Raw genomic sequence first — 144,179 nt, 5'->3', positions numbered from 1 at the left:
GTGTTCACCATGCCTTTTGTTGAAGTATTGGTACTAGGTGAAATGATGGCTTTGTAGGACGGAGTACTTCTTTCCTCAAATGGAGTATTATTATAAGTGTTTGTTGTTGTAGCTTCATTTATTTTAACAACTGGATGAATTTCAGAATATTTAGGTAAACTCACAGACATTGTATAATTAGGAGAAAGAATTGATTTCCATAGTGGCACATCGGATCCAGTAGGAACATTCTGAAGCAAACCTGCTATGTCTGCATCTTCTTCAGGAGGAGAGGAGTTTTTATACTTAGGCTTTAAAGTCTTTTCCAGAGACATGGTGGAATCAACTGAAAGGATTCTTTTTGTATTGGGAGGAGCTTGAGGTGTAGCAAAAATATTAAATTTACCAAAGAAAGGATTATCTTTCAATGTCCTTGAATCTCCTGAAACAAAATTTCCTGCTTCAGAAATATTGTGTTTGTCCTCTTTGTTATTGGTCTTAGAGAGAGCATTGGGCTCAAAGACTGAAGGAAGTGTTTTTTCCAAAGTTGGAATGAAATTTGTAATGTGATTTAAATCAAATTTAGCAGCTGTGTCTTCCTTGCTAGGGAGCCCAACCATTTTTTTAATTTCAGAAGAGATGGGGCTTATTTCTCTAGGCAAAACCACTCTCATCATTGTACTCCGAGGTTGAACATCTGTTTTAACTTCAGAAATGTTAACAGTTTCTCTTTCCACAGGAAGTGCTGAATCAGCCTCATCATCTGTGGAATTCCTTGTAAAAATTCCTGAATCATTAGAAGGAATATTTGAATCCAAGAGATAGGGCTGAAAATCTGTTTGAATTTTAATGTCCTGATTTTCTGAAATATCAGTTCCATGAATGAAGTCAAGGTGTTCAATCCCTGTCTCTGATGCTACTACTACTGACTTTGAGGGGTCAGTCAAGGAGTTACCACTCATTAGAACAGAATCATTGGCTAAGACTTTAGGCTTAAGAATGATGCTTTCAGATGTTAGTAGAGATGGAAGTTCTTTAGACCTATCATTATTTTCATCAGGTTGCATAGAATCACCCCCTTCATAACTGTTCTCAAGTGAAAGAGCAGTGGTATCGCCAACGGTGTGAGTTGTCCTCATTGGTGAAGAGGATATTGAAGCTCTATTTTTTTTATTCCCAGAATTTTTATCAATAAAGGGAAGTTCATTATTATTAAGGCTGACATTGAATGTAGTTGAAGGAACAGTGGCATTCTGTGAATTATAGTTCTCTGTCTTCAAATGTTTATTTTGATTATATTCTGATTTGGGTGACATCTCAGGTTCCCTTTGGTAGGAAAGAGTAGTGAATGTGACATATCCCCTGGAGAGCTGGCCTTTGGTTGTTATTGGAGTTGTGCTCAAGGTGAGATCAATGATTTCATCTGGGAATGTCTTACTTTCTCCCATAGTTTCTGTTGATTCTGGGTCTGTAGCATTGATATGCTCAATCCATTTGCCTTCTGGAAGAGTGATGATAATGTCATTTCCATTTAGAGTGTCCTTTTCCAGAGATAAATCATCAGGAAACTTGGGGGAGATTTTACTATTTCCTTCTGTGGGTAAGTAATTCATGGTTGTAGGTGACTTGCTTTTGAATTTGGCAATATAATCTTTGAGAAAGGTTCTATCTTTGTCAGAATCAGGGTTTCCTTTTCTGGAGATCAACATTTGGTATTTTTGTTTAGTTTTGGGTTCTACAGGATTTTCATTCAGGAGACTCTCAGGGACATGTACAGTGGGGAAAGGATCATGAGATCCATATCCATGGAGTCCTTGAACAGAGAGAGATGTTTTTGTTGTGAGGCTCTTTCCTTTTTCTCCAACATAAAAGCTATTTTTCTCGGATATATATTTAAAAGTATTGCTATCAAGCCCAGTGGTCATTAGATTTATATCATTTGGATTGTTTTCGTCCTCCAGAAAAACCACATCTGACTCTACTGAAAAGTCCTTTGTAAAAGGGATTACTTCATATTGAGCAGCATTATCACTTTCTATAGAGTTTACATGCCTTTTTCCATTTATAATGTTCTTTATGTCATCAATTAAGATAATATTGTCAGGTGAAATTATTTCTTTGTCAGGTAGAACAAAGATATCTCTAGCTATAATAGACTCATCAGTCATTTTTATGTTGCTCTCTCCTGCAACAAGCGCTGGATCAAATTCAGAATTATCATCAACAGAACCAGTAGGAGGAAGAGTTGGTTTCACAGGTGGATATGATTTATTATTAGAGTTTGTGACAGACCTCTTTAAGTTATCATTACCAAGAGGAAATGAGCCCTCAGCCTTGGCCTTTCTTAGCTTTGCTGTGCTCATTGTGAAATCAGGGTAAAATGTTTCTTTTAAAGTTCTGGGTACTTTATGTTCAGCAGAAGCAACATAAGGCTTAAGAATGAAAGGACTAATGTTCACTGAATTTACCTCTCTTAAGATTACTGGAATTTGGGCATCAGAATTATAGGATTCATCCTCTACAATAGCCTTATCTTTACCGAAGAATGCATTCGTCCCAGTTCCTGAAGCAGTGATTTCTTTAGCAGATGGATTGATAACTGCTTTATTTATATGGTGGTTTACAGCTTGGTCAGAACTTTTATTTATCTGCTCTTTTGCGTGAATTGTGGGTTGAAAAACCGTTTTAGGTGCAATGGCCATGGTGCCAGTTTTATCAGAAATGCCTTCATTTTCAGTGGTAGGTATGCCAGTGGCTACATTTATAGGGTTCTCTGAGGAAGTAGTAGAATCTTCCAGAGGAACAGAGGAGACCATGGAGAAAAGCTGAGGGTTACTTTGCACCTTGGTGACTTCCCTGTTTTGGTCAGTGATAATAGAATGTTCACCTAGTGGCTCTAAGTCCACTGATTTATTAGATAAAGAATCATCATTTTGACTAAGAGCATCTGTAATTCTAGGTTTTTTCTGATTAGGAATAAGTAGATATTTTAATTTTATGGACAGGACATCATCTATTTCAGACAGGGTAGAGTTACCATTTTTATTGCTCTCCTTAGAGTCAAAGGTGGGGGCGTTAGGTGAAATGGTAACGTTTGTTGGTATTTTGGTGGTACTAACAGGATTAAGAGAAACTATTGAATCTTTTTTGATGATACCTTTAGTAACTTCACCGACATAGGAGATATTCTTAGCTTGAGAGGCAATATCCTGAGCCAAGAGGTGCATGTGATCCTGTGAAGGCATCATGTCAGCTAAGTCCAGTTTATTTTCATTGACTTTTGATTTTTCTGATTTGATGGTGTCTGCCAACTCTGGAGCAATTGGGTTACCAACAATGGATGAAATGCCTTTCCTATAGAAATGACCTTGACTTTTTATGGGGGTAATGATCTCAGCATGATCAGTGGGCACAGTGCCAAATATGCTGCTCTCTCCCATGGTAACAGTTGTTTCTGTGTATGGTACAAAGAAATCAGAAATTTCAGGGAGAATGATGACAGCATCATCTTCACTTATAGTTTCCTCTTGCATAGATGATCTTTCTAGAAACTCAGAGGAAGAAGTCTCAGCATCCATTAGGGAGGGTGCCATGTTTTCCAGATGTTGAGTGTTGAAGTTTTTGGTATAATCTTTGAAAAAAGTGGCAACGATATCAGAGTCAGAATTTTCTTCTTTGAGAATAATAGTTTGATATTTTTCTTTAGTTTCAAACTCAGGGTGAGTTATTCTATACAGAAGACTCTTTGAGGCCACAGCTTTAGGGTAGGTTGTATGAAATTCGAGTCCATTTGGTCTGTGTATAAATGAAATAGGTTTTTGAATAAAACTCTTTTCTTCCTTCTCTAGTTCAAGGGAATGCTTATTTGAAATATACTCTGAATCACTTTTATCAGGTTCAATGATGATCAGGTCCATAGCATCTAGATTATTTTCCTTTGCCAGAGTAGTTTCAGGCCTAAGAATAGAAGAATCATCTCTTAATGTATTTGCATATCCTAGGGATACAGGAGTACCTGTTCCAGATATATGGTAATAATTTTTCACATTTGTGTCTTCAGAGGGAATAGGAATGGAGAAGGTCACAGGTATAATGCCTGTGTGAGAATTTTTTGTGCTATCTGTACCAGTTTGGTCTTTTTCTGTTCCAGGATCACTTTGTTCATCAGTATAGGATGCATAATTTGTGTGAGAAATTCCTTTACCTAATAATACAGTGCCTTCCAGAACAGGGTTTGTATTATCTTTCATTGGAATTCTAAAATCTGATGTTATAAAAGTAGATCTTTCAGGGGAAAATATATAGCCTTTTGGGACTTTTTCTTTCATCATCGGATAAAGAATATCACCACCAAAGGATGTGTCATGTTCAGCATCACTATTACTGTTTCTCACAATCACTTTTCTTTGGAACTCTGGAGCAAATTTTCTAAGTAGAGGTTTTGAGACTTCAGTCTTATAAAATGATGCAGGATTCTCAAATTCAAGTTGGTCTGCTGTGGTTTTAGTTGTTCCTTTGGATCTGGTGGAATGATATACACCAGAGTGAAGAGAATGTTTAGCTGTCAAGTTGTTGTCTTTAGGAACATTATCACCTGCAATAGGTGTACCATAAACATTATTCCTCACATTTTCTTCAAGTCCACCTTCTTCCTTTGCCATAATACCTATGTCTTTTTGAGGATATGCTTCAGAGTTCACTGTTATATTTGCCTTAAAAGGGTGCTTAGATTCATATTGTGCACTGTAAAGCATGGTGTCAGCATCTCCTTGAGAAGTGGCAGTGACAGCCACTGTCAAAGCTGCTGGGGTAGACTTATTTTGAAAATTTTTTGGTATTATAATATCTGCCAAAGAGATCTTTTTTATAGGATTTGTTGCTTGAGGATGACTGTAAGGGTCAACAGATGGCATAAAAGCAGAGGAATAAGCTGCTAATAGAGTGCCATCATCTGTAGACACCTTGGGATCTCCTCTGGACATGGTAAAGTCAGTTCCTAGTTTCTTAGGTTTATTGTTACGAGTATTAGCTTCATTCATGGTCAGAATGCCTTTCCTTAATGGCGAGATGAAAGCTATTGAAGCCAAGTCTGTTACAGCATCAGTATTTTTATCCTCATTGGAAATATCATCAACTAGAGTAGGATGGCCAAGAGGGATAGTTGTTATTTCTGTCCCAGCCCTTTTGCCTTTATTGATCAGTCTTTTAGCATTGCTTGATGGGGTGGCAGCAGGGGTTTGAGAGTCATCTCTATAATCAGTAAGGTCTGCATTATCCATTGTGAAGAGTAATGGTTTATGTTGCATTGTGTTCCGAGCAACATTTGGGTTCTCTTTGATGATAGTAAGTGGATTATCAGTGATTACACTGTAGTATAAATTAGAGAGTATGTGGTGATCCTTTCCACTTTGGGGGATAGAATTGCTATGTGGAAGGAATTCAGCACCTTCTGCTGCTTCCACATTCTGTTTCACAGATGCACTTTTGCTCAAACCATTAACTGTTGCTTTGGTGACTATAGTCTTAAAATGTGTTTTGCCATTTGCAGGTTTAGTGACATATAGAACATCAACATTTTCTTCCTCAGGAGTGGTAAGGTCTCTGTCACTTACTGTTACTTCAGTGGTAAGTATATTACTACTTAATTTGGAAAGAGGTTTTGTGCTATGCACAGCCACAAATCCATTCCTTTCAAAGTCACTGCTTCCTGATTCAGAGTACTTGGAATTATGTTCAGGTAAAAGATCTTCTATCTGAAAAATATCATCTTCTCCCACTGCAGATTTTACTTCCATATAGGGAGTTAATTCTTCATTAAGCCTTTCTTTGTCTATCAAACTTCTAAATCTTTGTTTTTGTGTATGAATACCAGCTGTTTTTGCAGGCAAGGAGTTAAGGGCTACAGTGGACCTTCCTTCTGGTGTGGTGGCCTTATTAATCATCAGTTCAGACTTGTCAGTCATATCTGTGGGCCCCTTACCTGTACTGTATTCGTCAGTGGGAAAGGTGAAATCAGCTGTAAGGAAAGTAGACTCCAATGGAATGTTCAATGGATCTACTGATACTTTATTAATTTTCCATTTTCGTGGCATAATGGCATCACTAATGAGATGAGAATTTTTAGCCACAGAATCTGATATCCAAGCATCAGTCAAGGAATCATGTTTAGTTAGCAGGGAGTTTTGAACTTGATTATTTTGGGCTTTGGGCATTAGGGTGGATGATTCAGCTACTGACAGAAAAGTGTCTCCTTTGTTAATAGGAAAGTCTGTTTCAGGGTTGGGACCTGTACCACCACTGGCATTGTTATTACTAGTAGAGAGGCTAATGGTTTCATCCACAGAGTCAGTAGATTTATCTGAAGGAGTGAAACTGAGCTTTGAAGCTGAGGTGGTCATGTCAGCTACACGGTCTTCACTAAAATAGACGGTTCCAACAGTTCCAGGGGGAGTGATGATAGGAGTGATATTGCTCTGGAAATTGGCTGTTTTAAGCACACTAGTTCTTTCAACATCCATTTTGGCTCTGGTGTTATTTGCAGAAATTGTGGTGGGGGTTCTATGGTCACCTCTATTTTTAATGAGGTTTTTGCTGTCTATTGTAAAGAGCCTTATTTTATTTTTGAATAGGGGGTTGAACATATCAGGGATATCAGAAAGGAGGATGATTTTGTTTCCGGCTATTTGGCCATAATCTGCACCAGGGTTAAGAGAGTAAACTTTTCTTCTAATTTCTCTTGTGGAAATGTCTGGATGAAGAAAGATGACTTCCTTTGTAACTAAATCATCTTGGTCCATATTTGTAGTCTGTTGGACCACAGGAATGACTTCCTCAATTTCATCATTGCTCACAGACTTAAAATAATTCCTATCAAGTTTAAGATGTACACTGGCAGGAATATTAGAATGGAACTCAGTTACTGGGTCATCAAGTTTAGATCCAGTTGCTTTAGCAATATTGTTATTGTTAGGTGTCATGCTGTTTTCCATCTGTACAGTATGTCTGCCATCTATTATTGTATTTTCCTTTGAAGGCCGAGCTGTTTTAAAATTAATGTTAGTTGTTGGTGCTATGGAGTTAGGGTTAGCATAATGCTTTGTAGAAGTGATACCATTTGTTTTGGAAAAAGTTAAGTCCCCTGCATGCATCGTATTTTTAGCTACATCTAACATTGTCTTCGTATCATTGAAATTACTAATAGCATTATTGTTTTTCTTATACATTCTATAATTTAGAAAAGAATTTTTAGTATTAATGGGATTGATATTGGAAGTGGCTTCATTAGCATCAGTGGTGGCCATGCTAGATTTGATATCAGCCTTGTTATAAGTACGCAGAATAGGATAAGATTCAAAGTCATTGGTATTTTTTGCAGAGGAAACGCTACGCATTTGAGTATTAACTGTAGTTCTGTGGTGATTCTTTTTGTCTGTGGCATTAATTACAACAGAATCGTCTTTCTGTGGAGCATCTGGAGAGTTGCTCATAGTTTTGCCATATCTTTCCAGGTAAGTAGTTTCAATTATAATTACATTTTCATCCTCCATGTCAGGAACATCAAGCAGAGTAGTATAATCTTCTAGAATGTCTGTAGCATCAATTGTAGCTGTATTGCCTTCTTTCGTAAGAGTGGTAGTATCAGTGAAGAATATATTCTCTAGTCTTGCTTCTTCCTCACCAGTAGTGGTATAAGTTCCAAGGAGGTTGTTTGAATTTGATATGGCAGTGTTTCTCTCATCTGCAGAGGCACTAAACTCATTCTTAGTGTTTTGTATGTATGCAGCATGATTAGGAGCAAAGAATGGCTTAGATCTTCTAGTGGAGAGCAAGAAGGGTTCAAGACTCTGGGTTGCTTTGGTGTTTCCCTGATAGTGGGGAATAGCAATGGAATCAGACTTATACTGGTGGGTGGTTATGGATACAGGTGCTGAGATGCTATTTTCCTCAGAAACAGCCACCATCCTCCGTGTTATTGCAGAATTGGGTACAAATCTGGAAATTATGACACTGACAGCAGAAGTATCCTGCATAGCAGCAGATGAAGGTGAAACATTGCTCATTGGAGACTCTGCCTGAGTAGAGTTGTCTTCTGGACCCTCAACGTAAGCAAAGCTAGCTGAAGTCTGGTTAGCTGAAAGGTTACTTGGTACATCGTTTCCAAATGGGGGAAAGTTATACATACTAGCTTGAAGAGTCTCTGAGTGGTTTCTCTCTGAAAGAGATCCAGAGTGCCTTGTTACTGTATCAATAGACTCAGAGTAACTATTTGAATCATCTGTAGGTGCAGAATTGTTTTTTGCTCTGAGGATGGATGAGAGTTGATTTGCTCTGTGGCTCTCTGATGCAGACAAAGGTGGTTTGGCAGACAAATAATTTGTCTGACTGTGTGTTTCCTGATTCCCATTATACTAAAGGGAAAGAAGTACAACATTTTTATGAGGTTCCTCTTGCTGATTATATTTTACTAAAAACCTGAAATCAGTAGTCACAGTGCTAAATTGATCAAATAAAGCAACATTCTGTAGGTCTGTGCTTTTTTTTTTATCCATAAGTTGTTAGGTTAATCAAGTCAGAAATACATAGTATCAAGGTAAAAAGGAACAGCTCATATATTAAGATTAATTAGCCTCTGCAAGTATAAATCCAAGTGTCCTATAGCAGACTTTCAGTATGGAATTTCTTATAGTATAAGAAGTATACAGAATCCCTTTAAATTCTCTACTGTTACGTATTATAACTTCTGTTATCTTTACTTCATTATGTATATAATTAATTTTAAGGGAGGAAAATAGAACATTAAAAATACAATGGTATTTTGTTCAGCAAAGTATTCTTTCTGCATTAAACATAAGCTAATGATCGATGTTTTCCCTCCATCTAATTTTTAGTTTCATAAGGATACTGTTATCCAAAATACTGAAACTTACCGGGAAGCAAGTCACAAAATTCAAGATGGTCACACTTAACACTAGAATCTTCATCTTGTCTTGGTATTCTCTGCAACTAAGGGCAAGATTGTCTTATGTTACATTAACTCACTGACAATTTAAATCACAATTTAGAAAACATCATAGATAATTTTTATTATATTTTAATATTATTAGCTAATTAATTAAACATTAAAATGATGGCTTGCTAATAAGATACACAGTATCCAAAGTAAATCTAGTTCGTTATTAGAAATGACAATATGCCAAGGGTGCCTGAGTGGCTCAGGTGCTTAAGCACCTGCCTTGGGCTAAGGTCATTATCCCAGGAGTAACGTCTTTGGCTTAGGTAATGATTCCAGGGTCCTAGGATAGAGCCCCACATCAGGCTCTCTGCTCAGCAGGGAGTCTTCTTCCTCTCTCTCTGCCCTCCCGCCTGTTTGTGTGCATGTTCTCTCTCATAAATAAATAAATAAATAAATAAATAAATAAATAAATAAATAAATAAATAAAATCTTAAATAATAAAAAAGAAATGACCGTATGTGGGATAGAATACTGTTTGCTATGGTCAATATTAACCCATCAGTGAGAATAGAAAGAATTTTAGCTATTTTTTATAACTTACAGGGAATCCAGGAGTAAGTGTTTACAAAGTACATTTTGGACAATATTTTTCAGTAGGGACTTCATTGTAGAAATTCACCCTTATTCTCATGTTGATATCTATTTCTTGCTCTTTCTTTCAGGACTATTTAGACAAAAGTTAATTTGTTGAATCTTTATTCAGCTAGAATTTACAATTTTTCCAAGTAGGTCCCTTATACAAAAGGCTTATAAGAAAGTATATATATTTGAAGAAAGAATGGCTCCAAACCTGATTTATTCAAGTATTTACCTTTCCTTCCAGCCGTCTTCTAGCTTCAACTCTGGATCAAATCAGCCTGGTTCAGCAGTGCACAAAGTTAAAATCCATGCTGACAAAGTCTAAATCTCAGAAAGAAAGGCAAGCTCCTCATTCTTCTTCCTTTATTTTAATGGGAAGAGTAAAAGCTTCTCCTATAAAGGATTGCTTCTGAGCTAATCCCAAAACAAAAGAGAGGAAGTGTCTTTTGGCTTTTGGGCATGCATTTCTCAGGCAGGAAGTGAACCTATTATCTTATCTTTAAATTGAAAGGAGGCAAGGCTCATATTTTAATTATTTTGAAGCCTTTTAAAAATTAACTGTCTAGTTTCTAGTGCCATTTCCTTTTTTCCTGTTTTTTTTTTTTTTAAACATAAGTTCCTTCTTCTGCTTCCATAGCAAAAATTTAACATACATTTAACATGTATTTCCATTAATTAGTTTACATTGGGATTCACCCTATGAGGCTGTGGTTTTTGTAAGGACAGAACTGTGTTTCATTGAGTGTTCGAAAAATATGTTTATAATATAGGAGAAGAAATTTTTAAAAAATAACATACTCTGTTATATTTTGTCTTTTCTTTTCTACGTCATTTATATAGATACCAGGCTTCTAGTTCCTTTGTTCAACTCAGCATTGGCTGATACAACTGTTAACTCCAGTGACTGAGACTAATTGTCCATTTACATGGAATCTACCAAAATACATCATCCCTATTGTGCCACTTGCTGACGTGATTCATTGGTGTATATTTTAAATCCTTCCTAAAAATCTGAACTTAAGTTTTTATTGACTTTCAGTTTATGCTATGGAACGCATGGTACAATAGTACTTTTATCAGACAAAATAGAGACTCAGTTTGAACTTAATTGGCTTGCTGTTTCTTTTCATTTGAAGACAAATCTTCATTTGAAGATTTAATTACTGCCAATTATAATTTTTTTTTTACCCTGCATACTTCTTTCATATCATTTAACCCTAAAACTCAATAATGGTTGTGATATATGAGTGTTACTAAGTAGAAAGACAAATAAAGTCAAGCTTTTTGTACTTTTGTTTTTCCTTTAGGCTCCCTCAATTTTCCTTACCCTCTGGCTCATCTTAATACTTTTCTATGGCTGACATTCTTTTATTACACATTGAACAAATACTAAATCCCCAAATTATATCCCAGACTGTCCCTGCCTGGATTGTTCTTTTAATCAGGTAGAGTATTGATGTACAAAACTTCTATGTACATAATTACCTTCAGATCAAAAGCAGTGTGTCATGAGTTGAACAATTATAATGTTATCACTTTAGTAGCTTAGAAATACCATTCCCATGACATTAAATATTGTTCTTCATGGTACTTGACGTAATTGTTGGAAAGCTAGTGAAGTAATACATACTTAAGGATGAAATGTTCATCCAATTACAGATAATATTTACAGGTCTTTTCAAGTAAGCCACCAGACTCAGAATTCCTGGCTGGCACAAGTTCATCTTTATAATACCTGAGATAGCTTAGAATTCTGCTTTATCATTTCTAAAGTTGAACCTGGGACAAGAAAATCAAGTCTTTGTTAAGAAACTTCATCTTTGATTTTTTTTTTTTTTTTTTTTTTTGTAGTCCAGGAAGTTCTCATCCATTGTTCCCCTTCATCGAGGTGAACAATTCATTTATTTTTCCACATACCTTCCAGTTTATGATCTACTCACTATTTCTGGAAGTTGTCCTTTGTAATGCCTAAGTAGGCAAACACCAGTACTTTTTCATATACTAAAATAATTATATCAAAGGAGGAGCCACAGATTAGAAAACAGGTTATTGGTGTCTTTATGTAGTTATGATTCTTAAATGGCAAAAGTGAAGCTTACAGGCATGGCCCTAATTAATTTTCACAGAATATTTATTTCATTTTACTGACTCACAAAGCTTACCAGCATCATGTGTTTAATGGATGAGGATACATAGCAATTCAACAGGTATTATTGAGTATCTGTAAAAAGCACTGGTGTAATTCTCAAAGAATTTATGATCTATTCTAAGAGGAAAAATTAAATAACCATATTTATTGCTATTTATTTATTTATGCATTCAAGTATTAATTGAGCCCTTGTTAGCTTTAAGGTTCAGCTCCAGGCCCTGAGTGACATAATGGGGAAGCAAGATAAGCAAAATCTGGCCTGTGAGTTGTATAATCAAAGGGCTATAATTTTAGGGTTTCAAAAGAGAAGAAATGAAATTTTGAAAAGTTCTTGGCTTGGAAGTTTGGGTGTTCTGAGACTGGAGTTGGGTTGGGGGTACTTATTAGGTGTAGGAAAAAGTGTGAAAAATGGCACAGAAATGAGAATTCTCAGGGGTGTTTGGGGTTAAGAAGAGAGAATGTCTGACTTCCATACTTCTTTGTAGCATCCATGGCCTGGGACAAGAGTAAGATCAACAGAGATCTAGGGAAGTCCTAGGAACTCTGAGGTAAAGAAATCTTCCCTTATGTCACTATACTCATGAGTAACATCTCATAAGACTGGCCCTTTTTGGGTCTTAAAGTCTCAGTATATAGGAGTGACTTCAAGGCTCTAAGACTTCAACCCTTTTCTAGTCCCAAACTTAACACATCTGCCTTGAAATCATGAAAACTAATCTTACTGTGCCCTTTGTCCTTTACGAAATCCAAAACCTAGCTTCCCCAATCTGAAAACATGGATTTATTTACCTGTCACTATTTTTTGTCTTGCCTCTTTGCTTTTCCATAGTCCTTGTACATTTGAACTCAGAGGTGAATCAGGAATCTCCCTTGCTCCTTATTGATGCTTCACACCATTTTGTGTCTTTTTTCAAACTTTCACCAGCTTAGATTTCTTGCATCATTATATACCTCTCACTATATATCCAATTAGTCATTTAGTGACTGAACTCAGACTGAATTCAGTCTGCCTCTTCCTGTAAAGATTTTTTTTATTTTTTTAAAACATTTTTTTATTATTTATTTATTTATGATAGAGAGAGAGAGAGAGAGAGGCAGAGACATAGGCAGAGGGAGAAGCAGGCTCCACGCACCGGGAGTCCGACGTGGGATTCGATCCCGGGTCTCCAGGATCACGCCCTGGGCCAAAGGCAGGCGCCAAACCGCTGCGCCACCCAGGGATCCCCCTGTAAAGATTTTGTATTCATCATGGTTCTCCAGAGAAAGAGAACCAATGATTTTATATATATATATATAAATATATATATATATTTATTTATTTACAGGAAGAGATTTATATGATTGGTTTATATGATTATGGAGGCTGAGAAGTCTCATGATCTGCCATCTACATGCTAGTGATTCAGGAAAGCCTGAGGTGTATAATTCCAGTCCAAGTCTGAAGGCCTGAGAACCAGGGTAGTTAATGGTATATGTCTTAACTCTAGGCAGCAGTAGGAGGTATAAAGGGGCAAATTCCTTCCTTTTTCTGCACCTTTTTGCATTATTCAGGCCTTTAAAGGATTGGATGATGGATACCTACATTGGGAAAGGTCGTCTACCTTGCTGAGTTTAATTGATTCAAATACTATTCTCATTCAGAAACAACCTCACAGGCACAACTAGAAATAATATTTAATCTGGGCAACCCTTACCCCAGTCAAGTTAACACAAAAAAATAACTATCACAGATTTTTTAAAAAAGATTTTATTTATTTATTCATGAGAGACACGGGGGGTGGGGGGCAGAGACATAGGCAGAGGGAAAAGCAGACTCCATGCGGGGAGCCTGATGCAGGTCTTGATCCCGGGTCTCCAGGATCAGGCCCTGGGCTGAAGGCAGCGCTAAACCACTGAGCCACCCAGGCTGCCCAACGATCACAAATTTTATCCCTTGGCTTACTGTAACTTTTTTTTATAACCACTGCTTTCTCAATTCTTGGTGATTTCAGTGTCTACATAGTTTTTTTTTCAATGTTTTGTCCTCTCAGTTCTTTGACTGTTTTTTTCCAATATGCTTGTTTACTTTGTCTTAACCACTCATTCTCATGGCCACAACTAAAACATACCATTCATGACTAATGATCCCTGTTAGAAATGTCTTACTTTTTAACCTATCTCTGCTACTGTCATTCTAACAATTCTTTAATTTTATGAATTCCTACAGTCTATGAATCATACCAACTTTTAACTCTCCTTACTCCCTGAGTCTTCACTGTTCTCCTTATTCAGTTCATATTTTATGAAAAACTACTATAATCTCTCCCTTTCACATACCATTAACTCTTTTGTCCTTTTCTTGCTTCATTATACTTGTTTGGAAAACGTCAATTCAGAGTAAACATAACTCTCCATCCACTTTGCTCTTGTGCCCAGAGAAAAGCATACTTGATCACAATGTCTAGGTACTTGTTAATGCTGATTGGTAAACAGAATGACCAATCCAAATTCATTCACTTTCTCAATCTTATTATAGCTTTTCTTTCCTCTTCAGATTTCTAATACCTCCTGTTCATTTTCACTCTCAGTTGGTGACCTTGTTCTTTATTTCATGAAAAACAAAATAGATGAAATCAAAAGAGAACATTCACAAGTTCAACCACCATATTTCTGTGTTCTCTATAATCTGAATTCATGCATTCTGTCTTCTGTCCAATTAGTACAGATAAGTTCTCCAAAGTTAGGCCTAAGGTCAACTCCTCCATTTTAGACCAATTCTCACCCCTCCTGCCCATTCAAAGACTTCATTCCAGTGATCCCCTCCTTCCTGTATTATTTTCCCTTTTTTGTTAGCTCATCATCATCAACATATGGATATAATGTTTTTTCTTCCACCAAACAAAAAATAAGAACAGACCTTAAAAAAAAAAAAAAAAGAACAGACCTTTTTTTCCCCCTTGATTTAATTTTCTCCTTCAGATACCCCATTTCTCTGTTCTTTTTATAACAACATCACTAAATAAAGCTTGTCTTCAGTTCCTTTGTCCCACTCTTTCAATCTACATGCAAAGGCTTTTGCCTTCACTACTCTACCTGAGTAAGCTGCTCTGGTAATTCATTCTTTCAAGTTTTTCATATGCCTTCATGTTATTGAATCAAGTTTATTTTAGGGTCTCATTTTTTACTTGACTTATCAGTACATTTGACACAGTTGATAATGCTTTTCTCCATGAAACATTTCTTCACTTGATTTCCATGGTACCATATACTCTTGCTTTCTTTTAATTCACTGGTCTCTCCTTGCTTTTTTTCTGTTGATTCTTCCTTATCTCCTAACCGTTTGGAGTACTCCATGGTTTAGTTTTTGAATCTTTTCGCTTTTCTATGGATACTCACTCCTGTGACTAACATGTCTCTAAATACAAAAATAATAACAATTATCAAATTGATGTCTCCAGGTCAAACATGTAGCCTAAATTCTAGAATATTATATCCAATTTCTTATTTAACAGAACTAATTAGATGCTACATCCAAACAAAACTTCTAATATACTCCAAAAACCACCTAATAAAGAAGCTTCTATAGTTTCCTTCATCTTGTTTGTTGACAGCTGTTAGAGACTGAATTATGTACACCTAAAATTTATATGTCAAAACCCTAATTACCAGTGTGACTAATTTGCAGATTGGGTTTTTAAGAGATAATTAAGGTTAAGTGAGGACAAAAGGGTGAGACCCTAACTAGATAGGTCTTGTGGCCTTAAGAAGGAAAAAACATCTTTTCTTTTTCATGTGCATCGTCAGATATAGGGTCATGGAAGACAAAATCAGAAGGCCATCTACAAGACAGATTTCTTACCAGTAATTGAATTGGCTGGCCCCTTGATCTTAGATATCTAGCCTCTATACCTGTCAGAACATAAATTTGTATTGTTTAAGCTACACACTCTAAAGTATTTTGTTATGTCAGCATGTGCAAACTAATACAGCAACTCATTAATTCCAGTTGTTCAGGTCATAATCTTCCTTGATTATTTGTTTTATTTTAACTTATTCAAATGCTATTCTCATATTCTCAAATTCTTAGGCAAATATTAATGGTTCTGCCTTCAAAATATATCTAGCACCTGATGACTTTTTCACAGGAACAGCACTACCATCCTAGTCCAAATTTAAATCAGTTCTCACTTTGATTACTGCTTTTGTATTTTAACTAGTTTTCTGCTTCTACTTTCTATTATCATTATAGGCAGGTATAGTGTTTCTTTTAAATATTAGATTATGCTACTTGTCTGTTCAAAGTCTCCAGTGACTATTCATCTTACTAAAAATAAAGCTAAATTCTTAAAGGCCCTATAGAATATTATCCCCTGTTACCTCTCAGAACTCATTTCTGTGCAGCCATGATACTCTGTTGCGGTGCCTTGTATATTTCAGTCATTCTTGGCCTTAATGGTGAGAAAGATGAATGAGAGTGATTAGAAGCAGGAAGACTAATTTGCAATCTATTAATCTCAGTGTAAAATAGAGGTCGTAAGTCTCTATGAAGGGCAAGAAAAGAAAATATAACTTATAAAAAAACCCAACAAAATAATTGGGAGAGAATCAATAGAATATGGTGAGGATTAAGAAAGGTGAGGATAATATTGAGATTTGTAGCTTGGGCAACTGAGTGGATGAAAGCTCATGGTAGCTTTTCTATGTCAAAGATGTTACCTGCAATTAAATTAGTTATATTTTCAAATATAAATTCAGAATGGATGAAAGATAGGAATCCATTAAAATCCATTAAAATCATAGAGGAGAACATAGGCTGCAACCTTTTTGATCTAGGCTGTAGTAATTTCTTGCAAGACACGTCTCTAAAGGCAGGGGAAACAAAAGCAAAAATGAACTATTGGGATTTCAAGATAAAAAGCTTCTGCACAGCAAAGGAAACAGTCAACAAAACTAAAAGGCAACCTACAGAATGGGAGAAGATATCTGCAAATGACATATCAGATAAAGGGCTAGTGTCCAAGAGCTATAAAGAACTTATCAAACTCAACACCCAGAAAACAATCAGTCCAGAAATGGGCAGAAGACATTTCTCTAGAGAAGACCTACAAATGACCACAGGCACATGAAAAAAAAAATGCTCCACATCACTTGTCATCAGGGAAATACAAATCAAAACCACAATGAGATACCACCTCACAGTAGTCAGAATGGCTAAAATTAATAAGACAGGAAACAACAAATGTTGGCGAGGATGTGTAAAAAAGAGAACCCTTGCACTGTTGGTGGGAAGGAATGCACCCACTGCATTCCTGCAGAGTGGTGCAGCCACTCTGGAAAGCAGTATGGAGGTTCCTCAAAAAGCTAAAAATAGAGCTACCCTGTGACCCAGCAATTGCACTACTGGGTATTTACCCCAAAGATACTGATGTAGTGAAATGACAGGATGCCTGCACCCCAGTGTTCACAGCAGCAGTGTCCACAACAGCCAAACTGGAAGGAGCCATGATGTCCTTCAACAGATGAATAGGTAAAGAAGATATGTATACAATGGAATATTACTCAGCCATCAGAAAGGATAAATACCTACCATTTACTATGACATGGTTGGAACTGGAGGGTTTTATGCTGAGTGAAATAAGTCAGTTGGAGAAAGACAATTATCATATGGTTTCACTTCTATGTGGAATATAAGAAATAGTGAAAGGGACCATAAGGAAAGGAGGGGTAACTGAATAGAGAAAAATTAGGAAGAAAAACCATGAGAGACTTAACTCTGGGAAACAAACTGAGTATTGCTGAAGGGGAGGTGGGTGGGTGGGTGGATGGGATAACTACCCAGTTAGGCATTATTAAGGAGGAAATGTGATGTGATGAGCACTGGGTATTATATGCAACTGATAAATTATTGAAAACTACATCTGAAACTAAAGATGTACTATATGTTGGCAAATTGAATTTAAGTAAAAAAAATATTTGTGTGTTAATCTTCATTTATTTTATTTAATTTTTAAAAGACATTTATTTATTTATTTATTTATTTATTTATTTGATAGAGAGCAAGTGTGTGAGAAAGGCCAGGGGCAAAGGGAGAGGGCGAGAATCCATAAGTAGACTGTCCAGCTGAGCATGGATCCTGATGCAGAGTTCGATCCCAGGACCCTGAAATCATGATCTAAACTGAAACCAAGGGTCAGCTCTGTAACTAAGCCACCCAGGTGTCCCAGTCTTTATTTATGTTAAATATAGATTAATTTTATAAATGCTAGTTCCACCACTTCTTAGCTGTTTGACCTTGAGCAAAATACTTAAACTCTCCAAGCCTCAGTTTTCTTATATGTAAAAAAGGCCTCGCAATAGAACCAACCTCATAGGGTTGTTACTAAGATCTGAAAGTTTTGGTTTTTTTTCTTTTTCAAGTTTCTGTTTAAATTCCAGTTAGGTAACATACAGTGTAATATTGGTTTCAGGTGCAGAATTTAGTGATTCATCACTTACATACAACACCCCATGCTCATTTGACGAACACATAAAATGCTTAGGACCTTTTCGTGCTCAGGAATCGCCAGCTATTGTTGTTACTCTTTTGGAAAGTAAATAGTAACCTCAAGAGTACTTCAGATATACAGACAAGCTGGACAGTACTAAAGCCTCCAGGATGACCATTATTTCTGCGATGTGTATTTGTGAAGAAGGTGTCCTTGGGTCAGGACTGATCTAATGAATTCACTAGAGTGATTAACATAGATGGTCTTTGACTTGTGATGGTTCAACTTATGATTTTTCAATTTCATGATGGTGCAAAAGTGATACATATTCAGTAGAAACTTCACTTGAATTTTGAATTTTGATCTTTTCCTGGACTAGCAGTATGCAGCAAGATGCACTCCTGATGCTGGGCAGTGGTAGGGGCTGCAGCTCCAAGTCAGCCATGCAATCACAAGGGTAAACAACTGACACACTTACAACCATTCTGTACCCATACAACCATTCTGTTTTTCACTTTCCTATTCAACAAATTACATGAACTATTCAACACTTTATTATAAGATAAGCTTTGTTTAGATGACTTTGTCCAACTGTAGGCTAATGTAAGTTTTCTCTGCACATTTAAGGTCATCTAGGCTAAGCTCTGGTGTTTGGTGGGTTCAGTGTATTAAATTAATTTTCATCTTATTATATTTTCAACTTACGATGGTTTTACCAGGACATAACCCTGTCATAAGTTGAGGAAGATGTGTACCAAGATGCTGCTCAAGGGGAGGATTAGCTCAAGATTTATGTGTGTTCTTTGTTTAATAAAAATATCTACATTTGTTATTTTCGTAAAACTGTGAATGATATGACTGATTCTCAACCCTTCCATCTTTGAATATTGCCTCTGTTCCTTTGTCTTTATTATGTTATTAGGAGGGAAATAGGTGCTTTCAATCTATGTCCAATGTCTCTTAAATTCTGTTTAATTTCTCAGACTCAAGTGGGTATAGTGCAGTTTCTCAATTTCCTCTACCAGTGATCAAAATGTTTTGAATCCAGTGAAAGGATGTGACTTTCTAAGAGTCCCAGGTTTATGTGGAGACACTTCATTTCAACTGTCTGGAGTGGGCTCAATGCCCATTCTTTTGTGTTTCTCTCTGGGTTTTGAAATTCAAACCCTTGGGTTACCAAGACCAGCCACATCCTTGAGGTTGGCCTTAGAGTCCATGCACATGTCCTCCCTGCATTTTATTTTCATTTTATTTTTGTATTGTAGGGGTTTCCCTTGTTATTACTTTCTTTTAAAGTTAGCTATACATTTAAAAGTATACTTGTTCATATCTTCTCAGTTTCCAAAATGTAAGAGTAGGCATAATGTGAAAGACATTTCAGATTATGTTAGTGGGCCTGATCTTGTTTTTCATTCTTTTTATGACTTCTTGTGGAGCTTGTCTGATGGAAATTTTAACCCAAACTTTGTTTATAGTTTCTGCATTCCACACATTTACCTTGTCAAAGCAAATATTGCAGGACAAAGTTAATTAACAGACAAGGAAGACTTCAAGACTATTTCAATAATCAACTCTACAGAAAACAAAAGGTGGGAGGTTTCTTAGTGCTGGGATGAGCTAGTGGGAAACTACCCAGTTGATGTTATGAGGATACATTGATAAATGGAATGTGTAGAGCAAATTATGTAATTCTTGAGTTGGCAAATGTTTTACATAGATTTATACTATGTGTTTGTTGGTGCTTATCTAAATGGGCTCCTACCCTCCCACAGAGACTGGGAGATAGGGGCGCTATTTTCCTTGGCTTCTAGGTCCTTAGGAAAGATATTTCTGGGTTGTAGAGTTGGAAAGAGGCTTTTAAAAACTCAAAGAGGGAGATAAAGAATTAAGAATTGTTCTAAGACTTGATGGGTCTAGAGTCAGGAAGAAACCTGTCCATTTTTTAAAAGATATATTTATTTATTCATGAGAGACACAGACTGAGAGAGAGAGGCAGAGACATGGGCAGAGGGAGAAGTAGTCTCCTTGCAGGATGCCCGATGCAGGACTCAATCCCGGATCCTGGGAACATGACCCAAGTCAAAGGCAGGCACCCAACTGCTGAGCCACCCAGGTGTCCCAGGAAGAAACCTGTCTAAAATTTAGTCAAGCTGAGGGGAACATTAAGGTCTCCATCAACCTTATGTTTAAGTATTGCTCATTATTGGAATCATTTTTAGAAGGACAGGCATATTAATCTTTTCATTTATTTCCAAACATGTGAGAGTGATACAAATACATACAGGGAACAAATGATTTTCAAAATGATTTATTGAACAAAGCTGAAAAAGTAAATGAACACACATAAGAAGTGAGAGAGTGAAAGAAGCAGAATTTCTAGAATGATCTCATTTCTGAAGTGTGATTGCAGTCAATTCTTGAGGCAATATTGGCAAAAGTTAAGGTGAGAAGTTTAATATTTAGGAAAATTGTGACCTAGAAAAAATTTTGAGAAATATAAAATTAATTTCGACAGTCCAATGAGCATTATCTATTTGGTTTAAAATTGCTATTTTATATTAATTACATAAAATAAATTCCAGTCTGTATACCCTCTCCTTTTCCAGCACAACTCTCTCATTTTCATGACAGCTTATGATTCTATTGTAAAGTAAAACATATCTAGGTAGATGTCCTATATTTAAAGCATGGCTAGTTGCCATGCTTAAGGCCTGATTCATCATTATTACAACTTAGAATACTTTCATCCACCTTTAAAAAAATAAAAGCAAAAAAATCAAAAATCTTTATACAAAAATTTGATATTATGTGTTCCAGTAATCCTTTCTCTGAAATAGATCTGCTCCTGGTATCTTAAGAGTTTTAGATCATGGTTCTAATCTAGACTTAGTTGTTTCATTGTATTCTATTTTGATGAAAGTTTATTTTATAAATTTTTCTAATTGTTTTTCTCCTCCATGGATTTTCCTTATCAGTAGTAGCAACATTCACTCATTTCAATCTGACCTTTACTGAGGTGACACTTTTGGTATAGTCCAATCAAGTTCAACTATTTAGTCAATTGACTGTGATACTCATTCTTGCACTTGAGCTTGTATACTTGCCAGTTTCCCTTTCTGAAATACTATCTGTTTTTACACTATGACCTCATCAGACTCTGCCTCAACCCCCAGGAATTTTATTTAAAAATGTATAGTTTCTAGAGTAGTAGAGTTCAGTAATCTTTATTTTGAAAAAGAAACAAACTGATTAGGACTCAGTTGCCTACTAAATGATCTGTTGGGATTAATTCTAGAATTCTAAGCTTTCTGACATAAGTATTAAGACATTTGGGGGCACCTGGGTGGCTCAGTGGTTGAGAGTCTGTCTTTAGCTCAGGGCATGATCCCAGGGTCCTGGGATTGAGTCCCACATCAGGCTCCCTGTGGAGCCTGTGTCTCTGCCTCTCTCTCTCTGTGTCTCTCTCTGTGTCTCTCATGAATAAATAAATAAAATCTTAAAAAAAAAAAAAGTATTAAGACATTTGGATTCTAGTCCTGGTCTTGGCACTGTGTATTCCGAATTTGAGAAAATTCCAACCTCTGTGTCCTATATGAAAAATGAGAGACTATCTTCTCTCTTTCATAGAATTACAAAAAAATCAAAACTTATACATATCAAGAGTAACTAGTTATTAAGTAAGGCATTGAGAGATATATAGGGCACTATTGAATTTCCTCATCTAAATCTTTGCATGCAGTGTTTTACCTGTTATCAAGATGCTTGAGATGCACCACGGCATTGCTTTTCTTATGAGGTGGTTTCAGTTGATGCTGTATTTGTGGTGACTGTAGTTGTGAGCCTACTGGTTGTCACTGGGGCAGTGGTAATGGTATTAGCTTCAGATATGGGCGTTGCCGCTACTCTTGTGATGGCTAGAGCAGTAGAGTTCTCTTCTGCAGGTGCAGTGGATCCTGCAAGAGTTGTGGCAGCATCAGTACTTCCTTCAGGGAGAGTAGTATCTGCTGTGGCCTCATCAGTGGGGGCCGTTGTTTCAGGTTCCAGCATTGTAGAATCCAGTGTAGTGCTTAAATCTTCTGGTGCAGTGGCGGAGGTGGAGCTTGATGGAGTTGTAGTGGCCGCTGTCCCTAAAGGTTCAGTAGTGTTTTCCTCCGTAGGAGTTGCAGCTTCAGTGGTTGAAGAAGCAGGTTCAGCAGGGGTGGTGGTGGCTGCTACACTCATACTGGCAGTAGTGGTGGCATCTGGGGCTAAAGGTGTAGTTTCAGTCCCTGTGGAGGCTGCAGCTGTTGCAGTGCTAGCTGCTGTAGGAATTGTGGTTGCAGATAATGCAGCTGTTGCAGTAGTAGCAACAGATGTAGTGCCTGCTTTTAAGGTTGTGGAGTCAGTTGAACGGGTTGTGGTACCTTCTGCTGGAGTGGTGATAGCTGCCGTGGTTGTACCATCTGCTGATTTAGTGGTCTCATCACCTGGAGCACCAGGGGTCTGGGTGGTGGTTTCACTGTTGGTCAGTGCACCAGATTCAGTAGTAGAGGCAGAACTTGGTACAGTTGTGGTGGCACCAGAAGGAGATGTGGTACCAGTGATGGAAGGAGAGGTGGTGCTGCTTGTGGTGGCATCAACCCCTGGAGTTATGGAGGCTGCTGTGGTTGTGTTGGTAGCTCCTCCAGATATTTTGGTTGTAGCTGAACCAGTTTTACCCACAGCTGGAGATGTGAAATCCACTGAGGATGCAGGGTTAGCTGTGAGAGTTGTGGCCTCAGCAGGTGCAGTTGTGGCAGCTTCAGTGGTTGTGTCATCTATTGGTTCAGTGGTGGCCTCTTCCCCTGGAGCTGTAACATCAGGGCTCTGGGTAGTGGTTTCACCTGCATTGGTTAACACAACTGGTTCAACAGTGGAGACTGCCATCACAGGGGTTGGAGTGGTAGCACCTACTACAGTTATGCTGGTAGCAGCAGTTGTATCACTGGAGGCCGAGGATGTGACTGTACCACTGGTGGTCGTATCCAGCCCTAGGGTTGAAGAAGCTGCTGCTGTGGTGGTGGTGGTTGTCCCCACAGGTGTTGAGTTTGAAGATCCAGCAGTTGTAGTAGCAGGGAGAGAGATGTCTCTTTCCAAGGTTGTCGAGTCCATTGCCCCAGTCGTTAATCCATTAGGTGAAATTGTGGTGGCAGCTGCGTTGACTGTTGTGTCATCGGCTGTTTCAGTGACTTCCTCGCTCACTGGGGAAGTAGCTTCAGTGGTTGTGTCAACTGCTGTTTCAGTGGTAGCCTCGGCCACTGGTGGGATGGCAGGACTCGATGCAGGACTCAATGCAGCTCCGGTGGCAGGACCAGGTACACCGGTGGTTGTAGGACTTAGTGCACTTGTGGTAGTGGCACCAGGTATAGCTGTTGTTGTGACAGAACTAGAAGCAGTGGTAGAAGTTCTGGGTATTCCCGTAGTAGCAGAAGCAAGAGCTGTAGTAGCACCAGCTGATAATGAGGTAGCACCGGAGTTAGTGGCACCAATCCCTGGGGTTGTGGGAGGTATTACAGTTGTGGCTGCAACGTATGTAGGGGTTGTGGCTGCAGTAATGGTGGCAACAGTAGCAGGAGGTGTGTTTGCTGAAGTTGTAGAGGCAGCTTGAGTGGTGGAATCCTCCGTAGCTGAGAGAGTGGCCTCTTCTTCTGTGTTCGCTTCAGCTTCTGAGACCTCTGTGGTAAAATCAGGTGCAGTGGTGGAAGTAGCCCCTGCGTTCATGGAGGTTGCAGCCCTAGAAACAGTGGACTCTTGGGATGTGGATTCCACTGAGGTCACCACAGATGCTGGGGCAATTGTGGTGGAGGCAACATCTGTTGCTGAGTTAGTAGATGACGTCACATGGACCATGGTGTGAGCCGTTGGAGATAGAGTTGCAGGTGCTCTGGTGCTTGCATTTGATCCCTCAGTTGCAGTGTCAGATACACTAGTTGGAGCAACTGATGGAGATGTTTTGCTATTGGACGTGGTGCTAGTGATGGAAGCTAAATTAGTGACTGCTCCAGGTGTTGTGGTGATTGCATTGGTCAGGCTACCAATTGTACTGTCTTCTGTTCCTGTTGGCCTTTTTGGAGGTTTTGGTTTATGACAGGGTGGCTTATGAGGCAAATGAGGTCGGTGATGCTGCTGCTGGTGTATATGGGGGTGTTGGACACCTGGCCATGGTCTTGGTGGAGGTGGATAGATTTGATGAGCTGTCAGTGGACACTTATGTGGTCGATTTGGTTGTAGACAGGGATGAACTTTAGATGGTACATTTAATGGAAATGGTTTTTTTACTTTGTTACGTAGGCACTTTTTCTGTGGATTTTGAACAGATTTAGATCCTTTGTGTTTAGATGATTTCAACTTCTTTTTGACAAGTATAGATTTCCCTTTTTTTGGTTTTACAGTTTTGCCGGTTGTTGAAGATGGTCTTTTTTTTCCTTTGAGGGGTTTAGGTTGATTTACACCTTTCTTAAGAGGTTTAGATCCTCTCTTTTTGGATTTACTTAGCCTTTTCTTTGCTGTTAGAGGGGGAGGCTGCCTTTTTTTAGTTGGTTTTATACCTTTACTCTTTGCAGGAACTATTTTCATAGTTTTTTTACCTGCTGTGGGCCCTTTCTGTGGAGATTTCTTCTGAATTTTCTTCTTGGCTAAAGATCTTTTTGATGCAGCTTGAGCAGATTTAGACCCATTGAACAGTTTTTTAGCATCTGGTTTAGATTTTTTTAGATTTTTCTTTTTGGCTGGAGTTTTTCTGAGAGCTGGAGATTTGCTTTCTTTTGATTGATTTGACCCCTTCCTGGCAGTTTTGGACAAGGAGCTTTTCAATTTCTTTGGTATTTTTTTTGAGGTTGGTTGTGTCTTTAATACTGATTTAAGTACTTTAGGTTGATTCACTTGTTTCTTGGCAGGTGCACTAAAGTTTTTGGGTTTTGTTGACACTTTATTTTTGGCTTTAGATATTTTCCTTTTTGTTGCAACTTTTCTTGGCTGATTGAGCTTTTTCTTGGCAGGTGTAGATGCTGTCTTTTTAGATGCGGTTAGATTTTTCTTTTTGACTTTTAAAACTGCTCTTGTTGCTGTTGCCTTAGCTGGCCCTTTTTTGACTGACATTAACTGTTTATTTTTTTGTTTCCCTAGAGTTTTCTTTCTGGCTGCATTGTTTTTGGGGACTGCTTTAACTGCTTTTTGCCTATTCTGTTTTTTCTTGGCAGATGATGATGGAGTCTTGCGAGATTTAGTTGGTCTTTTCTTTGGAGCTGAGGAAGTTTTGAGGGAACGTTTTATTGTCGTGGACTTAGATTGTGTTTTGGATACAGACATGGTTAGTTTATAAATATTTTGAGATTTCTTCTTAGTTAGATCTGTTTTTGGAGCTGATTTAGTTTTGTGTCGTTTTAACTGTTTCTTCTTAGCAGGTGGAGACTGGATTTTCTTTGATTTCTGTGAACTTTTCTTTGAAGCTGAAGTTCCTTTTGATGCCGCCTTAGCTACTTTTGGGAAATTCAGCTGCTTCTTGGCAGAGGTGGACGGGGGTCTTTTAGGTGCATTTTGACTTTTCTTTATAGCTAAAGATGGCTTTGGTGCTACTGCAGTCCTTTTTGACTGTTTCTTGGCAGTTGTCTTCTGATTTTTCTTAGGCTGTTTTCGAGTTTTACTTGTGCTCCGTGGAATATTTCGTCCTGTTAAACCAGACGAAAGGGGGGTCAGCCTTTTATTGGCAGAAGTTAATGTACTTTTCTTAGGCCTGACTTGTAGACTTTGCCTTTTTGCTGTCAGGACAGTTTTTTTCTTTCTACTTGATATCCTAGAATTTAAAGATAATTGGCTGGCTGCTTTGTTAGGCAGCACAGATGAGACAGAGGCACGAGAACGGATTTGAGGTTTCCTATTGACTTGGGTGTATGGAGATCTGTTTTGTGATGTCCTGGCAGGGGAACTTTGCACTGATCGACTATTGATTGTCTTCCCTCTTGCCCGGCGCTGTGATTGCTGACTCTCACTGAACTGCAGGAGGAGAGAATAAAAGATATTACCAAATGAACCATTCAATTAATTGCTTTGTATTTTCACTTTAGTTACAGAAGCTGTTCTGCTCTTTAGTTTGGAAGGTGCTTTGGTTTTAAGTGCCATATAAATTTAGAATAAACTGCACTATACATTTAAAAGAACAAGGCACAAAAAAAAATAATAAAAGAACAAGGCACAATATGTGGGTGATTAGAGAAAGTACCTCAATGCTACTTTCAATGCTTTTAGTATTTACTGAGAAAATCCAACAAAATACAGAAATCTAATTTGGGGAAATCCAACTCACTGGTTTCATAAAAATACCCCATTAAATCTATTAAAACTTGTTGTTTGCTTAACAATTGCAGGATGAAATCATCTCCCTTAGGAATTGGCAAAAGAATCACATCGTAGGGCAACCATGTTACACGCATCTCATTGAAACCCTAAACCCTAAACCCTAGTTTAGAAATTATATAAAATAAATACTTGGTGTTGAATTGGAAAGTTGGATATTAAAAACTGCAACAAAAATGAGTTTCTCTTGATTGGAAAAGCTTTGTCTGAGGCATTAAATGTTCTGGGAACAGTATGACAGGGATATAATAGTAATGGCAGAAAAGGAAAGGATTCTTGAATAAAGCATGGTTGGTTAAAATGGCATGGAACAGACACTTGAAGACCACCAGTAATTCTAAAAATACTGGTAGGTATCCACTAAAAATAGTGGATACTGTGCTCTGATCAAAGAGAAATGTAAGGAACTAAAAAATAGTATGTGAGTATGTAAGTATGTAAGTCAGAAGAGCAGAAAAAGTTTTTTTTTTTTAAAGATTTTATTTATTTATTCACGAGAGAAACAGAGGGAGAGGCAGAGACATAAGAAGAGGGAGAAGCAGGCTCCATACAGGGAGCCCAATGCAGGACTCTGGGATCAAGCCCTGAGTTGAAGGCAGACGCTCAAATGCTGAGCCACCCAGCCATCCCTGTTTTGTTTTGTTTTAAAGAAGACTCCTCTACAAGCATGGAGCTCAATATGGGGCTTGAACTCATGACCCTGAAATCAAGATCTGAGGTGAAATCAAGGGTCAGATGCTTAACCATTTGAGCCACCCAAGTGCCCTGAGGAAGATTTTTTTTTTTAATTCTGCAAGAGATTTAAAAGGGTAAAGCAAAAGCCACAAAATTCAAAATACCAAGGCTCACTCAAAGAGGTACAAAAAAACCTATTTGCACAAATCATGTTTCAGATGAGTCAAATGTGTTAATAATTGTCTATTTTAGATATCAAAAGAAGAGACTATCTTCTTTCTCACTGTGTTTGTGTCTTGTGTGGAAGAATGTGTTGCAGTTTTTGATCATGGGAACATAATAATAGACTTAGAGGTTGAGTGAAAAACAAACTTGAGAGACAGATAAATTCATCCTCATTTTTCACCTCACAGGGGAATCTCCTTACAACGAAGGTGGTGAGTGAACATGGACGAGAAGGACACTGGAAGTCTTGGTCATTAATTTGCAAATTTAGTTCTAGTCCTCCAAATTTATGTGGAGATTTTCTCATACCTTACCAACCTCAGTTAACAGTCATTCTCTTCTGCTTCTCTCCCTCTTTTTCTGTTTCCCTTCCACATCTCCCTTTGCTTTGTTTTTTTCTCTCCAAATTTCTGGTGATTTTGAATAAACATATTTTTATAGTATTAGAAGTAATCGTTCCTGTTCTCATGTCATGTGACTCTGTTCTGTTTTTAAAAATACAGTGCTGTAATCTCACTCCAAACCCCATCTTAATGTAGTTCTCAGTTTTAAGTAGTTCTTGTATTCAGATGTATAGAATCTTACCGGGAAACAAATGGCAAAGACCAGGATGAGCCCAGTCAGGATTAAAGCCTTCATCCTGTCCTTTTAACCCCTATAAGTGAAGAAGCAAGAGAAAGATTTGTTATGTTCTTGACAGTGAAGGAATAGGTTTTACCAAACTGCCTAGTGATACAAAATTACAATTTAGTAGCAAGTTTAAAAGTCAAGAATTTTTTTCCTAAAATTAAGCTTAATGTGGATGTGAAATGAGAAGATACCTATATATATTTTTTGAAAACACTATCATTATTTGAAACCACTAAAAATCAGTTTTTTCCATTTGGTATGCTAATAAGATGATTATTTTTCTTTAAATTCTCACTTAAAAGGAGACTTTCATCCTCCATTAGGTTTTGTAATAATTAAGAAATCCCTTACCTATCCATTATGCAGTACTGCATGTTTATTTGCACAAGCACATGTACACACACACACACATACACACACGCCCTGCTTGCCCTCTCCCCCCAAATCCCATCATTTGGGAGAATCGTAGCAGTTGTGACATAAAGAGAGTTCTAGGAAGGTACATGGTGTGCTGTTAGGCTGAGTGGCCAGCTTTATGGAACTCAGTTCTTTCATGTGTGATGGGGACATGGTGCACAATATTATTGTGTTGAAGGATAGTCTCCATGAAATCCTGGGATTCTATGACACTATTTGACTTTTGCTCTCCTCCTCACCTTTTTACATCTTAGTCTACAGGATCCTTTACCTGAAAATGTTTTATAAAATTTTATTATGTACTTTACCTACTGATAATTCATTTTTAGGTGAGGTGCACATCACAATTAAAGTTATTGAATATATGAAATCTGTTTCTGACCTGTATTAGTCTAATTTTTAAAAAAGATTTTATTTATTCATGAGAGACACAGAGAAAGAGAGAGAGAGGCAGAGACATAGGCAGAGGGAGAAGCAGGCTCCGCTCAGGAAGCCTGATTTGGGACTTGATCCTGAGACTCCAGGATCATGCCCTGAGCCAAAGGCTCAGGATACTCAACCTGATACTCAACTCAAAGATACTCAACCGCTGAGCCACCCAGGGATCCCTAATTTTTAACCCCGTATTGTTCTTCTGAATATAAGACCGTTTTATGGGTGGAAAGTGTATGATGTTTCCATGATGCCGGATTATGAGGATGAGTATATAGGAAAAAAGACCGCTGATTCCAGAATATTTTGAAAGGAAAATGGAAAATAAAGGCATCCTGTACCTGTCTTAGGAATTACCATAGAGACGCTCAGTATAAATCAGCTGGTCTCTAGTAGCACATGGCTTATGATGATGCAATGGGAACCTACAGCTTTAGTGGCTGTTAGTGCCACCAGATCACCTTTTAGACTCATCGGAGAACTGTGAAACCACTTGGTGTTTCAATCTGGGTCTGAACCGAATCAGTTTCCATCATCATCTTCCCCCACAGAAGTCTCTTCCATGTGTCCCCATGTCAATGAATGACACAGTATTCACCTAGTAGTTAGTGTAAGCTAGAAACCCAAGCCAGCCTTGACTCTTCCACTCATTTTGTTGTGTCCATCCATCACTAAATCTCTATATTTTACTTTCTAGACAGAGTTTTGAATTCCTTTGCTTCTCTTCATCTTCACCAACAGCATCCTAGCTAAGTTAGTATCACATCTTATTTGAGCCACTCCTTAACTTAGCAAATATTATTGCCTATTAAGTAGTAGGCACTGTTCTAGCATATGGAGAGATAGGGGAGATCAATTCAATGTCCCTGACTTACTGAGTTTTCTTTTTCACGGTTACCAAAATAATTTCTTTACTGACCGACAGCCCTGCTTTTAATTAACTATGGTCACTATGATTTTTATAAAACACAGATCTGATTATTTTAGTTCCCTCGTTGCAGTCTTTCCTGGTTTCCCATTACTCTTTATCCTGAAGCCTCCCCCCTAAAAAATTCTTCCAAGTGGCTTACAAGGTGCTTTGCAACCCCACCTCTCATTGATCTTCAGTGGTATCTCTCTGTCACCCACTGTGTGTGTGTGTGTGTGTGTGTGTGTGTGTGTGTGCGCGCGCACGTGATACTCTTTTCTTCCTCAAAGGTCCTTACATATTCTGTTATAAAATTCAATGCAAAAAGTTTTTTTATTCCATCTGCTTACTGGAACAGTTCCAGTCAAGTTATCTAATAATGTGTTTACTGTCCATCTAATTCTTATCTTACAGGATGGAATTCTCCCCAGTGTTTGCCTTTGCCAGGTCCTTCCCTCTTCTCATGGCTTTTGCGCAACCACCTTATTCTTCTGACCTCTCTGAAGTTTTGTTTTGTTTTGTTTAGGTTTGTTCATGGGTTTTCTTTTTTCCCTGCTTACCCACATTATGGCTCTGGTATCAGTCCTATTTTTCTCTCACTGTATAGCAATGTCTCTGTGTGATTTACTGCCTCTACTTGGAAACAGCATCCATCTCTATGCTGACTTCTAAGCTTATTGATCAAGATTTATATGTCAAAATCTTTCAAGGACATCTTCATTTGGTTTTGCCATTTTGCCTTTTATCTAGCCTGTCCAAAATTGAATTCATCTGTGCCCCCTAGCCTCTTCTTGATTGGGAAACCAGATGTTAATAAAGGAAAGGATATTATGGAGTAAAAGTGCCCTGGAAGCAGTGTCATATCCATACCTTGAGAGGGGTGTCTCCTTTGGGTCTTGGTCAGGACTTGCTTCTTCTTGACTCAGCGGTGCCTCTAAGACTTGATGTAAAAAGAACTAATTGAAAGGTTCTTCCATCTAATAAGGCAACTATGCCTTCCCTTTGTACCTCCTACTTTTTGCCTATTGGTTGTGGTAGGGAGTGGGGGCTAGGAAAAAAATGTGCATGTGGAATTATTTCAATTCAATCTTGAAATATTTGCCCTTTTGATTTTCTGACTCAGGAACATTAAGAACTCTATCTTTATTTTGAAGAGATAATAATAAAATCTGATAGTTAACAAAATTCATAAATTAATGTGGTAGGTTTATTATTAATTTTAAGAAAACTATGGTTCAGTTCCTTATTTGTAGTTGTAGAATAATTTGTATATTGTCAAATGTTCCCCAGTATTTGGCATTTGAACAACTTTACTTTTGCAGTTTATTTATTTATTTATTTTTTTACTTTTGCAGTTTATTTCACGATTTCAAAGTTTAATAGAATTGAAGAGATGAATGTCTGAGAGAATGTAATAAGAGGATATAAATAATTGTCTCTCCATTGAGTTAAAACACATTTATTTAACACGTAAACTCCAAGTGCCCACATTAGGGAAATTTGTGAAATATCCTGCTGTGCCCCCATTCTCCTTACTCATGACCTTTTAACTTAGAAGCTCCCAAATTTTGAAAAGCACATACTAAATTATCTAGTAATCTACTTTCTAAATACTTTCGCAATTGCAGGTGACCATGCAATGAGAGAAATATAGATAATTTCCATTAGGCATCCTCACTTTTATTAATTTTATATTGATTTAGTTACTATTTTTACATATTCCTCCATATTAAGCTAAATACCAGAACAAATGGCAAATACACTAATTCTGAAGAAATGTAGCTGTGAAAAATCATCAGTGTATTTTAGAAAAAAGTGCAAAAAAATTTAAAGGCAATTCTAGAATGGTAGAAGGAATGCTGAACTTGCGATCAGGAGGTTTAGATATAACTCCTAGCTCTGTCATTTTGTTTCTATATAATTTTGATAGACTTATTTGCAAATGCCATTTTCACATCTACAGAATGATCAATCCCATTCTATTTACCTGCGTGTGTTGCTATTAGGATTAAATTAAGATGTAAATTAAGTTTACACAGTAAAACTCTATAACACTTTATGACAATATTATTATATATAACTTATTCATATATTGAATTTTTATAACTTATTATTTATAGATGTATTTAATATAATTTAAGTCTAAGCATTATTGGACTTGAAATGACAACTTTGATTTACTTATTCATTCAACAGATATTTATTGGATGTCCATCTATAGGAGGCATTGTGGATTCAGTAGGAACAAGAGAGACTTAGTTTCTGCCTTGAGGAGCTAGGTATTTATTGGAAAGAAATATAACACAAACAAAAAAGAGAGGCTTTGATCCATTGATATCTGGTTAACAGAGAAAGCACACTTCCACTTAGCCATTTCTTTTGGACAAACTTTCTTCATTCACCTTTTCTTCCAAGAATCTTGTGAAGATCAGAAGTCAGGGTTTGGCTGCACCTGAATGGTTAGGTGCCTGCGTGATAATCGATACCATAATAAAGGCTATGCAATAACAATGCACAGTATTGTCTCTTCTGAAAATCAAGGTAATCACTCTAAAGTTAATAAAATTATGTGTACTTATTACTGATACACTGATTTGACTCATAATGAAGTTGACCTCCTTCCTCTTTTATGTTTATCATTACTCTGGAACATTAATCATAACATTCTCCTTTATGAAGTCAGTATTATAGGTGTTCCAATTTATGGTTTTTATTTTGATTAGATATTGGAATATGGTAGAAAGGACTTTGGAAGGTAAAAACTTTGGTCTGCATATTCCCTGAGTTTGAGTTTATATTTATTTTTTTTAAGGACAGTTCTTACATGGAAATTACATCATATAACATCATAAACTATGAATTACTCATGCCTTGTTCAGTGTGAACTGAAAGATATTCAAGAAGTTTTAGAAAAGTAGACCAAGTTTCCATGCAATTTAATAAAATACATTGCATAGTTTTTAATGTTATTGAAACAGAAAATATTATTAATCATTTTACATTTAAACACCAATTAAATAAATATAAAATATCTGCATATATTCTTATTAAATTCTTGTGTATTAACAGCATGATCTTAGACATTTTTCTGTCAGGTTATGTAGTAAAAAGTAGAATAATTGCTGACATGTGATTCATATTCAGTAATTAGAGAAGGGAGTTTCAGACCAACTTGCCTATCTGATCTAAAATGTAATGTTTAGAAAATCAAGACAATGTAAAGTGACTACCTAGTAGAAAATTTGAAAGGAGAATAAATATATCATATATGCTTTTGAAGGATATATAGCTTTTGAAGCTATAGTCAGATTAATTACAAATAGTGGGTAACAATTCAGAAACAGATGAGGATTTGCAGGTATAGTGTCATTTGGGGAACAATAAAATCTATTAAATAGACATCTTTATTATGATATATATGTTCATATAAAAATTCTAGAAAATATAATTTTTATTTCAGTTAATTTCAGTGTGAAATGTTTTTTATCTTTTGCATTTGTAATTATCTGATAATGCCAATTTCTTTTCGCTCATAGTCTTCATCATTTAACTTGGCATTATTACCATGAGCAACCTCAAAATTATGGCTTTTCAAGAATTGATAAAATATGATCTCACTCAATAGTTTATAAGTTAAGAAAGTAAATGATTGTTGAATGAATAATTAAGTCAGAATTTAAGTAGAGATACTTTTAACACAATATGGTGCTGTTTCTGAAGTAGTGAAACACCATATTTCAGTTATAGAAATTTGGAACGATTTGGGCTGTCTTTTTTTTTTTAAGATTTTATTTATTTATGCATGAGAGACACAGAGAGAGAGAGAGAGAGAGAGAGAGAGAGAGGCAGAGACACAGGCAGAGGGAGAAGCAGGCTCCATGCAGGGAGCCCGATGTGGGACTCGATCCCGGGACTCCAGGATCACGCCCTGAGCCAAAGGCAGGTGCTAAACCGCTGAGCCACCAGGGATCCCCCTATTTGGGCTCTTAAATCAACAGCGTTGAAGAAAATTTACCTATAGTAAAGTAACATTTATTTGTGGTAAAATTAAAAAAAAAATCCATTATCTTGCCATAATCCCTATGACTTTATAATATATAAATGACTTTATAATTTTTCTTTTGAGAGAAATTTAAAGTTCATTTTTTGTGTTAATATTGTCTGTCCATATTTTCCTTGACAGAAGAATTATGCAGGTGCCGTTGGTTCTATATTGACATGTTTTTTTCCAATCCACACTCTTCATATCATGCCCTTCATACCTAAATATTCGTCCATTCATCCATTCTTATTTCATTTTGAAACTGGTGAGATAATCTGGGAATGTCCTTCTCCCTTCATTCCATTTTAGTACTCACTAATTAGTTGAATCTAGCAAGAAGTATGAAAGTTAGGAGCTTAATGAGTCACCGCACACAGGTGAGCCTCTGGGGGCAGAGAGGAAAACGTAGAGAGTGGATCTAAAGGCACTGAGAGAAGATTTAGCACAATTGCAAAGTTATGCATGGGCCCTGCAATTTCCAAGTAATTTTGATGTGCATACCATACCATTCCAGGACACACAGAACAACTATTTTACTCCTTTTACTTGAATACCAGCTTACCGAACAAAAGTGACCATGGGTCCTTTGTGGCTGAGGGAATCAATGCCCTTGTTCTTAACACTAAGTTTGGAGAACCAAACAAGAAATCCTTACTCAGAGTATCCAGTAATCAGCCAATCTACAGCTCAAGCAGACAAATGAATACTGCAGATTTTAAACTAGGAAGAGCTTGATAACTAGATGAATTTGAATTAGAAAACACATCTAATCAACATCAAAAACAAACGAGGCATTTAGTCTTGATGTTTTCTAAAATAGGCCCAGGCACATTTCATAAAGAATAATTTTCGTAAGGAGGGATGTTTCCTGGATAATCTAAGACAGTCTCACCATTTTAAAGTCCTTAATCATATATACAAAGTCCCTTTTGCCAGGGAGGATACCTATTCATGGGTTCTAAGGATTAAGGTAGTCATCTTTGGGGGCCATTATTCTGCCTATCATGGTTAGTAAGCAGAATTTAAAAATAACTTGATAAAACAGAGTGATAAGCATGCAGAGTTCCTGCATGTAGTCACACACGTTTCCTTAGAATTAACACCATCTATATCAGATTCCTTTCAGATCTCTTGTGAAGGATTGAACAGCTTAATGAACTGTTTCTATTGTTTTTTTATCACAGCTCTCCAAATCCACTGTGCTCCCCACTTGATCTCTTAACTTTTCCAGGCCTCTTTTCTTCCCTTGAGGAATTGGTAGAGAAATTTATAAAGAAATCTGGAATAAGGATGTCCTAGAGCTAGGTTTATCTAACTGGATACCCCTGTAGCTATGCTTTTATGCTTTCCCTGGATCCTGATCAAGAATTGTTCTTTTTTTTTCTTAAGATTTTATTTATTTATTCTTACACAGATAGAGGCAGAGACATAGGCAGGGGGAGAAGCAGGTTCCCTCTGGGGAGCTTGATGCAGGACTCTATCCCAGGACCCCACGGACCTCAGGTCACGGACCTGAGCTGAAGGCAGACACTCAACCACTGAGCCACCCAAGTGTCCTAAGAATTGTTCTTTTTTTGAACCTGAATAATGTCCCCAAATGTCTTAATGCCTTTTGGGGACTAATTGAGTGGTTTTTCATTTGGTAAAATAATTCAGTTTTTTTTTCTCTTTCCCTCTAACTTTTCTGGGGTAGATGGATGGTACTATTGGGGATAGAGGATGACAGTTCATGTAGATGGGATAGCTCCAGGTTAATCTTGAAACAACAGCAACCAGGGATCCTTGGGTGGCGCAGCCGTTTGGCGCCTGCCTTTGGCTCAGGGCGCGATCCTGGAGACCCAGGATCGAATCCCGCGTCAGGCTCCCGGTGCGTGGAGCCTGCTTCTCCCTCTGCCTGTGCCTCTGCCTCTCTCTCTCTCTCTGTGTGACTATCATAAATTTAAAAAAAAAAAAAAATTAAAAAAAAAAAAAAAGAAACAACAGCAACCAATAAGTAGATAGTTCCTGAAAAAGAAGATCTTTTTTTTACATATTCTTTTTGAAGACCATATGAATCCTTGCATTTAATTAGTGTAGAATGTGATAATTAATGATTTTCCTTAATAATTTATCTTGCAATTTCTAGGCTATTATCATTCTGTTTTGAAAATCTTTATCAAAGAATAACATTTAGTAACTTAATTATATAGTAATTAATATTATATTTCTACTATAAAGTTTCAGGACTTTAATAGACTATTTTTGCGTAATTGTATATATTTTTAGTAAAGCTGAATAATCAATGTATGAAAGCATTCCAGGAGAAAACTACAATCAGAATTCTCCAATTGTGGGGCACCTGGGTGGTTCAGTGGTTGAGTGTCTGCCTTTGGCTCGGGTTGTGGTCCTGGGGCCCTGGGATAGAGTCCTGCATCGGGCTCCCCGCAGGGAGCCTACTACCCTTTGCCTATATCTCTGCCTTTCTGTCTGTCTCTCATGAATGAATAAATAAAATATTTTGGAAGAAAAAAAGGAATTCTTCCAATTGCTTAAAAATGTATTGAAATATTTTCTTAAATAATTTTATTTGGAAAAATATAGAGAACACCTTTCTTGTCAATGTGGTAGGAAGTCCGTATCAGAATTATTTCATTAGCAAGTACTTTAGAGCTTTTTGAATGTATTTTTAATTATACAAAGTTTACTTTCCCTGGATACTAGTTATTTTTTCATTTTCCATTTTTCACATGTAAAATATATTAAATCACAATCCAGGAGAGATGGCAAAAAATTCTGTGCCTGAGGAAATGCATGTGAGAGAATAAATCAGTATATTTGAAAATTCATTAAAGAAGTAATTCTGATAGTTCTTGGATGGTAAATGAAGTTGTCCTTGGAATGAGAGGGTTTTTGTATAAACCCTAGCTGCTACAACCTATGCTAACCAAGGGAGATCATTTAACTTACCTGTAAAAAATTTTCCTAATTCACATTATAAGATGTTCTTAGATCTAAATGAGAATGTTTAGTAATGCATAAAATACATTGTAAAGTTGTTTGTAGGTCTGGTTAACAAATGTAACCATTTATATATTGAATTGAATTAATACCTGTTTACCTTAATTGGCCTTTAAAAAAAAAAGAGTTTATTTATTCATGAGAGACACACAGAGAGAGGCAGAGCCATAGGCAGAAGGAAAAGCAGCTTCCCCTCAGGGATTTTGTTGTGGGACTGGATCCCAGGACTCTGGGATCATGCCCTGAGCTGAAGGTAGACCACTGAGCCAGTCAGGCATCCCTACCTTAATTGGCTTGTATGTTAAAATATTGATTTTAACTAAATCTCATAATTAAAGCATTTTTTATAATAAATCCCACTCATTCATTCAAAGAAAGTAAACAGATTTTCTTTTAAGCTCTGTGACTGGTACTGAGAGTACATCAAAACAATGATTATGGCACTAATGAAAGATCAAGTGGAAATGAGTAGCCTGCTTTTTCAAAGGACCACTTTTGGTAGATCCAATATATTTCAGCTAGGCAATTCCTCTACTATTGGAAGAACATGTCTTCTAACTCACCTTTCTTTTAGAAAGCCTCTGATTTGAATGTCTGCTGGGTAATAGAACAATGTAATAAACATGTTAGTAGCAGAACAATACATAATACTATCCCTTCATGAGACTTGAGATCATCAGTTTCAAACTAGAAAGGTCACATACAAGAGTGTCACACATTAAGGGTGTCACACTGATTTAATCCATAATATGATTTTATTTATTTATTTATTTATTTATTTATTTATTTATTTATTTTTTGCTTATTAGTTCTCCATATAGTTTTGTTATTCAGATACTATGACATAGTCAAGAGGGTTTGTGGGTGAAGAGATTCTGGTCTGCAGCGATCAGAAATATAAGTTGTTTTGTTTAGTAACTTTCTAAGAAAAACATCTTGATCTTTGCTTTAGCTATTCCTTCTGTATTGAATGCTTTCTCTCACTTGGTGTCCTCTTGACTAACAATATTTGCAGTGGGAAAATATCCCTTATTAACATTATATGTTTATCTTTGTTTAATTATTTTATCTTCCTTAGCGTTAACACAAGGGGATTCAGACATTTAATCAAAGAGAACATATTCAATTTATTATTAATAAAAATAACTAAAATAATAACCTAGAGTTTTATTTAGAAACTCCTTAATATTGAAGTGTCCCAGAGCTTGTTGTTTGACTCTTCCCTTTTCTATCTACAATCACTGCCTTGGTGATCTTATCTAGTCTCATGGGTTTAAATGCCTATTCTATGGGATCAGCTCTTAAATATATAATCTTGCCATTCCTGATCTTTCTTCTACACTTCAGACTTGAGTATCCAACTGTGTCCTTGATATTGTTATTTAGATCACTGAGAAACATATCACGTTTGATGTATTCAAAATGGAACTCATAATCTCCCTTAAACTATACCTGCTGTAATTACAGTCTTCACCATCTTTTCAGTTTTCCAGACCAAAATCTTGGGAATCATCGTGACCCTTTCTTTACCTCATACCTTGTCTAGTCCATCAAGAAGTCCTTCAAAGAGTATCTAGAGTCCTGCTTCTTTTTCCTTCCTCAGCCAAGCCACCATTATTGGCTTGGAGAATCTTGCTTCTATTAATGTTCTCCTAACAGGTCTCTACCACACCAAGATCTCAAGGATGTGATAGTTTTAGGTCAAACCATTTCACTGCTTACATTTGCCACTAGCCCTTTATAGCTTTCAAAAATCAGCAATCAGAATATAAAATGTTTGTAAAATCTCTATAGACAAATGTCTGTATAATGTTTTGTTGCCTTCATTCATTTCATGTCTAGAAATTTATCCCAAAGAAATGATTTTGGATCCTAGAAATGTGTGTCATACAACTATTCAGTAAAAGAAAAAAGAGAAAATATATCTACCTAAAAAGAAAATTGGTTATGTAAATTATGATGCATTAATAATATGAAGTCTTCTATCTGTGATGCTGTTTAATGATACAGAACTTGTCCTTACATGTAGAGAAAATATTTTGTGGCAGTGTGAGATGTACACATTTGGATTAGGAGACCATTTTTCCTCCTTCTGGGTGACAGGATAATTGTGTTTTGTTTGTTTTTCTATTTCCTAAAATTTGAAAATAAACTAGATTGCGCTTCAAGTAATATTTAAAATTAAATTATAAATGATATAAAATACTAATTTTAGTTTAATCTTGTTGTTTAAAATTTCTTCACTCAAAGATTAATTTGCTTGCCAAAAGTTTTATTAAAGAGTGATGACTATTCTTGAGAAACTTGAAAGTACACTGACAAAATGCAGGGAAAAGTTTTATGACCTAAAAATATATCACATTTAAGTTGAATACAGGTGCTACTGAATCACTGAGAAACATTTATTATAGCAAAAATGCTTGATTGAGTTTGAACAAGACCTGGAAAAAATATAGAAAAAAATCATTCCTAAATATAGAAAAAATCATTCCTAAAAATCATTCCTAAATATAGAAAAAAAAACATTAAAACTATTTCTTTATGCCTTTCTGTTACTTTTGTAGGTTCTTTTACAGATTCCAATATTGAAATAATATTGTTTCTCCCCTCTTGTTATATAATATGAAGATACTTAGATAAAAATGACAAGACCTTTAAATGCATATGTTAATATAGTATGTCTATAAATTAGGATATACTAATAACATTCCTTAACCTTAAATTAATACAGATTCTTTACTCCCATTCCTGAAAAAATAATTGAGAATGTGCATTTCTTTTTGTATCTTTTCATCTTCACTACCATACCTTCTTCTTGTCTGCCTCAAACTAATTTATAGTATTTTAATATAACTTCAGCAATTTGCAATTTTATTGAATAGCTGCAACTTTCTTTTTTTTTTTTTTAAAGATTTTTTTTTTAAATTTTATTTATTTATGATAGTCATACAGAGAGAAAGAGAGAGAGGCAGAGACACAGGCAGAGGGAGAAGCAGGCTCCATGCGCCGGGAGCCTGATGTGGGATTCGATCCCGGGTCTCCAGGATCGCGCCCTGGGCCAAAGGCAGGCGCCAAACCGCTGCGCCACCCAGGGATCCCCGCTGCAACTTTCTAATGATAATAGATTTTTCTAATGCAGGATTGCATCTTTCATTATACTTCCAATATTAGCTACTATTTTTAATTATTCAGTGTCATTGTTCTCAAAAGCATTTTCTGAGCTTTATAAAGAATCATGGAAAACTCTACTAATTATTTGCCCAGTAAGATAGTTTATAATAAGATTTCACTCTATTAAAAAATATTTACAAATTAAAAAATGAAGAATATTGAGAATCTCAATCAATACCAGAATATGAATATTATAAATTAAACATTTAAATTGAGCGGCTGTTCTGGGTAGTGGTCAGACATGCTGTGGAGCCAGACATGCTTGAGTTTCATCCTTGCTGCCCTGCCTAGTAGCGTGATCTTGTACAAATGGCTTAATTCTCCATGCCTTAGTTTTCTCAAAAAAATGAGAATAATGATAATTCTTATTTCATAGGATTGTTAAGGATTAAATGAATTAATATATGTCAAATACTTACAACAGTGACTAGCCCATATTAAGCATTGTAGAGGTGTTAGCTTTTATTAGTAGTAGTAGTAACATAGTAGAGCATACGCAGCTACAGCTGTATGTTCTGTATATTCATATTGGAGAATGACAGAACTTTGGAATAATGGCTCCCAAAATTGAAAAGTGTATTGGCAGATGAAGTTGGAGATCAATGTAGATTTTATTAAGTACTATAAATAAATGTATGTTTCTATATTTTTCCATAATTATCTCCTCAAATGATTCATCTGTCAAGTATCTTTTTTTTTTTAATGGGGTTGAAAGTGTTACTCTCTATAGCAATAGAAAATTAAATTATTTTGTGTGTCGGTAAATCAAGAGAGAGTTTAAAATGGAAACAATTTCTTAATTACCGCCATGCTACATATTTGATTCTCTAGCTTGGTTCTTGATATATACTCTTGTATACATTTTTTCAAACTGTGATTGAGCATTATGCACTGTATATATTATATTGAAATATAACCATCATTGAGATTGTCACCATTTGGAGAAGTAGAAATTGTTTCTTTTTCAAAAGTGCTGTCAGCTTCCAAGACAATGTGAAAATCTATGTGACCCTCATCACCATTAGTGCTGAACTTAATAAATTTTTTTAAATAATCATTTGAGGTGATGGATGTGTTAATTAACTTGATTATGGTAATCACATCACAATGTAGGAATATAGCAAATTATGACATTGTGTATTTTATTTTATTTTTTTAAAGATTTTATTTATTTACTCATGAAAGACACAGAGGATAGAGAGAGGCAGGGACACAGGCAGAGGGCGAAGCAGGGTCCATGCAGGGAGCCTAATGTGGGACTTGATTCCGGGATTCCAGGATCATGCCCTGGGCCAAAGGCAGGTGCTAAACCGCTGAGCCACCCAGATTGTGTATTTTAAATATATACAATTGTGTTTGTCAATTATACCTCAGTAAAACTAGAAAAAAAAATCTTACTCTTTTTATATTCCCCCTACCCTATTTGAAATTCATTTGATAAATAAGTAGGAGTGTAGCTTTTTGATTAATCTTCAAATGATACTAATATAGCATTTCACCTCTTCATGTAACTTTGGTTACATCCCATTAGCTTGATTATTTAGTCTCAGTTTTGTTTTTAATTCCTTATTAATGCTATTTAATTGCAGTTTTGTTCTTTTGGAAGAATAATTGGGTATTTTTGGTTAGATTTAAAATTAGTTTTTAGTTTTGTTGCATTCAAGAGGTCTCCAATTGTAGGATTTCTGTGTTTGTAACATGTGAGGAAGTTATATTTGTGGCCTAATCTGTGATTCATTTTTGTAAATGCTCCATGGGTACTTGAAATGATGCCATACTTTCAGTTTTTAGGACACAAAGGTGTACAGTCTAGCTCAGAGAGTTAGAAGAGAGGGGATATGTGTAGAGTCTAAATCAAAGTAAGTTCTTTCTTGTAAACTGACTTTTTCCGTTTTGGGTTGTGGTATTACCTTCCAACTCGTCATCCAAACCAGAATATAATAAGCTACTTCTTCACCTCTATCCTACCAAATATACCAATTGTCAAGTTCTACTGTTATTTATTACTTAGTATCTTACAAAATTGTTTCCTCAGTTTCCCCATTAAGCCTTTACTAGTCCCACTCCAATCCTAAATCGTCTCTAAGGAAATTCTACTTTCCTTTTCAAACATGTGATTTCATTGTTAAGAGCAAGGATTACAAGTTTAAATGTCTAGAGGACCTAGTTAATAATGAATCTGCGAAGTAGGCCTGGTGGAGACCAGAGGAGAGCATGCCTCCTCTATGAAAGCAAGGGGTCCAGGATGCCTGAGTGGCTTAGTGGTTGAGCCACCTCTGCCTTCGGCCTAGGGCGTGATCCTGGAGCCACGAGATCGAGTCCCACATTGGACTTACTGCATGGAGCCTTCTCCCTCTGCCTGTGTCTCTGCCTCTCTTTCTCTGTGTCTCTCATGAATGAATTAATAAAACTTATTAATAAAAAAAAAAAAAAAAGAAAGAAAAGGGTAGCCATTTCTTACTTCCAGTTCACTGATACTCAAAGGATGGGTCAGGGATTAGGTGAAGAGTTTGCACCAGAAGATAATACTTTTGTTAGCAAGAAAGCCTTGATTTCTTGAAGGAATGAAAACATGAATAAATCTATTAAGATAAAGGAAGCTGAAAAAAACAACTGTGTGCATTAACAACATTGATTTATATTCTTCACTCCTAACTGGTCTGTATCAATTTGTGGGTTTGCAGACCACTCTGAGTAGCATTGCTGTGGTTGACAGTTATGCTAGATTACATGGCCGTAATACCAGATCTTTTGTGTTTTGGAGGAAAATATGGACTTTTATATGAGTTCTCCTATTTTCTAAAATGTTTTATTTATTAGTCATTAGCTCAGTTGTTAAAAGTACTCTTTAAATCAGAAAAAAATAAGAAAGTAAAAGTTCAACCTGTGACCCAGTTCGAAGAACACCTTATTCCTATACTTTTCTTTGTTTCCTATTATCACTGCCCTGGTCTCTCAGTCTGTAAGAAATCGCCCCTTCCGTTTTGGACTGTTCCATCATTAGTTAGACACATATTCTATGTGTCCACCTTTAAGTCTGAGCTTTTTTAGACTATTGTCACTATTTGCGGCCTTTTTGTACTGTGTCATAGCACTTAGTACAGAGTCTTGCTATTTGTAGATGCTCAAAATTGTGTTAATATATCCAATTATCTGAAAATAAAATTAAATTAAAAACTATTTACACAGTAAATAACCTTGGACAACATTTTGGGTCTATAAAAGTTCCTAAGTGTTAAGAATGAGAATATCAGCAGAAATCTTTTAGACATATGCATTCATGGAGCTATGGAAGAGATCCAAATGTAAGCTTATGCTTCAGAGATCCTTATATTTTTCACCTACATGTAAACTATCTTCAAAGGCTGTTAAAAGAAGGGACATCTTATCTACTAATTTTGGTATGCTTTTATAATCCCAATCCAGATTACGAAGGTGTGCCCATCCAATATGAATACACTGATTTAAAAATTTCCTGTGGGGTAAAATATTCCTGAGAAGGAATATTTTTAAGATAAAAATTGATAAACCTAAAATATATTCAGCCTGATAAGAAAACAATCTTTCTTTTTCTTTCTTTTTTAAAGATTTTATTTATTTATTCATAGAGACACAGAGAGAGAGAGAGGCAGAGACACAGGCAGAGGGAGAAGCAGGCACCGTGCAGTGAGCCTGACGTGGGACTCGATCCCAAGGTCTCCAGGATCAGGCCCTGGACTGCAGGCGGCGCTAAACCGCTACGCCACGGGGGCTGCCCCTTTCTTTTTCTTTCAATTCTAAATGACTGTTGTATATATGCCATTTGAGTCCACATTGTAGAAAAGAAGAAAGAATTTGTGGTGGAAAATGGACATGAGTCATATTGGTTGAATTTAAAAATATTCACTAGTAAAAAGAAAAAAACGTAAGCATTTTTAATTTTTTTCAAATTTTGTTTTTATTATTTTAAGTCTACTTTTTGGAACAGTTTTAGGTTTATAGCAAAATGGAGTAGAAGGTATTGGGAGTTTCTATATACTCCATGCCTCTACATATACAGTCTCCCCCACTTTCAGTATTCCACACCAGAATGGTACCTTAGTTACAGTCAACGAACTTACATATGCACATCATTATTCAAAGTCCATAGTTTAAATTAGATTTCACTCTTGATGTACATTCTGTAGGTTTTAACAAATGTGTAATGGCATATACTCACCACTATAGTATCTTATAGAATGGTTCACTGCCCCCAAAATTCTTTGTACCTTGCCTTTTTTCAGAATGTGATATGGTTGGAACTATACAGTATAAAGAAAGATTGGTTTTTTTCACCTAGTAATTTGCATTTACATTTTTTCCATGTCTTTTCATGGTTTGATAGCTCATTTTTCTTTGTTTTAAAGATTTTCTTTATTTATTCATGAGAATACACAGAGAGGAGAGAGAGAGAGAGAGAGAGAGAGAGAGAGAGAGAGAGAGAGACAGACAGGCAGAGGGAGAAGCAGGTTCCACACTGGGAGCCCGACATGGGACTCGATCCCGGGTCTCCAGGACCATGCCCCGGGCTGAAGGCGGAGCCAAACCGCCGAGCCACCTGGCGGGCAGCCCAGTCATTTTTCTTTAGTACCAAATAATATTCCATTATTTGGATGTACCACAGTTTAGTCACTCACCACTAAAGGACACCATGGTTGCTTCCAAGTTCTGGTACTTATGAATAGAACTGCTATAAACATCCTTGTGCATATTTTTGTGTGGACATAAGCTTCTGATGTTTTATAATCCCACTACATGAATATATAGAAAGGGATATAATAATCAGAGTTCATGGCAAATTTTTTAAAGCAACAAAACATGCCTTATCTTGGTTACAAACACAATGATATTTTACTCTAAGATTTTTTTGGAGGCATATGATTGATATGAACCTCTTTATCTTTTTCTAAAATGGAAAAAATTTCTTGTTGAAGAGCTTTGAAAACTTACCAAGAAGAATGAAGTAAGGTTCAAGGTAATCATAGATAGGATGAAGATCTTCATCTTTTCTTCATAGACTCTAGCAAAAAAGGAAAGAGAGAAAGGAAGGAAGGAAGAAAGGAAATTAAGAATAAAGACAGTCCATACTTTATAGTGTAAATAGTATAAATTATTTTAGTAAATCATGATATTGAGACTTTTCAGGGAGCATTACTATCACTAAATAATTTGCTGGTTACCTAAGGGCTTTCTGCATCCTTTATAAAGTTCTAATAATATGAGGGTAATTGGGGTTAACGTCATAATGCTTCTTTAAATATAAGAAAAAGCCTATTATTTAAGTAAAAATTATTTTTAGAAAGTTTTAGGTAAAAATTATAATTCATACTTTTAGGATGTTTAAGCCAGTATTTCTATAGAGGCCTGGAAGGGTTGAAGCAAGCATTGAAATTGGCACCCACTTTTTCAGCAGTGTCTTAGGCAGAATGGAGCATTCCTGTTACAGAAGTTTTTACTTAATGAAGAGAAACTTGCTTTATGATTTTTACTTAACTTGCATTTTATCAAAGGTTGCTGTTTGGCCATAGAATTTGAGTAATTCATACGAATAAGCTTTGATTAAACTGCAGAAAAAGTGAAACTCTGTCTTTTGATGGTGTATGAACAGTTCCCATAATAATTAGTATAATATTAGAAACAAGTTCAGTTTATCTCAGTCAGCATATCATTTCAATGATTAGTTTAACTATTACATTTGTGTCCAAACTATGGAAAGCCCAGAGTCTAATGAAAAATTTATGTTCCACACTCTTATCTGTGTTAGATACCTTAGAAGAGGGTTTCTCCTCTGTGTTCTGGGCAGATTTTATCTTCTCTTTACCAAGCTGATTCTTCTCTAGTAGATGTTGTCTCCAAATTAAAACTAGTAAGCACCCTTTCAATAAACAAACCTTTCATACTTTGATGTCCCTCCTACTTATTTCCTACTGGGGAGAGATTGAGAAAACTTTAATATCATTACTGTTGACAAGGGTTAATGGTTAATACTGATTAAAAGAAAGATATGTTGACAACATCAATTACTTTCATGGATTATTTTTGTGGAAATATGTTTCAAAGATAAATTTCAGAAAAATTATTTTATTCCTTATAACTTTTTCATTATTTTTACTATTAGTTGAAATCAGTAGTTTAAAATTTATCATTTCTATGGCCTGAAATATTTAAAGGTTTTATTCATTAAAGTTCTGTCTTAACATCCCAGTAATGGTTGTAGGTATTTTGTGATGAGTGATTCAAAAGAATGATTTTTAAATATGGAAAATAGCTATATTGTCAAATATTATTTTATAGGAATGTATAAGAGTTTAATCTTGCCTTCAAGAGTTTCTGGGATTTTTCAATATAGTCAATAAAATATGCACATAAAAGAATATGCTTGGGGATCCCTGGGTGGCTCAGTGGTTCTGCGCCAGTCCTGTGTTGGGCTCCCAGCGTGGAGCCTGCTTCTCCCTCTGCCTGTGTCTCTGCTTCTCTCTCTCTCTCTCTGTCTATCATGAATAAATAAATAAAATCTTTAAAAAAAAGAGTATGCTTGATATTTTAAGTCTGTTTTTGTTCATCAGTCTGACTTTATAGTCATGATTTCATTAATATGGGCATGTGGCCACTCCTCAAGTATATCATATTAGGAAGAGAACATGCTGTCATCTCCTTCTTTTAAATAGTCTGTCATCTCCTTCTTTTAAATAGTCTGCTAAAGTTGAGATAATACATAATGTTGATATAGCAATTTAATTATCATTCTGTTGACATTCAGCTTTCTTTCCTTGAAAATTGAGAGTAAGTTATAAAAACATTCTCTCTTTATACTTTTATATTGCTGTGATGGGTGATAATGATTTGTAGTAATTCCCTTTTGAGTTTAAAGTTGGTTTAACAATACCACTGGCTTTGGTGGTTTGATTTGTGATCACAAATAAACTGCTGAAGTCAACATTTACTTTTTTTAGATTTCAGCAAGGAAGGTCTAGGTTATTTAATCCTCCTAAATGGGTATTTCAACTTCAGTCATTAACAATCTACTTATTCCTTTATTTACTCATTTGTTTAACAAATATTTATTTAGTTCCTACACTGTATCAAGTCTTTACCTTGGATATAGTAGTGGGCAAAATAGAGTTCCTATGCTCATAGGGATAATAGGCCAGCAGGAAAGGTAGACAGGCAGGTGTAACAGTGTTTGATGAGTACTAAGGGGGAAGGAACTGGCAGAAACGGGATATTGTGGTAGCACAGTAGTAGGTCATTTGATTTTGGAAGTTCAGGAAAGGTTTTCTTAAGAATGTGATATCCAAGGGGCACCTGGGTGGCTCAGTCAGTTAAGTGTCTGACTCTTGATTTTGGCTTAGATCATGGTCTTGGGGTCGTGAGACTGAGCCCCACCTGGGCTCCATGCTCAGAGGCAAGTCTATTATTTATTATTCATTATTATTATTCATTATTTATTATTTATTATTGCTCAGAGGCAAGTCTATTATCTATTATTTATTATGAGATTCTCTCCCTCTGTACTCGCCTCACTCTCTCTAAAATAAGTAAATAAATATTTAAATATATATATATATATACACACACACACACACACACATATATATATATATATATAAATGATCTCTAAGCCAAGAAATCAGATTTCGATTATGTGATTTACCCCAAAGATACAGATGCAATGAAATGCAGGGACACCTGCACCCCGATGTTTCTAGCAGCAATGTCCACAATAGCCAAACTGTGGAAGGAGCCTCAGGGTCCATTGAAAGATTGAATGGATAAAGAAGATGTGGTTTATGTATATAATGGAATATTCCTCAGCCATTAGAAATGACAAATACCCACCATTTTCTTCAACGTGGATGGAACTGGAGGGTATTATGCTGAGTGAAATAAGTCAATCGGAGAAGGATAAACATTATATGGTCTCATTCATTTGGGGAATATAAATAATAGTGAAAGGGAATAGAAGGGAAGGGAGAAGAAAGGGGTAGGAAATATCAGAAAGGGAGACAGAACATGAAGACTCCTAACTCTGGGATATGAACTAGGGGTGGTGGAAGGGGAGGAGGGCGGGGGGGAGGGTAGGGGTGAATGGGTGACGGGCACTGAGGGGGGCACTTGACGGGATGAGCACTGGGTGTTATTCTGTATGATGGCAAATTGAACACCAATAAAAAATAAATTTATTATTAAAAAAAGGAAAAAAATGTGTTGCAGTTATAGTCATAAAAAAAAATGAATTATCAGAAGAACTTGAGCAGCTTCAGAAAAGTGCTTGTGTTGGTATTGGTACAGCTAAAGTAGCCACCAGAGGTTTTAAGTCACTGGAGTGTATGATATGAGGATGTAAGGAAAAGAGATGATGTGGGAAGGTGATAGCAAAATCATAAAAGTTGACTTTACCTTGTGGGCAATGGATGTCCTTGGAAATATTACTTAGGGAACTTAGGGATAAAAGAATGAAAATTGACCGAATGCCCAGTTAATATAGGGCACATTAATGAATATCTTTGATTACAGTTTGTATAGTCTAGTAATAAGGTAATGAAGCCTGGTGCATTAAATTGCTAGAATTCAAGCTAAACTCTACTAAGTGGTTTATGGTCTTGTGCAAGTTACTTAATCTGAATCTCAGTTTCCTCATTTATATATGAGCATAATAATAGTATCTAACAGAGTACTACATGGAATAAAGTAATACCTATAAAATCCTTGTTACAAAGCCTGACACATATATATCAAAGAATCAAAAATATTAATTTTTATTCTATTTATTGCTCAAGGTCACATGGTAAGGATAATTTTTGCTGAAACTTTGAGTTCTATCCAAATCCAAAGCCCATAAATTTTCACTACTCTATGTCTGTTTTGAAGTTGTTTTCACACATAGAAAATGAAGAGCAGTAACAAATTATTTTAAGAGATTATTGGTGCAGATTAATATATGTGAAAGAGCTTTATATGTAAGATTTAAAAAAAATTTCAAAGTATGCTTCATATTTTATTTCACCTACCAGAGTGGAAATGCTTATATAGTAGTGTTCACATGGTTAAGAGCAAGGACTTTAAAGCAAAACTATCTGTGGGGTGCCTTTTTGGCTCAGTTAGTTAATCCTCCAACTCTTGATTTTAGCTCAGGTCATGATCTCAGGGTTGTGAGATCGAGCCCTGTGTCAGACCATTCTGGGTGTGGAGCCTGCTTAAGATTCTCTTTCACTCTCCCTTTGTCCCCCTCCCCTCTTGCTCTCTCTCTCTTAAAAAAATAAAGCAAAACTATCTGGGTTGAAACCCCAGCCCCACTTGGGGAAAATTATTTCATTTCTCTAGCATAACAACAGTAGCAGCAGCAACAACATGTAGTCCATGGGTACATATTAATTTAGTAAATATATGTAAACAAATAGAATATTGACTGGTCTGTAGGGTATACTGATTGCATATTATTATTAAATATCATTGTTATTATTAAATATAATTATATAGTACTGTATGTAATTCTTACAGTACCTTGTACCTACTAGATGATATTTTTAACTAATAAAATAAATTCTACCTCTTCCACATTTTTGCTTTGTTTTTCAAGAAATTAATAGTTAATAGTCCTAGCAAATGAGGTCCAGCCATCCCATGCTCCTGACCATGCCTCTCTTCCTCTTCCAAACTCTAGAATTTGAATGAATGAGTTGGTAAAGGGCTAACGATCGTTCCTAAATAATAACACATCCGTTGAGGGTTTCACAAAAATATTAGAAGGGTGACAGTAAGCACTTTGTATGGGTTGAGTAATTTATATTTTCTCTGGCAGGATGTGTTAAATATGGAGCAAGCACATGAACCACCCATTCATTTACCTTGCAATATGTGTTTAAGGGAAAACTCTATTTTTGGACTTTGAGTATTCACCAATGTTTGTAGACTGGAAGACTACAATTCCAGAAGCTTCCTTGTGTGTGTGTGTGTGTGTGTGTGTGTGTGTGTGCACGCAATGTGCATGCACATACCCATGTTTATGTTTGGACAGATAGATATGAAACCCTGGAAACTCTAAAGTTAACATTATTTTTTTTTTAAGATTGTTTTATTTATTCATGAGAGACACAGAGAGAGAGAGGCAGAGACACAGGCAGAGGGAGAAGCACACTCCATGCAGGGAGCCCGACGTGGAACTCGATCCCCGGTCTCCAGGATCAGGCCCTGGGCTGAAGATTGCGCTGAACCGCTGAGCTACCCAGGCTGCCCTAGAGTTATCATTAAATTTAAGTGCTCCACAGTATTGCTAATTTTAGATAATTCCCAGGAGCCAATTTTGGTACAGGCAGGCTATAGATACCACAACTACAAACACAGATCCATGGCAAAATTACAGAAGCTGATGTAGTTTCCAGGGTTCCCAAGAGTCACTTTGTGGTCCCTTGGATTGGAAAATGTTAACTTAGTTCTTTTCTAGTTCTGATGACGTACTTGTAAGTTTAGATGTTCCGGTGTCATCCTAGAGAAGACATTCTTAATCACTGTTAGACCATGGACCACTTTGAGAATTGGATAACATTATGAACTTTGCCCCCAGATAAACTTATTTATTCAAATTCACACTAAATTTCCCTTGGAATTTCAAGGTTCCAAAGATCCCTGAGGTATAATCCACAGACTCCGCAACTAAGAGATCCGCTTGCATTCAAATTGCTTTATTGTGCAAGAAACAAAAAATTAAATGTGATCTGGACATAAAATGTGAGATAAGAAGAGAAAGGAGCCAAATTCATCAAAATCACATTCTCTCTTGAATGAATTTAGACGAGTGTCCAAAGGAAGACTTTGGAGTAGTCATTTGGTTTCAGCAAGACCTATAAAAAATGGTGAAAGTTTAGGAATTTAGCTAATAGTATGTTAATAGTTCTCATATAGACTCTTATTTAAGTGATTTGTCTCATATATCTGTTTCCAAGGATTTTATAAATTTAAATATTTAAACTTGGCTTATAGTAACTGAAAATAATTGACTTTGCTTAATATTTACACTAAGACAATGTCCTTAATATGCTTCTTTATAAGTGATATTATGCACTGTTTTTAACTTAGAAATTTAGGTTTATGAGTTTACTCATAACTACTGAAATAATGATTATTTCATTAAAAACATAATCATGTAACATTTTGAATCAATAAAATATAATTTTACTACTTGCTTTCATGTTGCTTCTATTAATTTTCTTATTTTATTTTCTAAATTTTAATAAGTCAAAAATTTATCTAGCATCTCACTTTTTCCTACCATATGTCCTATTAAATAAGAGCTAAATAATATAATTTGCACATACATTGGTCTAAGAAAACCATAATGTGTTTTCCCTATTTCTGTGCATTAGACAGTCTGTGTAGAAATAGCATAGTAATTTTGCTTTACTATCTGAAACCAGACAGGTTTGGTTTGGTTCCCAGTTTTGAACTTTTGAGTTGTGGTAATTTATTTAATATCCATGGGCCAGTTATTTTTTATTCTTGAATTCAAGATAATAATATAATCTGTCCCATATGGTTGCTGTAGGATAATCTGAGATAGCTGTGTAACATTTCTGCCATTTAGTAAGAACAAGATACTGGTTAAAAGTAAATTTTAGCATTTACGGATTTTATTCTTTTAATACATTTTGTAGACTGATCATTTTTACAATCTTTCCACAATATGCACTGTCACTTGTCACTTTATAGAACCCAAAATTAAGAGAAAATGAAAGTTCAGAGAGAGCAGTGACTTGCCTAAGTCACAAAGATGAAACAAATACCCTCTCTGGTCTAATACTATTCCCTTGTATCACAGGTCACTGTGTTGTATTTCAGGTTATATAACGTGTAGACAATGTGATGCACTGAAAATATTTATTTCAAAGAACCTTAAAATTTTATAACTTTCTCCCCCAAATTATTCACATACTGGTTATTCTCTATTTTATTTATCTTTCCCTTTAATTTCTTTCCATAAATTTCAGTTTAGATTTTGCCATTATTCATTGATCCAAATAATAAATGGAAATGTTGGCATCACATTTAAGATTCTGAAAGTATTCCTTTAGTACATATGTGCTTTTAAAACTAGGAATTCCAATTTTCCCATGGGTTCATCTTAGAATACAAGAAATTTTGAGTGCCTGGCTTCCTGGACACTTTCAGAAATGATGTCTGAAATAAAGGAATGCATGGAAAATGTACTTCTTTTGTTTGATTCAGGGCAAAATTAAGAGTGCAAGAACATGGTTAAATGTTTAAAATGTTTTTACCCTCATATTCTATATAAATGTTCTAAAAATTTATTTTTGAAATAAGAAAAATTGTAAGTTTAACATGATATGGTACTCTACTTTCCTTGTGTATGAGTAGGAATGAAACAAAACTAGTAGATTCTAAGAGTGTTCCAATTATTGAAATCTAGTATATCAATGCTATGGCACCACCAAATTACAATTATAATGAACTCATTTTGCTTACTCTCATAATAGGCTTAATTTATCTATTATACTATTTTAGGTATTATGATTATACTGATAAATACATGAATCTTGTCTGTACTATTTATTTTTGTCTTTTTCTCATTTACCTGTGTTGTCTTCTTTGGTGTTTCCTCAGAGTTTTTAGACCACAGGTGAAGTAACTGGAACTGTGGTAGTCTCAGGTGTGCTTGTGATGGTGAATTCTGAGGAAGCATCTGAAGTGACTGCAGTGTTCACTTTTGGTTCAGTGAGAGGAATAGGTGTAGCCTCAGCAGTAGCAATGGTATTGATGGTAGGGATGCCTGTCTTATCCTGAATTTTCTTTGGGGGAATGGCAATAAATGATGGATGTAGTTGTGGGCGATGCATCATAGTGGGTGGGTAGGCATTTGGCAGGACCTGCCATTGAGGAATTTGGGCATGTGTCCTAACTGCAACTGCAGGTTTTGCATAAAATGGATAAGGCACATATTGATGATTAATTGGTTCAGCTGGTCTATGTGGGTAGTAGTTGGGTTCATAGTGAGGAAAGCTATTTAGCACATAATGAATAGGGATATACTTGACAGTTTTCTGATTGAACAGTCTTTCATCATTCTCACGACACTGTAAAAAGAATACATTATGCAGATGGCATTATTGTAGGTTAGAATATAGAGATATCTTAAATCAGAACTTTTTGAAGTACATATTTCGGTGTTTGACTTTAACTACACAATACTGGAAGTAATGAACTCAATCACTATATTATTTTACAAAGATACAGATTTGTCCTCTTCCCTTCCACTTTTTGATTTTCAGCAAACACTAAAAATAATGTTAGTTTCTTTTTTTAAAGATTTTACTTATTTATTCATAAGAGACACAGAGAGAGAGGAAGAGACAGAGGCAGAAGGAGAAGCAGGTCCCCTCTGGGAAGCCCCATCGCAGGGCCCTGGAATCATGACCTGAGCCAAAGGCAGACACTCAACCACTGAGTCACCCAGATGCCCCCAAAATGTTTGCTTCAAACAAATTAGTTGAGGTAATCCATAATGTAAAACCACGTTGCCTAGGTTTAGGCATGTATGAAAAGTGTTCAGTAAATGTGGGGCATTATAGCAAGTACAACAGCTAGAAAAGTCTCAGAGAGCTTTGACATACTGTGTTTAAACGTAGCACACACACAGAAGTATATGTGCATATATATATTTTCATATATATGTAAGTACATATGTATATATGTATTCTTACCACATATTTGTAATTCTTTACAAATTTATTTATCTAGAGATTAGGCTGAGGGTACATTTTTTTTTTTTCTAAACTAATTATAGCAGAATAGTAAAATAATGTGATGTGAGAGGATGCCTGGATTTATACTTTGGATTATTTTCAGCTTCATTTTATTCACTAAAAATCAGTTAAGGAATTTTCTTTTTTTTTCAGTTAGGGAATTTTCTATTTTTCTTTGCCTCTGTGTGCCTCTTATGTGCATTTATAAAAATATGCCATTAGACCTTTTTTTTTTTTTTTTAGACCTTTTCATATGAGTAAAAACAAATCAACAAAATTATGCTGCAAAGCAAGTACTTCTCTTGAAAGGAGACACATTTAAATGTGTTCATTCAAACATATTTGGGAAAAAGAGGTCAGTGCAAACATATGAGAAGTATTCAAAGATGGGTCAGAGAGGGATCTTTCCCCAAGTCTTCAGTGAGGAAAGATACTAAACTTTACATTTGTTTTCCTCTTTTCCCAATATAAACTTTAAGACAGTTTTCTCATGTTGCAAAATAAACATGAAAACCAAAAACACATGACTTGGGTTATAAAAAGAATCCACAATTTTCAAATGAATATTGAGATTGATTCATACATTTGGTTGCTAAGGTGATACTTTTTTCAAAGATTATGAGATTATTTTATGGGGTTTATTTATTAATTTCTAGATGTAAGGCATTTAAATATCATTGAACTTTGTATAATATTATACGTCAGAGTTCTTATCTCTGTTAGAAATAATTTAAATAAACTTACAGTTGGTTGTTCCTGGTTTTGCACCTCTGCACCCTGCTGAGGTTCACAGAAAGAAGAAATAAGTTAAAAAAATATTAGGCAGAGTCCAGTTTTTTTGTGTGTGTGGTTTTATAAATCTTTTGTACTAAAGACTAAAGGTTTCCATGTTTTTAATACTGTAAAATATTGTAAAGCATTTTCCATGGTTATTTAATCTGTAAGTCCTATGAACTACTCAAGAAGTGACAGCAATAAACTAATTAAAATCTTTAAAAATCAACACTGGGGAGAAGAGTTTAAGGTTGAAAGTAATATGATCATCAGACCCCTATGCCAACAAATATACATGATAGCTGCTTAAATGAAAAATATAAATAACATATTAAGTTTGTATTGAATGTACATTGGGTTTTTTGGGGGGATTTTGTTTGCCTTTTGAATGTATATTGTTAAAAATAAGAGGAGCATTGAGTATACTTTCTGCTCTCCTACTAAGATATTTGTGAGATTTATTTAGGTTAAAAAATTGCCTTTCACATAACATATAAATGTTATATAAATAATAGTGTTTTTTTTTAAATCAACTTTCACTTGTTTTTATTTTTTTTTATTTTTATTTTTTTTTTATTTATGAGAGTCATACAGAGAGAGAGAGAGAGAGAGGCGCAGAGACATAGGCAGAGGGAGAAGCAGGCTCCATGCACCGGGAGCCTGACGTGGGATTCGATCCCGGGTCTCCAGGATCGCGCCCTGGGCCAAAGGCAGGCGCCAAACCGCTGCGCCACCCAGGGATCCCTCACTTGTTTTTATATTACTTTTCTTAATTCTGGATTGCAACATGTATAGGGAATCAGGAGAGAAAACAAGTTCCATAGGCATATACTTAAAGCTTTAGAAACTCACAATCGTTTTATAAACTTTTGACATGAGGTCATAATGATGTCAGAAAGAAAGGCAAAATAAAAATTATTAAATTTCCTTACTATGTACAGTTCAATGACAAGTCCTTGAATCAGGCAGAGTGACATTCCTCTACAGACTCAACTGCCTCAATGTTGATACATTGCTCAGGGCAGAAGACAATCTTAGCCTGATTGCCCCTGATCCTGAGCCCCAGGATCCTGGAAGTCTACTTTAACATATAAAAATTCCTTTAGAAATTTCTTTTACCTCTAAATCCCTCAAGATACGTGTTGGCAATTATCCCTCAAGCATGTGACCCACCAATATACATTTGAAGAGTCTCAAAACTCAGGTTTTATTAGACTGTAATAAATGACCTTTTCCCAACAATAGCTAGCCCCCTCAAGGTCCTGGAAGCCTTACTTCCAAAATTCTATAAGTCTATAAACTTTCATTCTTTTTTTGAATTATTCGTTTATGTCCCTCTGGCTTGAAGCCTTTGTGAAAATGGGAAGGAGTGTTTGGGAGCTAGAGGAGGCTCAAGTTGCTCAGGAAGAAGTTGCCATAGAGTTGGAAGTTGTGGATCATGTGATACTGCAATTTATAATAAATATATAGGGATCCCTGGGTGGCGCAGCGGTTTGGCGCCTGCCTTTGGCCCAGGGCGCGATCCTGGAGACCCGGGATCGAATCCCACGTCGGGCTCCCGGTACATGGAACCTGCTTCTCCCTCTGCCTCTGTCTCTGCCTCTCTCTCTCTCTCACTGTGTGCCTATCATAAGTAAATGAAATAAAAAGTAAAAAAAAAAAAAAAGAAATATATATTTGGTCTTCATTCTAGTTTCTGGCACAGTTATGTTCCTAAAACCCTAATAATTTCTTTTTTTAAAAAAATATTTTATTTATTTATTTATTCATGATAGACATAGAGAGGGGGGGGCAGAGACACAGGCAGAGGGAGAAGCAGGCTCTATACGGGGAGCCTGATGTGGGACTCGATTCCGGGACTCCAGGATCCCGTCCTGGGCCAAAGCCAGGCACTAAACCACTGAGCCACCCAGGGATCCCCATCCTTATAATTTCTTAAGTGATGGGGGTGCCTTGGGGAAGAAGGTGTATTTTATTATGTTAATGAAATGACGTTTGGACCCCACCTGAGGATAGGGGCTGGTTGCCATAAAAACCAACCACTTGATTTGAAGGTTGGGACTTTCAATCCCACCTCCTGATCCTCCAGGGACAGGTTAAGGGACTGGAGGCTGAATCAGTTGTCAATGGCTGATAAGTCATCTCTGTGTAATGAAGCCTCCACAAAAGCCCAAAAGGATGAATTGGGAGAGCTTCCAGTTTGGTGAACACATGGACATTCAGGGAGAATGACTTTCCTGGAGAGGGTATAGGAGGGCTGCAACTCTTCCCACATATATTGCCCTGTGCATCTCTTCCATCTGACTGTTCCTGAGTTATATCCTTTTATAAACCCATAATCTAGTAAGTAAAACATTCCCTAAGTTCTGTAAGCCACTCTAGCTAAGTAACCAAGCCCAAGAAGGGAGTTGTGGGAACTTCCCATCTATAGCCAGTCTTCAGAACTACAGGTAACAGCCCGGGCTTGCAACTAAGGTCTGAAGTGGGAGGTCTTGTAGGTCTGAAACCTTAACTTGTGAAATTTGACACTATCTCTGGGAAGATAGTGTCAGAATTGAGTCAGATTCTTCAACACTCTGGTGGTATCCAAAAATTACTTGGTGGTGTGTGAGAACCCACAACTCCTCTCCCCCTCCCTCACAACACAAGTTGGAATTGTGTCCATAAACCTAAAAGAATAATTTCCTTATTTAAATTTTAATCCTGTCCCTCAAAGAAAGAACCCAAGTTTGCAATGTGCTGGTGGCTACAATAAATTGAAAAGAATAAATGAAAGAAAATAAATATGAAAGCCATAATACAAATTTTTAGAGTTTGACTCTAAGAATTTACCTAATAGAATTATTTAATAGATATCAACTTAAAAGCAAGTCTAAATTTAGTAATACATGAATTATGAAACAAGCAATAGTGTCTTCCAAAATGTATAATCTAAGAGATGGTTATATAACATCTTCTGTTTGTTTTCTTGCTCTTGCTATTGGCAAATAAGTGCCTGGGATCCCCGAATGAATGTGAAAATGAAACAGAGCAAAAGCCAACACACATGAAAGCAAGTCAAAAAAAAAAAAAAAAAAAAAGCCAAATCTTTTTCCTTGGTCTAATAGCTTTGACATACAGCATGCAATTCAAGAAAATGTCTGAAAACCATAGAATTGTTTATGGATACTATCCCTGGGGAGGAGTCAGTTGACATAATGAGAGGAGTATAACAAAAGACACAATGATATTTGAATGTTAAAAGTAGATGTGTTTAAGGTCTTTGATACTGGTGGAAAATCTTTAACCAAGTTCCTAATGTTTTAAGGATTTAGTTTAAAGAAAAAGGATCTAAGATATTAATTTAATTTAAGTAATTTCTGATCTGAAATATGATTTATGTATTTATTTTTTTAGGAATTATTTTTAGAGCATTTTGTAATTTTAAAATATTTCCACTATTGTTTTTCCCCCAGAATGTATTTTCTGTATACTCTGAGAATTTTAATTTTTATACATAACGAAGTGTGATTTCTTAATTCTTGAGAGCCAGAAGGATATATAAGAGAACATGACTTTAATATTGTAATATAAAATAAATGAAAAATACGTTGCTTTTAAGAAAATATAGCTAGTATGCAATTATTTTTTTCTATGAAGTACAACTGCACTTAGAAAAATTTGCATAATTAGAACTTTTAAATAAAATTTTCTTAAAGTCTTACTACAATTGACTAGATGAAATTGACTCACCAAAAATGGCAAGGCTAATGCAACGATATTCACAACTAGGAAAAATCTCTTCATCATTGCACCTAAAAGTAAAAATAAAAAAAATTAAATTAAAAGGATCTTTTATAATTTAGAAGTGACTTGGGACTTTTTTGTTTGTTTTTTTGTTTTGTTTTGTTTTGCTTTAAGGGAGGAAAAAAGCCAGATTTATGGGTAGATTAGCCAATGTGGAAACTTTATCGTAAGCTTTAGAAAAACCAAACGAGATTATTAGGGTGACTCTGATACAGGCTTTCCCAGCATCTAGCATCAGTTTTAGGAAGAGCATTAAAACATACACAAATCAGTGTAAGGGGAAAGAAAGTGGAAAATGCCATGAGTGGTTTTCTGCAGATAGAAGGTCTCAGTTAAAAGAATCATTAAATTCTTTGTGAAGGAGATGGCATATAGATGGGATTTGTCCATGGAGAGATAAATACGGACAAAACCTTCTCAAGTGTAGAAGAAAGCCTTGGGGATATCCATAAACATTTTGAATGGAGTGGTGTTTTATAAGAAGGGAAAGATAAAGTAGAAAAGAATGTTTAGGGCAGCAAAAGTAGAAGCCCTGAATGCCAGGTGAATAAGTTAGGCATGGTTTTGTAAACAACAGAAACTAGCTGTGTGGTTTTATGTTGGAGAGTGTTGTGACTATTCATTCCTTTGGAGGACTGTGTTCTAGCCCAGTCCCTACCTCTGCTTGTATAACTTTGGCAAAGTAATTTCCCTTGCCTGGACCTTATCTTTCTAATCTATAAAATGAAGGTTTAACTGATTTCTAAGATTCTGTAATTCCATGATCTAATAGGAACATGTAAGATGAAGGGAAGGGGGTGGATCCTGAAAATGCATTCTTATTATATACTTGATATATATAACTCTTGTTATTGCCATACTTGTAATAGATTTGAGTCCTTCAAACAGAGTTTTATGACAAAGGGTCACAGAGTTAAAACCCAGGCTTGGAAAGAGGAAGCACATCAAACTCTATTTGCCTCCATTCCCAGGTGATAATGATTAAGGCTGTCTACTAAACTGTTGATGGGATATCAGTGGATAGAAAAGTGCTCATATGGAATCAAATCTGTACAACCTACAGCATATTCAAATTTCATAAAGAGTAAGTCTTTACTTGACAGTTAACTTTTTAATTGAAATATATTTGATATATAACACTGTATAAATTTAAGGTGTACCACATGTTGATTTGATACATACTATAAATTGTAATATGATTACCATTGTAGTGATAATTAATACCCCTAGCGTGTCATATAATTATTATTTCTTTTTTTTTTTGGTTGGAATGATTAAAATCTAGTGTTAGCAAGTATTAGGAACATAGATTATTTAGCTTTCAAAATTATAGACTGAACAATAAATTTCTATGGTGAATAAGACTCCTGTTCAGTTCCCACAAAGTTATAATACACACACAAGCACACACACACAACATTCTATAAAATGATAGTAATTCCTTCCTTTTTAGCATAAACAGAAATCAGATAAGACCATACATAACTTATCAGCTACTTAAACCAATGAGTACTTGAATTTGCCCTCATCACTTGGTAAGATAGAAATAATTTGTAAAATAGTAGAACTATTCAGCTTTCATGACGATACAAAAGAGCATGTTTTAAAACAATAGTTATACTATAAAAAATAAAATTTTGACCTTAAGATAACATTATATTTGAAATTAATTAAGGGATCAATCTGGATTATTATTACATGTCATTTGATGAAAAGTTAACTCTCCACATCTGTCTGTTGAAATAGATTCTTTGTCTTAAATACCTTATTTTCTATTTTTTAATTATTTTTTTTAGTTTCTATGAATTTTTAAAAGTTTTATTTAAATTATAGTTAACATGTAATATTAGTTTCAGGTGTGTAATATTTTGACTCAACACTTCTATACAGCACCAGGTATTCATCACAAGTACACTTCTTAATCCCCCTCACCTATGTAACCCATTCCCCCACCCACCTCCCCTCTGGTAACTATCAGTTTGTTCTCTGTAGTTAAGAGTTTGGGTTTGCCTCTCTACCTTGTTCTTTAGAATTTACATTTTCTTTAGTAATTTATGAGTATCAAAACTTGACCTTTACCCGAAAGTGAAGTTAAAAGTAAATCTGATCATAACATCATTCAGAATCTAAGGTTTAGGTTAGAAACTAATGTCAAAATGAAGCCAAGACATATTCAAGCTTAACAATAAAAGCATAAAGGAAGAAAATGTGCTTCTAAAATAACTTTGGTGGTATTATTAACACCTACTGTGAAAAGGAATCACTCTCTCTGGATGTTTCAATATGATTACCTTTCCTTTACCTTTTCTTGCTTGGCGGTAGGTTGAGTTGGCCTCTCGATTGTAGGGAAGACCCAAGATAAATAACTGAAGACTTATTAAAGGGTATTAGTGCTTTGCTCACGTGATTTATTTTCCTCCTACATTTCACTGAATAGGAAGATGACAAAAAGGAAAGATTGATCACAGTAGGGTCATCTTTGGGTCAATCTTAGTAAATGAAATGTGGAGGGGGAAATAGAGTTGTCATTTGTAAAACCTGCAGAAAGACTACTTACACTTTTTAAGGAATGAATTTTTATGTTTCATAAAAAGATACAGAAGAGTTCTAAAAAAATTAATTGTATTCTTAAGTAACCCTACCTATTTGCATTTAAAGCTGTTGTAAAAATGAAAAATAGCTAACCACAACACTCTCATATTTTAAGGTTTTTTTTTTTCATTTAAGACATAGATATCAAGTGATACTGCATATATTATGAGCTCTAGTTGATCTTCTTTATAGAATTACAACTATTGGTTAGTGAAAATTAGAAAAATGACCATTTCTTATACACCCAGGACAATTTCTTACAAGTTAAATCTAATGTGAAATATTTTAATTAATATAAAATAGCCATTTGCATTTGAGCTGCAACATACAGTTTTCAGTAAACTCATGGTGTAATCATTCAGTATACATTTGTTCATTGATTAAGCTCTTAAGAATCAGATTTTATTTTAGATTTTTAGGTTTTGGTAATACAGGTAATACTCTTGATATACAAAATGAAATTATTGAGTTGAGGATAATTGCTCTATTTTAGGGATAGCTCATTCTGACATATATAGTAAGTATCATAAAACCACCAATATAGGGGTTGTTTTGGTAAAATAGCTAACCAAGTAATTTGCTTAGCTATTTCAGAAAAGGATATTTTCTTTTGTTTGCATTTCTCTGGGGAAAAAATGTTAATTGTGCTGTGAGGTCTTGGCAAGATTGAAGTATTTACAGGAATCAATGTAAGACTGCCAGAATAGAAGAAACAGTATCAGCATTGTAGCTCTGCCTATATTCTTGTTTTCTTTCTTAGAACTATTTCATGTCTTAGAAAGTTAGGAATAGTGTTCAGAATCATAGAATGAATGCTTATTGAGTATGTACAGAGTGACTTGAGATTTTCTATTTCTCAGAATAATTGGCTTCTGCTGTTTGCAGAAAGATGGCAGAGATTCAAAACTGCTAAAACAAGCTGTCTGGGTATTAAGACCAGACATTCTGTATAGACTGTTTAATCACACCTTTTTTCTTTGGTTGTCAGGGTCAAGTGATAGAAAATTATCGACTGGTCAGTCTCCAAATTATGAAGGCATTCTTTTCTATGTGATAATTTCTCAGTCATTGATTTAGAGCCATAGAATGATATTATTTTTGAGTATTTAATTCACAAATACCAGAATTTATTTAAATTAGTATTATTCACAAGTATCAGACGTCAGAACACATTTAATAATATTGTTTTAGTGGGAAAATATATTTCAGTAATTTTATTTCACCTGGGAATGCTAGGAATCCTTACCTATACCAAGAGAAAACCATTTCTACAGTGGGGTCACCCATCTACCTCAAACAATAATCTGACCTTCTTGAAACACTGGGTATTTGTTGAGTTATTCTTCTTTTTTTTTTTTTTTAAGATTTTATTTATTTATTCATGAGAGACACAGAGAGAGAGAGAGAGAGAGAGAGGCAGAAATACAGGCAGAGGGAGAAGCAGGCTCCATGCATGGAGCCTGACGTGGGACTCAGTCCCGGGTCTCCAGGATCACGTCCTGGGCTGAAGGTGGCGCTACACCAACTGAGCCACCCGGACTGCCCTGTTGAGTTCTTACATTAGCTCAGGTGCTGTCCCAGGCATTGGGAATAAATTGTAACCAAAGCAGGCCAAGATCCTTGCCCTTGTGAAACTACAGTCTAACATTTACTTGAATACTAGTGACACGGAGTATTCCACATGTATATATTGACCTAAGGCAGTCTAAGAGAGCCAAAGAGTTTTGATTGGCTGGTATAGATGAACTAGTTGAACTCTACATTGGAGCAACTCAGATTCTCTGGTAATTTCCAAAGAAAAATAAAAGGAAGATCAGAACTCCCATGGATGTGAAATATCTCAGGAAGTTGGAATAGTGATAAACAAGGTCCTAAAACTTAAGAGTGTTTACAATCTGAAACTGATTCACTAGCCTTGACCTCGTCATCTATTCAATTCAGGGATCATAGTCTACTCCTGAAACATCCCTGAATTGTGGGGAAAGGGCCAGCAGTGCTTCTTAGTCTAGCTATAGCTTCTTTCTGTTTAGGTCCCAAATCGTGTCTGTTTATATAACGACGTAGTGGAGCTGGGTAAGATGTGATTGTGAGTTCATACGTTCACATTTCAAGCACAATGAAATAATCATTTTGTGATAAGATGGTGATCATTGACACCTATGCTTTCTTTTATCCATAACAAATCCTTCTTTTGTTATCATTTTTCATACCTGATATGTACCTTATCTCTTTTCTTTTGTGGTATTCACAGCATGTGATTGTATTTTTTTCTATCTCATTTTATTTCTCAGCTACTTCATTAATACCAGGCTGATGTCAATACTCTATCATGTACTTGAAATATAACAGTGTTTGTGATAGTAGGTGCAATGTAAATAGCTAACATAACTTTGAACATGATTAATTAAGGCCCCAGAAAATTAACATTTTAATGCAGAAATTTGTATGCTTTGGAAAACTTTGCTGTATGTGAAAATTCTGGGAAAGTAATGTAAAATGCTCTTAACATTTTTCAACACTAGCAAAATGGAATATGACACAATGCATTTAAATCAACAGTACACACTTATATAGTTCTTATTAAAAGCAGGGCACTTTGAAGAATGTAGTAGACAATCATAGTTTCTGCTGGCAGAGAGTATGTATAGAGATAATGCTTTCTGCTGGACATAGGTGGAGAGACCCTTTTGAGGCCCTAAGAAGACATTGGATATCATCTGGATCCCAGAATGAGTGTTGTTTGACCTTGGCATTAGTGCACATATAAATTTATGCTTTAGTAACTTTTAGAATCCCAGAGTTTCTGGGCTTGCTATAATAACACAGATTTTTAAAAAAGGTAATCAAGAAAGCTCTCAGTTTTGTAAAGCATTATATATCCAATATGATCCTAGGACTCTTTGCTTTATTTACTCCATAGGTCTTTTATTCCTCTCATACCATTCAAAATATATAGCCAGGTTAACTATGACCTCTATGTAATCAAATCCATTGGAAATGTTTAGATTCTTCTCTTAATCAATCTCTGGAGCCATTGGCATGGTGATTGCTCCTTCTGACCTGTAATGATTTATTCTTTTGTTTTTAGCTCTCAAATTATTGGCTGCTTTTAATTAACATTTTGGTTCCTCTTATGTTTCTCAGACTCTACATTTGGGAAAACTTTCATGGATTCTTCCTGAGTTTACCACTCTCCTACCTTTTGTCTCTCTTTAATACCTTTATAGTTGACCTACTCATTCCTATGGTTTTAAATATGATACACATTCTCTTAACTTCATTGAACTACAGATTCAGGTATCCAGCAGTAGCTTTAACATCTCCATCCAGAGGCAGCCCCAGTGGCCCAGTGGTTTAGCGCCTGCCTTCAGCCCGGGGTGTGATCCTGGAGACCCGGAATTGAATCCCGTGTGGGGCTCCCTGCATCTAGCCTGCTTCTCCCTCTGCCTCTCTCTCTCTCTCTCTCTCTGTGTGTGTGTGTGTGTCTGTCATGAATAAATAAATAAAAACTCTTAAAAAAAATCTCCAGTTGCATGTGAAATGGATGCCCCACATTTATATGAACAAAACAGTATTTGATTTCCAAACACATCCTTTTTCTCAACCAAGTCCTCTACTAGCTTTTTCCTCTTTAGTAAATGATGCCATGATACTCTGTGTGGCTGAAGACAAAAAAAAAAAAAAAAAAAATCCCATGAGTCATCTTTTGTCCCCTCCTCAATAAGCCATTAAAACAGTTATAAGCACTATTTTAACAATATACCTGAAAGCTGCCAACACTTTGTAGTCTTACATTTGTTGCTCTCATCATTCCCAGCTTCTGACATCTCGCACTTGACCATCTCAGTACTTTCTGGTTCTCCCTACTTTTACTCTTGTCACCTTACAAACATTCTTCACATAGTTATAAAAATGTTATCTTTTGAACATACACCTGATATGGTTATTCTCCTACTTAAAGTCAGTGGCTTTCTCTAGCAGTTAGGATAAATTCCAAGCATTTTATCAGCACCTATTAGTTTCTGTATGATTTATTGTCTCTATCCCTCTTAACTTATCTTCCACCACTTTTTTTTTCTCACTATGTGTCAGTCTCAATAACCTTTCTTTCTTTGAAGGTACTATACTCTTTCCTGAATTAGGAACTTTTTACTTGTGTTCATAGTCTCTGAAACTTACTCTTATACTTTTCAAATAGTGTCTCCTTTATATATATATATATATATATATTATTTATTTATTTATTTATTTTAAAAATTTTTTTTATTTATTTATGATAGTCACACACAGAGAGAGAGAGAGAGAGAGAGAGAGAGAGAGAGAGAGGCAGAGACACAGGCAGAGGGAGAAGCAGGCTCCATGCACCTGGAGCCCGACGTGGGATTCGATCCCGGGTCTCCAGGATCGTGCCCTGGGCCAAAGGCAGGCGCCAAACCGCTGCGCCACCCAGGGATCCCTATATATATTATTTAAATTTCAGCTTAAATGTCTTCTCAGATGTTTCTTGGCACATTTTCTAAAAAGGCCTTTCCTTCTTTTCATCACTCTATTATTTTATCTTTTTATGTTTTTCATAACATATTACAACATAAAATTATTTTCAAAATTTATATATGTTCATGTACTATTCTCTGTCTTCTTTCATGAGAACCTAAGTTCACCACTGCATAGAGTTAGTTAAAATGTCTGGCATATTTTATACACTCAAATGTTTGTTGCACAAATTATTAATTATCTGGATACTTGCTTAAGTTGCAAATTCTTATGTAGCACACACTATTGAGTCAGAATTTTTAGAAGAGCATTCCTGGAAATCTGTATAGTAAATAAACACCTCAATAGCTTTTTATACGCTTGAAAATATGGGATTCATTACTTTCTTCTGGATGATGCCAGAACCTGGTCATGAAGAACTGCAGAAGTAGGCAGGTATATTATCTGTTTTCCCTGGAATTCTGATTTATTTCACTGAAGAGCCAGTGTATGTGGATAAGAGATAAGTTTTCTGGGATTGATTTTCCTGAGAGCATTAGAACTGACTTCCCTCTGATTGTTGGTGGATCTCAGTTCTCACTGGGCTCTCGCTTGGAATGATTGCTGCTAGAGATCAGTGTGCCCCTGGTTGTATTTCATTCCTCTACTTAAGTCTTGGATAGTTGAGAGAAATTGGATGCATTCTTAAGATATTGAAAGAAGGAGCCCTTTAGCTGCCACTACCTCACTTTTCACCTTGTTCTATTGCAGCTACTTTCTTTCAGTTGCCTTGGTTTGATCAAACTTAGGCCAGAAGTTTACCCAGAAGAATAACTCTGCTACCATGTTACTGAATTCATGTAGAATTCTGGAGAAATATTATCTCTTGGATATCTTAGCCATTTATATAAGGAAATAACTCATCAGGTGATATTGGTTCTCTATATGAAAAATTATAAGAAGTATTATGTACTGAACAAGATATAAGATATTTATCACCTTCTCTTTTGTTTTTCAGGTCAGAGGATATTCCTAAGATTAAGAGAACATTATATTAGTTTTTTATTCATTAGAAACAGGTTCTAAATTATTTTATTCCCATATTTTGTTCTCATTTACTTTGCCCAATGAAGCCAAATGTCATTAAAAATAATAATTTGAGCAGTGCCTGGTTGGCTCTATTGGTTAAGCAAATGATATTTTAAACTGGCATTTTCAAGAAATAATTATTATAAAATTCATTTACCAAATTATGTTGAGGATAGTTTGGTCCTCTTATTCTCCCTCCCATAGTTTTAACTGGGATTGCTGATGTTAATACCAAAGAATTAATATTTAATGTTTGAGAAACGTCTGATACCTCAAAATAACCAAGAGAGACAGCAGTTTCCCTATACAAGTCATGCCAAGAGACTCATTAGGCTGGCCTTAATTTGTAGCCAACTTATGGATCATGGCAGAGTTTCCCTCATTAATGTTAGGGCTGTTAGCTATGAACAATTTTAACTTGGAGTAGAGAAGTGTAGTCTTTGTTCAAAGGGTATTTTTCTTTTCTTTTTTCTGTTTTGTTTTTATTGAGGTTCGATTTGCCAACATATAGTATAACACCCAGTACTCATCCCATCAAGTGCCCTCCTCAGTGCCTGTCACCCAGTTACCCCAACCCCCCACCCACCTTCCCTCCCACCCTCCTCCCCTTCCACAACCCTTTGTTCATTTCCCAGAGTTAGGAGTCTCTCATGGTTTGTCTTCCTCTCTAATTTTTCCAACTCAGTTCCCTTCCTTGCCCTTAGTAAAAGGAATTATAAGGGAAAGGATATTTTTCTAATTTCCTGACCTGTGGGGACAAAGATTGTCATTGTGACACAATAAAAGGCTCATTGTGCAAGTAGAATCTTGTTGGATGTTTTTGTCATTTACTGCAGAAAAGTTTATTTTCTTCACCACTTGCTACCTTTTCCTCCTTTAGGGGTTTGTTTCTAGAATGTCCATCAGGAGATTTATGGAAACCGATTATCAGAAGTCATTCTTCAATGAAGTTTGTAAAATCTTTGCTGTGTGCATTTACTTTATATGAAAGGGAATATATATTTGGTTAACTAAAATATCTGAAATTGTTTTTTCCATAGCTGACACAAATGTTAAATCCTGTGATTATACATGTAATATATATATAAAATTTTATGTACAATTATATATATATGTATGTGCATTTGTGTGTATATATACACACATATATATTATGATTTTTGCATTGTCCTGTGACAAATAATTTTATTCATGACTTCAAATTTTATGGGCACTACAATTTCTGTAGAGGTATGGATAGACACAAAGTTACCCAATTTGTTTTGCTAATAACAAAACTAGCAAAGTAATTGAATAAGGGAGAAATAATTGAGTAAGAGAAATGTTACCACTGATATACTGATTTTAATTTTTTTTTTACAAAGAGGACAAAGAGGAATAATCTGTTAATTTATGTGCCCATATAGGTCAGAGATATGAAAAAGCTCTTTTGTTTAGCATTAGGAATTTGAATATTTTCATAATGTATTTTATTTATTAAACATTCACTGAGGACCCAATACTCCCCTTAAGTACTGGGGAACAGTTAGATTATTGTGTACTACAGGAATTTACAGTCTCCTTGAGAAGGATACAGAAATGTAAATGAGTGTTTTTATTAGAAATTTAAGTATAATAAGATTTATAAAAAAGAAATAAAAATATAATGGAAGAAGGTCAAAGTGGTTAGTGATTCATTCTGTTTAGAGTAATAAGAGAAAGTTTTTCATGAATGTTATAATCTTGGATTTGGATCTTGAAAGAGAGAGAAGGAAAAGAAAGAGGGTGAGACAAGCAGACTCCCTTGTGAGCAGGGATCCCAAGTTGGGGCTCAATTCCAGGACCCTGGGATCATGACTTGAGCTGAAAGCAGACACTTAACCAACTGAGCTACCCAGGACCCTCAATAAATTGGATTTAAATAGTGAAACAGGAAAAGACCTTGCATGAAGAGAGAGCACCATAATCAAAGCTGTGCTTTGAGAATGAAAGCCAGTTGTGGGGAATGGTGATAATGTGGTGTAACATTTGGGGCTATAAGAAAGGCTGGCTGATGGCACAGGAATTCAAAAAGAAGCTCAGGGTTTCTACTATGTACTAGGTCTTTGTGTAGGTCTGTAGGACCTTCGTGATCTTTAGTTTCCCCACATATGAAATGTGATTACTGAACAGAGATTATGTAATGCTGGCTTCGGCAGCACATATACTGAACAGAGATTATGTAATGATTTGTTGATCTAATGATTCAAAAAAGCACTTTGTAACCCACAAGCATGATATCGAACCTATTTTTAGGATCTTATTCATTATCAGTTTTTTGAAATTAGAGAAGTTACTTGATCATTTTTGATATCCTTTGCCAACACATCAAGCTTATATCCTACAGTATATAATTACAGACACAACTGAATAATTGAGGGTCAATTACTCAAATATTTTTTGAATTAAATCAACCTCTGGCACTTTAAAAAAAAAGATATTTATTCATGAGAGACAGAGAGAGAGGGGCAGAGACATAGCAGAGAGAGAAGCAGGCTCCCTGCAGAGAGCCCAGTGTGGGACTCGATCCTCAGACCCAGAATCATGCCCTTAGCCAAAGGCAGATGCTCAACCGCTGAGCCACCCAGGCATCCCAATCTTTGGCACTTGTTAATGCAATTGATGCAACCATACAGCATAAGCTGCTGGATAGACTTTTTTTATTCAAGGTATTCCTAGGACTGGTTAATTTTTGGTCACCTCAATCCCCATATTTTCCATAGAATAGCTAGTCATCAAGAAATGTGTGTTAGGGGGCACATGAATGGCTCAAGCATCCAACTCTTGATTTCAACTCAGGTTGCGATCTCAGGGTCATGAGATCAAGTTCAGGGTCATGTTCCACACTGAGCATGGAGCCTACTTAAGATTCTCTTCCTCTCTCTCCCCCCGCCCTACCTGGTTCATGCACTGTCTCTCTCTCTCAAAAAGAAATGTATATTAAAATCTGTTAAAATGTATTTTGCATTCTTCCCAGTAAAGCATGTTTAGAAAATAGGAAACCATGATCTTCTATTTAATTAACTACAGAAGCCCACTAAGGATATTGGCAAGAGAATACTGTATGCTGTTTCAATTACATTTATTTTTATTTTATTAGCAAGAATATTGATTCTTCAGGGAAGTGGCTCACATTCAATTTTACAGTGACCTGAAATAAATGATAAGCACTCAGTTATTAATCCAAATGGGTAACTTGCTTGTGAACTTATACATTTTTTGCTTCTTAATTATGAAGAGCACTTCAAAAGTAAATCTGGGTCAAGGACTGGGAAACTTTCTGCTCAAGACTAGTAGTTGCAGGAAAGATGGCAGAGGCCTTTAGTGGTAGGCATTAGCTGAAAGGTTTTTATTTTCCTAAAACAGCCCTCTTGGTCCCAATGTAATCTGTAGTCTACATTCTGTCAATTCATCTAGTAACTTTGTTTTTGAGATGATGAGATGATAGGCCTCTATTATACATGGGATATCCAGCCTTTAGGATTTTATTGTAATATGACCAACAGAAGCTAGGTTTGAAGTTTTAATATTAATTAGAAAAATACATATTTTCTAAGAAATAGGCTGAAATCTGCCTTAGACCCTAGATCCACAAGTTTATCTATTGCGATGTCCACTTTGGTTGAAATTTTGACTCCTTTAGACCTCTGACTTAGCCCAAATAAGCACAAATGTTGATGATAGTAGAAGATGTTTAAAAAGTTAGAAATGTTTTAGTAAGAAAGGAAAGGATTTATTTCTGGTACATCATAGCAAATGAGATATTCAAACTGTCCTGATCTCTTGATCATGGAAAGACTCAAGTATGTAACTCTGAGTGGAGACCTAACAATGTCTACCAGATAAAAAGATTGAAACAAATTGTAACTTAAAGGGATAAGTAGGAACATTGTAACATTTTTAAAAGAATGATACATTATAATTCACAGGCAACTACTTAAAAAACATGCTTTGTACTGGGTATACTTACCACTATTTCATCTTAAATTGTAGTGGGACTTTCCTTTCTTATTTACTGTCCATTAGGAGGAGTAGGTGTAGGGACAGAGAGAGGTATTGGAAAAGGAAAATAATATCTAAACCATGGATATCTTTGATACAGGAATGGTGGATATGGGCCATATGGGTATTGGTAAGGGGGCCCATAAAACTGTAAAGGTGATTCGTCACTCCCACTGACCTGTTGGAAGAAATTAAAAAGACTTGTTTTACTCTTTAAGACTAAGAGAGATAAAATAGCCTTTTAACATGTGGATCTTCACTTTTAAATAGAGATTTTAGAAATTCTAGGATCATTTACCTTTTCTATGTGTACTATGAACAGGGATTTAATTAATTTGCGTCATTTTAGAAAACTTTAGGAAATTGCTTAAAGAAAACTATATCTTTGTACCTTTCTACTGATAGCCAAATTTTCCTAATAATTGCTACAAGGTCGGAATGGGAGGATTGATGAGGTGATACCAGATTTCTACTTTTGCTTTTATATAAGCTCTTTACCCAAATCTGTGTTAGATGCAATCTCCTCTTTATCTCTTTTCATTCTTTCCTCTTTTCCTCTCTGTCTTCTGTCCATACCTCTATCAATTTCTGTATCTTTAAACACTGTTTATAGCTTTGACCTCAAAACTACTCTTCCTTTCAGATAATAGGATTTCTAGTAGTATAAACAAATCCCTAAACAACGCCCCCCTTCAAATTTTATTTTCTTTTTCTTAAAAATTTTTGATTGTTTAAACTAAAATAATTCTTTAATGAATTTGTCACTGGTGGGATCATCAAAGTTGATACACATCTCTTAATTCTCAAGTTGTTTTTTTAAAGATTTCATTTATTTATTCATGAGAGACACACACACACACACAGAGAAAGAGAGAGGCAGAGACATAGGCAAAGAAAGAAGCAGGCTCCATGCAGGGAGCCCGACATGGGACTTGATCCCAGGTCTCCAGGATCATGCCTTGGCTGAAGGCAGTGCTAAACTGCTGAGCCATCTGGGCTGCCCCTAATTCTCAAGTTTTTTTTTTTTTTTAAATATTATTATTTAGCTTTTCTTGAATGAGTTTTGTAGAATTAAGCAGAGTGGAGATATGAATAATTATGAACTTCTATTAGCCTAGATAATTCTAACAAAAATATCATAACCCAGTTTATCACAGAGTGATTCAAGTTTGTTTGGGTCCCACTGTTACATGAGATGCTGATATAATTCCCTTTTTACAAACAAAGATCAAATTCTTGAAGTCTATTCTGTGGAGTGCTAATAATACCTAAACTCCTTAAGGTTTACTCTGGAGTTTGAGAGCGTTAGATAAAGGAATTTTAACCACAGTATGGATATTTCACACAGAAATCTTACGTGTTAAAAAGTAAAAATGTAACTTACACTTCGTTGTTCTCTTTCCTGGTCTTGAGAGACCTAAAACTCAAACAGTAAAATTAGTTCAACTCCTATTGATGAAACACACAATGTTGTCTATGAAGGACATAATTTATCTACTACCTAATCTTATTTTATACTATCCATTTTTTAAAATCAAGAATTTGAGTGTCCAGAAATTATTATAGTAACCATTTTTCTGAAAAGTGTTAATATGTTTTCTAAATGATTAAAATTCACCACTGTATCAGGCTATATGAAATTGAATTAAGCACTGAACAATATATGGTTTACAGTATTTTCTAGAATATCATGTTAAAGGGGCAGATATCAGGCATGTTTATAAAGTAGAAATATAGTCTGTGGAGGAAAAATATTCCTGGGATTCATGAATTAGGACAAAACAATTCATAAATACTCTGGAATATAGAAATGGATACTTACCGGGAAAGCAGCTGTTACAGCCAGGATGGCTGTGATCAGAAGGAGAACTCTCATCTTACTCAGAAATGTCCTAGAAGTCAAGAGAAAGGCCAAATGTTAGCATAAATTTGGAAGATCTAGTTGTAGTACAGATTATGTTACTAACAACTCTTTGACTTTAGGCAAGTCACCTAACCTTAGGGCATCCATCTATTTGTTAATGGAGCAGATTGTTGTTTGGATAAAATCAAAGGTACTTTGCAACTTTATAACTATGTTACATCAATTCCTTTAAAAACAAACGTTCATATATCATTTTAGAATTATCTCTGCATATGCTAATGAAAGTAGTTTCTAGAATGAAATACGCCCTCAGTTTATACAGAGAATGGTAGTGTGGGGGTAAGCAGTTATTTACTGATCAGGAAGTTCAAAGTAATGTAATAATGACTATGAAATTAATTTAAGTGACAGAAATTTGGTTTGGTTCTCAGGCAACCCAAAAAATTCCATGCTGTTTAGAGGGATCTATTTTTGACATTTGGGAAAGGACATTTCCAAAACATTTCATTTTATATTTTGATTATAGACTCTTTATCTTATGATACAAATTGTTATATTCATTATAATTGATAATAAGTTTTGAGAAAAATGAGCTCAATTAAGTATTTATACAATTATAGGTCAACACATTACAAAATTTTCTGAAGATTATTTAAATTTAAACTTTCACATTCAGGAAAATATCAGTTGCTCATATTATTATTATTTTGGGGTGGCTTCAAGGTGATTTGGGGATTTCATCACCTCTTAATGCTTCCTAAATATCAGACAGAAAAATAAAATATAAAAGAAAAAATGTAATCAAGTTTTGAGCTCTGTCTTTGTTTTTGATCATATTGATCAAAATTCAAATTGGGATTAAAAAAATACCAGATGATGTTATAATTATAATGAGATAAGGAATTAAAATTCCAGTGAAGTTCAGAATTCTATAGGAAAATTGGAAGAATAGGCAATATTACACACATGCACAACATACATTCCTCACAGACATAAATAAACACAATAAATTTTAAGCATGAAGCATTATAATAGGTGCTGTCAGGTGTACAGTGATAAAGCATGATACCCACAATGATTATTTAATTACTAAGCTTACAAATTCAAGTAACCATTGTGAGACAGTCTCAATAATTTTAATTTTGACATTTGACAGTATATGTCTGTTATCTATTTATCACCTATTATCTATCTATCATCTATCTATCTATCTATCTATCTATCTATCTATCTATCTATCTACTTTAGTTTACAATATTTGAGACCTCTCTTACCTCAAGTTTTGCAACCCGTTCCTTCTCTTGGATGTTGTAAGAAATGAGAAGTGACTGGCCCAGGAATACTACAGCTATTTTATAGACTCAGAAGTGAATGGAATGGAGAAGCTTGTGGCTTGAAGGCCTCTCCCTGGGATCAGTTATTACTTGGTTGACTCATCAAGTATCACAACATGTTGAAATTGGGGAATAAGCAACATTAACAGTTTCATCAAAACTTCAGATGAGTGGCTACCAAATACATCTATTTGTGGTTTCTTTTCAGTTTTTGTGTCATATATTCAGAGCATTTTGTTTCACATAATGTTGCCCTATGCTCTTATTTTTTTAAAAAAACTTAAATTTCCATAATTAAAATATTTTGTAAATATATATTGGTATTGATTGTAACCTATTGGAAAGCATGTTTGGTAGTGTTGTAATTTTAAGAAAATAAAGAATATCAAGGAGCACCTCAGTGGCTCATTTAAGCATCTGACTTTTTTTTAACTTATTTTTTTAAGATTTTATTTATTTATTTATTTATTTATTTATTTATTTATTTATTTATGAGAGACACAGAAAGAGGCAGAGACATAGGCAGAGGGAGAAGCAGGCTCCATGAGGGGAGCCCAATGTGGACTCGATCCCAGGACCCCAGGATCACAACCTGAGCCAAAGGCAAACGCTCAACCACTGAGCCACCCAGGCATCCCAGCATCTGACTCTTGATTTCAGCTCAGGTCATGATCTTAGGGTCCAGGGATCCAGCCCCTTGTCAGCTTCATGCTGAGCATGAGCCTGCTTAAGATTCACTCTCTTCTCCTCCCTCTGCCTTTCCCCCTACTGTCTCATTCTCTCTAAAATAAATCTTTAAAAAAATGAATATAAAAATAATTATCTCTGGAACCAGTAATGAAGTGAAATGAAATGTATAAAAACACTGATCATGGTGTCTGACTTCATAAATGATAGTTTTATGAGCACCAGAGCTGAAGTTTTGACTGAGACATCTTCCTGCCAAGCATACTCAAGGTTCTTTAGATATTCAGGTTCCTCAGCTAAAGGTATGGGAAAGCACATTACATAGTAATTGGAACTGGATAGGGGCTTAATATGTTAGTTAAATCTGAATGTAAGTAGTGGAATTTTGAAATCAAGCAGTATCAGGAGGGAATAATCACTCTTTCTGGTTGCACCCTCCACACCAACTCACCAAGCTCTAACAAGCTGTAATTCTGGTTGAATTCAGGCCGTAGAAGCTGCTGTTACTTCCACCTGCTAAATCTTAATTCAAATGACAAAATCTAATAAACAGAAAACATCTTTACCTAAAAGAACAAAAATTATATATACAAAAATCCTTCTGCAATATCTTCAGCATGTGAGTATCCAAAGGGAAAGAGTAACCCAAGGAAGAGAAACTAGGATGTTTTCCCCAGAAAAAGGTTTATGAGTGGCCATCAGAAGCTAGACAGGCCATCATGTGAAAGAGAGCTTAGATTTATTTTTGGGGTACTCAGATTGCAGAAGAAAATGAATACATCAAGATATGAATATGAAAATAACCTAAATGTCCATTGATGGAAAAGGATTGAGAAGATGTGACAATGTGACAACACACACACACTGGAATAATACTACTTAGCCATAAAGAAGAAATCTTGTATAGATGGACCTTGAGGATATTATGCTGACACAAGTCAGGCAGAGAAAGACAAATACTGTGTGATTTCACGTATGTGTGGAATCTAAAATCAAGCCAATGAACAAAACCAAATAAAACCAAAATAACTGATGTACAGAGCAATTTGGTGGTTGCCAGAGAGGAGGATTGGAGGATGGGCAAAATGGGGGAAGAGGATCAAGAGGCACAAGTCTATAGTCATAAAATAAGTAATGGGAATGTAATGTACAGCAGAGTGACTACGGTCAATAATACTGCACGGTATACTGCACAAGTTAATATGGGGGTGGGGAAACTACACTTACTGTGGTGATTATCTTGCAGTGTATACAAATATTGAATCATTAGATTTATACCTGATACTAATATGTCAATTATACTTCAAAAATATTAAAATAAGGGATCCCTGGGTGGCGCAGCGGTTTGGCGCCTGCCTTTGGCCCGGGGCGCGATCCTGGAGACCCGGGATCGAATCCCACGTCGGGCTCCCGGTGCATGGAGCCTGCTTCTCCCTCTGCCTATGTCTCTGCTTCTCTCTCTCTCACTGTGTGCCTATCATAAATAAATAAAATTTAAAAAAAATTAAAAAAAAATTAAAATAATCTGTAAGGAAAAACTTTTTAAAAGTTAAAAAAGTTAAAAGTTAAAAAAACTTATCTCCAGGTATTCAAGGAGATGTTGGAGTGACTACAGGCTGTGGGATAGCAGAGGGGATCTTGGAATGGCTAGATGACCTCTCTGTGCCTTTTCAATTATAATACTCAGATGAGGTGGTAAGTGGAGATGAGAATACCTACCGGAACAGGTTTAACAGTTAATGTTATATATTAAAAAAAAAAAAAAAAAAAAAAAAAAGGACCCATAGGCTTATTCTCATTCAAGGATTAGAATTCGTGGTAAGGGAATGTACACTTTAAGCCACACTATGGGAAGCCTTATCAGTGGATTAACTCAATAAGAGAGCAGAAATACCTTGTTCCACATCTTGTGGCTGACAAAGTTTGTAGAAATTCAATACATGCACATTCTTCAGGGCTTTCTAGTCTTTTTTTTTTCCTGGTCATTGAAAACTGTGAGAAATTAACCTTTAATAAAGTTGCGTACATATTCAGTATTCAGGAGGAATTTTTAATTTAAAAAAAGTCTGTAACATCTTCCTTCTAAGAGAAAGGTTGCAAATCAATATGAATTATCTCCAAAGCCCCTGTAAATGTTATATATTCAAACTAGAAGTGTCCTTAGTGATTGTGGGTTCCTGCAAAAGAAAAAAGTTAGATGTCAGTGTTGTAGAATCTGAGTGGTTGTCAATTCCACAATGTCCATGGCACATTTAACTTCCGGTAGTTAAAAAGGAAGGTGATCATAGAGTTCTCATGCCTGGAGTCAGCACCAGCAAGTGCCAGAGTCACGGCCAGACAGCGCCATGACCACCACACTTTCCCTGGAATGGGCCTAGTTTACCATGGCACTAATTATGTGCCTAAGAAATACTTATTGAGTGAACAAATTAGCCTCATCAGAAGTTGCTTTGGATATTTCTTGTGCTCTTTATCAATCATACTATAGCTTGAAACCCAAAGCCCAATAGCTAAAAATCTCCATTTATTAACTGTCCCTAAACTCTTGAGACATGGTTTTATCAGCATAATTTAAATTTTATACCAAATTCTATTAATAATTTGATATTATTCACATGACTCAAATGATGGAAATACCCATATTCCATCATATATACATATATATTTACTTATGTATATATATAAGTATATATATATATATATATATATACTTATGTAGCCCATTCCAAAAACTTCCCTTTCCCTCTACAAAATATGTAGCTTATTTTTCTCAAAATCAAACTAATATTGGTTAAATACAAAATTTAAAAATTAATGATCTCCTATGCAGTATTACACTTTTTCTAAAATGTTTGCATAGAACCTAAACACGGTATTACTACCCTGCTCTATACAGAGCTCTGTAGATACTGCCTGTGGTTCCTCCTGAATAGACATTTTTCCCTGACACATGTTTTTCATGCAGAGATTAAGAAAGTGGCCTGTAGAGTCATAAATCCAGGATCTGAATCATGCCTCTCCACTTACTTAATACATCATTTAACCTTTTATAACCACCCATTTATTCAGCATTAAAAGAACAGTAACAACATTTTTCCTATTTACCTCCTAGCTTAAAAGTTTAAATAAAAATTATATTTTCTATATGGCAATGTATTGAAATCAAAAGTTTTGAATTTGAACTGCTAGTTTCTTTGAGGTACATACCTGATCACCATGTATGGTCCAGAATTTCAAGAATTTTCCCCCTTTTATTTTTATCCTTGAATTATTAAACTATGAGAAGCTTTTTGTATTTAATAGAGATTCTAATTATACTAGGATCCTAAAGGATCATTTTGATCCTAGTATAAGCTAGAAAATGTTTTATTAGCTTACATTATTTAAGGTAACATTGTCAAAAATGCTTATGTGCTAGAAGCTAACAAATGCTTTACATGAAATATGCTATATCTACAATAGCTCTATGGGATAAGCTATGTAATTATCCCCATTTTACAGATTGGGAAAGTGCAGCTTGGAAGTTTAGCTCTTAAAAAAAAAGAAAGAAAACAACAAAAAAGTTAGATACCTAAGATCACAAATCTAGTAAACTGCATAACTGGAATGAAGGATTAGTTCCTAACCATAACATAAGTAACATGAAATGAATTAGGGGAAAATTCACTTAGTGAATTCCAAGGCAGCTGTAGAGATTTTAAATAGTTATATAATCTGTTATTTTAAAAACTGTTTTTATATCAGAAGAGGTTACATTCCAACTCCTTTGGACATAAGGCTACATTATATAACAAAGATAGTCTTTTAATTTTATATACTTAAAATAGTAACTGTATTTTCAAAAAGATAATACACTTTGATCTGAGCAAGGGAAGTTTTGGATCAGCCACAAAAATATTTTTTTATGATTGGACACTTTTGAAGGCAAATGCTAAACACTGTTTTAAGACCTATCAAATATACAGGATTCTTAATAGAAATTGATATGATTGATATACAAAGTATATTGGTGACATTTTCATGTCTTTTTTTTTTTTCGGAGAATTAGTAAACGGGACTTCTCAGCGGTTGGCTCTTACTATTTAAGTTATGAAATTATTGTTGGAGAGAACCAGGTTGTGTTCAAACTGAGTTATAGTCATTAACTTACTATTTTATTAGGCATTTCTTTTCCTGTAACTATAAGGCACTATGGAAATCGCTCTGTAGTACTCAGTAGCAAAGGCACTGTAAATGCCTTACTAGAACTTATAGCTTATTAGAAAATACAAGTAAACAGAAATGATTAAGGGAATATGGGCATGATAGAACTACAAAACAGGCATTCAAGTTAATACAAGTAATTTATGAAAGAATATACCAGAAAAAGTAAAGACCTAAGAAATGATATTATATGAAAATGAAAAGAAAGAGGAGTAATAATGTTCCAGGCAGAGGTTCAGAGTGTAAAATTTCAGATATCAAGGGTTCGTGGAATATTTTATATGTGAAGGGGTTACTTTGGTTGGAATGTAATGATCAAAGGGTTTATGACTGATGTATTAGCAGAACCAAATAATATGAATCTTTTAAACCAATTAAAAGAGTTTGGTGTTTAAGCAGAACCCAATGAGAGGGTATTGCATGGTTTTAAGCAAGGGGCTAGCATGGTCAAAGTTCCATTTTTGAATGATCACTCTGTTTTAGGGTGAACATATATGGAGGTGGTAAATATTAATCCTCATAAAAGATGAGCATGGCCTTCAGAAAGGTAGAGACAGTGAAGATAAATTATTCAAAAGATACTTATGAAGGAAAATATTCAGAATACAGACTTTCACGTTCTGTGACAGAAAAGTTTATATTGACATAAACCTCCTGCTAACACAATTATATAAACTCTGGACATAATATGAAAAACACCAGTTGGAAAGCAATGGTGAGTGACCAAAGGCAGAAACTTAAGGAAATTAAACTCTAGCAAGAAAGGTGAAATCTACATTTATATTACTTTTCCCTTATAGACGTTCTTCATCTGCAGGGTATGGGGGTGGGGGCTTCCTCAGTGAGGAAATGATAGTCCCTGAGATATCAGAGGACAGAGTTTGGGGATGTCAGAGTGGGGAGGTCCCATAATAGAGGGACTGTCTGAGGTGGAAACCTCAAAATAGAAATTTAAAGTCTTCCCAAATTCTTGGCTGAGTACTAAAATATGCCTACGCAAAGCAAGACATCAAGGATTCCAGGGAAAAACAATAGCTGGAAAGTTAAGAGCAGAGTAGAGATTTCAGCAACTTCCTATTGCCGTGGAGACTGAGTTAGGAATTAGAGTTCCATCAACTTAGAGAAGCTTGATAAATATCATAACTTTTCTATTCAAGTACCAGAAGGGCAACCCATAGGTATAAAGGCCATGTTGATAGGACTTAGTTACACTGAAGTTAAAAGTGAAATGAATATATGAATAAGTTAAAAAAAAAAAAAAAGCTTCCACAAGACCAGTGTGGATCCTCCACCATATTAACTATGTTAGCACAAAATGCAACATTCTTTGGAAGAATGCAACAAAATGCAGTCTCTGCTATTTATCATTTACAAAGTCAACGTACAATGAAAAAATTATTAAATATTCAAAAGAATCCAAAGTGTTTTAGTAAGAGTTTTCCAGAGAAATTGAACCAGTATAACATATCTGTTTTCTGTATCTACAGCAGATCCTCAGTCAACATGGGTTTGAACAGTGTGGGTCCACTTAAATGTGGATTGTTTTATAGTAGTACTGTAACTGTATTTTCTCTTCCTTATGATTTTTAAAATAACATTTTCTTTTCTGTTGTTTATTGTAAGAATACAATAACTACAATACAATAACATACAAAATATGCCTTACTTATGTTATCAGTAAGGCTTCTGGTCAGCAGTAGGCTATTAGTAGTTAAGATTTGGGGAAGTCAAAGTCATTTGTGGATTTTTTACTGTGTGGGGGGTTGGCACCCCAACCCTCATGTTGTTCAAGGGTGAACTATATATCTGTGTTTGTATCTGTATATCTTTGTTGAGATTCATTATGAGGAGTTGACTCGTGATATGGAGGCTGAGAAGTCCTACAATCTGCCATATGCAAGCTGGAGACCCAGGATTGCTGATGGTGTAATTCAGATTCAGTCCAAAGGCCTGAGAACCAGGAGAACCTGTGCTACAAGTCCCAGCTCAATAAGCAGAGAAGATGAAATGAGATGTCCCAGCTCAAGGAGTGAGGCAGAAAAAAGGGGCAAGTTCCTCCTTCTGCTTTTTGTTCTATTTGGGCCCCTAATGACCCGGATGCCACCTCATATTTTCAGTGCTTATTATTGTAACCCATGATATTGCAAAACTCTTAACTTGATTTTAGTTTGATGCTTAGAGTTTTTTCAGTTTTCTCTGAGTCCTGCTTCTCTTCACTGCACCCTTGAACAGAATAGCTATGTTGTGCTCATCTCTTCTCTTTAGTCTCTGTCTTCTTTCTCCTCCTCCTTAAAAAGATTGAATGTGTGCTATGTTCCAGAATGTTTTTTAAACCCTCAGCATGAATTACTTCATGCAATTTTTTTCAGTGACCTTGTGAACTCTTGGAATTTTGGGACACAATGTCCCTAAGTGCTGAATACTTGCTTTAGCAGACATCTTGATGTGTGAATCTTTATGTCATGTCCAATATTAAAAGATCAGTTAGCCACCCAGAGTTATATCCAACTCACCAATTTAGGGGAAAAGGAGAAAAAATAAGATGAAAATAGAATAGGTGATTATTGGGTTGCTCTTCCATAGGGAAAGTAGCAGTTTTCAGAGTCCTAATGTCACTAAATTCTGGAGAAGGTATGATTCTAGGAATTTTGATCAACTTTAAATCCTAGAATATTAACCAGATTTGTTTTAAACCACCTAATGCTTAACATTGATGTATTCATTCATTTATACATTCGACTTTCTTTCTTTGTGCATACCCCCACACACGTCAGCACACACCTGCATACAAGTATGTAAAGCATATTAAATGCCAGTTTTCTCAGAATTTCAGTTGAAGCTCCAAAGCTGAGAAATTAGTACTTCCATAGTCACAAGTTAAAGGAGAAAAATTTACATTTTCTGAGTACTTTGTATGGCCAGGTATCTTACATGTATGTAGTATCTTCACAAGTACTAAAAGATAGGTATTGTTATCTCTATTTTACACCTGGGAATACTGAGACTTGCTGAAGGCTCAAAACCACATGAAAATGAGATCTGATGGAATCTGAAATCTGTGCCCTATTCTGTACAGAATGATGCTTCCTCAAACCAGCGTACATATTAGGGATCTATTTTTTCGGTGAGAATAGCCATCTCTCTATTAGCTATGTCTCACTGGGAGCATGCACTTCGTGATATCTGCCACCAAATAATTTTGATTCTAAGGAGAAGTGCATTAGGAGTCTAGCTGAATGGGCCCTGGGGGTAATAATAAGATGGTATGTCAAAGGTACATACTTCAATTCATTAGTCACAATCACCACACTCGTAAATCCAACAACAACGTATCTTTATTCTCATTTTCCAGAGCTATCTTTAATACATTACAAATACAATGATCTAGTTGATCCATCTTTATTAGCTTTATTTTCATTGTTATTTTCTAGATTATACAATGATAGGATATTTGAAATGAAGCATAATTTTGTAAAGACAAGACTTATATGATTGTATTATTTTCTATGATTTCCTTAAAGAGTGTAAAACTATAAGTAAAAAGAATTTCAAGAGAAGAGTATTTTGTATATTTCAAAGAACTGATGTTAGCATTGAGGAATCAAATAGCCTGAAATGATATCCGAGGCACTGCCATAACTTTTTCTCTGAAAAATAAGATAAGAGTGCATTTAATGCCATTAGACTGTTTTCTGGAACACTTCCTAGATATTTTCCAAAATGCTTAATAAAAACTAGAAAATTACTTCTGGCACTGTTGTCACATAGAATGAGGGTCACACTATACAGAAATCCTAGTATTTCTGATTAAATAACTTGAATTGACTTGCATTGTACAAAATGTCACAGAAGAGAGACTTTTCCAAAGAGGTGATAATCTATTCACTCTGTACTTTTATAGACTTTTTTTTTAACTGAAGAATGCTGAGGTTCATTTTTCATAGAAGAAGGAATCAACAAAGACTCATAGGCAGCAGCGAGGATATTTCAAAACACTCTTACCTTTTACTTTTCCCTTCAGGCCAAATTATTTGCTTCTTAGTGCATATTTTCTACCTCTTGGTGCTATCCTAGCCTCCCCTTCTATCAAACACCTATGTGCCCCACAGCCAACTGGCCCATTAAGACAGGTAGTTAATTAAGGTTGTGTTTGATATGAGAATCATGGAATTTTCAATTTCCATGTGATTGTGCAATTTTTCTTATCACTTTGAGACTTTATTTCATTCCAGTCTAATACAGATATACTGGCATTGTGACAACTTCTAGTTTGCAAGGTAAAGTGATGATTTAGGAGAACTGGCTCTACATTGTGTTTGTAGAATGTGTTTACATGAACCTAGTATATTTACTATTTGTGTTTTCAGAGTTTATACCAAATTTATCGCATAGGCACACGTGATTCTAAGAAATTTATTTTTATTTTTTAAAAAATTGCTAAAATCCTGGGGTGCCTGGGTGGCTCAGTCTGTTAGACTTCTATTTTGTCTCAGGTCATGATCTTAGGGTCATGACAATGAGCCCTGCATAGGGCTCTGGGCTCAGTGTGGAGTCTGCATGAGATTCTCTTCCTATGCCCCTTTAACCCCTCAAATCAATCAATCAATCAATCTATCTTTAAAAAGAATTACTAAAGTCCTACAATTCTTATTAGCTTTGTAGAACTATATAATCACTAATTTTTGTTATTGTTGTTTCATTTTGGTAAGACCTCTTCAGTAGTTCCCCTGACAGCTGTTTTTTTTTTCTCTTTTGATTTAGGATGTGTCCTGTAACATAATGCATGCCTTTTGGCAGATACTTACCAAAAACTCTGAATGATTAAGACAGTGTCTTACGGTTCCTTTAAGTAATCAGTCTTGGCCTAGTGAGACAAGGACATTCATAAGAAGCTCTTATTAAATCAAAGTTAAATTACATTCTAATTAATTGATTCTTAATAATCAATTATTGACCTCCCTATTCAAGGTAAAGACCATTTATTTTACTATATCATTAACTCTCACTATTTCTATGACTGAATCTTATAAATTAAGCAGTAACTTTATATTTTCTATTAGATAACAAGTTCTTTTTTTATTAGATAACAATTTCTTACATAAAACAAATCTTTGATTACTCTACCTTCTTTTCCATCAACTCTGGGGTAATAGTTGGGTCAATAGCAGGAGCAAAAGAATTTGTAGTGCTGGGTGTTTGTGAGGTTGAAGGAACAAAAATTCCTCCATTGGCATGCTTAAAGTTTATCACTTCTTTTTGTAAGTATGGTATCACTCCTGCTGGCTATGGAGAATCAGAAAGAACACAAAGTGGTTACAGGTTCAAATACAAGATCAAAATTAGGAAGACTATAAAGCAACAGGATTGAGATGCAAGGCAAAACATTGATTTAAGAAGTAAATGATTTATTAATCTTTTAGATTATAATCTATCATAGAATGACTATAAATATATATCATCAAATGTGGATGTCTCTTAATTCCTGGGAATGTATCTGATATAAAGTAGTGAATAATTGATGAACTGAGTAAATTGAATCTTGACCGATAAAAGATTATAGGTGGAAGGAGTAATAATTGTTGATGGAAAAACAATAATAAAGTCCATTAAGATGAACAATAGTGCAGGAACCTGTAGACTGCCAGTTGCTGATCTCTGATAGCTAGCACAGTGAGGTACAGGATCTTACCATCACAACAGTTTCAGGAGCTGTGCCTAGGACGGGATCTAGGGCTAATTGCTGCTGTCCTCCTGGCATAACCTGTAACATTGGAAAGTTGAAAAAAGTCTAAGTTTTTCCTCTATAAAATCTGTGGGTTTTGCATCCAAGGCAGTTACACTATTCCCAACTTCTTCAATTTTAGTTTCTTAAAAACAAAAATAATCATTTAGATTTGAGAAAAAGGAGCTCCTGACATAAGACACACAACTCTGCTTGTGCTGTCGGGAGTTTACCGGACATTCTCTGGTAGGCCCTGGAGTTCTGTCAAACATTACAATCCTACAGAATATCAACATCAGACAGAGTCATGTCTGCACGTGATGAAGTGCGACAAAAAAACCCACTTTGTGATCTTGTCTAAAGCAAGGTCACTACGCAAGCCAAAAAAATAGCAGGCATCCTCATATCCTGGATAATCTGAGTAACCCTTCCTTCATTACCAATCAGGGAGTCTTTGCCTCCCTCTGTTCTTATGTTCTAGGTAAGAATTGTTTAATTACCAACCATACAATTGTCCATCACTTCTTGAGAATACTCGATTCGGAGTGAACCATTACTCCTTGAACTCTCCCCAAAATCCCTGACAGAAACCCAGGCCCTTTGAACAGCCAGTCACCATCCTACTGAGACACCCCACAGCTCCCCACGTGGGTCCTCCCTCATTGCAATGAGTAGATAAATCCAATTTTGTTCAACTATAGGTGTGTTCCTGATGGTTTTTGTCTGAAGGGCACTGATTTAATACGTTACACAGCAAGTTGTTTCAAAAGTTAGTTGTTTTTTAAATGAAAAGTATGCATTACTTACAGGTTCTACTTGTACTGGAACATATCCAAACTGAGTATAGAATGGCATCTGTCAGATTTTTGGAAAATATGTTAGATTTGCTGTGATGATTTTTGTCATAAGTCTATAATAAATTATTACTTAAAATTATATATATTTTTATATTATATTAAATCCTATTTTAAAGTTCATATGTTCTAGGTGGTAAAGGTTATTGTTAAATTACCAAGCATCCTTTTAATACCATATGATTTCTAGGTTAAAATTTTCCTTTTTGGGCAGCTCAGGTGGTTCAGCAGTTTAGTGCTGCCTTCAGCCCAGGGCATGATCCTGGAGACATGGGATCGAGTCTCACATTGGGCTCACTGCATAGAGCCTGCTTCTCCCTCTGCTTCTGTCTCTGCCTCTCTCTCTCTCTCTCCCTGTGTCTTTCATGAATAAATAAATAAAATACAAAATAAAAAATAAATAAAATTCTCCTTTTGTCTTTAAATTAATACAAAATAATTAGAATTACTACTACCAATCACTTGAAGCATAATTTGGTTTTAGAGTGGTGATAAACTATTCAATTTTTTTCCATTCTAACTAAATGAAATCTAGTTATGTATGGGCCAACGGAGGTTATATTAGAATTCTAGAATTCCACAAAATTCAGTATTAAGGTTATCTAATTGTATCTAGTGATCATGGGTGCCTTCCACCATGGAAACAATTTTTTTCTTAATGATAACCATATGTAAATAGAACAAGAAGGATGCTGATAGCTTTTTTAAAAGTTAGAATTTTTCCAAGATGATTCATCTTTTGGTCACTGATTTTGCTGAAGTCCACTCACTGACTTCATTCTTTTAAAATCCAGCCTTCAAGTCTTTCCAAATTAGTGATATGTGAGGAGAACACACTATATCTTTTTGTGACCATCAGTTCAGGCTGATGAGCTTTTGCTGTAAATATACTCATATAGTCTCTTTGAAAATTTACCATATCTCCTCTATTCTCAGACTAAAATCAAACAGTAGTACCTGCTCCTCAAATTGCTGCTGTCCTGTTTGTGGAGGTGACTGTGGGGCTGTTTGTTGAGATTGCTCCCAGGGTAGGAGCATGTAGACTGGATAGTACTGAAGCATCTATTTGTAAACAGAAAAGTAGATGAGAGCTTCCTTTAGATCAGCATAGACCTTTAAAAAATATCTTCTAATGTCAGTATTATTTTAAAATTGCTTTATATCTAGTAACAAATATTTGTATCTAAAACAAAATAATTCATGAAGCTGTCCTTGTCAAACTTAAGAAATAACTAATATTGCACATGACACTGGACTTTGTTTCAAGGTTGCTTGGTCAAACACATTAAGAAGTAGTAAAATAATATGCTTTTAAGAAAGGGCACCTTGGACTTTGTACACAAATTGTGTACTTTATATACAAACTTTACGTATAGTTTACTTTGTGAATACCTAAGAAGTCATGTCTGACTTACTGGACATTTTCCCTATATTTTTTGAGAATCAGTATTCTATAGGAATGGTATTAAAAGTTCTAAGGCGGGATCCCTGGGTGGCGCAGTGGTTTGGCGCCTGTCTTTGGCCCAGGGCGCGATCCTGGAGACCCGGGATCGAGTCCCACATCGGGCTCCCGGTGCATGGAGCCTGCTTCTCCCTCTGCCTGTGTCTCTCCCTCTCTCTCTCTGTGTCTTTCATGAATAAATAAATAAAATCTTAAAAAAAAAGTTCTATGATAATGAGTGAATCCTCAATAATTTGTTGATTTTAATAATTTCCATTTTATTAAGATAATCCATAGCATTTTTAGAGTATTCGGAAAATCCAGAAATGGACAAGGAACAAAAGAAATCACCTGCAACTTTACCACCCATATTATCATGTATTGGCTTCCATTTATGCCCGTGTGTCTAAACATACATATGTGTTTATAGAAAATGAGGATCTTAGTACATACATAGAGTTTAGTACGTTTTGTTTCCTTGCATAATTAAGTAAGAGACTATATTAAACATAAGAGTTAAAAAAACAACTATGGTTTGAGAAGTACATTTTATGCAGTGGTTTTTACTTCTGGCTAAGAACTAAAATCGCCTTTTCAGCATTTTAGTAGATAATCATATTTGTGACCTACTCATCAGGTCTGATTCATTAGGTGTGGGTAGGGTCTAGGCATTTGTAATTTTCAAAATTACACCAGAGATTCTAATGCAAAGCCAGGGTGGAGAGCCATTAGTTTAGTGGTTAAAGGAAGGATGAAGAATTATATTCCAACTCAGCTATTTACTTGCATCAGGATTGGGAATTTAATCTCATTTAGATTTAATTCACTGATCCTTAAAATGAAGTAATCCCACTTACCATATACCTACCTCTCTAAATGCTCTGGCATAGAATGACGTAATGTCTAGGAGTAACTTTTATTTTATAATGAGCATGGAACAAAAATACATAATTATGATTACATGAGAACCAAGTGGTGTAATCTTTTATGAAATGATCAGTATTCTGCTGGTGAATAATTTATGCATGTCCCTATTTCTTTGAACCTAGTCTATTATGAAGTCAATTAAGTGAAACTAATCTTGAGAGGGTTTTCTATTTTACTCTCATGATCACACTAGTTGGAATTCATTTTTTCAGGTCTCTTATTTAATGGAAATCACCACCATTTGATTGTAATATGAAATTAAATTGAAAATGTAAAAGAACCTGGAAATATTTTGAGCAGAATGCTCTACCAAATAATGTGGCAAGTGTTTCATACCTCCATCATATTTTTTTTCCTCCATCATATTTTATCAGTTTAATGCATCTCCCTTTGAAAGAAATGTAGGGTGGGGCAAAGTCAGCTCATGGTATTTCTCTTGAGTTCTCAAATGCCAGTACAAATGTCATGCAAAGGGACCATGACTTACAGCTTAGTGAGCTCTTAATTCCCAATGCAGTCATGCTTCAGAAACTCAGGGGTTCTGGGGACTCTCCTTAGCTGTCCTTTCTTCAGGAGTTATTAAGTGAGCCTAACATTAACAAAGTGATGCCAGCCTCGCAATAGCGGTATTAGATAGTGATAATTATGATTATGATATAATTATGATAATTAGTTTTCATAGCTGTGCTATAGGAGTCAGAGATAAAATATAAAAGAAAGCATTGGATAGTATATATATTCTCAAATATAAAAGAAAGCATTGGATAGTATATATAGCCATCTTTTCTGTAGGAGTGATAGTATTCTATTCATTTACCTGTGCTTGTTCTTGAGGCATTTTGAAGAACACATAGGGCATAACCTGCCAAAAAAGGCATAAAAAATTATACTTGACTTTGTTTTTTGAGAGAGAGAATGAGAGTGCCCAAGCACATGGAGAAGGAGAGGATATCTTTTTTTTTTTAAAGATTTTATTTATTTATTCATGAGAGACAGAGGGGGGTGGGGAGAGAGAGAGAGAGAGAGAGAGAGAGAGGCAGAGACACAGGCAGAGGGAGAAGCAGGCTCCATGCGGGGACCCTGATATGGGACTGGATCCCAGGACTCAAGGATTATGCCCTGGGCCGAAGGCAGGTGCCAAACCGCTGAACCACCCAGGGATCCCCAGGGAGAGAGTATCTTAAGCTGGCTACACCCTCAGCACAGAGCTCCACACATGGACCTCACGACCCTAAGATCAACCTAAGCTGAAATCAAGAGTTGGATGCCTAACTGGCTGAGACACCCAGACACCCCAGTTATATTTGACTTTTTAACATAAAATTCCAGAGCTTTTTCTTACACCTAGCCATACACATTTGTAATTTTTATTAAAGACTTTTATGACAACAAAGGTTATCTATTATATGTATATCATTAATGTAAATTGTTTCTTCTTTAAAGATTAAATTTCCCTAATTATCTTTTCTAAGACATATTTTTAACACTTTTGACTTGTGGCTACAATAGAATAGCTGATTTAAATGGTACTTTTCATGTAGAAATCAGAAAAGATAAAGTACTTTCAGTGATGGTAGAACAAATTATGAGAATAAATTTTCTCATTAACTCTTGTCTTATTTTAAAACTGATTCCTACTCATTTTCACATTCATCATGTGTTATCTCTCCCCAGAACAACAGGAGGCCCAACTTACATGATTAGGGCTCTGCTGGGTCTGTGGTGGTGTTTGAGGCTGTGAGGGGTCCTGCTGTCCCACCTGGGTTCCTTGGGCAAAACTAACCCGTCCTGGGAAAGGTGTTTGGTTTGGGAACAGTCCAGCAAACCGATCAAGAGCTGATAAAGAGAATTGCGAGAGCCCTGGAATTTGAGCTTGCTGCTGCTGTTGTAGAATCCCAGAGAAAGGAGGAATCCATGAATTAAATGGGCCCTGGAAGGACATAACAGAAAGGAAGCATTTATCTTTCATTTCAAAAAGAATTTAAAATCAGTCTGAGGAAGAAAAATTCAAAATGAAATAATTTCTGTAATTCCATTGCTGCATTATAAAAAAGGACAGCATCTTAGCGCATATGAGCTGTGTAAATAGCACGAACAATGCTAAATTCCCAGTGGTCATAAAAAATATGGGGCAGAATCAAGTGGATAACGAGTGTGCTTTCTGCAGTTGCCAGACTGGTTTTAAATATATATATATTTTAACAACTGAGTATGACTTTGTATAAATAGTTCATTTAACTGTCTCACAGTTGTGAGAATTTGTGCCTGGCACTTAGCAAGTTTTCAATAAATAAATGTTAATCAGATTACAGAGTTTACTTTTGTTTTCAAACAAATGGTCATTAGAATATATGGGATAAATCTATAACCTTAAAAATGGAAATTTCAGAAATGAAATCAAGAAACATTTTGTTCTCTACCAAGTACTGTAAGAAGTAAGCAGTTGAAAGATATTCTTAAAATAATTATCGAGGTACCTGAAATGGTAGTGGCTGAAGTTGAGCATTATTAAGATTCAGAAGTAACTGGAAAAGGAAAGATGATATGAAAACAAGATGGTTACACATGCTAAAACTATTAAGAACAAAGTTTACTACAAATACAGAACAAGCCAGGGCTGATCCATCAGTTTCCTGCTAGGGGTATTTTCTCACTAGGCTTGTATAAATTGCAGTGATTAGAGATTGGAATTTACCTCTCCCCTGTTGGGTCTGAGATTGCACAACTTCAGCCCATTCCAGTGGTTTAGTCAGTAATTTTTAAGCTGTTAAACACCTCTATACACCTATATTGGGTGCTCTTAGAATAAAAAGATATACGAGACACTGTCTCAGCCTTTAAAGAGTTTACAGTTACATGGGGAGCAAAATAATATTCCAGAAATAACCTGGTATACCAAATAAACATGAGCACTGGAAATGCATTTGGATGTAAGAGCTAGTGGATAGGAATGCAGGATAAATTAACAAAGATTTTCTTTTTTTTTAAGATTTATTTATTTATTTTAGAGGGAGAGAGAGAGTGCTGGCATGAGGGGAGGGAGAGAAGGGAAGAGAGAATCTCAAGCAGACGCCCCACTGAGAGTGGAGTCTGAGGTGAGGCTTTATCTCATGACCCTGAGATTGTGACCTGAACTGAAATCAAGAGTTGGATGCTTACCTTGCTTAACGAACTGAACCACTCAGGCCCTGCTTCCCAGCTTTTTAAGATTTATTTATTTGAGAGAGAGAGAGCTAGTGAATAAATGTTTTTGTCTCTTCACTGGGTTCCCTTAAAAAACAAAAACAAAAACAAAATGGAGAGATTGTTGTAGGTATTGAAACTAACCTCATTGCTGTTGCTTGCAGACATAAGGCGCTGTGGGATAAGCTAAAAAAAAAAAAAAAATGAGATGGTCAAAGAGGATTTGTTAAAGGTTTCACACGATGATTTTAGTTGTACCATGAAATCACTTACTGGGGCTGACATTGTGGCTCCTAGTAGCCCAAGAAGAATTATGGTTTTCATTTTCAGATGAAATATCTAGAAAATAAGTTGTGAAATTGAGCTTTAAATATACCCTCTATGTAAAAATCATGGTAACAATAATTCGTTGGTATTGTTCAGTCAGAAGAGTAGTTGAGTGAATTCTATAGTAAATACTTATATATTAGGATTTAAAATAAAAAAGGCAGATTTATAAATATCTGTAACAGAACCTATTCTTTTTCTCAGAGCAGCGGTTTATAAAAACCAGAATTATTTGTTTGTCCTTTTAGCTTGACCAAATGATTCATTTGGTGGTATGTGATATAGTTAAATAAGTTAATGAACAAGATGGCCTCATCCCTTGTGCTGTTCTATAGCTAAGGAAATGGGTCCTTCTGATCATGGGAGACCCATGACTAGAGTCAGTGAAATAGGTCTTTATTATGAAAACAGTTTTAATGTGTATTTAATGTAGTAGTAAAAATACTACAATAAAGATCTGACAATAGCAGTCCGATAACAGATAAAAGTTCATTTAAAAGTCTAATAACATAAAATATATTTAAACTGAGCAACTGAGTCAATATTTTTCTGACTCAGGGAAAGAGATTATAAAATGAAACTGTAATATTGATAAATAGTGCAACCTGTGGAAACATATTATCTTTTGTCCTCCAGATGTAAAAGCTCCCATCCTAATTCATATTATTAATCTATATAAGCATTTAGGGTGACCTTGGTAGATTATCCTGCAGAGTTGACTGATTTGGGTTCTTAAAACTATGAAAACAAAGATTTCGATATCTTACCTCAATCCTTTGCCTAAGTAGAGAAATCTAGACCCATGCAAGATCTGTGTTCTTTTAATCTTTCAGCTCTGCTGCTTGAAGCTTCTCTTAAATTTAAAAACCCATCTTTAAAAAAGAATGACCAATCATTTTTCAAAGGGACCAGTGATTCAGTGGGTTTCAGACAATGACTTAGCTAATAACCCCTTTCCTAATCATCTAGGTGGTATAGGGATTCCCACACTTTTAGTAATATCATTACATTATCCTCTGAGAAATGTTTCCCTGTGATCATTCCTGGTTTTTGCTTCGGTTATGACTAAATCCTCTAGAATAATTTAATACTGCTCCTTTTATTGTCCTTAAAATGAATACAGTAATAGAGTAACTTTTAAGCTTTTATTCAAGGACTAATGGCGGTTTAGCGCCTGCCTTTGGCTCAGGGCGTGATCCTGGGATCTGAGATCGAATGAGTCCTACATTGGGTTCCCTGAGAGGAGCCTGCTTCTCCCTCTGCCTATGTCTCTGTCTCTTGTCTCTCTCTCTGTGTGTCTCTCATGAATAAATAAATAAATCTTTTTTTTTTTAAAGACAAAATTTCAAAACCTAGTTCAGGGAAGTTAAGATTCTTTGATTTGTCAGTGTTGGACTGAGTAAATATGAACTAATTTTATTTAAGTTCAACCTTGAAAATATCAGTATATGTTTGTCTACCTATGGAATGAAATCCTTAAAAAATGCTAAATTTCTATGTATCTATAGCATATGTGTCCCATATGATCATGTTGGTTGGAATAAATAATTTAACAAATAATAAATAATGAATAAAAAGCATGATGGCCTACATTTTAAAAAGGAGTGGTGAATATTTTGTGTTTAAAAAGTGTCTTTTGCTAAATATGATTTTAGCATTTAAAATATAGCTGTTATGATGTGTACTTCATTGTTAAATTTTCTTCATAGTATGTGTGGCATTTGTCTTGTTTTTCTTTGCTGTTAGTATTGACCCCATTCTAGTAGATAGTCCAAGATCATAAGTGGTGCCATATATTATCAGTTAATTTCCATTGAAAGAATTATTTGGCTAATTTAATCTTGAGCAACTAATGGCAGCTATTCATGCAGGAAAACATTATTGCCTTTCAATAAATTTGTCATTCTTAGTAGGATGAGAAACTTCTTGAATTTGCAAGGCTTATTATTAAAATGAATATGCTATTTGTTGCATAACCAAAAAAGAAAGAGCAACAAAGAAAAGGAATAGTAAACATAATAAGACCCCTTTCTTTACTAAAGCAGCATAGCCACAATCAGGATTTTATATCTGTTAGAAAGGAACTTTCCCAAGATTTATGAAAGTTTCTTTTTAATTTAGCCAAATAGTTAGACTGCCTCAGATGTTATTGCAGATTTTAACTAGACCTGAGTGGCTAATGTAACCAGTTGTTGTCTGGAAAATCCAGTAGATTGGTTGAATGGATGAACTAGAAGGGTGGCTCTAAATTGCCTGATGGCATGTATTTATAATTAATGAACTTGGTCTATTCTGAATGTCAGATTAAATTTAGTATACCATTAAGGTCTCAGTCTTGGAGATTTTCTGTTGCATTGTGTGGGGTCTTAGACACTACTGAGCCAGAAAGTTGTTAAGGCCAAGTGCTGAAGAAGCTAGGAACTGTATTGCAAAGCCAAAATATAGTCACTGTAAACATTATCTTGAGGATTGTTAGTTTCACCTAGCTACAGTCTTCAAATCTAAAGTAGTTGAAAGGAGGTTTCTGTTACTGTTTTCTTTTTGTTTTTATTTTCCATTACTTGAGTATTTTAAAGAAAAGCAGCTGAAACTCTTCAGTTATATAGTATATTGAAATGGAAATGAACAACCTATGCTTTCCTATCTGATAGCTCCTATTATTGGTGGCAAAGTTACTTTTGTGCAAGAGGGGAAGTAGCCAAGGGCTCTCATCTAATTCTTACTAGTCAAAGTGTGGATATTGTCTGTGTCTCTTTCTCCCATTCAGCTATGTTGACTTCTTCATTTTTTTGTTCAATGTCATTCACCTTGTAGGTTATTCCATGGCTTTTGTGAAATAAATAGGTTTCTTTATTCAGAGGAGAAAAAGGTGACACACATCCAGAGCAATGTCAATCTGTATGGATTAAGACACAGGAACCTTAAACTAAGAGACCTTACAAGGAGGAAATCCTGAAGCAGATATTGTGACTGTGACTTCATTACTTTGTTTTAGTTTGATTACCAGAACACCAGACACCCTTTATTCAAATAAAAGTACAAAAACACACAACAGTGCCAAGTACATATGACTGTTGGATTATGTACCATTAAAATGATCCTTACCTTTGCTCTGTTCCAATAACAGATGATGAAGCACAAATAACAATGGGTTATATAGTAGTCCTTTCAAAGTGTTATCTCTGCTTTTTACCCCTTTCAACTAACCTGAAAAATCAGTTAAGAAGCTTGCAGAGAGCCATTGTGACGTAGGTCAATATTCTGCAGATCAAGAAAATAGAGTTTGAATTTTAGCGCTGCTTATAATAAAAATGATTTTCTTGCATGAGTTCTAATTTTTCAGGAACTTCTAATGACATGTCAAGGTACGTAGTATACTTATTACCATGTTTCAATGAGAAAGCTGAGGTACAGAAGATTCAGCAATTTCATTCATTCATTTATTCATACAACACATACTTATTGTGTAACTTCTGTATCCATGTCCTTAATGGGTTTTGAGAACTTAATAAAACAGACTTGATTTCTGCTTCATGGAAATTACTAATTTTTCTTCCACTGTCAAAAAAGTACCAGAATTGTGGCTAGTGTGCAGGTCTTTTGATTATTAATCAAGTAGTCTTTCCAAAGCACCAAGCTGCCTAACCAGAGAGAAGAGAGACAGCACAATTCCAAAGATAATTAACAGATTAAAATGATAAGAAATGAAAGTATTTTCATATATTTCCAGAGTTGAATAGTGAATGTCAGCTCAATCAAGGCGATAGGTGATTCTAACAATTTCTTTATTATTAATTTGTGCAATAAATATGGAGGATAAGCAAGCTGTCAATCACTGTCTTTTCTATTACAGAGTGTTTACTTTTAACTTCTGTGAGACTTTACTAAAATGCCCCTTCTGTTTAACAGTGTACGTTGCTGAATATTAATCATCACATGTCCACTATGGCAAAACATTCTAGCTTCATGGCTCTTGCTTGATTTTATGAGTCTAACTTTATTATATTTCAGATTTGTAGGTACACGCACGTGAATTATGACTATAAAGTATAATTTCCAGGGGGCTCCTGGGTGACTTGGTCAGTTAGCTTCTGACTCTTGGTTTCAGCTCAGAATGTGATGTCAGAGTCGTGAAATGAAGCCCCATGTTGGGCTCCACATTCAGTGTGGCATCTACTTGTGATTCTCTTGCTCCCTCTGTCAACTCTTGCCACTGATACTCTCTCTCTCTCTCTCTCTCTCTCTCTAAGTAAATCTTTAAAAATAAATAAAGTATAATTTCCAGGAGTAACTTGTTCAGTAATAGAGATAATAAGAAAAATAAGGTAAAGACCCATGACTTTCAGAGTAGTTGAGAGGCCAGACACAATTAAAGTTGGGCTGAAAAACTGTGAACTGCCTGTGATTCCATAGAGTGTGGCCTATAACTTGATGTGAGATTAATGTCTTTCCATTATTTCTGCCTTTCTCCCCCTGACATCTAGCCAAGGCCATGCTGTGGTCATGGGACTTCTTGTGAAGGTCCCAGTCAAGGGCAGTAGTACCCCAGCCCAGTCTGATTTAATTCTTCCTCAGAATTCTGTTGGTTGTCTTTTTGTTACATGAAGAGTTTGTCTCCTTAACCAGATTTTATGCTTTCTGACAATAGCATTTTTTAAAAACATTTTATTTATTCATGAGAGACACAGAGAGAGACAGAGACACAGGCATAAGGAGAGCAGGCTCCTGGTGGGGAGCCTGATGTGGAACTCACACCCTGAGCCAAAGGTAGATGCTCAACCACTGAACCACCCAGGCATCCAATAAAGGTGGTATTTTATGGCTCCAAAAAGTTTGCTGTCTTGTCTTCCTTTCTTTTTTTCCTCCTCCCTTCTCCTTGACTTCTTCCATCTGTTTACTCTTTTCTTCTTTTGTTTTCCACTCCATTTATTTTATTTTTCTTCCACTTACTCCAGTTTACAAAGTTCACAGTGATCTGCCTCTTGCTTTGTTTTCTCACTTCACTGCTTCTCATTTCTGTCCTTGTTCCCCAAGCTCCAATCCATGCTAGTTTTCTTTCTGATTTTTGAACATATTAAATGTATTCCTGCCTTGAGGCCTTTGCATGTTATCCATGTCTGGAATGCTCTCTCTATGATCACTGAGGAGCCAAAGCCTTCTTGTCATTCAATGTAGGAGTCACTCCAAGAAGGATGTTTCCAGACTACCCAACCTAGAGAAGTCACCTCTGTCATATCATCTCACTTAAATTCTTTGCAAAGCCTGCATCTAATGTGTTTACTTTATTTGTTTACTGATTTGGTTATTTATTCTTTTTAGTAGTATCCATAATTACTTGTTTTTATTTTTTACCTTCCATTACTATGATATAATTGCATTGAAACAGAATCTTTTTTTTTTTTTTTTTTTTTTTTTACTATTTTATCCCAGTGCCTAGAATAGTGCCAGGCCCTTAATAAATACTCAAGTATTTGTCAAAAAATTGCATGGGAATTCCTATGATTTGGAAAGTCCAAAATACACTTTACAGAGTGAGATTAAATGTTACTTATAGCACTGATAGATATTGAAAGTCATTGAAGTGTTTGTCAATGTGACATATTGTTTAATAAATTACTCTTCTTTTGGAAACTCATTCTGTTCCTAGGCATATTACAATACAAAAATTACTAATGCAGTGTCTTTCATATTCCAAACAAAAAATATACCTCTGACTTGATTTAAATACTTTCCTATAATAGAATCTGTTACCTCATTTCTGGTAAACTTACATGAAGAGTTTGGTGGGAAGCAGTGGTCATTTGTAATTATGCGTTTCTCTATTTGTAATGTCTTAATCCACACCCTAGCAATTTTAGAAATGTCTATACTCTTTTTTTTTCCTGCTTGCTTTTTGAACAGTAAAAGGAGAACTGATATTTGTTGCTTGGAAAATAAGACTCAATGTCAAGTCTAACTGAAGAGTTAAGGAAAGAAATGGGAGCTAAATTGGTAGAAGGATCAGAAGTAGGAAAACAATCAATATAAAGTTTGTGAAAAATAATACCATATATGGGAACTGTATGCTGGAGTTCATTCCACATAATAAACTCAGAATTGAAGACTTGTAGATAAAATTGCTGTGAGATACTATTCTGTCATCCTGCTCCACAGAGAAATTCTGGGAAAAATTCTGTCTGAATTACTGGTGTTGGTCAGTTGCTCACTCATACTTACCTTACCCTGTCCTTTGGAATTATTGATGGAAAAAAAAATCTAACTCTTCTTTTTTCAGAATTCTGTATTAGTCTCTGTCATGGGCGCTGTGATACCCCAACCAGAGCCCTATTTAGGAGTGAAGGACTTACTGCCCTAGCTGCTGGGAGTGCTCACAGTGGTCAGCCTCTTCAGGATTTGCCTCACTTGCCTCCCTCAAAGGCTTTTTCCTTCCCTGGCCAACAAACACCATCTAACTAATATACTGAAGACTGGGCCATTGGTCATCCCAGCTCCAGAATCCCCTGGGATTGACTAAAGCCTTTGTTGACTATATAACAGCTGATTTCTTCTTTAACCTGATTTTACTTCCTTCCCTTCCATTCCATAGATGTTAATTCCAAGGGCCCTTAATACATTTCCTGCCTGTTAATCCCCACTTCAGTCTGCTTCCTGGGGATCTCAGCCTGAGACAGTTACCAAGTTTTTCATCATGGAAATATTACCTTTGAGTGACATGTTCTAAAGATTTGATCGTAGTTCATTGAGTGTTAATAATTTCTCATCACATTAGCCAGTTCTGAATCACTATAAAGAATAGATTACTTTTGAGAAGTAGACTCTAATGTGCTACTCTCATTTACCATGTGTTGAATTGTGAACATTATTGTTTCTGTGCATTTGGCCATGGTCTTATATACAAAACTAAACTTTTCATTAAACTTATTACTCTCATGTATTTTAGTAATTAGATATATATTGAATAAGAACCAGTATTCTCTGATATAATGGGCATAAAATTGTTAAATAGGAAAACTCCAAGGTCCTACATACAGAATCTGTTTTGGGAAATTATTGCTGGCTATTCTTTTTTATATGCTTTATAAAAATTGCCTCCCCCCCACCCCCCACCTCATGGCAAAGCATTTCTAATTAAGCTTCAGGGAGAGAGAAAGAGGGAAAGAGAGAAAGAGAGAGAGAGAAGCAGACAGAAACAGAGATCTCACTAGGGCAAGAAGTACCTGGCAGTTTTGCAATGCATACACCAGAAGTTTAGCACTGCACACATTTGTGGAATACAAAGTTAGGAAATAAGATAAGATAAACCAGAGCTGTGGAAATTTAATTTCCAAAAAGACTTCTTTTAAAAGTAGGCTTCATGCCCAGCATGGCACAAGATTGACACAGAATATATATTTGTTACATGTATGAAAGAATGAAGCATAATACAGAAATACCTTTTCTTACAAAGACGAGCATGGGAAATTGAATGGCACTTAGTGCAGAAGAACAAGAGTGAAAAGCAAGTGTCATATGAGAAATAGAAGCTCCACAGAGCACCTTGGTAAAAAGGTAGGCCCCTGAACCAAAACTAAGATGTACATTATCAATCAATTCGTCTGTCAATTAAAAATATTCTTGAAAAATTTTCCAAAATACAAATTTCAACGTTTTATTAAGGAAAATTCACTTCCTTTTACCAACTAATGTTACCCTCGAATTCATTCTTTCTCTTAATCAGTGATGTGCCGGTAAACTGGATCTCTGACAACAAGCAAGCAAGCAAGAAAAAACAAACAAACAAGCAAACAGAAAACCTCTTTTTTGTTGTATCTCCTAATTTCCACCAGGGCCCATTTCAAGTTTCCAATTGTTTGACAATGGCTTTTAAAATCCCTAATATTAAGGATCCAATCTCAAGATACAATAAAAGCCAACTTCAGCAAACTAATGCCTTCACATAATGAATAGTGCTTGAATTACCCAAATAGTATGGTTTTGTTGCCCTGGTCAGAAGTATTTTACATGGTGTATCTCACACAACTGTCAATTTTTGCTGAAGATGTAGGTGTTTAGAGATATGTGAAACAGACATATGTTTAGTGCCTTATACCAGGTTCTCAGCTGTTTTCTAAATACATTTTTTTCAATTGATCCTCATAAGAATCTGGAAAGTATTTTCATTATCATCTTACTTACAAGGAAACTGAGACTCAGAGACATTAACTAATTTGCCCAATGTGACTTAGTTGTTTAGTGATAAAACTCTGATTTGAATCCAGGTCTTTTCCCAAAGGTAATACTTTGACTATACCATTCTCTATGGAATGAAGATACTAGATAATTTTTTCCCATGTGCTTTTGAGATATCTTAAACAAACATCATGATTTTCTTGCTTAAAATTTCCTTCTCATTATTAACTGAAGATTTCTCATATGTCTTGAATAATATAATCCCTGACATATTTTCTGTTATCGTTAATATCTCCCAATTTTTGGATTTTCAGAGTCTTGCCTTAGGTCATTTGGGAGTTTTCTAAGACAGATACTAAGCCAGACATTTTACTTCTGTGTTTTCAATATTCTTAAGAAACTCATACTGATATGAGGAAGTATGTCCAAGATTATTGTTCCAATCTACAGTTTAAGTGCCCTCAGCTGAGTTTATCAACCATGAAGGTCGCCTAAGAACAGTGCTTATTGTTCTGGTCACATTTCAGTGAAGGAAGTTTAATTTTCTCTATTTCTTTTCCAAGATTTTCCATCTGCAAAAACAATCACTTAAAACAGCAGAAGCCAAGAGCTAGGAAATCAGTGCCATAGGCAATGTTCCTCATCAAGACTGCTTCCAGAAGTTTAGAAACTCTGTGGAAATATCAATATTGTGTCTTCATAAAGTATCTGCTTAATGGATGTTTTAGATCATGCAGTCAGAAACATTTATAAATTACCAATCTATTTTTGCCAAATAAGAATTGCATGTGATTTCTGATAAATGGTAATATTACTTACAAAGCGTTCTACTTTATTTCTGAAATTAAATTCATGACTATATTGGATGCCTCATCAAATTTCTTTTTTTTTAAATATTTTATTTATTTATCCATGAGAGACACACAGAGAGAGAGAGAGGCAGAGACACAGGCAGAGAAGAAGCAGGCTCCATGCAGGGAGCCCAAAGTGGGACTCGATCCCGGGACTCTACGATCAGACCTTGGGCTGAAGGCAGTGCTAAACCATTGAGCCACCCGGGCTTCTCATCATCAAATTTCTTTTTTTTTTTTTAATTTTTATTTATTTATGATAGTCACAGAGAGAGAGAGAGAGAGAGAGAGAGAGAGAGAGGCAGAGACACAGGCAGAGGGAGAAGCAGGCTCCATGCACCAGGAGCCGGATGTGGGATTCGATCCCGGGTCTCCAGGATCGCGCCCTGGGCCAAAGGCAGGCGCCAAACCGCTGCGCCACCCAGGGATCCCTCATCATCAAATTTCTAAATGTATGTGCTATTACCTTCCATAGCTTCTTGCTCTTGCTTTCTCTATTTTTTCATATATAGATGGTATACCAAATATGCATTTACTTATCACTTCTATTAAGCGTCACATTCACCTTCTGTTTCTGAATGATGATGTAATTAGAACAAAAATATTGCTTGCTAACATGTAGATTATGCCAGGTGGTATACTATTTCATATATATAAATCAGCTCAATTGGTTTAATTCTTCCACAACCTTGAGTTTTAGATAGTGATATTCTCATTTTATAGGTGGCTAATATAGGAATCACTGAGATTCAGAAATCTTCACAAGGGTATGTGATTAATGAGTTCCAGGGGGCAGGATCTGAACTGGAGTCTGTATGAGTCCAAAATCATCTTCTTAATAACCATACTATAGTGAAACACATAATTTGTTAAACACCTATTCTATAACCATTGGTGTTTGTGTTTTCATATATATGCACATTTTAAAAGAACATTTAGTTTGTTTTTTTCAAAGATTTATTTATTTTGAGAGAGAGAGCGAGCGAGAGAGAGAGAGACAGATGAGGGGTAGGGGGAGAGAGAGAGAGAGAGAGAGAGAGAGAGAATCCAGATTCCCTGCTGAGCATAGCACCTGACCATGATCCATGAGATCATGATCTGAACTGGAATCGAGTGTGTTGCTTAACTGAGCCAGTAGGCGTCCCTTATAAAAATCACTTAGTTAATTGAATAGTGTTTTGGCATGGGTCTGATGGGTATGAATCTACATTTCTACAAATGTATTTGTCTTCTTTTCTATCCTGTATGACATCCACACATGAGAATTTAAGACATTATTATTTTCTATATTTTCAATATTTTGATCATTTATTATTTTGTGATATAGGATAATGATATTTATTATTAAAATGTTCCTTTCTGCTATGACACGTACTTTACATTATTGTGGAAAATATAATAAGAAATGTTGTCATTTACCAGGTAAAGATGAAAAAAATATTGTCTTTGAGAAAAATTAATTTAAAAAGTTACAAAATAAGTTCTAGCCCTGAAGGTATGAATGAATGAATAAAGTATTACTGAGAAAGATTCATGAAATTGGCAACTAATCTCTATAAAGGAGACTAAAATAGTCCATGAATAAACATTGTGCAATAATTTGCAGAATGTCTGAGGTTGGGTTATCTGTCTAAGCCTGGACTTTGAATAAGTGTTAGGTTGGGTTGAAATGACTCTCTTAAAAATGTCAATGAAAAGTTTTGTGGGAAATCCTTTTGAGGTGGCATGGCCTGTTTGGTTTGCAAGCACAGCAGAACTACCTGGGCACTCTTTCTTTAGTAATTACTCATCCTGATTTCTCTGGAAGGTAAGATTTACTGAGTAGTTATGTTAATTATGTGCCCCAACGAAGTATATTCATTGGGTTTTCTTGTTGCTGAAACAAGCAATTTGCTTTTGTTAGGGGCTTTCACACAAATTCTAAGTCCAGAAAAATCACTGAAAGCTGGAATAAACAGTAAAATTTCTATCCAAAAAAACTTTTTGAAGACACTTTAATATTTCCTTATAAAAATATGTCTGTAAGGGACTATAAGAATCCGTTTATGTTGGATGATGATGGAATGAAGTTCCTGGCTGTACACTTCACAGGGACTTTGGAGAAATGACCTAGATTCAGAGATTAGATGAGCCTTCAGATAAAAATTCTTTTGGCACAGATGGATACAATTAGAGTCCAGAAAAGAATACTTGTGAAGACCTGGCCTAGGGCCAATTATATGCACTTAGGAAAATGTATTTTTGAAATCTCTGGCAGTTCCATCGTGATATTAGGAAATTCTTGGTAGGAGAAGTTCCTAGAAAACAAAGCATTGCTTTTTTTCCTTTCAATGCCAAAAGTACCAAAGAATTCAGGGACATACTCTTTGCAGTGGTACGTGCCAGTCGGAGTAGGAGGAATGGTCATAAGATTTCTGGATAGGTAACTACTGTGCAGCACCAGGCCCAACATAGGCCCTAAATTTGTCAAAAAACCCCAGCTGTTTGTCAAGTACAATTTCATCAAACTGTCACCTAAGTGATCAAAATTGAAGTTTATAACTTATCAATGCTCTTTGGATAAAAAAAGTGTGAGAAGATCCTTGATTAAATGTAGGGTAGGATGATTTATTAGAATGAATACATGAGTATGATACATTTATTTACTACATTTATTGCAAAATGGCATTGTTGATTGCATGGCTCCATCATCAAAAAGTCTTGAGTTTGAATCCCATTTCAGGCATTTACCAACCATATAATTTTGGGCAAGTTGCCTAACTTCTCTGACCCTGTTCTCTTCTCTATAAAATGGGACAAATTATATGCTTATCTCCAGGGTATCTATGGAAAGTAAATGCTGCTAAGTGTGAAAATGTGTTGTTTACCATAGTAATAATTCCGATAAACTAGGGGAAACCTGACACATTTCGTTTTCCAGGAAGAAGTTTCTAAGAGGTAAAGGTAATTTGAAATTAGCCTCACAATCTTGTTCACAAATATGTGACCCTCTAATTTAAAATGACTGGGTTGCATTTTAAAAAATAAAAGAAAAAATTACTTGGAAAAATGTTAGATGTATTCACAAAGAATAAAAAGCTACTGCCTATATGGCCATCCCCTGCTATCCTACATTTTTTTCTCAAACTTTTCCTGGTTTATTGATAGTTTAATATTCATGATATAGTCTCTTTGGTAAATTTTGGTATCGCCTATTAATATGCAGATGACTGGGCAGTCTGGGTGGCTCAGTGGTTTAGCACCACCTTCAGCCAGGGATGTGGTCCTGGGGCCTGGGATTGAGTCCCACGTCGGATTCACTGCATGGAGCCTGCTTCTCCCTCTGCCTGTGTCTCTGCCTCTCTCTCTCTGTGTCTCTCATGAATAAATAAATAAAATATTAACAATAAAATAAAATAAAATAAAATAAAATAAAATAAAATGCAGATGACTTTCTTCCTACAACCAAACATTATTTATTGAGTATTGGCAATGATCTAGAGATACTGTATTCAGAACATGTAATAGATGAGAATTACTTATAAACAAATGGGTGAGATGCTGTTTAATAAGAATAGAATAGAGGTAAGGCCATGCTACATGTGCACTAGGGATGGAGTGGACTATTTTTAGGGCAGAGAAACCCTGAGCTGGGCCCTGAAAGAAGAATAGGAATTCACCTGGCAGACATAGGTGGAATGAAAACTTCAAGCAAAGTATATATCATGTGCAAATACCTGGGGCTTTTGGGGTTGTTATCACAGCATAAATTAACTTGTATTTATTATTACACTATGGCATTAATACCTTGCCATAAACCTTCCTTATACTTCATCTGAATGAATTTTTCCCATAAACCTACTAATGATTTTCTGAGGATTTTTTTCATTCTTTTTTTTTTTAAGATTTTATTTATTCATGAAAGACACACAGAGAGAGAGAGAGAGAGAGAGAGAGAGAGAGAGAGAGAGAGAAGCAGAGACACATGCAGAGGGAGAAGTAGGCTCCATGCAGGGAGCCCGACATGGGACTCGATCTGGGGTCTCCAGGATCAGGCCCTGAGTTGAAGACGGCACTAAACCGCTGAGCCACCTGGACTGTCGTCATTTGTTTCTCTAGTAGGGTGAGTGAACTGCATTGACATCAGACCATTCTAGATCTGTGATATATTGACTACATGACTTCAAGTGATCTATTCAACCTTTCCAGCCCTAGTTTTCTGCTGACTATCTGAGAGGTGGACCAGGGGAATTGGAGGCTTTCCTCTGTCCTTAGAAGGTGCACTGTGTCTACCACTCCCATAGCTGGAGTCATTTTAAAGGATGCCACCTTGAGAGAGCAATATGTTATTGAGAACATCTGGATGATTTATGTGACTGAACCCAGTTAAATTTATATAAACTTTTAAGATTCTTCCTTCTTATAACTGCTACCTGCTAGTCTGGAGTGGTCTACCATTCTTCCCTCTGTCTCCCCTTGTTATCCATGTACAGGATCCAGCTTCAGATATTATTCAGGAAGTTCCTGAGGTTTAGAACCAACATGCTGTGAGAATTGAAACATGTTCTAGGAAGTACTGTATCATCGTTTTACATATATTGGGTAATCATGAAATAGAAGGTGTAATTATTATTAATATTGCTAATATTCCCACTTCATTCATCTCAATCTCTTGACTCTTGGCACTCGATTTCTTTAACAGATAATCAATTCAGTGACCAATCATGGCCTCCCTTTGAACTTCAAGTCTTATAACTGTTACTGATGTCTCAGCAATTTTTGAGCTTCACTGATCTAAAGATAGTCTCGATGGTATCAGTTCTCTGTAATTTATAATTACAACTTCATTACCAGGTATCTGAGGATCCCCATTCATAATTCTATATAGTCAATAATTTTACTTAAAGATGCACAATCCTCTGTATCCATAAACTATTCATAGAGCCAATCAGTGTTACAAATTGTATAACTCTATTTGTGTATAGATGGGGTGGATAATAGAATATATATAATTACATTGCCTTGATAAGAATAAGCTACAGGTAGTAGGCCAAGAGGGCCCTAAGTGAAATGATATTTCAAGCACAGTGTGTGTGCGTGTGTGTGTGTGTGTGTGTGTGTGTGTGTATGATAGACAAATTGAGGGGTGAGGGAGGGAATATATGGTTGGTGATGTAGTTTTGTTGCAGGATTAAGTTTTTTTTCTTGTCTGTTTTTGGACAGTCAAATAATTAACATAGAATTATTGAAATGTAAAGAAAATTACTGAATGAAATGTGTATTCAGACTTGAACATGTGAGTAATACTAGTTCCTGGTGAATATGATTATCCTTGGATATTTTACCTAAATGATTTTGTGGCTAAAGAAACTAAAATTTTATCTTAAGTACCAGTCACTATTGTATATAGATAGAATGCTCTACTGAGATTTTAAGACTAGATCAACTGGTAATGACTGCGATGGCACAGGATGGGCCCCATGACATAAATTATCTGTCAGCCATAAAACAAGGTAAGCATTTACCAATGCAGGCCAGATGTTTGGCCATTACCACATGGGGCGCTCTCCTCATCAGGTATACATATATTTAGTGTTTTTTTCTTCAATGTAATTCTGTTTTTCCTAATAGAAAATATAAACTGTAATTTATCATGATACGTTTTAAATTTTCTTCCATGCCATGTAAAATAAATTTCACATAACTGTAGATAACTCAAGCTTAATTCTAGCCAACTAAATATGTTGAAGAATGTGAAAGGCTACAGATGCTAGGGCTGAGATGCAAATTATACTAAATAGATTTGTGATTATGGTACTCATTTTTAATCATAAGTGTGGATGAATATCTGGCATTTTTCTATAAGTATGGAGGTGTAAAATTCTGAAAAATTCAGGCTTCTGTCAAAAAGGTTCTGTATCTATTTAAATCTAGCACATGATGGGTAGGTGTCAGTTATTTGGCCTCTACTGTTTAATAAATAATGCCAATACATAAAACCACTTGAAAAATAAGATAAGGTGGTAATATCTTTTACAGTGAGAATCAGAATCTAGACATGATTTTTTTAAATGTAACAGACTTTTAGAATTTTAAATGCTAGAGGAAATTTAGTGCCAACTCAGAAGCTTACAAAATGATTCCTTAATCCTTGTGACAATATTAGGAGGTATAATCAACTTCCATTGGAAATCCGCTAAGGAAAGCATAGACTAAGGTCATTTATGGCAACAAAGGACTAATTCACTCAAAGCATATACCAGGGATTAAAATTTAGTGCAAGAAAAATAAATGGACAACAGAATCAATAAAGACATTCACAAACAAGAACAGAGGTATGTCGTTTGCCAGCAAGAGAAAAGCCAAAGGAAACAAAGACATAAGGAAAAATCAAGACATCTAAGTTCACCCCCAAATAAATCCAATGGCTTACTTAAAATGCCTCACACACAATGCTGATGTTTGGTTCATTAAGTCTTCAAAGGACAGACCAGAGGCCAGTAACCTGTGTACATACCCAAAGACGTGGTTGAACAGTATTTTTGCCAGTTGTCCTTGTGGCTTGGAAACTTCAAAGGCCAATTTTTTTTTATTCATCCATTTGATTTATCTGTTTATCATTTGCTCACTGATGCCAGAGTATTCCCTAAAATTGTGTGATTTCATTTTTATTTTAAAATTTTTAAACTCTGCTCAAATGTAATCTTTTACATTACATCTTTTTAATCTTTTACATTTAAGCTCTGTTTAAGTGCTGTCTTTTCATTTTACCTACATGAATAAGTGCTAAGAACTTAGATTCTCAGAAGTTTGGAGATGGAAGTGCAGGCAGGCCTGAGGAAGAAGTAACCACTTCTTTATGAGCCTGGGGTGGAGGGATCTAAAGATTTTGACCATTTTATAATTATTCTTGGAGATAGTATCTTTGAAAATTGGACTTTGTGTGTTGTCATTTTCTTGACTCTTCAAGATTGCCGAGGTTAAAGAACAACTTTCCCGAGATGACATTTACTTGCTTAATTTTTGCTAACATAAGTTTTGCTAACATTAACATGCAATTACTCATATTATTGTTAGATTTATGATTTTAAAACATTTGGACAGGGGAGGAGGGGCAAGATGGCAGAAGAGTAGGGTCCCCAGGTCACCTGTCCCCACCAAATTACCTAGATAACCTTCAAATCATCCTGAAACTCTACGAATTCGGCCTGAGATTTAAAGAGAGAACAGCTGGAACGCTACAGTGGGAAGAGTTCGCGCCTCTATCAAGGTAGGAAGACGGTGGGGGGGGGGGGGAAGAAATAAAGACACAAAAGGCCTCCAAGGGGGAGGGGCCCGCGAGGAGCCGGGCTGAGGCCGGGGCGAGTGTCCCCAGGACAGGAGAGCCCCGTCCCGGAGGAGCAGGAGCTGCACCGACCTTCCCGGGCGGAAAAGGGCCTCCAGGGGAGTTGGAGCAGGATCCCAGACGGCAGGGATGCCCTCGGGCTCCCTGGGACACTAACAGGCACCTGCGCCCCGGGAGAGTGCCCAGGGCACCGGGACACAGCCCAGGATCCGGCCTCCCCCCCCGGGACAGGCAGAGGCCGGGAGGGCCCAGGACAGTGAGGACGCTCCTGCCTGGAGCTGAGCAGGTCAGCGGCCCCGCCCTGGAGCCCCCAGGCCCTGCAGACGGAGAGCCCCGGAGCTACTGCAGGGGCTGACTCCAGGGTCCCAGAGCTGCCCCCGCCACTGTGGCTTCCTCCCGGGGCCTCACGGGGTGAACAACCCCCACTGAGCCCTGCACCAGGCAGGGGCAGAGCAGCTCCCCCAAGTGCTAACAACTGAGAATCAGCGCAGCAGGCCCCTCCCCCAGAAGACCAGCCAGACGGACCAGTTCCAAGGGAAGTCAAGGGACTTAGAGTATACAGAATCAGAGGATACTCCCCGTGTGTTTTTTTTTTTTTCTTTTTGATTTCTGTTTGCTTCCCCCACCCTTATTTTCCTTTCTTTCTTTTTCTTTCTCTTTTTCTTCTCTTTTTTTTCTTTTTTTCTTCCTTTTTGTTTTTTTTCTCTTTTCTTTCCTTCTTTCTCTCCTCTCTTTTTCTCCTTTTCCCAATACAACTTGTTTTTGGCCACTCTGCACTGAGCAAAATGACTAGAAGGAAAACCTCACCTCAAAAGAAAGAATCAGAAACAGTCCTCTCTCCCACAGAGTTACAAAATCTGGCTTACAATTCAATGTCAGAAAGCCAATTCAGAAGCACTATTATACAGCTACTGGTAGTTCTAGAAAAAAGCATAAAGCACTCAAGAGCCGTCATGACTGCAGAATTTAGATCCAATCAGGCAGAAATTAAAAATCAATTGAATGAGATGCAATCCAAGCTAGAAGTCCAAACGATGAGGCTTAATGAGATGGAAGAACGAGTGAGTGACATAGAAGACAAGTTGATGGCAAAGAGGGAAACTGAGGAAAAAAGAGACAAAAGACCATGAGGATAGATTAAGGGAAATAAACGACAGCCTGAGGAAGAAAAAGCTACTTTTTAAAAATTTTTATTTATTTATGTTAGTCACAGAGAGAGAGAGAGAGAGAGAGAGGCAGAGACACAGGCAGAGGGAGAAGCAGGCTCCATGCACCGGGATCCCGACGTGGGATTCAATCCCAGGTCTCCAGGATTGCGCCCTGGGCCAAAGGCAGGTGCCAAACTGCTCTGCCACCCAGGGATCCCAAAACCTACGTTTAATTGGGGTTCCCGAGGGCACCGAAAGGGACAGAGGATCAGAATATGTATTTGAACAAATCCTAGCTGAAAACTTTCCTAATCTGGGAAGGGAAACAGGCATTCAGATCCAGGAAATAGAGAGATTCCCCCCCCCCCCCAAAATCAATAAAAAAAAAGTTCAACACCTCGACATTTAATAGTTAAGCTTGCAAATTCCAAAGATAAAGAGAAGATCCTTAAAGCAGAAAGAGACAAGAAATCCCTGACCCTTACGGGGAGGAGTATTAGGGTAACAGCAGACCTCTCCACAGAGACCTGGCAGGCCAGAAAGGGCTGGCAGGATATATTCAGGATCCTAAATGAGAAGAACATGCAACCAAGAATACTTTATCCAGCAAGGCTCTCATTCAAAATGGAAGGAGAGATAAAGAGCTTCCAAGACAGGCAGGAACTGAAAGAATATGTGACCTCCAAACCTGCTCTGCAAGAAATTTTAAGGGGGACTCTTACAATTCCCCTTTAAGAAGAAGTTCAGTGGAACAATCCACAAAAACAAGGACTGAATAGATACCATGATGACATTAAACTCATACCTTTCAATAGTAACTCTGAACGTGAATGGGCTTAATGACCCCATCAAAAGGCGCAGGGTTTCAGACTGGATAAAAAAGCAGGACCCAACTATTTGCTGTCTACAAGAGACTCATTTTAGACAGAAGGACACCTACAGCCTGAAAATTAAAGGTTGGAGAACCATTTACCATTCAAATGGTCCTCAAAAGACAGCAGGGGTAGCCATCCTTATATCAGATAAACTAAAATTTACCCCAAAGACTGTAGTGAGAGATGAAGAGGGACACTATATCATACTTAAAGGATCTATCCAACAAGAGGACTTAACAATCCTCAATATATATGCCCCGAATGTGGGAGCTGCCAAATATTTAAATCAATTAATAACCAAACTGAAGAAGTACTTACATAATAATACACTTATACTTGGTGACTTCAATGTAGCTCTTTCTATACTCGATAGGTCTTCCAAGCACAACGTCTCCAAAGAAATGAGAGCTTTAAATGATACACTGGACCAGATGGATTTCACAGATATCTACAGAACTTTACATCCAAACTCAACTGAATACACATTCTTCTCAAGTGCACATGGAACTTTCTCCAGAATAGACCACATACTGGGACACAAATCGGATCTGAACCGATACCAAAATATTGAGATCATCACCTGCATATTCTCAGATCATAATGCCTTGAAATTAGAACTAAATCACAACAAGAAGTTTGGAAGGACCTCAAACACGTGGAGGTTAAGGACCATCCTGCTAAAAGATGAAAGGGTCAACCAGGAAATTAAGGAAGAATTAAAAAGATTCATGGAAACTAATGAGAATGAAGATTCAACCGTTCAAAATCTTTGGGATGCAGCAAAAGCAGTCCTGAGGGGGAAATACATGGCAATACAAGCATCCATTCAAAAACTGGAAAGAACTCAAATACAAAAGCTAACCTTGCACATAAATGAGCTAGAGAAAAAACAGCAGATGGGTCCTACACCCAGCAGAAGAAGAGAGTTAATTAAGATTTGAGCAGAACTCAACAATATCGAGACCAGAAGAACTGTGGAACAGATCAACAGAACCAGGAGTTGGTTCTTTGAAAGAATTAATAAGATACATAAACCATTAGCCAGCCTTATTAAAAAGAAGAGAGAAAAGACTCAAATTAATAAAATCATGAATGAGAAAGGAGAGATCACTACCAACACCAAGGAAATACAAACAATTTTAAAAACATATTATGAACAGCTGTACGCCAATAAATTAGGCAATCTGGAAGAAATGGACGCATTCCTGGAAAGCCACAAACTCCCAAAACTGGAACAGGAAGAAATAGAAAACCTGAACAGCCCAATAACCAGGGAGGAAATTGAAGCAGTCATCAAAAACCTCCCAAGACACAAGAGTCCAGGGCCAGATGGCTTCCCAGGGGAATTCTATCAAACGTTTAAAGAAGAAACCATACCTATCCTACTAAAGCTGTTTGGAAAGATAGAAAGAGATGGAGTACTTCCAAATTCGTTCTATGAGGCCAGCATCACCTTAATTCCAAAACCAGACAAAGACCCCACCAAAAAGGAGAATTACAGACCAATATCCCTGATGAACATGGATGCAAAAATTCTCAACAAGATACTAGCCAATAGGATCCAACAACACATTAAGAAAATTATTCACCATGACCAAGTAGGATTTATCCCTGGGACACAAGGCTGGTTCAACACTCGTAAAACCATCAATGTGATTCATCATATCAGCAAGAGAAAAACCAAGAACCATATGATCCTCTCATTAGATGCAGAGAAAGCATTTGACAAAATACAGCATCCATTCCTGATCAAAACTCTTCAGAGTGTAGGGATAGAGGGAACTTTCCTTAACATCTTAAAAGCCATTTACGAAAAGCCCACAGCAAATATCATTCTCAATGGGGAAGCCCTGGGAGCCTTTCCCCTAAGATCAGGAACAAGACAGGGATGTCCACTCTCACCACTGCTGTTCAACATAGTTCTGGAAGTCCTCGCCTCAGCAATCAGACGACAATAAGACATTAAAGGCATTCAAATTGGCAAAGAAGAAGTCAAACTCTCCCTCTTCGCCGATGACATGATACTCTACATAGAAAACCCAAAAGCCTCCACCCCAAGATTGCTAGAACTCATACAGCAATTTGGTAGCGTGGCAGGATACAAAATCAATGCCCAGAAATCAATGGCATTTCTATACACTAACAATGAGACTGAAGAAAGAGAAATTAAGGAATCAATCCCATTTACAATTGCACCCAAAAGCATAAGATACCTAGGAATAAACCTAACCAAAGAGGTAAGGATCTATACCCTAAAAACTATAGAACACTTCTGAAAGAAATTGAGGAAGACACAAAGAGATGGAAAAATATTCCATGCTCATGGATTGGCAGAATTAATATTGTGAAAATGTCAATGTTACCCAGGGCAATTTACACGTTTAATGCAATCCCTATCAAAATACCATGGACTTTCTTCAGAGAGTTAGAACAAATTATTTTAAGATTTGTGTGGAATCAGAAAAGACCCCGAAAAGCCAGGGGAATTTTAAAAAAGAAAACCATATCTGGGGGCATGACAGTGCCAGATTTCAGGTTGTACTACAAAGCTGTGGTCATCAAGACAGTGTGGTACTGGCACAAAAACAGACACATAGATCAATGGAACAGAATAGAGAACCCCAAAGTGGACCCTGAACTAATATTCGATAAAGGAGAAAAGACTATCCGCTCGTAGAAAGACAGTCTTTTCAATAAATGGTGCTGGGAAAATTGGACATCCACATGCAGAAGAATGAAACTAGACCACTCTCTTTCACCACACACAAAGATAAACTCAAAATGGATGAAAGATCTAAATGTGAGACAAGAGTCCATCAAAATCCTAGAGGAGAACACAGGCAACACCCTTTTTGAACTCGGCCACAGTAACTTCTTGCAAGATACATCCAGGAATGCAAAAGAAACAAAAGCAAAAGTGAACTACTTGGACTTCATCAAGATAAGAAGCTTTTGCACAGCAAAGGATACAGTCAACAAAACTAAAAGACAACCTACAGAATGGGAGAAGATATTTGCAAATGCCGTATCAGATAAAGGGCTAGTCTCCAAGATCTATAAAGATCTTATTAAACTCAACACCAAAGAAACAAACAATCCAATCATGAAATGGGCAAAAGACATGAAGAGAAATCTCACAGAGGAAGACATAGACATGGCCAACATGCACATGAGAAAATGCTCCGCATCACTTGCCATCAGGGAAATACAAATCAAAACCACAATGAGATCCCACCTCACACCAGTGAGAATGGGGAAAATTAACAAGGCAGGAAACCACAAATGTTGGAGAGGATGTGGAGAAAAGGGAACCCTCTTCACTGTTGGTGGGAATGTGAACTGGTGCAGCCACTCTGGAAAACTGTGTGGAGGTTCCTCAAAGAGTTAACAATAGACCTGCCCTACGACCCAGCAATTGCACTGCTGGGGATTTACCCCAAAGATTCAGATGCAATGAAACGCCGGGACACCTGCACCCCGATGTTTCTAGCAGCAATGTCCACAGTAGCCAAACTGTGGAAGGAGCCTCGGTATCCACCGAAAGATGATGGATAAAGAAGATGTGGTCTATGTATACAATGGAATATTACTCAGCCATTAGAAACGACAAATACCCACCATATGCTTCAACGTGGATAGAACTGGAGGGTATTATGCTGGGTGAGGTAAGTCAATTGGAGAAGGACAAACATTGTATGTTCTCATTCATTTGGGGAATATAAATAATAGTGAAAGGGATTATAGGAGAAAGGAGAGAAAATGAGTAGGAAATATCAGAGAGGGAGACAGAACATAAAGACTCCTAACCCTTGGGAAAGGAACTAGGGGTGATGGAAGGGGAGGAGGGCGGGGGGTGGGGGTAAATGGGTGACGGGCACTGAAGGGGGCACTTGACGGGATGAGCACTGGGTGTTATTCTGTATGTTGGTAAATTGAACACCAATAAAAAATAAATTTATTATTAAAAAAATAAAACATTTGGACAATTAATATGGAATTCCAAGGAGACAAATGAAATAATTAAAGGTCTAGGAGATTGATTTCTGCATGTAGGGAAAAGGATTGAGATCTTTTGGTCCATGTAAACTAGGACTAGCAAGTACTAGAAGTATTTGAAGTATCATATGGCATGAAGTTGATAAAGTGGTGTCTTGTACCTCTTGCTCATATCACCTTCCTTCCCAGGCTTAAAGTGTGAAAGCTGTTTTTAAGATTTTTCTGGAGTCACCGTTGGAGACACCATTGGAGTCACCCCACCATTTTTTTCTTTTTTTTTTTTTGCCCCTGAGTCAGCCTAGACCCAAGACCACCCCCCACATACCCACTAGCTCAGGGGTCCTCTGTTACCCATCTTCTGTATGGAACACACCAACTTCTCCAAGAAAGGCAACTTCTCCAATTTATCCCAAGACAGATAACTTGGGATAAATGAAGAATTCCTGTTTAACAAGATCATTCTTGCTTCCAGTTTTATTGTGATTTTCAACCTCCTATTCTTTTGTTTTGTGATGATAGTTCTCCTCCCATCCCCATTCTTCCTACCGTCCCCCAGAGTCTGGACTTTTTTGCACCTGCACTGTTAGTTAAGGAGGAAAAAAAAATGCCTGGAGATGCTGCTGGGCTGCTGGAGGGCAGACAGAAAAGAAAGCCTGGTAGCCTGGGGCCCCGGTGAGGCAGGGCCACGGTGGGTGGGGGTCTGGGTAGCCTGCCCTGGTCTGTTTGTGCACGGAGTTGGTGCAGGGGCAGCAATGGAGTCTCCAGCCCCAGAAGGACAATGGGCAGCTGGACAGCTGCAGCTGCCACAAAGGAGACCCTCAGCCGAGGCACTGAGGCATTGCTTTCTTTTCTTCCTTCAGAAGAAATTTGTGATAGAAATAGAATTTATAATGAGTCTGTAGGGATTGAAATTAGACAATACAAAAAAAAGAAATTAGACAATATAAAGAAGTATTTTTCACATTTTTTAATGTGAAAATTCCTTGTACCTCTGAATCTTTAATAACACAATTGTAGAGAGATGAAGGATATGCAGACATCACACTCAAATCCCTTCTTCTTTTTTTTTTTTTTTAAGATTTTATTTATTTGTTCATGAGAGCCACAGAGAGAGAGAGAGAGACATCGGCAGAGGGAGAAGCATGCTCCCTTCAGGGAGCCTGATGCAGGACTCAATTCCAGGACCCCAGGATTGCAACCTGAGCCAAAGGCAGATGCTCAACCACTGAGCCACTCCGGGTGCCCTGAATTCCTTCTTCATATGCACCGTCCTGTTTTCCATTACATTTGTTACAGTGAATCAACTCCTTCCTGTTATCATTTGATAATTTTAGCCCATTTGATAGTTTTTAACCCATTAATCGGTTTTCTCTTGTGCTTTGCTATAGAGAATTACACAGTTACTTGCAGAAAGGCTTTCACTTAATTTTACTGCAAATTTGCCCCCCAGCTTTATTGAGGTAAGACTGATAAAATAAAAATTATATATGTTAAGATATATAACATGATGATTTGATATACATTGCAAAATGATTATTACAGTCAAGCTGATTAACATACCATTATCTCACAGTTACAATTGTGTGTGTGTGTGTGTGTGTGTGTGTGTGTGTGTGGTGAGAAAACTTGAGATCTCCTTTCCTAGCAAATTTCCAGTATAGGATATACATTACTATTAACTATAATCAATCACCATGCTATACATCTCCAGAATTTTTTCCTCTCATAGCTATAAGCTTACAGTCTTTGACCAATATCTCCCCATTTTCCCCATCCTAGCCACTGGTAACCACCATTCTACTCTCTGTTACTGTGAACTTGACTTTGTAAGATTCCACATGTAAATGAGATCATGAAATATTTGTCTTTCTTAGTCTGGTTTACTTCATGTTGTATCATGTCCTCTAGGTTCATCCATGTTGTCACAAATGGTAGGGTTTCCTTCCTTTTTAAAAATAAATAAATAGGGTGCCTGGGTGGCACAGCACTTGATCATCTGCCTTCAGCTCAGGTTGTGATCCTGGAGTCTTAGGATCGAGTCCTGCATTGGGCTCCCTGCATGGAGCCTGCCTCTCCCTCTGCCTGTGTCTCTTTCTCTCTCTCTCTGTGTCTGTCATGAATAAATAAATAAAATCTTAGTAAATAATTAAATGTTTATTTATTTTAAAGATTCTATTTATTTATTTGACACAGAAAGAGAGAGCATAAGCAGGTGGAGTGGCAGAGGGAGAAGGGAAAAGCAGGCTCCCCCACTGAGCAGGGAGTCTGAGGCAGGGCTCAATCCCAGGACCCTGGGATCCTGACCGGAGCTGAAGGAAGATGCTTAACTGACTGAGCCACCCAGACACCTTGATTTCCTCCCTTTTTAAAGTTAAATGGCCAACAGGTATATGTAAAGATGCTCAATATCACTAATTATCAGGGAAATAACAAACCAAAAGCATAATGAGCTATCACCTCACACGTGTTAGAATGACTATTATCAAAAAATCAAAAGATGGCAAGTGTTGGTGTGGATGTGGAGAAGAGAAACCCTTCTTTACCGTTGGTGGGAACATAAATTGGTATGGCCATATAGAAAACAATAGGAAGTTTCCTCAAAAAATTGAAAGTAGAACTGCCATATGAGCCATCAATTTCACCTCTGGGTATATATCCAAAGGAATCAAAGTTAGAATCTTTAAAGAGATATCTGCACTCCCATCTTTATGGAAGCATTATTAAAAGTAGTCAAAGTATAGGAACGTCAAGTGACAATTATTTTTAAACGGAAGAACACAAGAGTAACTTGATGTTCAACTATTTCTGCAAATATATGTTCTCTATTATATAAATGAGTCAGAAGATTAGGCCAAAAATCAATATTTTTATTTTTCCATGCTCAATTGTTTGATTTTATTTACTTGGCAAAGAAATTTTTTGGAGGAAAAATCCCATTAATATGTGAAATGACACAGCAATAGCAGAATTAATTGAGTGCTTACTACATTAGAGATACATTATTTCATATGACACATGCAACACTATTAGGTAAAATCAACAAGAGAAGTTTAATAATTTTCTTGAGCTACATTGTTTTTAATTACTCAACCTGGGATTTGAACTATTTTATGTGATTCCAGCATCCATACTACATAGCCATTAAACCAATAACTGTGCACAAATATTTACACATATTTAATTTGAGTTTATTAAATATTTAAAAGCAAAACAACTTAGACCTGATTTGTTATAGCCAGAAGTAAATCATACGTTACCTTGTATCTGTTAATGGTGTGCCTAACCCAGGGAATAGTGATTACTAGAAAATCAGGGAGAGTCCGTTTTATAGTCACATGTTCAATGTGATTATCACTTAGATCGTGTTCATGTTTATTTAAGTACTAAGGAAAAAATAGAAATATACTATTTATGCTCATGAGTAGAATAACATTCTTGCATGTGTTTTGCTGATTTTAATTCTAGATCCTCATTCTGTCTTTGCTCATTCTATGGTGTTGGTACCAGTGCCTTCTGCTATAAAGGCTGAAGGTTTACCATATCAACTCTGTAGAGATTTGTTGTGGATAATGGGTGGGCAGGATAAAAACTCCCAACTAAACTTCTTAGGAGTAAACTGTTAATGAAGATGTTGGTGAAGAGGTTCACTACAGAGAGGAGAAGCCCATTGGAAAATCTTCTGACACCCCAAACAATATCTCCAGTGACTTTCATGATATTGGCTAGGTCATATGATATCAAACTGGTATATTTACAAAAATGTCTTCAGAACAATGAATTTTCTTTTTGAGATGAAAGCATTTATTAATCCTCCTTGAAAACAAAATTCAGAACTTCCAAGGATAAGCTTTGAAAAGCGTGTCAGACTATCCATCTCTTTTGTGTTATTACAGTGACTCTATACTCTCATCTAAACTTTTTATTTTAGGCAAAATATGAATCATTATTTCCTTAACGGGTTGGTAAAGAAGATGTAACAGCAAAAGATGTACTCCTATAGGATCTCCAACACAAAAGTGAAGAAATTGAGCATGAAAATCTTATGTATTTCTATGCAGGACTCTGGGAGCAGAGACATGGCTGAGTTGTAGAAATATGGAGATTGACTTGAAAATCAAGGAAAAGCTTCAAAAAGCACTTTTTATACTGTGTTTTTAGTTAAGATTTTTCCAGGCATTGTGATTAAAAACATTTGGGGAAGTACATGTAATATTTAAGTATATTTTATTATATTTTTCAGATAAGTCTTTTGTGGGGCAGTTACACTCTCCTGGGATATTATGCATAGATGTTACAAATTCAAATGTCTATGGGACCCAGTTGGAGAAATAAAGATTATAATTTGCCCCATCAAAAAGTAGTTCTAGCCAGAATTTTCAATAGTGTTAGATAAACTGATCATGCATACTACCTATGATTGTGAACTTTGCCATGTTTTATCAAAGGAACCCACCCATGAAGGTCTTTCTTAGAGTCTACAAACCCATATAAATGTTTCCCAGTTTCTGCTTGCCAGTATTGTTAGAATTGTGAGGTGTTTAAGAATATACAGTTTATTTTTTAAAAAGATTTTATTTATTTATTCATGATAGGCACACACACACACACACAGAGAGAGAGAGAGAGAGAGAGAGAGAGAGGCACACACAGGCAGAGGGAGAAGCAGGCTCCATGCCGGGAGCCCCACGCAGGACTCGATCCTGGGACTCCAGGATCACACCCTGGGCCAAAGGCAGGCGCTAAACCGCTGTGCCACCCAGGGATCCCCAGAATATACAGTTTAAATTGACATACATATTTAACAGAATTTCTTTAATAATGATCTTTCCCTTCATATGCCGATTTTTCTGTGATCTAAAAGAAATGAAATTATATTTTAAAATAACAGTAAAACATTATTATAAATAAAAAATATACAATGCATTTATAAAATATTAAATTCAATAGTGAATGTCAGTTGAGCTCCCTATTAAAAATGAGAAAGCCTGGGTTCAAAAAAGCTTAATATCTTGCTCAAGGCTACACAATGGATAAATGGCAAAACCACTTAGGGGACGTTTCCAGGCATCTTAAAAGAAATGTGGTCTTAAAACACTGACATCTGAATAAGACAAGAGAAAAGACATAAGGTGCTAACAGAAATATTCCAAGGAAATACTTTATAAGGACATTCTCACGGTCAAAAGAATTAGCTACCTGGAGATGATAGTAATACAATTCAGTTATTAAATTCATGTGAGTAACTCATTAATTTTCTTAATTAATTCATTATTTATTACTCTTTTATTTTGACTTCTTTTCCAGACTCTTTCTATTATAATGTTTTGATTGTGTCACATATGCATAAAATGACTAGTATGAAATTATTTATACTCAGTAGCAGACATTAAATCATGTAATATAATGACTACTCATTTGTTTATAGATTGAGAATGACCTTCAGTCACATTTTAATTGTAAGTAGTGGCTTATATTCTATTGAATGATTTAATAATAATTTAATAAGCATTTTTGTGTGGTTATACTATGCTAAATTCTTTACAATATTCTTTCACAAATTCTATTCTTAAAATTTTAAGATTGTAAACATTATCTTTTTTTTGAAGATGAGGAACTGCGGTTCAGAGAAACTAACTGATGAACAATTTTAGAAAGTAGAAGGGTTGGGATTGAACCCTTATGAAGAAATATCCACAACCTCTAATTTTTTTAAGTAGTCTACATGCTCAACATCCAGCTTGAACTCATGACCTTGAGATCAAGATCTGAAATCAAGAGTCAAATGCTCCACCAACTAAACCACCCAGGCACCCCCTATAACCTCCAATTGCAGTATTTAGTTATTTTTTAAGTTATTTTTATAACATTGCTTAATTGTTTTTTTCCTATCTTAATGCTACCTAAAATAATGTAATCTAAGATTAGAAAAAGGGTAATTTATACCACTAATTATTTCTCCATGAATTTTTAAATTCCCATTTCTCAACCTTTAAAAGACACTTAAAGATTATTTTCATTTGTCTAAAATAGTCATTCTAATCTTCTAGAAGACTCATGGATATATGGAATAATACTTATTGCAATAATGATGAAATAAATACCAGGATAAGTGCTAAAGCAACTTACCAGAGAAAAATTAAATTCTAATTCACATTTTATAAGAGATTATCTTCACACAGAAAATTAATTTTTTCTGATTTTATAAAAATGGCATATGAGTATATATAATAGCTATTATGACATTTTAAGAGGAAAGCAGAGAAAATGTCAATACATTTTTACTAAATATTTTTATGCCAAATATTATACTAGATTTAATAAATGTGAATATTAATAATATATCAACAATATAGTATTGATAATTCTCTCAGGCTTTTGAACTCCAAATTACTTTTTGAAATATGGTAAAGAAATCTTAGTTAATGTTTAATATTTGCACTTTTAATGCAAAATGCTTATGCTTTGTATTGTTTCTAAACAATGATCTAATGTCTAGTTTTACAGCTGTATAAGCCCTTTTTGAAATTCATGGCCAGGTGTTATCTTCAACCATGTCCATCTTCTCATTCAAGCATCACCAGATATTTATATGATTAGTCAAAGAATTAGTGGCTTTTGTAATCTTTATCATTCCAAGAAATTTTTAAATCTCTTTTATTATGAAGAAAAATCACAGCATGATGTACTTGGAATGTGCTTTATAAATGTCGACTGTATCTTTTCATCTAATTTTAAAAAGAGTTGTTATGGACTGCCAAAGGACTGCTTTCTCAATATAAATAAAGTGAAGGTTTTCCATCATATAATAGTGAAATTGTTTATCTATTTTCACTGGGAAAAGAAATATTAAATATATATAGTTCATTTATTTAGATCTTAAATTCCCTTGTTTTATATTTGGGCAGACAGAGACACTTACAGAATTTCAGAAGGACAAATGTGACTTTGACTTGATCCCTTTGACTACTGTGTAGAAAATACACTAAAGGGATGGGGAGGAGTCAGTAAAGAGAGAAGATAGAAGATGATTGCAATAATTTATTAGCAAGACTGTGTTGGGTTACATAGTATAGCATCAGGTGAGGGGTAATGAGAATTAGTGGGTTTCAAGATATTTTATAAAGTTGGCACTTTCAAAGTCAATTTCAATGTCCTGGTAGATGTGAGAGTTTAGAGAAAGGTCAGAATCAAGAATGACTTCAAGTGTTTTTTGCTTTTTTTTTTTTTTTTTTTTTTACAACTGGAGGATAGAATTTTTGAGTTTCTGTGAGAAGGAAGATGACAGTAAGCAGAGCTTGGATGTGGAGGTAATCAGTACCCAAGGATTAGACAAGTGTTATATTTGATGTGTTTACTGGATAGTTAAGTGAAAAAAACTGAAAAGATAGCAATAATTAAATGCTTAACATTTTGAGAAATGGACAAACTATTTTCCAAAGTGGCTGTACCATTATGTATTCTCACTAGCGTTATGAGTGTTCTGATTTCTCCATACGCTTGTAAACATTTATCTGACTTTTTAATTCTAGTTATCCTAGTGGGTATGAAGTGGTATCTCATGGTAGTTTTGATTTCCATTTCCCTAATGACTAATGAGGTTGAACATCATTGTGCTTATTGGCAGTTTATATAGCTTGTTTAGAGAAAAAAAAATCTATTCAAATCCTTAGCTTAGTTTTTAAATTGTGTTGTGCTCTTGTTGAGTTGGAAGAGTTCTTCACATATTCTGCATATAAGACCCTTAGAAGATATATGATTTACAAGTATTTCCTTCATTGGTTATGGATTGTCTTCTTAGTTTCTTGATGGTTTTCTTTAATACACAAAAATTTTAAATTTTGACGAAGTCAAATTTATTTATTTTTTCTTTTGTTGCCTGTGTTTTTGATATATCTGAGAAACTATTGCCAACTCATGATAATGAAGATTCAATTCTGCGTTTTGTTCTATGAGTTTTAGCATGTTAGCAGTTGCATTTTGGTCTATGATTCACTTCTAGTTAATTTTTTTATATGGGGTGGGATAATGATTCAACTTAATTATTTGCATGTGGATATATAGTTATCCCAACACTATTTGTTGAAAGACTGTTTTTCCCCCATTGAATTTTCTTGACAGCTTATTGAAAACCAAATGACTATAAATATAAGGCCTTATTTCTAGACTCCATTTAGTCCATTGGTGTATCTGTGTATCTTTATGTTAGTACCATGCTGTATTGATTAGCCTTGTAGTAAAGTTTGAAATTGGAAAGTGTGAGCTCTCTAACTTTGTTCTCCTTTTACAAGATTGTTTTGGCTATTCTAGATCCCTTGCATTTACACATGAATTTTAGAATCCGCTTGCCAATTTTTCCAGAAAGGGCAACTTTTTTGAGATTGTGAGAATAATTTCACTGAATCTATACATCAATTTCAAGAGTACTACCATCTTAAAATATTGTCATCTGAACCATGAACATGAAATATCTTTTCAGTTATTTAGGTCTTTAAATTTTTATTTCAATGATACTATCCTTAAGAATGATAAAATTGGTATCTAAGCCTCATTCAGATCACGGGATAAAATGAAATGCAGAGATTTAGGATATAGTGGATTTACTGGTGACTGACCTTGAGTTTTATAGGGTATAATGGAAGGGTCTCAGGAAAGGGTATCAGATGGTTCAGAAAATGAAATACATGAAGCCATATTAGGATTAAGGTCTAAGAGAAAAGTAACATTTTTGTGGTAAGGATATTAATTAACTTTTCATAAGTTTATTGTCTATTTAGATATATTCTTTTGAGAAATGGAAGTTTACATATTTTGCCTATTTTATATAACCATATCAATGTATATATATCTAAAATAAGGCCTTTGCTTTATACACATATATATGTATATGTGTGTATTGTCTGTTTATGTGAATATAGATTTATATAAATTGATATTTATAAATATATTATATATTTATGATATATATTTATATTTACTGGTATAAATATTCATATATTTTTTCTTCCTAATGTGTGGTTTAATCTTTCATGAAAGGAGTTTTTTCTCCTTTTAAATGGAGGTGTGTTAACATATTTTGTTTATGCTTTATTCATTTAAAGCACAAACAAAATTTTGTTCAAGAAATTTTTACCCTACCCAACATCAGAAATAACTTCCGTGTTTTCTTCCAGAAGCTTTATCTTTTAGCCTGACTTTAAGTTTACGGTATAATGAAAATTAACTTTTGTATGTTGTGAGGTAGAAGATGTTTATTTTTTTCCAGCAGATATCCATCACTTATTAAAATAACCATTTTTTTTCTTATGAAAATTGACACTTGGTCAAATATTAAGTGACCAGATATGTGTGGGCCTGTTTTTGGACTCTAGTCTATGATCTTTTTGTGTATTCACACATTACCTTAAGTAATACTATGTTTAATGTTTGTAAATGTAAGTTATCTTTTCTGTTTTTCTTTTTCAAACTTGTCTATTCTATGTTGTGTATTAAGAACTGAAGTATTAAGAAATCAGGGAGATAAAAAAGAATCAGCAAATGTGAAATCTTAAGGAGATTGGAGAATATTTATGGTGTATTTATAAAGATGTGTTATCCTGGAATATTGAAGAACATATTTTAAGGAGATGGGAGTGAGCAAATGAGTCAAATGCTATATAAATAGGTCAAGTAAGTTGAGAACCAATACACGACCACTGATTTAGTAGCATGAATGTCATTGATTACTGGCTAGAAACTTTCAGTGAGAGTAAATGTAGGAAGCCTGAATAAAGGATGTTTAAGGGAGATTCAGAAGAGAAAAATATGGAAAATATTTTAAGACAGAATGGCTGTTAATATGTATCAAGCAGGGTCCTGTCAAAAGAGAAAATACATTTGAACAGAGGACACATGATATAACTGATTGTGTTAACCAAGTGTTGGAGAAGTGAAAAGGCAAAAGGAAAACTTGAGGATGCACCTATGATCCATAGGTTCAAGGGAACTAAGAGAAGATATTTTTTATTTTTATTTTTTTTAAGATTTTATTTATTTATTCATGAGAGACACAGGGAGGGAGAGAGAGAGAGAGAGAGAGAGGCAGAGACACAGGCAGAGGAAGAAGCAGACTCCATGCAAGGAGCCCGATGTGGGACTCGATCCCAGGTATCCGGGATCACACCCTGAGCCAAAGGCAGGGTCTCAACACTAAGCCACCCAGGAGTCCCAAGAAGATATACTTTAAAAGCTTATAATTTTGGAATTAGGCTTTGCCAGGGTGATACTCTGAATTCTTATGATGAGGCACAGGCTGGCTACTGTTGCCATCTCTGAAAGGGAGTCATGAGATTGGTTTGGGATGTAATGGAAAAACTGCAGAGACCAACTGTTGCTACTATAGTGATTTGTTGCTGCTGTGATAAAGATGCATTGTTGGGAATAGCCGACAGGAATAGAAAGAAATGAGTGTCCCTTATCTCTTTCTGAGTACCCTTATGGAAAAAGTCTAATAGATGACTGGCAGAAGGAGAAATGGAATATGGTTTGCAAGTTTTCAGCCTTCATTTCATAAAGAAGAGAACAGAAGGATAGTTTTGAGCTAAGACAATAGCTTAAGGACGGTTGTAGTCCATTCCTTGGATTACTCAGCATTTAAGACACTCTTCTACATATATTTCGATTTCCATACAACAAATGAACTTCATGCCTTCTTCTAAGAAGGTCTAACTATCCTGCATACAAAGGAAGATACTACCCATTTCACGTGTATTTCACTTTCAGCCCAGACTTCAGAGGACTTGGGGCTCTTTACCGGAGTTGGGGAAGTGACCTAACCTTTAATTTGTGGGAGGTGAGGCTACTCACTGGTCCCATCTTTTCTTTTTTATGTTATATAATTTTCCACGAACTCTTCATAATAGAAAAGGAACACTACAAAAACCCCTGAGTTGCAGAAAAGTCTACCTGGAGACCACTGTCTAGATGCAACTTGATGAAAGGAGGTTTTTCCTTTTTAAATGGAGGTGTGTCAACATTTTTTTTTTTTGTTTATGCTTTATTCATTTAAAGCACAAACAAAATTTTGTCCAAGATATCTATACCCTACCCAACATCAGAAATAACTTTTGTTTTTTGGGGTTTTTTTGTTTCTTTGTTTTTGTTTTTGTTTTTGTTTTTTTTTGCTTATAGATTTGGTGGAAGTCTAGAGTCATCCCAATTTCAAACTCAGTTGGAATATTTTTGATTCTCAAGGATTCATTCTTTTCATGGGACACAATATCTCCAGATCAGCAGAGTTCAGGACTGTGGAGATGAGAAACAAAACTTCTATTGACCGGGTTGCTAAGTATCAGAGTCAGAGAAGCTACTCATACTTCTACCCCATTATCCCAGAAGCTATGTTTAATCAATGGTGGGAAAATAGTATATTTGAAGCCAGTACTGCTGCTTATAAGATAGAAGCACATCTTTTCAGGAATCTTGGTCTCCCTGCTTGCACCATAGTTGAATTGTTAGTGGGCCATTTCACCTTTCTGTCAGGCCAGCTGCTTTTAATGATGGATTACCTGGCAAGACTTATGGATCCTTTGGCCGTGAACACATTACTATTTTTCTTTTCCTGTCAAATGAGTCCTCAAAAGAAGGCAATATTATGTAGAACTTTATTGTAGCAAAGAAGGCATTTTGTAAGTCTATGGATGATGTTGCCCACAGAATATTATGGGAAGGGTAAGTTAGTTTATATCAAGTTCACAAACCTGTTTCTTTAAGAACAAAATGCTGCTCCATACAAAATAAGAGTATTCTCATATAATAAGAGTATTCTCATATAATCAGTCTGTCACCAGGTAGGCCGATTGGTTCCTTTGGGGAGTAGTGTCATATTGAGGCCTCAGCTTTGGTCTCTCCTGCTGCCAGGAGTAGCTGAGCCTTGTCAAACTATATAAGTATACATCTGGCCTCTATCTTTGCTATTGTGGTCACTTTATATCCTGGCTTCTTAAATAAGCTCGTGATGCCTGGAGAAAAAGATGGTCAACATTCACAAACATCATGTGTACTTGGTTATTGAGAGCTTCCCCTAAGTAGAAGCCCTTGATAAGCATTCACATAATTTTCCAGTACCAAAATGGAACACTATACAACAAAGAAAATTATAAAATGAAGATATACACACACAGAGAATCCTGCAAATGTTCTTTAATATTGATCAAAAGAAGCAAAACTCAAAGTAATGTATATAATATTTATTTTATTAAAAAATTAAAAATAGGCCAAACTAAACAATATTATTTTAGAGAATGCATCGGAGATGGTAATATTAAAAAGAAAAACAGAATTAATGACCTTAACCCACTAGTTTTTAACTCTAGAGATAAGGAAGGAGTAGATTGATAAAAAGACACATAAAGGTGTCCCATGAGATTATAGAACTATGTTTTATAACTTGATATGAAATTTCCAGCTGATGGTGGCTACATGAATGTTTGCTTTAGACTTACTTATTATAATATACATTTAATGTACTTTTTTGAATGTGTCATAGATATCAGTAAAAAAACTTTTAAAATGTCTAAGATTTTTGACAAATTGAATATAAAAAAATGAGGGAGATAGAGAAATTTCAAAAGTTCTCAGTCTTCTGGCTTGAATGAATTTCCTACATTTCCAACCTGATTCCTGTCTTTTCACTCTCAGTGGCTTGTTCTTCACAAAGGACCTGAAATCAATTTAAAGCATTAGCATTTTCTTTTCACTCAAACCCCTGTGAATACAGTCAAAAGAGAAAGAATGAACACTAAAGAAAAAGCCAAAATATTATTGTAATGATAGATGTAACTGAAATTTCATACCCCCATGACTAATAGAGCATTTCATAGTATTTTGTAATAAAAGCAAAAAAGATAAATCTCTCTCTATGATGAAATGTCATGTTTATTCAAAAATGCCAAATTTTTCTTGGATTAAAACTTCTTTCACCCCATGAAAAGCTCAGTTAAAGATGATTTTACTTTTTGCAAGTAAATGGATGAAACTGTTCTAGAAAGTCACTGGATGAAATTTGCATATCTTCCTCTTCCAGGATGTAAAGATCAGGGCTTCCTAATGCAGGATGCACTTTAGAATCATCTGGGGAACCTTCAGAAATACCACTAACCCAGACCCAACCCACCAATTAAATTACATTTTTTGTGTGTGAGGTACTTGAGAATAGTATTTTTTCAAAAGACACTCAAGGGAATTATTTAAGTGTGTAGTCTGAGTTGATGGTGATATAGATAATATTCCATAGCTGTCAAAATACCTGTTTTCGATGGTAGAGAGAAAAGTATGCTGCAATATTTGGTAGCTATATACTGTTTGATTGCAAGTAACCTATTCATGTGAAACATTTGTTCATTTACCACACATTTTAAAAGAAACCGTTGTGGGGGCACCTGGGTGCAGTCATTTAAGCCTCTGACTTGGTTTCAGCTCAGGTTATGATATCAGGGTCATGAGATTGAGCCCTCTGTTGAGCCTCCTGCTGATCGGGGGGAGTCTACTTGGGATTCTCTCCCCTTCTCCCTCCTCCCCCTACTTCCATGCTCTCTCTTTTTCTCTCTCAAATTAATAAATAAATCTTAAAAAACACAAAACCCTAAAGTAACTACTGTGTGCCACGTTCTGTCACTGGATGATTTAGAGGTAAGGCAACAAAAGCCATAGCTTAAGTGTACCTAGTGCTTTGTATATATTGTGACTTTCCATAGGTTCTACAATTTTTGAATAGGTTGAGATTTCAGAGTCTGAAAGTCTATTTTAGAGAGGTAAAGTTACTTGCCAACTGTCACGAAGCTAACAGTGGTTTAGGACAGAGACTTAGAATACAATATTTCTGTCTCTAGAACTCAGTCTTTGGACTAGTACTGTCTAAGGACAGGAGTTACTTCTGATTCTGAAGGAATAAAAATAAATAAATAACCTATCACACAGATAATGCTTGGGGGAAGTTACTGCAGTGGCTTCATCTTTGTTTCCTTGTGATCTAGCACCATGCCTGGACTCAAGTAGATGCTTAATGTTTGTTGAGCTTAAGAGAACCTGTGAAAGTATTAATGACCAAAAGTGGTAAAATGTTCTCCCCAAAAGGCTAAATGTTCTTTACCAGGAAATTTCTAGAGAAATATTGTAGTAAGTCCTGACAGTTGAGTTTTCTCTTCTGTAATCCAAGTTCCTGATTTAAACTTTGAATGCTAAGGCATCCTATACAAAATGCATCCAATTCAAGGTGACTATTTCAAATAAACACATTGCCAGCCATACCACTAGATAAGGAGCCAGGCCACAGCTGTCACTTCTTCCTTCATAATCCTTTGTTTTAGAATGTTTGGCTGATTTTGATAACTGACCACTTTGCTTGTTTTCTTTCTCTTTCTCCACTTTAAATTCTCAGTCTTACATTTTATTTTACTTAAAACAATTTTTTGTCCTGTGAATTTTGTAATAGAATAAAATGCGCAGCATAGGGAATATGACCAATGATATTGTAATAGTGTTTTATGGTGACAGGTGGTAGCTACACTGTGACAAACATAGCATAACATATAGAGATGTTGAATCACTATGTTATGTCACTATATGATGGAAACTAACAAAACATTGTGTGTCAATTATATTCTAATAAAATTCTTTTTAAAAATATACTTTTAGATGGCTATTCTTTATTTCCTCCAATAAACTATTGACAGGAACTATCATCTCTAAAAGAGAATAGGAAGCATTGGTGTCTGTTGTTTTTTGTCAAATATTATGTTAATAATCCATCTGGTTACCAATAACTTAAACCAGCTATTCAGTCACAAGCTGAGTCTTCTCTCATCCTTACCTTTGTCTGTACTTGAATCGTGTCAGGAATGAGGGACTTACTTCCTGCAAGCCATTTTCATATTAAGATTGTCCTAATTGTTGAACTCTTCCCACATCATCCTGAGTTTGTTACATAACAAATATAATGCATCATTCTATGAAGATGTGGAAATCTCTCAGGTATTTGAAGCCAGCTGTCATGTGCCCTTGATATACTTTTCCTTTTCAGGTTAAATCTCTGACTTCCTACATCCACTTTTCACATGGTGTGATTTCTAATCCCTACTAGTTTCAGTCTCTCTTAGAGTTCAGTAAGGTTTCACCTCACAATCACTTAACATCTTCATACTTCATTTCCCAATGGAAATGTCTCCCAGCAAGTGTATTTGGAAACAAAGCATCTGTTTATGCAGATGCAGGAAGAGATTCCAGAGTGCTATTAACCATAAAGAGCACTTCTCTTTGTGGGGTGTGTATGTGTGTGTGCGCGCATATATGTATGTGTGTTTTAAAGAAACTGAAGAATAAAGAGGATCTGTTCAGGCATCATTATTTAAAGGATCCTGCCTTATCTGGCTTGAGGAGCAGGAATGACTATAACATCAGATAAGTGCATAGAGTTTAGGAATTTCTCAACAGTATTGAAGGAATTTTTAACTGCGGGCTTTACAGAGAAAAAAATAAGGAAATGATTTGTTCTGGTATTTAATGCAGCCACTTATTATTACTGATCCTTATAGGTTTTAAACAATTTGAAAAGTGGCCACTTTTAAATAAGGATTTAGGATTCAAGAAGAGTGAAACCTGGGTGGTTCAGTAGGTTGAGCGTTGGACTCTTGATCTCAGCTCAGGTCTTGATTTCAGAGTCATGAGTTCCAGCCCCGTGTTGGGCTCCATGCTGGGCAAGGAGCCTACTTAAAATGAATGAATGAATGAATGAATGAATGGATGGATGGATGGATGAATGAATGAAATAAGATCTAAGAAGAACTTTAAAAAACAACAAAACAATGGAGGCTAGATTGGGAGACCCTTTTATCCGGTCATCTGTTTTAATCTTTGAAGTAACACAGGTGGCAGCAGACATGTCTATTATCAGGTAAACCAAAAGCTTTTAGGAAGCAATTGGAAAATACAAACTTACTGATGTGTATTAGTTGTTGTTGCCTGTATATGAAGAAGAAATAAAATGAATCTAGGGAAGAATTGGCTGATTTACAAGCAGACATATAAGTGAATAGAGGAAATACAGAACGTTGTGACTTTGCAGGGTTGGAAAGCTAACTTCTTACACACACCAAATAGTAAGTAACAAGACTTAAAAGTTTTTGAGCAACAAAGGCCAAATAAAGTGTTTTAAAGTGACTCAGGGAATAGGTCAGTTTGATGGAGTCATATTCCCACATACTTTCCCTGAAGATTTTATTGAAGTCATCAGCAAATTAAAGGAGAATCACAGGGTGACAAAATTATTTTAGAAAAGAACATTCAATATAGTCACTGGCACATGTAACTGACTGAAGGGAAGTATATCAGATTCCTACAAGATTTTTTTATTGAACTAGGTTATTAGAGAAAACTTGAGCTCAGACTAAAAAACATCTTTTGACTATTTGAGAACTAAAATAATGTATTTTTGAGCCTCCAGTCTTCCACACCAGAAGGTAGGCTTTGACAGCCACCAAGGATGGAAAATCCACGTTAAGTATGATTAAAGAGAACAACACATCCAGTATTTATTTCCAGAAAGAGAAAAATTGAGAAACTTCCCTCATTTCAAGTCTACTATATCTCCTGAGTGAAATTTTACTAGTGTTATGGACAGTGATGACTGTTTCCAAATGAGAGTGTTTGTTTTGTTTATCCCTGTCTCAGCTTTATCTTTGCACATTGGGTATATTTCTTGGGCAGATAACTTGTCTTTTTAGCTCAATTTTCAGGAGTAGGAAAAGTCACTAACAATTTGGTGGAGAGTTGCAAACCTGAATTTTGTCTTACTGGCAAGAAAATGACAGTACTCTATGCTTGGGAGAAAGAGTAAAATGGATGCTTTTAACCTAGCAAGGTAAGGTGTGCAGATATTCTATATTCATCAACCTAGTTTTCCTTAATTACCCTTCTTATTACATTGGGAACATATGACTGCCTATTAAAAAATGGGAGATGGGCAGATGATGATTCCTGTTTCAGTCCCAGCCATAAAACTTTTCTTGAAATCTTCCACCTTCTTTCTTTCCCCTATCAGCTTTAGTGGAAGCAGAATATTTTGAGATAAAGACATACACTAAAGGCAACACAGAAATGTTGATTCACTATTTGAGGGAAAAGCCCCTAGCAAAACCATCCAACTTCCAGTGGACTTTGGTGTAATTGAGAAATAATTATTACATGAAGCTGCTGAGATTTGGGGGCTCTATGTTACAAGAATCAGCTTTTTAAACAACTGCCTGAAAGAAGACCAAATTCATAAAGATAATAAGAAGTTCTGTTATTAAGGGTAGAGATTAGGAATTATTCTGATACCGGAAGTCATGCAACTGTTCAGAGTTAGGGGAATGACACAATCTGACTTAGGGTTTAAAGAAACAATGGATGGACAAGGTGTGCAGAGGTAGCAGTTAGGAAGCTATTGCAATAATCTAAGTAAGAAAGGATGATGTCTTTGGCCACATGGTAGCAGTAGAAATTGTGAGAATTTCTTAGATTGTACATATATTTCAGAGGTAGAGCTGATAGTGCATACTGACAGCTTAGATGTAGTTAAGGAGTAAAAGAGATGAGTAAAGGGTAGCTCCAAGAATTGGGTGGTAGTTTTCTGAGAGATAGGAAAGGTAGCAGAAGAGACAGGTTGCCTTGTCTTTAGAACATGGAGGGTGAGCAGTTCAGTTTCTGTCCCTAGAAGGCTCGGGAATAGGTTGAACTGAATATTTCTCAAGCCTATTAGTTAAGGATGACCCACAATCAGTGATAAAATAATTGCACTGAAAGTAATACAAATTCCTTCCAATTAATTAATTAATTAATTAATTAATTTATGATAGTCATACAGAGAGAGAGAGAGAGAGGCAGAGACACAGGCAGAGGGAGAAGCAGGCTCCATGCACCGAGAGCCTGACATGGGACTTGATCCCGGGTCTCCAGGATCGCGCCCTGGGCCAAAGGCAGGCGCCAAACCACTGCGCCACCCAGGGATCCCCCCTTCCAATTATTAAACTCTCAAAAATTTAAATCTCTTTCTCCTCTCCTTCCAAAATTCTCTTTTAAAGTTCAAAAAAAAAAAAAAAAAGACTTCATTTTCTTATTCAACTGAGTCTGAGCACTTCATTAGCCCTGCTGGATGGAGTTGGCTCTGCAACTGAACTCTAAGCCCTGGTTTCTCATTCTTACAGGAGGTTTCCAAGAGAATTCCCAGAAGTGAGTATAAAGTTGATCTCTGTCATATTGCTTTTGCTTGTCAAAACTCAGTATGTTGGAGGATAGAGAAAACAGAAGATTAATGTTACTACTTCTGTAACATTAGTTACAGATAGTAACTAGTTGTGCCAGTTATTTTTATTTCTATTTTTAATTAAATGTAAGTGCTGTCATCAGGAGTTTCTCAAATGATTGTCTTTTGTAGCATTGTCTATTTCATTGGGCAAATTTTACCCATGCCAGAGGGTCTTCTTAGACAGTGGTATTGAGATTTCAAAATTTTTGAATATTTTTGCATATTGAGACATTGCTATTATCTAACTTTTAACTAAGGTTTCCTTTGTTCTTTTAGTGTTCCTCCCTTGTTCTTAAAGATCTTAATTACATATTTGTTGCTCTTTTTGTGTTACTAAATGCACAATCCTACAATGAGTCCAAATTGTAATGTTGTCAAAATTTGTGTACTTTTGAACCCCAGAGATTTCAAAATCTACTGAATTTTCCAGGTCATTTGTAATCCATGTCACTGCACTAGCAGCAAACACTTGATTTTCTGCCACACTTTTCCGCCAGCAGTGGGACAGGACTTTGGCACTCCTGCGTCCCCATTTTCTCCTTCTACTACTTGTAAGCACTCCCAGGAAGGCCTTAAAAATATTAACCTACTTAATTTCCTTTCCTTTGTACCTCATGTAGGGTCAACTCTGCAGGATCTCAGTCCTATACATTCATTTTCTTTCCCCTGATTTTCAGGTTCAAATAGACCTCACTGGGAACTGACTTATGGGGATTCATATACTTGATATGAAGCTCTGAGTTTACCAAAATATTCATTCATTGCCCAAATACCATCCATCTTCCTATGTCTGAGTAAGGTAATTTAATAAGGAGTTATTCTTTCATCAACACAATACCCTAACTTCAGTGTGAATTCTATCTGTTATCACTATGATAGGGTGTGAGATGGTTCCCCATGTGATCTTTGTTTTAATCCCATGGAAACTGTGGATGTTGCCTTACTTGGGATAAAACAGGTCTTTGAGAGATGTGATTAAATTAAATTGTGATTTAAATTTTAAAATAGAGAGATCCTGGATTATCTGAGTGGGTCCTAAATGCAATCGTATGTATCTGTATAGAGGGAGGCAGAGGACGACTTGAATGCACACAGGAGGGAAAAATGGAAAGTGCGGCACAGAGATTTGATGATGCGTTCCTTGAGAATTAGAATGATGCAGAGGCAAGTTAAAGAAAGCTAGCAGCCACAGGAAGAAGCTAGAAGAGCCAAAGCTTTTAAAGCCTACCGAGGGACCGTGGCCCAGTAAAATCGGTATTTCACTTCCAGGACTGTAGGAGAATGCATTTTTGTTGCTTTCAGCTAACAACTTTATGATAATTTATTGCAACAGGCAGAAGAAACAAATGTAGCCATCATGTTCAACTTCATGCCAGTTTGTATATCTTCTAATTTTTAATAAAAAACTAACTCCATGATATACTTTCTCATCCTGCTTCTGACACTTTTCTAAATGTATAACCTTTGATAATCATTTATCCTCTCTGCTACTCACTTTCCTAATATGTAAGATGGGGATGATATTACTATCTATTTAGTAGTTATTATAAGGACTTAAGTTAATTGTTAGGAGTTTAGAAGAATGCCTGGAACTGGCAAATGTTATGTAAGATGATAATAAATAAATATTTTTAAGGTAGATCAAATATTTCGAAGGGAAGAAAATGGGGAAAGCTATAGAATGATGGTTGTCTCCCATTTAACTAACTTCTGTCACATTTTCAAAAGAAATAATTTGGAAACAAACCATTAAAAAATTCTATTAGAAAAAAAAAAAAAAGGGATGCCTGGGTGGTTCAGTGGCTGAACATCTGCCCTTGGTCAGGTCGTGATCCCGGGGTCCTGGGATCAAGTCCTGAATCAGGCTCCTTTGGGGAGCCTGTTTCTCCCTCTGCCTATGTCTCTGCCTCTCTGTGTCTCTCCTGAATAAATAAAGGAAATCTTTAAAAAAATTCTATTAGTGCTGTTTTTTTTTTTTTTAGATGGTGTTGATTCAGAAGAAAGACACATTTCGATTGCATGTTTAAATCTCTGACAATTATTTACGTATTTAGGAAATAGCCTTTTACAATTTTCAATGGAAAAAGTACAACATTAACATCATTTCTATATAAATGAAGTCAAATGAAAAAAATACCACAAGCCAATTAATATGTGAGACTAGTGTTTTTAATATAACAGAATGAAAGGCTTTGGAAAAGAAAGTAAATTTTTGTAGATTTTAATTGATTTCTGCAACAATGTCTGAAAAAAGGAAAATAACATTAGTTTTGTATAATAAAATTATAAATTTATTTATTTGTATAATAAGTTTATGTATTTGTATAATAAAATTCCAAATTTACTCACATAGCAAAATATTGTTTTACACTTTTAATGTTAAAAAACTATATTGACAAGTTATCTACAAATCCATACTATGATTAAAATGCACGTTTAAGTGACTCAAGTTTGTTTTTTTATCTTCCTGTATATATTATGCATACAGACTCGTAAAAATTTATTTTAAAATGCAACATTAATCCAGTATTATGCTTTATTTGCATGCATGTCTGTATTATACAGGATTCCTTTGTGTGAAGGTCTTGGGTCCAGTTCAACATAATCTTCTGATACTGAATCGGGCGAGATAGAATTCTTTCTCTGCCTTGAGAGACTTTTCTAGAAAAGTAGCATACTTTCTCTGTTACTTGTTGTGAGTTAAGTAATTAATGGGGCAAGAAACTAAACATAAATGCTTACTGAAAACATGAAATTATTAAATTTGTCTGCTATCTTGAACTAATTTACCAATATCTTTTTATCTTATATAATAGCAAAATAAGTAAAAACTGAAAGAAAATAGCAATATTAAAATTTGAAGCTTTTTAATCGCCTTGGCAATAGTGTTAATAAGAGACATTACCGACAATATTAACTGCCCTCTTAATTGGTTTAACTACTGATGTTGCCTCAGTAGAAATTCTGGTTCGGCTTATAAAACAAAGTAAAATAAGGCCTTGACTTGACATTTTCCTGTCCAATTTTATAACAGTAAAATTGGAACAGCTTTGGGAAGGGATGAAGGAGAACTTGGAATGAGATTAACCAGATTTTTTGTTCAGATGAACTCAGGTGGAATGAGTACAAGTGAGCTTTTTGACCAATGCCTTTTTCCCCAGGATAATGTGTAATGGGGGATGGAGGGCATGTCTGTGGGGGGAAGGGGTAGGGATTGGGAGATTTCAGATACAAATCATTGTTTATGTTTTCTAAGGTAGTGGTTTCTGGTGTGGGTTAAGGATAGAGGCTGAATGGATATAATACAGAATGATCTGCGACAACTTTAGCAATGGTTCCTCTCATGCATAATTCAACCCCCACACTTCCTATGGAATTTTCTTCCTTCTTTTGACCACTATTATCTAAGAATATTCATTATAATCAATTTGGATTAATTTAAAGATAACCTATCTACTCAGTTCCTGAGTTCATTACACAGGACATGAATTCAAATTGCAGAAGTTCTAGGACACAGGGTACCAAATGCCTCTCCATACCCCACTTTCTTGTTTTCATGTAGTAAAAATATATTCCAAGGTGGTTTCAGATGATGAGATTTAGTCTATTTAATGTGTGATTTTTAAATCTCAGTATCATGTATGACTTATAGAAATAAATGATTGGTACTCTCTTTTCTAGAAAATTTCATTTCTTTACCTTAAAAAAAAGTTTTTTCATGCATGATAAAATGTGCTTCATTTCATAATATTGGGTCTCTCTTTCCTGAATAACTTTTATTCTCTAGGAAGTTGTATCTGGTGATCTCTTTATGACTCACTCATATTTAGAATACTCTGTTTTGCCACCATACTTAGCCTTTGAAAATAGAAGACTGGTCAAATCATTCTACTCAGTGAAGGTCCTTGATAAATTCCTTTGGCTAAAGAAAAAGTCCAAATATCTAGCAGTGTTTTCAAGGCCCATTTTTATTGAGTCCTATTTTTTTTATCCATACTTTCCCACATTTTTCCTCTACCCTCGTGTGAGCCACAGCATATGTTTGTAGATGGAAAGTGCTTTGCATCAAAGAAACCTACTAAATGAACATGTTATTGTGTAGAACATTGTAGAATAAAACTAGCTCTTTATACTTCTCTGGAGCAATTTCAAATGACCTTTTAGCTTGATCCTGATCTTTATCAAAAACAAAGGAACAGGAAGAAAATTTGTACCTCCTTCTAGAAAACAATTGCCAGGAGTATTTAATTAGTGGCAATGTACTGCAGAATTTATTCACTGATGGATTTAAGTTCACATTTTTTTTCAGCCTGTGCCCTGAATTTAGAGTATCTTCTATGTAGTTGGAATCCTTTTATAGAACAGCCCAATTGCTTGGACTATGTCTACTAAAATTTAGGGAATGGATGCTTCTTAAAGAGTTTTTAAAGAATGATTATTTTTCAAAAGCTTAGAGAACTATACTTTAGGTCAAGATGAGTAAGAGAAAGTGGTATTACCTTCTTATCTGGAACACGTTTTAAAAAATATACCAAACAAAGGAGAAGCAGCAGTTTCTTGAGATCTGAACATTAAGCTATGAAGGACAGTAATTCCTAAGAGACAGGAAGCAACTGAAGTGAACCCTGTGATTGTTGATTGTCCTTGCTTACTGCCTGGAGAGATTCCAGGTATTCGAGAGGGGAGATGGAGCTAGGGGTCCAGGAAGACATGGTAGCTGAAATTCACACAGCAGAGCATCAGAGAGGAAAGAGAGGGACAAAGACACAGATAAAATGATCTAAAGAGGTTACCCTCATATTTTCAACTGAGTATAGATTATTCATTTGAAGATACCACCTGAGGCCAGGTTTCAAGAACCACCTGAAAGACAAAATGGAGCAATATCTGGTGCTCACAGAGAGCAGGCAAAAATTTTTGATCTCATAAGAGTAAAAAATCTCAAAATTCACAAGGCATAAACTTGAGTACTTAGAATGGCTTGATCTCTGTAATGGGAAAAAGTAGCCTTAAATAAAAAGGTTTCTTTGTTCCTGCTTAATAGGGCTTAAAAGCACAGGAAGCTAATGCCATCCTTAAGTAAAGCTCATGAACGTGTGGGTATGGGAAGAACAATGTTTCCCCCTAATATCAGAAACAGGGCAAGGATGTCTATCCAATCACTTTTATTTAACATTGAACTGGAGGCTTAAGCCAGTACAGTGTGCCTTAACAAATAAATAAATGGAAGTAAATCAGTAGCATAGAGTTTGAAAATTAAAATATTTATTAACAGATAAAAGGGTAAAAAAATATATGGCTGTATCATGAAACACTTTTCTGGAAAAAAAAAGACAACTATTGATGTACTTAACTACATGGACAAATTTCTAAATGATTATGTTGAGTGAAAGAAAGCAGACACATAAAAGTATTTACAGTATGATTCTGCTTACATGCAGTTCTAGAAAATGTGAATTAATCTGTAAGGACAGAAACAGATTAGGGATAGGAAAAAGGGGAGGATGGGATTTTTTTTCTTTTTTCTTTTTCTTTTTTTTTAAAGATTTTATTTATTTATGAGAGAGAGAGAGAGAGGCAGAGACACAGGCAGAGACAAAGGCAGAGGGAGAAGCAGGCTCCATGCAGGGAGCCCCACGTGGGACTCAATCCCAGGTCTCCAGGATCACGCCCTGGGCTGAAGGCGGCGCTAAACTGCTGAGACACCAGGGCTGCCCGGGATATATTTTTTTTCATTGGTATATTCATATGTGGAAACTTACCATGGTGTATCTTTCCAGTACCTGTAGTTTGCTGTTTGCCAATTGGTTCTTAATAAAGCTGTTCAAAATGTTTAAGATGATATTTGTTTGCTTATGGGGAGATTCAGTTTCTTTCTCTCTCCTACAAATTCCATGCATTATGGGAGTGAGATTTAGGCAACCCACCTTGTCAGGAGAAGTAGAAGGCCTGAGGTTCTGCGGCAGCAGGCTCGGCTTCATCCGGTTCTATGGGCCCAGGCTCAACTGCAATAAGCTTTGGGTTGGGAGGTGATGTAGTAGGTGTGGTACGAGGTGTAGCTACATAAGGTTCGGCAGGCATAGGCATGGGAGCATTGAATGTGGAAAAAGGTCCTTCCATTCTACTTGCAGGAGGGACAAAGTGGGAAGGTTTCTGAGGAGAAGGGCTCAACCAAGTAGTTAAGGAAAAACTAGGAATGCGGTAGAGGGGGGGTCCAGGAGAAGTGAGAACCCAGGGATAGGGTGGTGTCCCTGTATCAGGGTCAGGATTCCCAGGGTAATTGGGGGCTTTTTGTTTTGAAGGGCGAAAAGGAGGAACAAAATCAATGTCTGGTATTGGGTAAGGAATAGTCAGAGATGGGCTAGCTGGGTAATGATTGCCACTGTGATCCTAAAGGAGAAGCAAAGAAGTCAGTTAAAGTTGATTGCTTCTACCTATCCTATCTATATATTACCCATGTTATGACTGAAATGATATTCAATAAGTAAAGATTATTTTTTTAAAGTTTTTCCTTTTTAAAAAAAAGATTATTTATTTATTTATTATTTATTTATTTATCCATGAGAGAGACACACTGCGAGAGAGGAAGAGACAGGCAGGGGGAGAAGCAGGCTCCATGTAGGGAGCCTGACGTGGGACTCGATCCCAGGTCTCCAGGATTATGCCCTGGGCCAAAGGTGGCTCTACACCGCTGAGCCACCTGGGCTGCCCAAAGATTATTTTTGTAAGGATTCTAATTTAGTGTCTCTCATTCTCTCTCTCTCTCTCTCTCTTTTAAATATTTTATTTATTTATTCATGAGAGACACACAGAGAGAGAGGCAGAGACACAGGTAGAGGGAGAAGCAGGCTCCCTGTGAGGAGCCCGATGCAGGGCTCTATCCCAGGACCTCAGGATCATGACCTGAGCCAAAGTCAGACCCTCAACCACTGAGCCACCCTTTAGTCTCTTTCGTAAGGCTAATTTGTTTCCATAATTTTTCAATAGAAGCTAATAATTTCTTGAAAAAACTGAATAATTCTCAATTTTGGGAGAAGTATTTTGTGTTTAGGTAAATCAGAGTGTCAGAAACTGAACAATATGCCAGCTTAGGTCAGGATAAAAATAGAAGGAAAAATATACTGTACACAGTATAGGATTGGTATTTCCAGGTCTCCTTCTCAGTACCTTCCACCCAGCTCACTGTTCTTATTGTCCCCCTAGATGTCTTAAGTGCCTCACTGAAGCATTCACTTAGACTGCTCTTTTGATCTCCTCCCCATCCTCTAGCATACTTGTCTGCTCATCAAGGCCAAGGATCTCAAAATATTATTAAGAAGGAAAGCAGACTGGATGTGGATGAGTGACTACTGGCTTTTAAAAAAAATTGAGATATAATTATTATAGTTAAGATCATGTTGTATATTTGAAAGTTATTAAGATCATAGATCTTAAAAGTTTTCATCACAAGAAAAAAATTGTAACTGTGTGGTGATGGGTGTTAACTAGACTTAATGTGGTGATCATCTTGCAATATCTACTACTGACTTTTCCAATTTAATTTTCCCTGTGGTGTTTGTGTTTTAGATGAGAGCATTATTAATGTGGCTGATGCATTTACTATTAAATTTCAAATGATTTCTTTTGGTTGAAGGACCTCTACAGCCTCCAGTTGCTCCAGGGTTGTCTATTACATGTGTGTGAGACTGCCAGTGAGCTCTAGGTTCACAAAATTATGTAGAAATTTGATGGGCACTAAGGGGGGCACTTGATGGGATGAGAACTGGGTGTTATTCTATATGTTGGCAAATGGAACACCAATAAAAAATTTAAAAAATAAAAAAATAAATTTACAGAAAATTAAGACATTTCTTGGTCTCAATACCTAAATTTTTTTCCTATCATAAATTTGTCAGTTTTCATGAGCAGTTTTGGTATATGTTGGTTTATCTATCAAGATCCTAGATTCTTTGATTCATTGCATAGCTCAATTTGTAACATAAAGAATTTTAAATGTTTAAAACATAAATATTTTAAAATTATAAACTATATTTAATATTTCTTATGTCTTCATGTTAATGCTAACTAATTAGGACAGACTTATTTTCTTTACATATATTCCAAGTTAATTTGTCAATGGCAGACACCATTTATGAACATAGATCCAGTTTTCATATTTGTTAGAAAATATTACCTTCTTTATTATCAGTACTTTTCTGTGATATATAACTTTATTTATACAATTAAATTTCAGTTTAAAGCATTTAATCTAAAGTGCAAGCAGTGAAACTGGATATCAGTATGAATAGGAAATTACAGGATATATAAATATACATACACTTATATTTGTATGTTCATTTTTATTTTTATTTATTTTTAAAGATCTTATTTATTTATTCATGAGAGACAGAGAGAGAGAGAGGCAAAGACACAGGCAGAGGGAGAAGCAGGTTCCATGCAGGGAGCCGGATGCGGGACTCAATCCCAGGACTCCAGGATCACGCCCTGGGTTGAAGGCAGGCGCTAAACCGCTGAGCCACCCAGGGATCCCCTGTATGTTCATTTTTAATGAACTATAGCAAGCAAAAAACCTGTTTCAAATTACTTAATTTTAGGAAAAGCATAATACTGAATTATTTAACATTATTAGATAGAAAATACTACTTTTTTTTAAAATACTATTTTAAAAAGAAAATAATACAGACTACATTTTAATATTGTAAAATATAAAACATATGAACATATTTTACATGTTCACCAGATGAGAGAAATCTCTAAAAACAAAGAAAATAATGTTGGTTTTAAATTTCATGCCACTGAAAAATACCATTCTTTAGATCTCTACCTACATTCAGAGTGACTATAACTGACAAAACTCTCCAAGCAACTTGGGATTTTCTTTTTTATGTGGTAGAGTTGTTTGCCTTGTTTTCCTGTGACTATGTAGACTTTTCTGTTATTCTAAATACATTCTTGCAAAATAGCTATTCAATGGCCAATATTAATGTTCTGTTAGGGTCATTGTTTCTTCCCTATCATTAAATTTCTCATTCATATTTATTTGTAAACTTTCATGTACAGGGCACAATTCTGTGGCTAGTGGCTTTTTTACACTAGCTTTTACATTAGAGAATCATCTGTGTTTATTACACAGTCCCCTGTGACTAAATAAGGCTTTGCAATATAAATTCTCAATAAAGGCAGATGGTTCCCCAGTGGCTTTGGGATTTTAAGCTTTTCCTTCATGGATTTTTAGGGATTTATTTTTATAAAGTATAAAATGAGGGGCTACTATGTGCTATGCATGTGCTAGATATTGGGATTCTAAGTATTGAAAAGAACAAACAGGGTGTCTTTATTCAGATCTAGTTACTACATCTCCAGCCAATACAGCTCCTCATTAAAATTTAATATTTTATAAAGACCAAAACAAATCAATAAACAAAAACTAGGATCAGACCTTTAAATACAAAGAACGAACTCATCATTGCCAGAGGGAAGGGTGTGGGTAGATGGGTAAAATGGGTGAAGGGGAGTATGTGATATAAACTTCCAATTAGGGGCAGCCCTGGTGGTGCAAGGGTTCTGGAGACCCGGGATCGAGTCCCACGTCAGGTTTCCTGTATGGAGCCTGCTTCTCCCTCTGCCTGTGTCTCTGTCCCTCTCTCCCTCTGTCTCTATGAATAAATAAAATCTTAAAATCTTAAAAAAAAAAACCTTCCAATTATGGAATGAAGAAGTCATGAGAATAAAAGACACAGCAAAGAGAATATAGTCAATGACATTGTAACAGTGTTGTATGGTGACAGATTATAGATATACCTGTGGTGACCACAGCATAACAGACAGAGAAGTTGAATCACTATGTTGTACACCTGAAACTAATATATAACATTGCCAATTATACTCAAATAAAGCATTGAAGAAAAAAAAGAATTGAGTATTGTATATAATATTTCTTTCCAATTTAGTTTGAAATTGGAATTACTGAGTTAAAAATGTTAAGTTTGAAGCATTGTCATAAATTTTGTAGAGGCATGAAGATGAAACTTGAGCATAGCAAAAAATTTATCACACTGCAGAGAGACTGCATGTACTTAGTACTTCTGCTCATGAAAAGAAATAGAGACCTGGTGGGAAATATGTTAAACACAAATATATTTGTACCCCATAAATATTTTTCTATCAAATAAGAATAGATTAATAGTACTAATATTTTAACAACAATAGCATTGCATTGTAAACAAATCAAAGATTTTTAAAATGTAAAATACACTTTAAGGTAAGAAACAAATTCATTCATATGTAAATTTAAAAAGTTTTACCTCACCAAGGAAGTGGAAGCGCTTCTAAAACAAAGGAAAAATTAATACACTATAGTTATTTATTTAAAAACATCTGTACCCAGATTTCCATATTACTGAAGAATTTGTACAGTCTTATTAATATAGTTTATTTCTTCTTTTTAAAGATTTTATTCATTTATTTGAAAAAGAGCTTGAAAGAGCACACAAGTGGGGTGGGGGGAACAGAATTTTGATATCTACCTCATAGAATGGTTTTGAGGATTAAATAATTATCTAAAGTATCTAAGAGGGAGGAGGAGAAGCAGACTCCCTGCTGAGCGGGGAGCCCAAAGCCGAGCTCCATCCCAGGATCCTAGGACCATGACCTGAGACTGAGCTGAAGGCAGACACTTAACTGACTGAGCCACCCAGGTGTCCCACTTTATTTCTTTTTAAAATATGAATCACTAGTATAAATGGTTTGTTATTGTTATCAACATATGTTTTTGACCTCAATGATTGTCTTAGAAAGTTTTACTTTGGCTGAAGGATTTTGGTTTGTAATTTTCTACATGTACATAAATCTAACCAACTGAAAGATCACTTGGCTGTTACTTATATTTCTGGTTTTGCTGCTCTCTTTCACTCTGAGGTTTTGTTTGCGTTCTGTGTGTGGGTGTGTGCATACTTGTGCATCTAAGTGCCACTTCTTTACACTTTCAGAAGGATCATCTATTCACTTCTTCTCCATTAAGCTTCAATATATTTTACGAATTCACCACAGATTATGCACAAGATTTTGAAGACGTAAACTCTATTAAAACAATCTACATGGCATTCTGGTTCGCTGTAACTTTATCCTCCTCTAGCCCACTGCATTTTTGAGCTAACCTCTTTTCCTTGCTGGTTAGTCATTTAGACAACACAATATTATTCTTTTGCTCTTAAAAATTTCTTTTGAAAAGTTTGGCACAACGAACCTCATGCCCATTAACATGTCTCTCTGCTTCATTGTTATCAACGCTATAATAACTTATGTCAATAATATGAATTCCTAACTACAATTATTAGATGGCTATACTATTGTTATAATTTTAGATGTCTATCTACTTACCTTTGTAAGAACAGCACACAAGATGCAGGCCCATAATAGAAGCTTCATTTTGAGTGAACCTATGAAGATTATTTTTATAAAGTGGTTGTTTCAGAAAATACACAATGTATATTTTAGTTATTTCTCTTCTAGAGAGAGACAAAAGAATACATGGCTTTCTTAGTCTGATTAGAAGCACCCTCAACAGAATATTTGGTCCTGCTATTAACTACTGTCCACATGACCTAACAGGAATGATGCTAAAACAAAACTATTTTTCTGCAAATGTCCTTCAACAATTAATTGGCTTCTAAAGTTTAAGCTTCTTTAAGTAGGAGTGAACTCATTTAGTTACCTAGGGATACAATTTTGCGATTTGTCACAGAGGGTTTACCATGAGATAAAATTGCTTAAAGAAAACCATTCTATGGGTACTATATTAGGGTTTTGTTTTTACAGATTGAGTGGCAGATGGATATCAACCACTTGGAAAAACTCCCTTCTTAAAGTTGTTGCCACTGTATGCTTTGGCATAAGCCTTTAGGCTCTTAATCATCCATTTTTTCCCTCTGTCTCTGAAAGGCGGTCGGGCAGCCATATGTTCAGGTGTGTGCCTTAATTAGGCTCAATTTTCTTCAAAGAAAGTAAAACCAATCTAAAGTTGGTTGTCTTCTCCCTTCCTCAAAAATACAGATTATGTCTACTCTTAAGTAAAAATACATATGCAAGACATTTATATAATATTATTTAATATCTCAAAGTGAGAAAAATATAAATGTCAAGAAGTATTTTATTAAGAATAATGATACCAGGTTCATGATATCATGAATGAATATTCATGAATATTCAGATGTTAAATATAGCTAAAGTATTTGATGGAGTATTTCTAATTAGATCATGGCTGATTTTTAAAATAATCTCCACAATTTCATTTTGTCTTCTATAGTCTATATTTTTTTGTGAAGTGAGAATGTATTACTAGTATGCTAAATGTATTTTAATAGTATGAAGTATTTTCAAGTTTTTGATGAGGCTATGAAT

The 144,179-nt window shown here is 35.8% G+C and overlaps 2 protein-coding genes across 2 annotated transcripts; both read right to left on the bottom strand.

Moving 5' to 3' along the window:
* Positions 1 to 52,691: 52,691 nt before the first annotated feature.
* Positions 52,692 to 58,385, bottom strand: CSN3 (casein kappa). The gene is made up of 3 exons (XM_041724458.1): positions 58,332 to 58,385; positions 54,570 to 54,602; positions 52,692 to 53,156 (listed from the first exon to the last, which is right to left on the bottom strand). Exons 1-3 carry the CDS (start codon positions 58,383 to 58,385, stop codon positions 52,692 to 52,694), a joined length of 552 nt encoding a protein of 183 aa, XP_041580392.1.
* A 12,184-nt stretch (positions 58,386 to 70,569) lies between these two features.
* Positions 70,570 to 97,549, bottom strand: LOC121474088 (odontogenic ameloblast-associated protein-like). The gene is made up of 11 exons (XM_041726891.1): positions 97,449 to 97,549; positions 90,919 to 90,960; positions 90,069 to 90,165; positions 89,288 to 89,521; positions 88,409 to 88,453; positions 86,181 to 86,285; positions 85,177 to 85,224; positions 84,337 to 84,408; positions 83,767 to 83,930; positions 72,382 to 72,451; positions 70,570 to 70,737 (listed from the first exon to the last, which is right to left on the bottom strand). Exons 1-11 carry the CDS (start codon positions 97,547 to 97,549, stop codon positions 70,570 to 70,572), a joined length of 1,146 nt encoding a protein of 381 aa, XP_041582825.1.
* Positions 97,550 to 144,179: the final 46,630 nt, after the last annotated feature.

The sequence above is a fragment of the Vulpes lagopus genome, chromosome 12, assembly GCF_018345385.1.
Source record: "Vulpes lagopus strain Blue_001 chromosome 12, ASM1834538v1, whole genome shotgun sequence".
Classification (NCBI taxonomy): Eukaryota; Metazoa; Chordata; class Mammalia; order Carnivora; family Canidae; genus Vulpes; species Vulpes lagopus.
This window is presented reverse-complemented; position numbering and strand designations above follow the sequence as displayed.

Excerpts from the sequence above, each read along its gene's own strand:
- LOC121474088 (XM_041726891.1), bottom strand. The coding sequence starts at position 97,549 with ATGGTGTTTGTTGGCCAGGGAAGGAAAAAGCCTTTGAGGGAGGCAAGT. Across the intron at positions 89,522-90,068 it reads TTCAGCCACTACCATTTCAG|GGCCCATTTAATTCATGGAT; the intron begins GTACCTCGATAA and ends ATGTCCTTCCAG. Across the intron at positions 83,931-84,336 it reads CTCCTGAAACTGTTGTGATG|CCAGCAGGAGTGATACCATA; the intron begins GTAAGATCCTGT and ends GATTCTCCATAG.
- CSN3 (XM_041724458.1), bottom strand. The coding sequence starts at position 58,385 with ATGAAGAGATTTTTCCTAGTTGTGAATATCGTTGCATTAGCCTTGCCA. Across the intron at positions 54,603-58,331 it reads CATTAGCCTTGCCATTTTTG|GGTGCAGAGGTGCAAAACCA; the intron begins GTGAGTCAATTT and ends GAACCTCAGCAG. Across the intron at positions 53,157-54,569 it reads AAAACCAGGAACAACCAACT|TGTCGTGAGAATGATGAAAG; the intron begins GTAAGTTTATTT and ends TTCTTTTTACAG.